The 115,569-nt window shown below is 40.7% G+C and overlaps 2 protein-coding genes across 2 annotated transcripts; both read left to right on the top strand.

The window, feature by feature from the left end:
- The first annotated feature begins 47,664 nt into the window (after positions 1-47,664).
- On the top strand, positions 47,665-48,911 carry LOC108717213 (palmitoyltransferase ZDHHC2-like). Its single transcript, XM_041563810.1, has one exon. The coding sequence runs from the start codon at positions 47,871-47,873 to the stop codon at positions 48,909-48,911; it is 1,041 nt and encodes a 346-aa protein (XP_041419744.1). The 5' UTR covers positions 47,665-47,870.
- Positions 48,912-52,131: 3,220 nt separating this feature from the next.
- Positions 52,132-112,728, top strand: tnfrsf21.L (tumor necrosis factor receptor superfamily member 21 L homeolog). The gene is made up of 6 exons (XM_018264058.2): positions 52,132-52,486; positions 70,875-71,484; positions 73,788-74,210; positions 88,191-88,456; positions 106,874-107,090; positions 108,847-112,728. Exons 1-6 carry the CDS (start codon positions 52,376-52,378, stop codon positions 109,074-109,076), a joined length of 1,857 nt encoding a protein of 618 aa, XP_018119547.1. The 5' UTR covers positions 52,132-52,375; the 3' UTR covers positions 109,077-112,728.
- Positions 112,729-115,569: the final 2,841 nt, after the last annotated feature.

The following is a 115,569-nucleotide window of genomic DNA, read 5'->3' as shown; positions in this document are numbered from 1 at the left end:
ATAACAGATAATGATAAGATTTACAGACACCCTCCCTTTCACCCCCTGTATCATTCTTTCCCATAATCTCAATTACAGATTATTTTGTGCAGGGCAGATTCTATTTTCTTTCATTATTGAGGTCGATAATAGTGGGTTGTTATATGAACTAATAAACATCTATGCCTATGTGTAAGAGTAGATTATAATTATTGCAGACTCCTAGGATACATTGTTGATATACAGAGAAATTCTCCTCGTCTGGGTACCTCGTTAGCTTTTGGCACCCTCACCTTGTATATTTAACAATGCTCATTATGTGATTGCTATAATAACGATTGTATGTTCATTCCAATGGCTATGAAACAGCCCATACAAACATATACACCGGCCATGCATTGTTAAGAAGACGGAAGAACTGGCAAGTTTAATTAATCAGGAAAAATTCCTTACCCCCATTGTGCCAGTGTTTTCTTGGGTCACGTTAGGAGACCTTGTGCCAAAATGTCCAGACATGCCAGTCGCTCTGAATATGATAATGAACCTGACCGATAAGCTGTGACTATTTTATATAGTATGAAATAATGCAAATCTGATTGGTTGCCAGATATTATTATAGTGCAATTCTTTTTTTTTTATAGATCCATATTAAGGAGATATGATATACAGTATCCCATGGAAGTTGATCACGGACTCATTTTGTTGTGTAATTGGCTTTCTGGTTATTGGCTCGGTATCAGGGTGGCATGAGTTATATATTAGCTGTAATAAGGACACTGAAGTCCTGAAGCGGCGAAAAGAAACAAAGTCACGAAAGGAGCCGACACTGAAGTCCTGAAGCGGCGAAAAGACCCGATGTCACGAAAACAGCTCTAATTGAAGTCCTGAAGCCACGAGTTCAATTCTACTGACACCAATGTGGGTTTTTTGTTTTTTTTTTAATCCCCTGGCCACCAATGTTTTATTTTAATACTCTATAGGCCCCTGCCAATTTTTTTTTAAAAAATTTTTTATGGGGACCAAATTTTTTTTTAACTTGTAAGGGGGGCCTTGGCACCAAAGTTTTTAAAAAAAAATATTTTCTGCTGGCCCCAATTTTTTTTTTTAACTTGTAGGGGGGCCCTGGCACCAAGATTTTTTTTTTAAATTTTCTTGGGGCCCCAATTTTTTTAACTTGTAAGGGGGCCCTGGTGCCAAGGTTTTTTTTAAAAAAAATATTCTTTGGGGCCCCAAATTTTTTAACTTGTACGGTGGGCCCTGGCACCAATGTTTTTGTAAAAAAAACTTTTATGGGGGACCTGGCGCCAATGTTTTTTTTTTTTTTAAAATTATAGGGGGGCCCTGGTCACCAATTATTTTTTTATAACTTGTAGGGGTGCCCTGACCACCAATTTTTTTTAAAAAAAAAAAAACAAAACATTTTTATGGAGGGCCCTGGGACCACTTTACTTATAAGGGGGCCCTGACCATCAATAGCTTTTTATAACTTGTATGTGTATGCGTGGGAGGGGTTACCTTTTTTAGTGCTGCTGTCTGTGTGGTCTTTTAACTGTTGTGTGGAGTGGGCTGGATCTGGGGTGGGGCCTGAGTGGGCGGGGCTCAGGGGCCCCCAAAATTTTTGTTGTACCAACAAAACTTGCCTCCATGCCAGGAATTCAAAAATAAGCACCTGTTATAAGGCTGCTGGAAGTAACGTCCAATAGGTTTGTGATCAACATGTTACTTGTGAGCCACTGGTTGGGGACCACTGGTCAACAGAAAAAAAAATCAAGATATAGAGAAAATAAGAAAAGAAAGGCATATAGTTCAGTAGGGAAAAGAGAACATAAGATCTGAAATGGGTCATGTTTCTAGGGATCCAAAGCCACACAATAACTAAATGGAAACCATGGGGCATGTTTATAAAAGGCTGAACAGAGCTCTCCACATTTCAGCAGAGGGACATGTCTCAGCTCTCCATTCACTTGTATTGGATTTGCAGGGGCATATTTATCAGCTTGTGAAAGCAGTTAACCCATTCATCAGCACATCCCTAAAAAGAAAACTGTAAAATATTCTGGCGAGCTCTGTTTCACCTTTAGATAAATATGTCCCTATGACAGTGTATAAAAGGTGGAACTTGAGCAACTGTGTCGATTTTTTGTCAATAGCTACACAACAATGTAGTTACATGACTATGTATGTAAGAACATACCTACACACGAGTATCACGTTTCTGTGTGCTCCATAAAAACACTTTATTGCCCCAAGCACTAACAAACTGAAGATTAATGGAAGAACTGCAGATGGGAAGAAGATATAATGTGCAAACTTTGCCCTGGTTATAGGAGAAGGTAATTATACCTGGGGGGGTGTGTCCCACCCTCATACAATAATCCAAGAATATAGTACAGGTATGGGATCTGTTATCCTGAATACTTGGGACCTAGGGTTTTCCAGATAAGGGATTGTCCATAATTTGGATCTCCATACCGTAAAGGGCATGTAAAGTCTAATACAGAATAAGGCTAGAAATGCTGTATTTTGTATACTAAATATAAACATGAACTTACTGCACCACAAGCCTAATCAAACAAATAATTTATGCTTTCAAAGTTGGCTACAGGGGGTCACCATCTTGTAACTTTGTTGTATATCTTTGCAAGACTAAGACTGTGCACATGCTCAGTGTGGTCTGGGCTGCTTAGGGATCGTCATAAACAAAGCTGCTTGAGTTCTGCATGGCTGGGAAGTAAGGCGGGGGCTCCCCCTGCTGTTCATAAGTATGATTGTTTCCCTGCAGAGCAGTTAGGGACCGTCTGACAATTCCTATCCACAGCAGTAAATGAAGGGAGAATTTCACTGCATACAGTCAGATTTCTTATAAAAACTGTACATATTTTTTAATTAAAGTATATTGGAGATAGATTTCTTTTTCATTAAAGAAAGTAAGAATGGGATTTTATTTTTATTTTTGCCATGTCCTTTAAGTCTACTGAAAAAGAATTTAAACATGATTTAAACCCTATAGGATTGTTTTGCCTCCAATACGGATTAATTAAATCTTCGTTGGGATCAAGTGCAAGGTATTGTTTTATTTTTACTGAGAAAAAGGAAATAGTTTTTAAATAATTGGATTCAAATATAGTGTATGGGAAGAGTTCCTTCCTGTAATTTGATGATTTCTGGATAATGGGGTTCCAGATAACCGATCCCATACCTGTATATAAACAGCTAGCATTATTTACTATGAAGTCATTTGTTGTACCTCCCATAGAGTAGGGTCTGAAGTCCTTGGTTGAACTGCAAAGTATCTGAATATAAAGTAAGGCTTTTAATTAGTGATGAGCGGATGTGTCACACTTTGCTGAAAATGTGCAAAATTCGTAAAATGTCTCGAAAACGGCGAAAAATTTGTGAAAAGCAATGAAGTCAATGGCTATCATATTTTTCCACGTGACAATTTTTTCTCTTTCATGACTGACAGTTTTTCTCTTTCCAAATGCATTAAAGTCAATGGGCGTTTTTTCTTATGACGACTTTTTTGTTTTGGCAACATTTTAGTCTCGGCAACTTTTTCGTCTCCGTGAATTTTTCTGCTGGATATTTTCCCTGTAGTTTCGCAAAGAGATTCGCAGATGGCTGAATTTCGTCACAAATCCATGGAAGGTGAAAAAATGTGCTCATCGCTACTTGCAATGTCTGGAGGCGCCGCAGAGGAGGAATGATGGGTGATGTAGATGAGTCTTGCAGCAGGATTTTGGATTGATGGTAGAGAGGATAAGTGAGTGTCAGACCAGTAAGGAGGAGGTCGCAGTAGTCTAGGCAGGAAGTCAGTCTATCCCATCATATTTATAATAGGGACAGATTCACCAGGAGATAGTTAACGTTCTAATCTAGGTGCAATAACACCTTACAACTGTCCCAGACATAAAGTCGAGGGTTCCCTTTGTGCATAATGAGGAGGACCATCATATAAAGGAGAAAGAGAGGTGAAATGACTGGGAGCACCCCCAATGACCTAATACCCCAGTAAGGGGTGACTCATTTTTGGCCCCCCCCCCCCCAGTGATTTCACCTTTCCTTCTCCTTTAAGGTAAAAATCCCCCTTAAGAATATTTAAAGGGATCCTGTCATCGGAAAACATGTTTTTTTCAAAACGCATCAGTTAATAGTGCTACTCCAGCAGAATTCTGCACTGAAATTCATTTCTCAAAAGAGCAAACAGATTTTTTTATATTCAATTTTGAAATCTGACATGGGGCTAAACATATTGTCAATTTCCCAGCTGCCCCTGGTCATGTGACTTGTGCCTGCACTTTAGGAGAGAAATGCTTTCTGGCAGGCTGCTGTTTTTCCTTCTCAATGTAACTGAATGTGTCTCAGTGGAACATGGGTTTTTACTATTGAGTGTTGTTCTTAGATCTACCAGGCAGCTGTTATCTTGTGTTAGGGAGCTGCTATCAGGTTACCTTCCCATTGTTCTTTTGTTTGGCTGCTAGGGGGGAAGGGAGGGGGGGGTGATATCACTCCAACTTGCAGTACAGCAGTAAAGAGTGATTGAAGTTTATCAGAGCACAAGTCACATGACTGGGGGCAGCTGGGAAACTGACAATATGTCTAGCCCCATGTCAGATTTCAAAAATTGAATATAAAAAATCTGTTTGCTCTTTTGAGAAATGGATTTCAGTGCAGAATTCTGCTGGAGCAGCACTATTAACTGATTCATTTTGATTTTTTTTTTTTCACATGACAGTATCCCTTTAAGCTGCAGAACCTTATACAGGGCTCCTGGCACACTACCAAGGCAGATCTGCCTCTACATCCAGGTAACTGCAGTAAAACGTCCACATTATTAGCTAGGAGACGGCTTTTAAGTTCTGGTTCCATAACCCCTATACAATTACATTGCATTCAATTGAAATTAATTATGCCTATCTGTTGCCGTAATAATGTAATTGCATAGCACACCACCTGCACAGAGTACCATATATTTCCCCTGGTTAATTTCACTAATCGCTTTAAGGGAAATTTGTTCAGCAAACAAACCTACACTAAGAATGAACTGCAAGTCTTGGCGGCATTTCCATTACTGGGCTCCGAATTTATTTCAACAGCCCACAACATTGCTTAACAGACTGCAAAACAAGTTTCCTACTATTAAATACCATGTTATTCTGGTGTTAGTATAGCTGGAATAGCCTTGGGCAGTGCTGGAATAGATTTAAAGGGGATGTAAACCCCAAAATCCAATTTTGCCTCATGAAAGATATTGTAATTCTAACTGCCATCTCATATATATGTGTATATATATATATATATATATATAATATATATATATATATATATATATATATATATGATTATTTACATGTAATTGCAGTTGACAGCAGTGTTTGTCTGTTCCTTTCGGCACTGCTGATTCACCTATTCACCTAATAGAATATATTCCCTGGTGGCACATGCAGCATGTTAGTTACAGCATTGTTGCAATTGGGAACAGTCATACTCCCTTCCCAGAGACTATTATCCCACTGTTACTATAGGCAACATCTCTCCCTACTATACCTGATATACCACAGTCACACTCCCTTCCCAGAGACTATTATCCACTGTTACTATAGACACCATCTCTCCCTACTATACCTGCTATCCCACAGTCACACTCCCTTCCCAGAGACTATTATCCACTGTTACTATAGGCACCATCTCTCCCTACTATACCTGCTATCCCACAGTCACACTCCCTTCCCAGAGACTATTATCCCACTGTTACTATAGGCACCATCTCTCCCTACTATACCTGCTATCCCACAGTCACACTCCCTTCCCAGAGACTATTATCCACTGTTACTATAGGCACCATCTCTCCCTACTATACCTGCTATCCCACAGTCACACTCCCTTCCAGAGACTATTATCCACTGTTACTATAGGCACCATCTCTCCCTACTATACCTGCTATCCCACAGTCACACTCCCTTCCCAGAGACTATTATCCCACTGTTACTATAGGCACCATCTCTCCCTACTATACCTGCTATCCCACAGTCACACTCCCTTCCCAGAGACTATTATCCACTGTTACTATAGGCACCATCTCTCCCTACTATACTGCTATCCCACAGTCACACTCCCTTCCCAGAGACTATTATCCACTGTTACTATAGACACCATTTCTCCCTACTATACCTGCTATCCCACAGTCACACTCCATCCCCAGAGACTATTATCCCACTGTTACTATAGGCACCATCTCTCCCTACTATACCTGCTATCCCACAGTCACACTCCCTTCCCAGAGACTATTATCCACTGTTACTATAGCACCATCTCTCCCTACTATACCTGCTATCCCACAGTCACACTCCCTTCCCAGAGACTATTATCCCACTGTTACTATAGGCACCATCTCTCCCTACTATACCTGCTATCCCACAGTCACACTCCCTTCCCAGAGACTATTATCCCACTGTTACTATAGACACCATCTCTCCCTACTATACCTGCTATCCCACAGTCACACTCCCTTCCCAGAGACTATTATCCACTGTTACTATAGGCACCATCTCTCCCTACTATCCCACAGTCACACTCCCTTCCCAGAGACTATTATCCACTGTTACTATAGGCACCATCTCTCCCTACTATACCTGCTATCCCACAGTCACACTCCCTTCCCAGAGACTTATTATCCCACTGTTACTATAGGCACCATCTCTCCCTACTATACCTGCTATCCCACAGTCACACTCCCTTCCCAGAGACTATTATCCCACTGTTACTATAGACACCATCTCTCCCTACTATACCTGCTATCCCACAGTCACACTCCCTTCCCAGAGACTATTATCCACTGTTACTATAGGCACCATCTCTCCCTACTATCCCACAGTCACACTCCCTTCCCAGAGACTATTATCCACTGTTACTATAGGCACCATCTCTCCCTACTATACCTGCTATCCCACAGTCACACTCCCTTCCCAGAGACTATTATCCACTGTTACTATAGGCACCATCTCTCCCTACTATACCTGCTATCCCACAGCCACACTCCCTTCCCAGAGACTATTATCCCACTGTTACTATAGGCACCATCTCTCCCTACTATACCTGCTATCCCACAGTCACACTCCCTTCCCAGAGACTATTATCCCACTGTTACTATAGGCACCATTTCTCCCTACTAAATTTGCTATCCCACAGCCGAAGTCCCTTCCCATCTTTGGCAGATAATAATTTCATAAAATAGCTTAATTGAGGTGTATGATTCACTGGAGTGCAGCCAATCTAATGATTATGCAAATCAATGGCAAGAAAATTACCTACACGGCAGATTCTGTGTTGGCTGCCAAAGGAATTTCCCAAGAGTGTTTGTTCCTCCAGCTCACGTATCAATGAGAAAGTGTCAGAACATGAGTAAAGGTGGCCATACACAGGCCAATAAATGTTGCCAACAGACCGAGTCGGCAGCTTATTGGCCTGTGTGTGGGGTCCTCCCCCTCCCCAATTGATATCTGGCCGAAAATCAGCCAGATGTAGATCGGGCAGGGCTAAAAATCCCATTGGATCACGGACTGCCTCTGTTAGTTGATGCTGGCATGTGATCTGACCATATTGCCTGCATTATGATCCGATCGTTGGGCCCTAGGGCCCATGATCGGTTCAGCCCGATATCGCCCACCTCAATGTGGGTATATAGGGGAGAGATAAGCTCGTTTGGCGATTTTACAACAAGCGGATCGCTACATGTATGGCCATCTTGGAATTGCATGTTCATGTATTTTACTACATGTGAATAAATGGAAAGAGACTGGTGGCCACTATATTTTAGGTATAAGGAGTAGAAATCACCATGTAATAACAAGATTAGAGGCTTGATGTCTTTAAACTGCCAGTGTGGAAGTCATTTAATATGTTAATTGTATTACAACTATGGGACCTGTTATCCATGGTGTTTTTCCTGGATAATGGATCTTTCTGTAATTTGGATCTTCATACCTTAAATCTACTAGACAATCATGTAAACATTAAATAAACCCAATAGGCTGGTTTTGCCTCCAATAAGGATTTATTATATCTTAGTTGGGATCAAGTATAAGCTACTGTTTTATTATTAAACAGAAAAAGAAAATTTAATTTGGATTTGGATAAAATGGAATGTCTATGGGAGGTGGCCTTTCTGTACTTTCTGGAGCTTTCTGGATAATGGATTCCATACCTTTGCAAGCAAACAACTGAACCTATGTGCGCTTCCTTTATGATAAAGTAAATTAGATCATGATCTCCTTTTTAATACCCTTACATGGGTTTGTTTTCTTCATTTATAGAAATACATTTATTTATCAGTTTATTAGTTTATTTATGAGTTACCCCTTACTTAAGAGAAATTGCCTGCCCATTGGAGCTTACAATCTAAGATCTCTATCATGTTCCCATACACAAAGGTTATATCACCAAGATCCAATAAACTAAAAATGGAGCAAATTGGAGTGACCTGAATATTTGCCCCTTGGTCAATGAGTCCCGGTGCTACAACTCACATAATGCACCCCTCTCCTGATGGGATTTTCTGCCAAACCAAATTAATATGTGAATGAGCCCAGATCATGGGCAAATAGGCTGCTGGTGACAGGTGACCAGGCTAACAGCCAGTATCTTTCCATGCTGGGTCACCTTTATCTTGACTTGAAGGCATCAGGATGTACATTAGTGATGGGCAGGTCAGACCTAAACGTGTGCACCCTAGTGGCAGGGCTCAGACAGACAATATTACCTCTACCTCTGGGGACCCTCTTATACTAGAGTCCCATACCAGTTCAGAAATAGCTCCCATTGTTTTGCTGATGGGCTGCTGGGGGGTGATATCACTCCAACTTGCAGTACAGCAGTAAAAAGTGACAAAAGTGTATCAGAGCACAGGTAACATGACTGGGGGCACCAGGGAAACTAACAACATGTCTAGCCCCATGTCAGATTTCAAAATTAAATTTAAAAAAATCCATTTGCTCTTTTGAAAAACGGATTTCAGTGCAGAATGATAAGGGGTAGAAGGGTGGACACCCACATGCCTCCCTCTATCTGCCCCCTGTGAATACAGTGCTGAGAAGTACAGGCAATCCAACTAACGTAAGGTGCAAAGTACAAAACCATGGTGAATTTAGCCCATTTAGCACTTCCACATTGTAAATGACCCCTATCAATTTATCTATCTATCTATCTATCTATCTATCTATCCATCCATCCATCTATCTATCTATTTTTTCTATTTATCTATCTATCCATCCATCCATCTATCATCTATCTATCTGTAAAAGTTTCTTCTATCCTGTGTCATCTCTGTGTATGGGCCATAGAGAGAGAGAGATGACCTTAAATTGCTTCTATTGCTAAAGGGAAGAATACTTTCCCCAACTGACCCAAGACTCCAATGTGATATAAACAGATTGGTTACTTATTGGTTACACAGTGTGTTACTTACACTGAAGAATAACAACAAAAACTTTTTAAGCAAAATAATTTGTGGTCCCTCCCATGCAAGGCCTGCAGTTTATACACAATCATTCTAAAGAACAAACATTGCATTCAGCATAACAGGCCATGCAAGTGTTCTGCCTGATCTCATATGTTTACTATAGATTCTGATCTGTATCTATGTGTATCTTGCCAGGCAAACAGGCTCTATCTATTTGAGATAATTAAACTTGTATAATATATATATATATAGCATTCTGTCCAAACAAACAAGAAATCAGCGGTGTCTTCCTTATCAGTGGTTTCTCCTGTTTTAAATTACTAAAAAATGCAATGGATGTAGTGTTGTAAAATACATAGTGTTTGTTCTAGCTCTAGTAATCAGCAGGTAGCACTTTATGAAAACAAAATAAAAAGTAGGAAAAAAATCATTGTAAGGGTCCTCACAGCTGGATCTCAGGTGGGTCAACATTATATTTTTCCACTTCTCAGGGATGAGAGGCACTGGTTAGTCAGAAGTGAGTATGTTTCCATGATGCATGAGCTCCAGACGATTGGCTGAAATTGATCCTATCTTGGTTAAAACTCTGTCATGATGGGTGCACCCATAAAGGTAACCATACATGGATGACTAAAAACTCACCACTCAAGACCTGGTTGGTTGTTTATGGTGAGCGCCTGATGAATTGTCCACCTATTCCTAACCAACAAAAATTGCATTGTGCATTGATGTGTCTTTTCTTGGTGGGATTCCCTAGGCCCATTATGATCCAACTGTTTGTCCATTCCATTTAGCCAAGTGAGCTTTGGACAATGATCTGCTCATTGGGCGCCTCAGCAATCAAGAGGAGCTTTAGTATGACCAGCTTACACTCTTCTTCAAAGTCAAGGACAATTGCTGTCACTTTGCTGAAGATCTTGTGTTAAATCCTTGCCATGTTCTCCATGATTATCTCCTGATAAAAAGCAAAGGCAACCCTATTGGCTCAACACACACACATTAGTAACTGTAAATATTACTGTTGCAGACCCATTAGGAGATATTCTCCTTACCTGGCATGTGACTTTTATACAAACCTAATTTGGGGGAATTCATCAGAAGTTTCTATTACAGGTATGGTACCTAGTATCCAGAATGCTCAGGTTGCTGGGTTTTTCTGGACAAGGGTCTTTCCGTAATTTGATCTTCATACATTATATCTGCTAGAAAAAGCATTTAAAACACTAAATAAACCCAATTGGATTATTTTGACCCCATAAGGATTAATTATATCTTAGTTTGGATCAAGTACAAGCTACTGTTTATTATGCCAGAGAAAAAGGAAATAATTTTTAAAATTTTTAATTATTTGATTAAAATGGTATGGGAGATGGGATTTCTGTAATCCCATCTGAAATCAATGGCAAGAAAATTACCTACACGGCAGATTCTGTGTTGGCTGCCAAAGGAATTTCCCAAGAGTGTTTGTTCCTCCAGCTCACGTATCAATGAGAAAGTGTCAGAACATGAGTAAAGGTGGCCATACACAGGCCAATAAATGTTGCCAACAGACCGAGTCGGCAGCTTATTGGCCTGTGTGTGGGGTCCTCCCCCTCCCCAATTGATATCTGGCCGAAAATCAGCCAGATGTAGATCGGGCAGGGCTAAAAATCCCATTGGATCACGGACTGCCTCTGTTAGTTGATGCTGGCATGTGATCTGACCATATTGCCTGCATTATGATCCGATCGTTGGGCCCTAGGGCCCATGATCGGTTCAGCCCGATATCGCCCACCTCAATGTGGGTATATAGGGGAGAGATAAGCTCGTTTGGCGATTTTACAACAAGCGGATCGCTACATGTATGGCCATCTTGGAATTGCATGTTCATGTATTTTACTACATGTGAATAAATGGAAAGAGACTGGTGGCCACTATATTTTAGGTATAAGGAGTAGAAATCACCATGTAATAACAAGATTAGAGGCTTGATGTCTTTAAACTGCCAGTGTGGAAGTCATTTAATATGTTAATTGTATTACAACTATGGGACCTGTTATCCATGGTGTTTTTCCTGGATAATGGATCTTTCTGTAATTTGGATCTTCATACCTTAAAATCTACTAGACAATCATGTAAACATTAAAAATAAACCCAATAGGCTGTTTTGCCTCCAAATAAAGGATTTATTATATCTTAGTTGGGATCAAGTATAAGCTACTGTTTTATTATTAAACAGAAAAAGAAAATTTAATTTGGATTTGGATAAAATGGAATGTCTATGGGAGGTGGCCTTTCTGTACTTTCTGGAGCTTTCTGGATAATGGATTCCATTACCTTTGCAAGCAAAACAACTGAACCTATGTGCGCTTCTTTATGATAAAGTAAATTAGATCATGATCTCCTTTTTAATACCCTTACATGGGTTTGTTTTCTTCATTTATAGAAATACATTTATTTATCAGTTTATTAGTTTATTTATGAGTTACCCCTTACTTAAGAGAAATTGCCTGCCCATTGGAGCTTACAATCTAAGATCTCTATCATGTTCCCATACACAAAGGTTATATCACCAAGATCCAATAAACTAAAAAATGGAGCAAATTGGAGTGACCTGAATATTTGCCCCTTGGTCAATGAGTCCCGGTGCTACAACTCACATAATGCACCCCTCTCCTGATGGGAATTTTCTGCCAAACCAAAATTAATATGTGAATGAGCCCAGATCATGGGCAAATAGGCTGCTGGTGACAGGTGACCAGGCTAACAGCCAGTATCTTTCCATGCTGGGTCACCTTTATCTTGACTTGAAGGCATCAGGATGTACATTAGTGATGGGCAGGTCAGACCTAAACTTGTGCACCCTAGTGGCAGGGCTCAGACAGACAATATTACCTCTACCTCTGGGGACCCTCTTATACTAGAGTCCCATACCAGTTCAGAAATAGCTCCCATTGTTTTGCTGATGGGCTGCTGGGGGGTGATATCACTCCAACTTGCAGTACAGCAGTAAAAAGTGACAAAAGTGTATCAGAGCACAGGTAACATGACTGGGGGCACCAGGGAAACTAACAACATGTCTAGCCCCATGTCAGATTTCAAAATTAAATTTAAAAAAATCCATTTGCTCTTTTGAAAAACGGATTTCAGTGCAGAATGATAAGGGGTAGAAGGGGGACACCCATGCCTCCCTCTATCTGCCCCTGTGAATACAGTGCTGAGAAGTACAGGCAATCCAACTAACGTAAGGTGCAAAGTACAAACCATGGTGAATTAGCCCATTTAGCACTTCCACATTGTAAATGACCCTATCAATTTATCTATCTATCTATCTATCTATCTATCTATCTATCCATCCATCCATCTATCTATCTATTTTTTCTATTTATCTATCTATCCATCCATCCATCTATCATCTATCTATCTGTAAAAGTTTCTTCTATCCTGTGTCATCTCTGTGTATGGGCCATAGAGAGAGAGAGATGACCTTAAATTGCTTCTATTGCTAAAGGGAAGAATACTTTCCCCAACTGACCCAAGACTCCAATGTGATATAAACAGATTGGTTACTTATTGGTTACACAGTGTGTTACTTACACTGAAGAATAACAACAAAAACTTTTTTAAGCAAAATAATTGTGGTCCCTCCCATGCAAGGCCTGCAGTTTATACACAATCATTCTAAAGAACAAACATTGCATTCAGCATAACAGGCCATGCAAGTGTTCTGCCTGATCTCATATGTTTACTATAGATTCTGATCTGTATCTATGTGTATCTTGCCAGGCAAACAGGCTCTATCTATTTGAGATAATTAAACTTGTATAATATATATATATATAGCATTCTGTCCAAACAAACAAGAAATCAGCGGTGTCTTCCTTATCAGTGGTTTTCTCCTGTTTAAATTACTAAAAATGCAATGGATGTAGTGTTGTAAAATACATAGTGTTTGTTCTAGCTCTAGTAATCAGCAGGTAGCACTTTATGAAAACAAAATAAAAAGTAGGAAAAAAAATCATTGTAAGGTCCTCACAGCTGGATCTCAGGTGGGTCAACATTATATTTTTCCACTCCTCAGGGATGAGAGGCACTGGGTTAGTCAGAAGTGAGTATGTTTCCATGATGCATGAGCTCCAGACGATTGGCTGAAATTGATCCTATCTTGGTTAAAACTCTGTCATGATGGGTGCACCCATAAAGGTAACCGTACATGGATGACTAAAAACTCACCACTCAAGACCTGGTTGGTATGTTTATGGTGAGCGCCTGATGAATTGTCCCACCTATTCCTAACCAACAAAAATTGCATTGTGCATTGATGTGTTCTTTTCTTGGTGGGATTCCCTAGGCCCCATTATGATCCAACTGTTGTCCATTCCATTTAGCCAAGTGAGCTTTGGACAATGATCTGCTCATTGGGCAGCCTCAGCAATCAAGAGGAGTTTTGAGTATGACCAGCTTACACTCTTCTTCAAAGTCAAGGGACAATTGCTGTCACTTTGCTGAAGATCTTGTGTAAATCCTTGCCATGTTCTCCATGATTATCTCCTGATAAAAAGCAAAGGCAACCCTATTGGCTCACACACACACATTAGTAACTGTAAATATTACTGTTGCAGACCCATTAGGAGATATTCTCCTTACCTGGCATGTGACTTTTATACAAACCTAATTTTGGGGGGAATTTCATCAGAAGTTTCTATTACAGGTATGGTACCTAGTATCCAGAATGCTCAGGTTGCTGGGGTTTTCTGGACAAGGGTCTTTCCGTAATTTGGATCTTCATACATTATATCTGCTAGAAAAAAGCATTTAAACACTAAATAAACCCAATTGGATTATTTTGACCCCATAAGGATTAATTATATCTTAGTTTGGATCAAGTACAAGCTACTGTTTTATTATGCCAGAGAAAAAGGAAATAATTTTTAAAATTTTTAATTATTTGATTAAAATGGTATGGGAGATGGGATTTCTGTAATCCAGAGCTTTCTGGATAACGGATTTTCAGATCCCACACCTGCACCTATTTTGTCTAGTAGTTTATTCCTCACTGAGTCAGTAGTGCACCTGTATTACCCCTTATCTACTAACCTGACTCGCACATTCGGGTCCAATAGCTTCCTTTATTTGACATCCATATATGGGGTTATATAATAAAAGGCACTAAGTTTGCCCAGAAGCAGTAACCAATAGCAACCAAACAGCGGGTAGAATTTACTGGTAACCAGTTCAAAAGCAAACATCTTTTTGGTTGCTTTGAGTAACCGCTACTGGGCAAACTCTGTGCCTTTTATTGCATATGCTATTGCATATTGCCCTTACTTAGCATAATATATTTAATTTATTATCGTGCAGCTTGCTATACCAATACTTAATATAGTGCTGACCTTTTGACCTACTTTATACATTGCATGATACACTGTAAAACTATGTGATAGGTTAGTCTAGTAAAGGCAAAGACATTGTTCAGGTGTGGTGCACTGCACGTACCATTCTAAGCCTTGGAATGTCAATACCTACTAATGGGAAGTTAATTTCAAGGTGAACTGCCCCATCCAATAAACACTTCCCTGTACAACATCTATGCATAGCGAAGGAATGTAAACTATTTCAAACTGCCGGTGGTTTCTCTCTTTGGGCTGAAAATTTTTTTTTTCCCTTTAAAGGGATACTGTCATGGGAAAAAAAAATTTTTTCAAAAGGAATCAGTTAATAGTGTTTGGGTGCAGGGAGTTGTAGTCCGCGCTAGCTGGGAACGGGGAGGGAAGGGGGGAGGGGGAACAGCTGCACCGAGAGTGTGGGCCCACTTGCCCACTTGTGGATAAACGTGAAAATGGATTTGGTGCGCTGTATTCCCGAATGGCAATAGCCTTTTCTTAGCTTATCTTTCTACTTTTGTCCTTTCCCAAGTTACAGACTGTCTCTCTGCTGTCTCCTCCTGGATGTCACAGCGCCACCTAAAACTGAACCTCGCTTCTCCTCTTATCACTTCTGCCCATTCACATATACAAGACTTCTCTCTGCGTCTGCTTTTCTCTGGAATTCTCTGCCTCGAGCTGTCAGACTTTCTCCTTCTTTCCAAACTTTCAAGTGCTCCTTAAAGACCACCTACAGCTCTCAGAGAAGCCACTTCCTTTTAAAAGGGCATTAACTCAAGGGATGAAAACATAATTCTGCCTCTTTATAGGTCCCTGGTGAGGCCTCATCTGGAGTATGGGGGGCAGTTTTGGACTCCAGTCCTTAAGAGGGATATAAATGAGCTGGAGAGAGTGCAGAGACTAAGTGCAACTAAACTGGTTAGAGGGAGGGAAGAGTTAAATTATGAGGGGAGACTGTCAAGGTTGGGGTTGTTTTCTCTGGAAAAAAGGCGCTTGCGAGGGGACATGATTACACTTTACAAGTACATTAGAGGACATTATAGACAAATAGCAGGGGACCTTTTTACCCATAAAGTGGATCACCGTACCAGAGGCCTCCCCTTCAGACTTGAAGAAAAGAACTTTCATTTGAAGCAACGTAGGGGGTTCTTCACAGTCAGGACAGTGAGGTTGTGGAATGCACTGCCGGGTGATGTTGTGATGCTGATTCAGTTAATGACTATAAGAGGGACTTGGATGATTTCTTGGACAGACATAATATCAAAGGCTATTGTGATACTAAGCTCTATAGTTAATATAGATATGGGTATATAGAATTTAATTAAAAGTAGGGAGGGGTGTGTGTATGGATGCTGGGTTTTCATTTGGAGGGGTTGAACTTGATGGACTTTGTCTTTTTTCAACCCAATTTAACTATGTAACTAACTATGTAACTATGAAGTACCCAAAAATGACTTTGAAATTCGAAGTTTTTGAATTCGAAAATTCACTTCGAATTCACTTTGACCGTTAGTAAATGGGCCCCTAAGGGTTGAAGTGAATTCAAAGTGAATTTTTGAATTCAAAAACTTTGAATTTCGAAGTAATTTTTGGGTACTTCGACCATCGAATAGGCCAAAATTCGATTCAAATTAAAAACTGTCTATTTAGGGGGGCGTGGCCAACTACTGATGTGAACAGACGCACGTTGCCTTAGCTCCGCTGATTTACTGCTATCTCCGGATTATATCCTGACTTTACCAGCCCACTTGTGGCTCTCCAGACACTTTGCATTGCTGCCAATAAGCTTATGGGGAAAAAAAAGCAAGCTGTGGCACAATCCTTTGATATTCGGCCGCATCTACGAGACTCCGTGAGGCCTTCCAAAATGGCCGACAAACCTAAGCCTGACTCACCTAAGGAACAACGCTCGCGGCCTGTGCATCCGGCTACTTCCTCGGCACCTGAGGTCTCAACGGCACACAGTGAGACTGCTGCGACGGATACCTCCACTCCCCAGCACCAAGATCTCGACCATTCCCCTGATCTCAATGGTGAGGGGGAACTCACGCTGGCAGAGGTAGTCGCGACCCTTCGCTCCACTATCCAAACCTGCCACGTGGCGACGATGGCTACAGTGGACGAACTCCGAGCCGATTTTGCGATACTGAGACAGGACCTCCAGCGAGTCCGGGAAAGGACTACTGAAGTTGAGCGGCGGGTGAGTGACCTCGAGGACTCATGTAATCCTCTGCCCGAACGTGTAGATTTATTACACCGTAGACTTGAGTCGGCTGAGGCTAAATCCGACGATTTGGAAAATCGTCTCAGACGAAACAATGTCAGATTTGTCGGGTTTCCTGAAAGAGTGGAAGGGCCCGACCCTGCTAAATTCTTGGAAAACTGGCTAAAGGGGGAATTTGGAGATGCACCATTTTCCTCGGCTTTTGTTATTGAACGGGCGCATCGCATTCCAGCTAGGCCGCCACCACCTGGAGCACCCCCCAGACCTCTGATAGCCCGACTCTTAAACTTCAGAGACAGAGATGCGGCCCTAGCAGCGGCGCGAAAGAAAGGGGAATTACGCTTTGAAAACACGGTTGTTTCCCTATACCCGGATTTTTCAAACGACCTTCGTAAACAACGTCAACAGTTTATGGGAGTGAAACGGCGCTTCAGAGATGCTGGCATTCAATACGCTATGCTCTATCCAGCGAAGTTACGTGTTTCCTCGGATGGCAAGACCCTCTTTTTTGGCACTCCCAACGAAGCATCCCAATGGCTAGATCGACGCCCTTGATGGAATAATGGGAGCCATATCTCAGCTGGCATGGATCCCATCAGAGCTTGGAATGCTACCGTGGCCTTTAGGCCCCACAGTCTTGCTTTTTGGATCTCTTACTACTCCGGAGCCACTTTCCACTTTTTTTTTTTCTCTTTCTCACTTATGCTGGTGAATTACTCCGCAGCAGCGGTCTCAGGGAGCTGCATTTTGGCATTTTCTCAATCACTTGGTGGGCCACCGGATGGTATTGCTCATCTGATATTTGTGAATGCTCTTTTTTTGTTTATTACATTGTTATTTACTTCTATGTAACTGTTACGTGTGCTCACTGTTTAGGCGCACCCCTCTAGAATTTAACATGTTTTGGGCTCCAAACTTCTCCACTATGGGAGTAAGTAGAGTGGGAAAAGTGGGATTATTTCACTGCCTTTTTCTCTCTTTCTTTTTTCTTTTCTCTCCTTCTATTCTTTCCTTTCACTTTCTTTTCCTTGGAGGGGGGGGACAATACCATACATTGTACTATAACCAACCATGTCTGAAATAACCGCTATAACGTGGAACGTTAGAGGCTTGAATTCCCCCATGAAAAGGTCTCTGGTCTTTAATTTTTTGAGAAAGTATTCCCCTCATATAATTTGTCTCCAGGAGACCCACCTCTGCAAAGCCTCTAACCCACACCTTCTTAAAAAGCCTTGGATAGCTCATGCCTTTCATGCGGTATATTCAAATTATGCTAGGGGTACTTCCATATTAATCAGCAAAGCTCTCCCATTTCAACTCCTGAGTATCCACACTGACCCAGAGGGGAGGTTTATTGTTCTCCATGCCTCATTTGCAGGTAGTGAACTTGTATATACCACCGCCCTTCCACGATGATATGCTATATCACCTACTTCCACTAATTGCGGCTTTTAGCCCTGACCCAGTCCTCATTATGGGGGATTTTAATGCTGTTGTTGATCCTGAACTGGATCGTCTGTCTACATCCACTGCACTGAGGCCTGGTCCCTCTGCACTAAAGCTATGGGCGGAATCCTCTGGCTTTGAGGATATATGGAGGGCCCGCAACCCTCTCAAGCGTATGTTTTCTTGTTATGCAAGGGGTTCTATGTCAAGGATTGACCTCGCCTTTGCCTCGATTGACTTGTCACCCAAGATTCTCAAAACGGAATTTCTCTCAAGAGGTATATCCGATCATGCCCCCTTACTGATATCTTGGCGTTTGCATTCACACCCCGTACAACGACTTTGGCGACTGAACCCATATTGGATCACACACCCTGATATTCAAAAAGAAATCCATCAGACACTGCAATCCTATTTTCAAGTTAATATAGACACTGCCCCTCTCCCTTGTGTCTGGGATGCCATGAAGGCAGTAATTAGAGGGTCCTACATCGCCAAAATAGCATATGTCAAGAAACGGGCTAGACAATCAATGTCCGAGACAGAGGAGGAGTTGAAAGAGGCAGAGGCGAGGTACGTCCATACTCCTACTGAACAGAATAAACTTTGCCATGTAGTGGCGCAGAGGAAATTTGCCCAGGCACAGTGGAAATTGGCTCATAAAGGGCAACTTCATCACAAATTTGCACTTTATGAAAAGGGTGATAAAAATGGCAAAATGCTAGCTTTGCTTGCCAGGGATGAGTATACTAGACCTGCCATACATGCCCTACAAAACCCGGACGGTGAGATTCTCACTTGCCCATTCGCAATAAATCAATGTTTGGCTGACTTTTACCAGGGGTTATACTCCTCCAAGCTACAAAAATCCCCGGTGGACATTGCAAAATACTTAGACCAACTAGATCTCCCCATTCTCCCCTTGGAATATAGATCCTTACTAGACGCCCCAATTCAAGAACAAGAGGTCCTAGAGGCTATAACATCATTGCCCACTGGGAAGACTCCAGGTCCAGATGGGATCCCTAATGCCTGGTACACTACATATGCCTCCCTGTTAGCCCCTTATCTTACTGCCATCTTTAACCAAACCCTCACTACGACCCAACTGCCAGCCTCCTTTAAGGATGCTGTCATAGTACTCATTCTTAAACCAGGCAAGGACCCCCTTTCTAGCGCCTCCTATAGGCCTATCTCACTCATTAATTCGGATTATAAAATTCTAACCAAAGTCCTGGCTAGACGCCTTAATCTTGTCCTTACCTCCATAGTAGCTCCAGACCAGGTCGGGTTTATACCTCATAAAGCAGCAGAACTCAACGTTAGGCGACTATATACTAACTTAACTATTTCCCATGACAACCCAGGTACTAGGGTTATCGCCTCTCTCGATAATGAGAAGGCATTTGACTCTGTCGAATGGCCTTATCTTTGGGAAACCCTCAAAGTATTTGGATTCCGAGAAAATTTTTTTAACTTGGCTTCAAGCCATATACAGTAGCCCCACGGCTAGAGTCATGTCGAATCTTGATATCTCCCCTTCCATATATCTAGCTAGAGGAACCCGCCAGGGTTGTCCTCTATCTCCAGGTCTCTTTGCCTTAGCCATGGAGCCCCTAGCGTGTTTGATTCGAGCCTGCACTGAGGTCCGAGGTCTTGAATTTGGCCGACTCCGGGAAAAAATTTCCCTCTTTGCTGATGATACTCTCCTATACCTGCACGACCTGGGTCCGTCCCTCAGGGCAGCCCTTCATTTAATAAACTCCCACACCCTATACTCTGGCCTTAAGATAAATTGGTCTAAGTCCACCCTTCTCCTTCTTGACTCAGGAGCAGCCGATGTGCTTGACCCCGACCTCCCGCTACAGCGAGTCACTATCATGAAATATTTAGGTATCTATGTGCACCCACAAATTGAGAAATTTAAAGAGTTAAACATTGACCCTCTCATGATATCCCTTCAAAAGGCGGTTGATAGATGGCTTAGACTCCCACTTTCTCTTATTGGTAGGATTAATCTTTTCAAGATGAAGTTCCTCCCTAAATTTCTCTACTTATTTAGACAAGCACCCACCTGGTTACCCCCTTCTTTCTTTAAGCAACTACGTTCCCTACTTATCAAACTGTATTGGTCTCCGGGGCCGGTGAGGGTCAAATACACAGCATTGATTCCCCCCCTTACTAAAGGCGGCCTGGCAGCCCCGGATATGCTAGGATATTTTTTGGCCTCCCAATTGCTGCCCTTGAAGCGGTGGCTTGAATCTCCCCCTGAAGACCCGGTGACTCTTTTAGAGGCCCAAATAGCTGGCTCTTTGGAAGGGCTCAGGAATCTGATCTACAGAGATAAACTCCCCTTAACTCACTCCACATTTATGATGAAGAATGTTGTCAGGGCTTGGAAACAGGTACACCATAGGCATGATGCACTAACTGCAATTATTTCTCCGTATACTCCGCTATGGTTAAATCCGAATCTTGACCAATTGCTCACACTGCCTGACCCTTCTACCTGGGCACAATTTAATGTTAAGTATATTAATGATGTCTATGTGGACAATGTCTTGCTCACGTTTGACCAGCTAAAGGCCAAGTACAATCTCCCCAATAGGATGTTTTTTCGCTATCTGCAATTGCGGCATGCCCTCACACAGCAATTCCACGCTAGTCCTCTTCGGATACAAACTTCCTCAATTGAGGACCTGCTCAGAAAGAATCAGCTCAACAAACCTCTCTCAACCTTATATGGACATATTTGTCAAACCAACCTCCCTTCTACCCAAGACCTATTTAAGAAATGGATCGTTAATATTCCTGACCTTACCTCTGAACAGTGGAATACTATTTTGAAGGACACTTTATCTCCACTCATCAGGTCACGGGACAGACTCATCCAGTTTAAATACCTCCACAGAGCATACTATACGCCTTATCTCCTCCATAAAATCAACCCAGCAATACCTGATCAGTGCAATAGGTGTAAAAGCCCGCAGGCTGACTTCTTTCATATGATATGGTCTTGTTCCCGAATTCAGCTGTTTTGGACAGACATTGCTACTTACCTCACTCAGCTAATGGCATTGCCAATAGACTTTCACCCAACTGTTCTCCTACTCAACTTTCTTGCTGATACAGTAATCTCAAGATCAGAAAGGACTTTACTTATTTTCTTACTTTTTCAGGCGAAAAAGGCCATCGCTATTAAGTGGAAAGAGGAGCAGCCACCTACATTAAACTTCTGGATTGGCCTAGTAGAGCAAACCTGCCAACCCTGGAACAAATCTATGCAGCTAGGGGTTGTCCTGCTAAGTTTAACGATACTTGGTCGCTATGGATACTTCATAATAACTCCTACTCAAATAGACCCAGTGACTCGCCTACCCCTATTATTGATTGGCTCACACTGGATGATTAGTATGGTGTACCTTTGCCCTCTGTACTTTGGATGTACGAATTTTGACTTTTATGCGCTGTACCTTGGGACCCTCAGGTTATGTGTCTCTCTGACTCCTTATGCTAATATGACTCTTTTCTAGGTGACTGTCTGTACTAAGGCAATCTAAGCTGGATCTGCCTTTCCCCATCGTATTGCTTCCTGTCTCCCCTCCTCATCTCTCCTCTTTTCTTCTCTTTTCTTTTCACCTCTCTTCTTCTTCTCTCTACTCTTACCTGATCTGTCTTCTTTCTCCTCTTTCATGGTGTACTTGCACCTTCCTTTCCAGTTCTCCCGGGGGTTAAATTGAAAAACTCTTCATTACGTTGTCAACTACTTTATGCTGTACATTACTCGAATGCATCAAACTGTATGACTATGTGTTGAAGTAATAAATAAATCATTTAAAAAAAAAAAACTGTCTATTTAAAAAACTTCGACTTCGACACTTCGCCACCTTAAACCTGCCGAATTGCTATGTTAGCCTATGGGGACCTCCTAGAGCCCATAGCCAGTATTTGGCTACGTTTTTAGAAGTCAAAGTTTTTTTTTTGAAAATTGTTTGATTGATCGATTAAATCGTTCGAATCGTTTGATACGAACAATTTGAATTCGATCGAAAATGGCTAAATTCACTCAAAAAAAACTTTGACTATCGAATTTCGAAGTTTTACCACTTCGAAATGCGACCCTTAGTAAATGTGCCCCTTACTGTACATATTAGACAGTAGTCATAAAAGCTCCCATTGGAGCGTAACAGAGGGGATACTCACAAAGCTGGTGTAGATTTACTAGGGATTAATTCAATGTAACGACCAAATCATGTAGGGAGGTTCATCATAGCAAAGGAATACAAGATACTCTGGCTTTGTAAATACCTTCTATTTCTGTTGGTGTCCTGGATTGCTTTGCGTAGGTATTTATGTCACATTTCCCTTTAAAGGGTAAGTACACAATAACATTTTGAGTATGATGAACATCCTGTGGGTCCAAAATTATTCCTCGAGAAGTGTTTGCCCTGTGGGCTCTAGCAGCTCTGGTGTCACCAGTGTTATTATATGAAAGCTTCAATTAGAATGTCCTTATTTTATTTTCTTTTGGTTATAGTAACATTGTAAGTTTGGTTGAAAAAAGACACCCGTCCATCAAGTCCAACCTTTTAAATCTTTATATAACCTGCCAGTTGATCCAGAGGAAGGCAAAAAAACCCATTTGAAGTCTCTCCAATTTGCCTCAGAGGGAAAAAATTCCTTCCTCAAAAATGCAGTCGGACCAGTCCCTGGATCAACTTGTACTAAAATGAATCTCATCACATGGTAATCCAGCTTTGAATGTAAATGGGAACCTTGAAATTAACTTTTCCGTGTGCTGTAGTCGGAGGTGTTTGAAGGCAATTTTGTGCTTTGTGATCTGCGGAATCAGAAAGGAAAGGCCACGAGCTCTAGTCTCCCTCTCACAAAGTAAAGCAAAATGTGCCGGCAGATTGGGCAGTGGATTTACCTTGAAGAAAGAATGTTTTTATAGTGATATTTTTATTGCTCAACGTTATACTTGGTGCTATTGCTCAAGCCTTGTGACACAGTTCTGCTTCAGAGTTATGGACCAAGGCACAGTGGGTGCAGCGTAACAATGCTGGGGCCTCCAGACCTGAGGGACAAAGAGAAACATGGCGGCAGCAGCAGAATAAACAGATGTTCCTGAGATCCAAATGAAAAAGGGCATATAAAGTCTAAAATAGAATAAGGCTAGAAATGCTGTATTTTGTATAATAAATATAAACATGTTTTTACTGCACCACAAGCCTAATCAAACAAATAATTTATGCTTTCAAAGTTGGCTACAGGGGGTCACCATCTTGTAACTTTGTTATATATCTTTGCAAGACTAAGACTGTGCACATGCTCAGTGTGGTCTGCGCTGCTTAGGGATCAATATAAACAAAGCTGCTTGAGTTCTGCATGGCTGGGAAGTAAGGCGGGGGCTCCCCCTGCTGTACATAAGTATGATTGTTTCCCTGCAGAGCAGTTAGGGACCGTCTGACAATTCCTATCCACAGCAGTAAATGAAGGGAGAATTTCACTGCATACAGTCAGGTTTCTTATAAAAACGGTACACATTTTTTTAATTAAAGTATATTGCAAATAGGTTTCTTTTTCATTAACGAAAGTAAAAATGGGATTTTATTTTTTTGCCTTTACATGCCATTTAAGGAAGAGTAAATTTTCAAAGACATAAATATATGTTGTACAGGTATGGGACCTGTTATCCAGAATGGTCGGGACCTCAGGTTTTCCGGATAACGGATCTTTCCGTAATTGGATCTTCATACCTTAAGTCTACTATAAAATCATGTAAACATTTAATATAGGGATGCACCGAATCCACTATTTTGGATTCGGCCGAACCCCCAAATCCTTCGCGAAAGATTCGGCTGAATACCGAACTGAATCCGAACCCTACTTTGCATACGCAAATTAGAGGTGGGAAGAGGAAAACATTTTTTACTTCCTTGTTTTGTGAAAAAAAGTCACGCGATTTCCCTCCCCGCCCCTAATTTGCATATGCAAATTCGGATTCAGTTCGGCCAGGCAGTAGGATTGGGCCGAATGAGAATCCTTTTGAAAAAGGCCGAATCCTGGATTCGGTGCATCCCTAATTAAATAAACCCAATAGGCTGGTTTTGCTTCCAATAAGGATTAATTATATCTTAGTTGGGATCAAGTAACTACTGATTTATTATTACAGAAAAAAGGAAATTTAAAACATTTTTAAAAATGTGGATTATTTGGATAAAATGGAGTCTTTGACGGCCTTTCTGTAATCCGGTGCTTTCTGGATAACGGGGTTTCCGGATAACCATGCCTGTACCATATATATCAAAAATATATCTCTATATAAAAAACATCAAGCACAGGGATAAAGTGACTTAATGTGACCATATTGGTAGATTTATTTTTCTGTTAATATGAATTATGGAGTCACACCTGCATTGCAGCCCCCCCATTCTTTATTAATTTAAAGGGACAGTATCACTAATTATGTTCTATGTATTTATGTTAAACATAACCCATAATATATAAATGTTAATACTTGCTAATAGACGCCATAGACATCTCAGGGTCTCAATCAGAATTAAAAGGGAGGGGCTTTTGCTCATACAGGGCATTGTAGATTTCTTTCACTACAATAGTATGGTCAGAGGGAATGACAGCGTGAATTAATAAATAGACAAATACAAAGAATACAGTAAGTACCATGTGCTGAGAGACCCACAGAGCTCACAATCTCATCTACTGTGTAAGAATAATGTTTCAGTCCATCAAACATAATATAGAACAGAGTTATGGGACCAATCCCATATAACATTAGCCTAAACAGTATTCATTCCCATTAAAGGGAATGTCAAACCAAAAAACTATTTTTTGACTAATAAAAGAAAAAATAATTCTAAGCAACTTTGCAATATACATTCATTTTAAATTTTCTATATTTTTTTCATTTATTTGTATATGTATTGCTATTGAAAGCAGTGTCTGTCTGTCCCTTTCTATTCTCTGCACTGGTGGATCAGACTGTTAATACAATGTAAGACAAGGCAGCTGATTAACAGACCTGTCTTTGCTGCTGGGGAACTAAGACTTTTGCAACATTGTTTAAATAGTAACAACCAGGAGTTAAGCAAATGCTGCTTTAATTGCATTTGTATTTACGAACTTGAAGAGCGCTGTTTTTTTTAAAAAAATGATGTATATTGGAAAGTTGCTTATAATAATGTTTTCTTTTATTAGGTACATTTTTATTTTGGTGGGGTTGACTTGCCCTTTAATGCTTTATACAGGCTAGATGGAGTCACGTCGCCATCTAGAGGCTATAAGAGTAAGCACAGGACTGCCTCCCTGCAACATCAGGAGTAAGTAAAGGGGGAAATGTTTTTGTCTGTTTCCCTTTTAGTATATATTGTGTTTCTTAGCAAATATATACACTGGAGACTTACACATGGTGCACTTCCACACTCGACGCGACAGACAGAGAAAGGTTTTATTCTGGATATGTATTGTTCTGCAATTTTCATTGCTTCTCACCTCAGCCCTTGTGTATCTCTTTAATTCCTCTGGGACATGGGAAATTATGTGTTACCCCAGTTTTCTCTCCTGTACCCCTACGGATGTCACACACAAACAGAAAGCACTGCTTTTCACAGTTTGATGAACAAGTTCCTAGTATTGGATATCAGGGGCACTGGTGTTATATTGGGTTAATGATTATGTTAACAGTGGGGCACTAATTACAGGGTTAATAATTGTGATAACAGGGGTACTAGTGATAACATAGGGTTAATAATTGTTATAACGGGGAACTAGTAATAAGATAGGGTTAATAATAGTGATAGCAGGGGCAATAGTGATAAGATAGGGTTAATAATAGTGATAACAGGGGGAAATAGTGATAAGATAGGGTTAATAATTGTGATAGCAGGGGCAATAGGGATACGATAGGGTTAATAATTGTGATAGCAGGGGGCACTAGTGATAATAGATATGGTTAAAAATTGTGATAGCAGGGTCAATAGTGATAATATATGGTTAATAATTGTGATAGCAGGGGGCACTAGTGATAAGAAAGGGTTAACAATTGTGATAGCAGGGGGCACTAGTAATAAGATGGGGTTAATAATTGTGTTAACAGGGGCACTAGTGATAAGATATGGTTAATAATTGTGATAACAGGGGGCACTAGTCATAATATACAGTTAATAATTGTGATATCAGGGGCACTAGTGATAAGATAGGGTTAATTATATCAGGGGGCACTAGTGATAAGATAGGGTTAATTACATCAGGGGGCACTAGTGATAAGATAGGGTTAATAATTATGATAACAGGGGGCACTAGTGATAAGATAGGGTTAATAATTGTGATAGCAGGGGCAATAGGGATACGATAGGGTTAATAATAGGGATAATGATTTCAAGAAAAAGGATATAGCAAGAGTCTATTAGAGAGATCTGAGAAAAACCGTAGCAAAACTAGCAGAGAGGAGCTGCTACAAGTAAAAGAAAAGAGAAAAACAGAAAACAACACCCTAGTATTTTCAACAACATACAATCCCCTAGTGCGAGTAGAAAAACAATAAAAAAACATAGGGATGTACTAAAATGTGATGAGGAGTTAAAGACATCTATTCCCCCCTCAACCAACTGTGGTTTTCAAAAGGGCCAACAACCTAAAACAAATATTGACAAAAAGTCATATAGAGACAGATGCGATAAAGAAGAAAAAGAAAGAGGAAGAGTGGGCCACATGCAAGGCATCCAGACATGGACACAAAAAGAAACCATTTATATCTAATGTAACAGAAGTAGAACATAAAATAAAACAGTGAATGAGAAATGGAGAGGAGGGGATATCGTAAAAGACGAGAAAGCCAATGGATACGGTACATCAATTAGAGACATTAACACCAAGAGGGCTTAACACAGACTTCAACCTCAGGGCATTTTTATAAAAAGAAGAATAAAAATCGGAAAGTATAGGAGTAAATAGATTTATTAGGAATAAGGGTATTTTAATAGGAGCAAATTCATTTTAATTGTTTAAAATAATTGTTTAAATTAATTTTAAAAGCTGGAATTGTAAAACCCCACTAATTGAAGGCAATGGAGCATTGTTATTTATAATTCATATGGAAAGATCAAACGAATCAACACATAAATAAATACTTTATAATTAATAAATACTTTATAATAAATAGTTAAAAAAGTTAAAAAATTTTCATCAAAAAGTGCGGTTAAAATAGGCTGTTATAATATCTATGTTCTATGAGAATTGTAGCTTTAAATTGTGGAGCAAGTTGCAAATATTGTGAATGTATTTTAAATATTTTATACCACTTAATAAAGGGTTTTATAATATTTATCTGCTCCATATTTTAAGCTACAACGGAGGAAGGGAGTTGCTGTTGGAGGTCGACAATAATTGATGGGCCTAACTATATCTTAAACGTCTGTGAGTACCCAATCGTTAACCACAGTTGGTGATTTGGGCTACAGGTTGTGAGAGTCACATGCGTTTGCTTTGCCATTTAACTCTGTGTATGTGAGAGTTTGGAAAGTGGCCTTACTCTATCTAAAACAAGGTTGAATATACTACACTATATAGTACTATCTGTGTACTGAAGCTTTTTTAGCGCTGTCTCAACTATATTTTGAAGGAAGTCAATCATTTTGATAACAGGGGCAATAGTGATAATATAGGGTTAATAATTGTGATATCAGGGGCACTGGTGACAATAGAGGGTTAATAATTATGATAACAGGGGGCACTAGTGATAAGATAGGGTAAATAATTATGATAATGGGGCAATAGAGATAATATAGGGTTCATAATTGTGATATCAGGAGGCACTAGTGACAATAGAGGGTTAGTAATTGTGATAACAAGGGTGCAATAGTGATAAGATAGGGTAAATAATTTTGATATCAGGGGCACTAGTGACAACAGAGGGTTAATAATTGTGATAACGGGCAATAGTGATAATATAGGGTGTGATAACAGGGGGCAATAATGATAAGATAGGGTTAATAATTATAACAGGGGGCACTAGTGACAATAGAGGGTTAATAATTGTGATAACAAGGGGCAATAGTGATAAGATAGGGTTAATAATTGTAATATCAGGGGCACTAGTGACAATATAGGGTTAATAATTGTGATAACAGGGGGCAATACTGATAAGATAGGGTTAATAATTATAACAGGGGCACTAATGACAATAGAGGGTTAATAATTGTGAAAACAGGAGGCAGTAGTGATAAGATAAGGTTAATAATTATAACAGGGGCACTAGTGACAATAGAGGGTTAATAATTGTGAGAACAGGGGGCAGTAGTGAGACAGGGGCACTAATACTAATAAAGATAACACAGTACAAGTGCCCCTTGGGTTAGACAGGGACAATCACTCTGAGCACTAATCTAAGTATGTGCAACTATAAATGAGTATAAATGAGTATATTGCTACAGTCACGTTATGCACCAGTCTGTTCTGATGAATAGTAACAAGTGCTCCCATTGATTCTGGGGAACCCTGGAGCTGCCGCCATCCACAATGTGGTGGTAATTTGAGGGTTCCCACAGGGGGTTGCAGACTTTTATTAAATCAAACACTAAAGATACTTTAACATTGTGCGTCAGAAGGGGGCAATCCCCTTTATAAAAATGTGAGCTGTAAATTGAACCTGATGTATCGAAATGTGCATTTGAAATTGCGTTCATTTTGGCGCATTGTCAATAGTGGCTTGTGCAACTTCCCATCTGGCTTTAATTATGCTGCGGTTTTGGGTTATAACGCTGCATTGTGGGTAAAAAATGGTACTTTGCATCTGAAAATTGGACTTTGGCCACTGCTCTGCACTTGTACATGATCATGATATTGTCTGCAAGATTATTTGTGATGTCACTGTACTGCCCTCTGCTGGTGCAAAGTAGGAATTGTTTCGGCTGTCTTAGACAAATACGCAGAGGTTATTTATTGTAATCCAAATGTTAACATTTCGAAAAATTCTGATTTTTTACACTAGAAAACTTGCATTTGTTGAGGAACTGAATTCAAATTTTTCGAGGAACAAAAATGCTAATTTTTTGAGGAAAAAACTAAAATTTTTCGAATTTATTATACAAAAAGCCCAAATCCGCCCTGTCGAGGTCCTGTATAAGTCAATGGGAGAGGCGCCTATCTGCCTATCTGTGCAGGACAGTGGAGGATTTTAAAGTGGAAGCTAAAAACTTTATAAGAGATTTAAATCTAGGGGCTATAGCCATGACTCTAAAGATAGCCTGCAAAAAAGCATTAGCTATGGACAGAACCTCCCTTCTAATTCGGAAGAAGCAACAAGTTCAGGCCAAACATAACAATAACAACCAAATAAGACTGATTGGTGATTTTAGTAAGGAACACAAGGAAACACTAGAACAGGATAGAGATCTGAAGCAAATAATAGGAGATAGATCATTTATTACATTTAGGAGAAGCATGAATTTAAGGGATCGAGTCACTTTACATCCCCATCAAGTCCACGTGGCTGCCAGAAGGAACAAAGGGTTGTTACAAATGTGGCAAATGTTTAGCCTACACTTTTATTGAAAAGACTACAAGCATTAGTGGCAGACATAAAAGAATTCAATCCGGCCTACTTTATGAATTGCAAAACCACAGGGTCGGAGTATATAATGAGATGTGGATGTGACAAAGTGTATGTAGGAAAAACCCGTAGAGAATTTAGGAGGATTTTGGAGCATGAAGGGGATGTGAGAAATAAACGTAACACCTCTGTAGCCAATCACATCAATGAACTACATGATGGCAAAATCTTTCACTGTAGAACACTTCAAACCAACCACTAGAATTGGAGACATCGACAATAAATTACTACAGTGTGAAGCTAAATGGATCTATTGGCTTAATAGTCGACTGTGTAATGGCAAGTTTTGTGCCAATGCCATACAGAAGCAAAAAGACAGTACTACTCAAAAATAATCAAAAATCAGAAAGGTTGATAATCAAAATAGCCTAAGAGGTTTTACTCACAGTTCACCTCAGTCCCAAGGTGCAAGTCCAGAGCAATATTTCAAAAGAGAGATGTGAAAACCTCCAATAGTAAGAAACGATCAGCACGTAACGCGTTTCGTGCCTGTTGGGGCACTTACTCATATGAGTAAGTGCCCCAACAGGCACAAAACGTGTTAGGTCTTATCATGTCCTAATAAAAAAAATGTAATAGTCGAGTCCCTAATGGTTTGAATGAAGGTTTCACTTTCAAGCCCTTTCTATAAGCCAGCAGTTACAAATAGATCTTTCAAGCCCAGCAATATTGATCACGTCATGACATTAACATTAGGGGGCACATTTACTAAAGGGTCGAATAAATCGAGGGTTAATAAACCCTTGAATTCGACCTTCAAAATAAAATCCTTCAATTCTGGATGAATAAGGAATTTGCGCAAATCCTGCGCAAATCCTTCGATCGATCGAAGTAAAAATCGCTCAATCGAATGATAAAATCCTTCAAATCGAACGATTCGAAGGATTTTAATCGATCAATCAAAGGATTTTTCTTTGATCAAAAAAAGCTTAGGAAAGTGATGGGGAAGGTCCCCTTAGGCTAACATTGTACCTCGGTAGGTTTAAACTCGGTATGTAGTCGAAGTTTTTTTAAAGAGACAGTACTTTGACTATTGAATCTTCGAGTCGAAATCAAAGGTCGTAGTAGCCTATTCAATGGTCAAAGTACTCAAAAAAACCTTCGAAATTCAATGTTTTTTTTCATTCGAATCCTTCACTCGAGCTTAGTAAATGTGCCCCTTTATCAGTTAACGTGGGATATAATGATTAGACTACTCTGTATCTGATTTGCGCAAAGTGATGATAACTGTTACCAAGGGGGATAATGGACATCGGTTTTCCAGTCCCTTTAATATTTTATACTTACCTGTATGGCTTACATACTTCATTATAAGTTCTATAAATAGAAGTGTTTCTTGTTGACAAATCGTGTCTATGACATGCCCTGTCATTCAATACAACACGGGGTAGTCATTCGCAATAGGATGATTTGAAGCAATTGAGGGCGAACCTGTCATTAAAGGTTTGGGACCTGTTATCCAAAATGCTCAGGACCTGGGGTTTTCTGGATAAGGGATCTTTCCATAATTTACATCTACATACTACTACAGGTATGGGACCTGTTATCCAGAATGCACAGGACCTGGGGGTTTCAGGATATAGGGTCTTTACGTAATTGGATCGCCATTACTTAAAGGGCATGTAAAGGCAAAAAAATAAAATTCTATTTTAACTTTCTTTAATGAAAAAGAAATCTATCTCCAATATACTTTAATTAAAAAATGTGTACTGTTTTTATAAGAAACCTGAGTGAAATTCTCCCTTCATTTACTGCTGTAGATAGGAATTGTCAGACGGTCCCTAAACAATCATACTTATGAACAGCAGGGGGAGCCCCACCTTACTTCCCAGCCATGCAGAACTCAAGCAGCTTTGTTTGTTTCCCTGTACAGCAGTCGGCGACTGTGTAGAGATTTGTATTGGATTTTATTTTTGCCTTTACATCCCCTTTACTGTTTCCAAGTCCAGCTGCAGGGACAAAGATCATGGAGCCAGATTTAAACAGATAAACTGGGATTCTATTTGGAGGATTATTTTGCTGCAGCCACTGGTTCTGCCGAGTTGGAGAAAGTTTGTATTAAACAATACAACAACTATAAAATCCACATTAGATTACATGACAACACAGGACCCAGTGCAGTCTGTATATTCTGATTATTAATCAGTCTTGCTGTATCGGCTTCTGGCAGATATTATTTGACTTGTGATGATCTCTAAGCAGCCCAGACAACACTGAGCATGTGCACAGTCTTGGTCTTGCAAATATATTTAACAATGTTACAAGATGGTGACCTCCTGTGGTCAATTTTGAAAGCATAAATCATTTGTTTGATTAGGCTTGTGGTGCAGTAATTTCATGTTTATGTTTAGTATACAAAATAGCGCATTTCTAGCCTTATTCTATTTTAGACTTTACTTCCCCTTTAAGTCTAATAAAACATCAATCAAACATTAAATAAACCTGATAGGATTGTTTTGCTTCCAGTAACCCAAAGCATTCCTATTGTAATTTTGGGATGGGAAACACTTTGGCTTACTCACATGACTCATGTCATTTCAGGTATGGGACCTGTTATACATAATGCTCAGGACCTGAGGTTTTCATTTAGCTCTCCATACCACTAAAGGTATGGGAACTGTTATCTAGAATGCTTGGGACATGGGGTTTTTCAGATAAGGGATCTTTCCATAATTTAGATCTCCATACTACTACAGGTATGGGACCTGTTATCCAGAATGTTCAGGACCCAAGGTTTTCCAGATAAGAGATCTTTCCGTGATTTAGATCTCCATACTCCATACTATAAGATCAACTAAACATTAAATAAACCCAATAGGCTGGTTTTGCTTCTCATAAGGATTAATTATATCTTAGTTGGGCTCAAGTACAAGCTATACTTATATATAATTTGTCTTTGCGAAATTTCTCTAGCATTACTTTCTTCCTAGAGAAACTTCGTTAACTTGCTTACGTGAATTAAAATATGGCGGGTACATAAAAGTCGTACGGACATCTTTATTAGAGATGTTGGTGCAAATACTTGAAGTGCCCACTTATTATTACAAATGTCCAAGGAAGCAAAATAAAGACAAAAGAGATCCACGAATGCCCTAGACATGAGCCCACCCTAAAACAAATGTGGCATGGCGATTTCACCTGTGATCTGTCATTTTGGTGACTTCTAGCTTAAAAAAACGCGCTTCTCTCTTTAGTAAATCTGCCCCCTTGGGTGACGGCCTTTCTTGTAATAGGCTGAAAAAGATCATAATTTTTTTTTTGGGGTAACCGGCTTCCCCCCTACATTTCCTAACATACGGCACATAAACTATACACTGGGCTCATGTGTAGGGCAATATAACAACTTTATTTTATTTTATTAAGGTTCCCTGGACTTGTGTAGTGTAATGTATTTGCTGCAACATATACGTCCATTGTACTTTAACTTCACGCCGTATGCTAATTAGGTATCGCTAGTGTAACTTCGAACTGCTTATCGTACAGTATTATAGCTAGTGCAACTTCGCAAGCGTTCGGAACCCTAGAGGCAACTTTGGATTTTTGTGAATAAGCGGTGTCCTGGCGAATCTACGCCTGGCGAAGTGTTGCGATGTCAGCGAAGCAGTCGCTGGCGCAATTTTGGAGGTAAGTTAATATGCCCCAAACAGTCTCATGCACGACACTCATTGGGGCAGATTTACTAAAGGGTGAAGTGGCTGTCGCTAGAGAGAAATCCCATTCGCCAATTTACTAACAGGCGTAGAGAACAATATGCTAGTCGAAAGTGACCATCGCTACTGCAGTTTCGTGCCTCTCAGGTGAGCGATCGGTACTCCCCAAATTGCGAATTTACAGAATGTTACCTCTTTCGCCAGAGTTACCTTCACCATCTTAGACCTGCCGAACTGATAAGATGAAGCTACTCCCTCCTCAATCTTATGTCAGTGACATCATATCCTGTAGGCTGAAAAGTTATTAAAATGATTAAAAAAACGCTGGTGTTTTTTCATATTTTCAAGCGGGATTGTCTTTAAAAGTTGTAACTATTAAAAATGTTTGTTTTAACATTTTTTTTTACCATTTGAGGGGCATGTCACATTGTTTTAAGGTGGGCTCATGTCTAGGACATTAGAGGATCTCTTTTGTCTTTATTTTGCTTCCTTGGACATTTATAATAATAAGTGGCCACTTCAAGCTACTTTAACACATTTCCCTGATTTTACATTTTCCTGGATTTTACATGATTTTTTCCTGCTCCCCTAAAAAACGTAAAATGGGGGTTCTACTGTATATGACCTATATGTACCCGTCCTATTCAAATTGACCTAAGGGTATGAGTACTAACGAAGGTTCGCTAGGCAGAAATGAACATTAGTGAGAGTTCGATATGAAATGCTCGAATTAATGGTTGCGAAACTTTGCCAGTGTTTGGCTGCCGAGACACTACTTTGTATTTTAGTGAATTAGCATATACCCTGCGAATTAACGTCTGACGAAGTGGTGTGGCGAAGCCTTTGCAGGTGAAAATTTGCCCTTTAGTGAATTTGCCCCTATGAATCAATCGGGCCCTGATTCAAGGTCATGACTCATAGAACTGACGTGAGTATCACTGCATTCCTGACTACAGATATGGAATGTCTAAATTCCTCCTGTATGCTCAATGTGACTATATTTATAAATAACATTCAGAAGATGAGGTCGGAAGTGGTGGGAATTAATAAGAAAGTGGCCACAGACATGGCAGCCATATTCCATTAGTATAAAAGCAACTTTTTGACTAATATTCCTCCAAATCTAGCCTCATTAAAGGGAGACTGATTTACAGAAAGCTGAATAATAAGCACGTTTATTTATTTTAAGGGGAAATCAATTTCACACCAATAATAATAATAATGATGTCTTAGGAAGTCTCCTGATGTAATACTCTTTATTTGCTCTATTGTATAAGCACCCTAAGGAAATCTCTGGTTCATTATGGAAAACCACCAGACATTATCTCAACATATGAAATGCAATTGTAGGGGAGGTGAAGGAATTAACCATCCCCTAGTGTAACCTATCTCTTGTTGAAAGGATCTGTTTCAGTTGGTTCAGAAAGTTGGAAGACCCCTAGACCTTAATAAGAGACAGACCCTTAGGTTCAACCACTTTGGACTCCTTTTAAAGGAGAAGGAAAGGCTAAAACTAAGTAAGCTTTATCAGAAAGGTCTATATAAATACACCAGTAAACCCTCAAAGTAATGCTGCTCTGAGTCCTCTGTCAAAAGAAACAAAGCATTTCTTTCCTTCTATTGTGTACTCATGGGCTTCTGTATCAGACTTCCTGTTTTCAGCTTAAACCTCCAGGGCAGGGCTTGAGCATGCTCAGTTCGCTCCTCTCCCCTCCCTCCTCCCTCCTCCCATCCCTGCTGTAATCTGAACTCAGAGCTGTATGTAAGCAGGGAGAGACTCAGGCAGGAAGTGATGTCACACTAAGCTTAAATGGCAGCTTCTAACCTAAACAAACAGAGACAGTTTCTAGAGCGTTTTACTCAGGTATGGTAAAGCATTCTGCAGAATAAATATAGAATTCTAGCTTGCACTATTGTGGCTAATCTGTTGGTAATAAACTGTCTTGGAGCTTTCCTTCTACTTTAAAGGGGTGGTTCACCTTTAAGTTAACTTTTAGTATGTTCTAGAATGGCTAATTTTAAACAATGTTCAATTAGTCTTCATTTTTTATAGTTTTTGAATTATTTGCCTTCTTCTCCTGACCCTTTCCACCTTTCAAATGGGGGTCACTGACCCCATATAAAAAACAAAATGCCCCAAACGGCTACAAATGTATAGTTATTGCTACTTTTTATTACTCATCTTTCTATTCAGGCCTCTCCTATTCCATTTCCAGTCTTTAATTCAAATCAGTGCGTGGTTGCCAAAGTAATATGGACCCTAACAACCAGATTGCTAAAATTACAAACCGGAGAGCTGCTGAATAAAAAGCTAATTAAAACCACAAATGAAAATCAAATGCAACGTGTCTTATAATATCACTCTCTTCACCATACTAAGAAAGTTAATTTGAAGGTGAACAATCGCTTTAACAAACTCTTAGTGTGTTATGTGTAACCTATTCCCTGGTCCAGTTTCAGTTGGTCCAGAAGTTTGGAACTAAACATAATTTCAAGCAACTTTGCAATATACATCATTTAAAAAATATGCAGACTTTTCATGATTTTTAATGGTTTGGAACAGTTCCCTAAGCCTACTCCCCTGCTGATCTGTCTGACTACTTTGCTGAGCTGTCTGACTACTGTTACTTTGTATCAACAACCATCTGTCCTCAGCCTGCATCCTCCAAACCCCACAATTCCCTGCACACGTGATTTCAATAAGGAAAAGCACATCACAGTGCAATGCATTGTGGGTTATGTAGTTCCTGCATGCTGTCTGTAAGCTGTGGAGAAGTTGTTACAATTTGTAACATCAGTGTTTAGTCCCTCCTTCCCTGCCAGGATTTTAAATGATGCAGAAAGAGAAGAACTGTAAAACAGCTGGATTTCAGCAAAGAAATTGCCATTAATTCATACTTTTTGAAGAAACTGATCACAGTGATGGGTATATTAGGGGTTTCTCTGTTATGTGGGCCTCTTTATCTAATTTTGGTTTGGAAGCTGGAGTTCCCCTTTAAAAGAGATTGTGGATGTTCTTGAAGGCAGGTAAGCGTCCGTAAGTGTCCGTAAGCAGAAGCCAGGACTGTAGGTCAGACACATTAGAGGAAGTCGTGGATAGGGATCCCATGAATAAGGGCTTCCAGACAATGGCAAATAGTTCCTGTTATAGCACACTCTAAGGGGTTGATATATCAGTGTTCGAATTCAAATTTTTACCGCAATCCATTTTTTGTGTGTGCGTTTACTCATACATTTGCATTATGGTTTCAAAAACTGAAATGTTCAGTATTTATTTAAGCTAAAAAAACTAGAAAGTAAAACTTTGTCATCTAAAAGCTAGAGAGTTCACTGCCAAATTTTAGCAAGTTTTTTTTTTTTTTTAATTCGAGATTTTCATATTTAAACCATTGAAAAGTATGAGTAGGAATATTAGGGATGCATCCACTATTTTGGATTCGCCAAACCCCAAAAGATTCACTTCAAATCCCGACAGAATCTGAACCCTAATTTGCATAAGAAAATCACATACAGAGATGGAAAAAATAAAATGTTTTTACGTCCTTGTTTGATGAGAAAAGTCAAATGATTTTAAGGATTTGGTTCAGCCAGGCAGGAGGATTCAGTCGAATCCTGCTGAAAAAGGCCAAATCCTGGCCGAATACCGAACCAAATTCTGGATTCGGTGCATCCCTAAGGAATACAAATTCGATGTACGGTATTTGTGTTTTTTCCTGGTTTTATTCAATAGAGTTTTTTGGGTTTTTTTTCCTTTAATAAATTTTCAATAATAAGCAAATATTGGAGTTTGAGCGTATTCCAATTAAAAAAATCCCAAAACGTCCCATATTTTAATTCTGATAAATATGAATTGTGAATTTGAATGAATCCCTGAATTGTGAGATAGTACAAGCTTGTACAGGAATAGCATTTTTGTTTTCCAAGCTCTGAATTAGGTTTCAAGCTCTTGAAAAATGTCCCAAATAAAGTGAGCACTGTCGGTCTGGTCCATTATTTGGCTCCCACAAAGAAATTGAAGGGTGGGGCGGTTTCCCAGTTGCCCCCTTGCTGACTGTAGGGACTCAAATGTAATCTAGGTGGTATATCTAATATAAGTAATTCTAAAAACAAGATATAGATATACCATGACCTGGATGAATGAAAATCTTATGGTCATAATCTAGGTGGTGTGTCACTCCTAAGGTTGAAATGAAATTTTTGGTGAATTTACCCCAAAATCGTGAAAATCAGTATGATACCTGGAATCGTGAAAATCGGTAAATTGTTGTGATTCGGTGTAAACAAATTCTGTGTGGAACACATATGCTGAGACACATCAAACACCATCTTGGATTTTCGGGAAGAGCTGCTTGTAAAGTGGAGACATCACGAAAAGTCTATTGGATCCAGCGCTAAGTGAACGTCCCTAACTGTGTCCTTGAGGAAAGACCGGAACATAGGATCTGGTGAGATCAGTCCATTATTGGAGGGCTCGTACAGGGTCGGACTGGGGGGCCCAGGGCCCACCTGGACTAATGTCCATGGCCCCTCCGCCCCTCTACTATGACGCGCCGAGTGCACGTGGATTAAGGCACACCAATTTTGCTCTACATAATTGTTGTTGCAAGTCTGGGGGAATCATTCACTAGAACCTAGGAGATTTGGAAAATTCCTATTATTGTGGTTTTAAGTGAACACCTACCAGAATCATTTTGAAAAATCTTTTTATGTATTTATATTGTTGTATGTTGGGTTCCAGGTTTTAAATGAAATTTTTTTTAAGTAAAATAAAATTCTTATACATTCAGATTAATTTTGTCTCCAAATACACCTTTTAATGAATTTATTACTGTTTCGTTATGCTCCAAAGACCTTGGGTCCATATGTTGCAAAGTTATCAATCTATTCCAGTTGTTATTGCTGCTAAAACAGAAATGACTGTGTCCTCCATTGCCCCTTTCTCTCTATCATCCCCATTGTACCAGGAAGTATTGCTTCTCTGTTGCAGCTACTTAATAACCATAATGGATTCCTTGATTGCTTACTGGACACTTGTGAGTTTTTTAAGCCTATTGTTTGTTGGATGTAGTAAGCACCCCATTGCAGACTGAAAGCCTGTATTTCCCTTTTCTGAATAGAGATGCATTGGAATGATAGCACAGTTGTGCAAATATAATGTGAGTTTTATATACAAGTCTGGGATCTGTTATCCAGAAAGCTCAGGACTTGGGGTTATCTGGATAAAGGGTGTTTCCATGATTTCGATTTTCATACTTTAAGTACTTGTTTAAACATTAAATAAACTCAATGGGATTGTTTTGCCTCCAATAAGTTATTCATTATATCTTAGTTTGGATCAAGTACAAGCTACTGTTTTATTTTAGAGAAAAATGAAATAATTTATGGAGTCTATGGAAGATGGCCTTTCCTTAATTCAGATCTTATATCTGTATAATGGGTTTCCAGATAACAGATCCTATACATATATATATATATATGAATCCGGCTTTTATGCCTGCACAACTCGTACATTAAGTCCAAGAAGCCAAAATGTTAGCAGCTTTTTTGCTTTAATAAACACAATTTCTTTCTTCATAAGTCCTTTGAGTCCATGCTCTTGTTCCGACTTTACTTTCACTGATGTAAATGGGTGCAGGGTCAAATTTATTACATACAGATCTGTTGGAAAGACCCACACTCTGTTCAAAAAAATGTCTTTATTGAGTACATCAATCCTACGTTTCGGCCCACATTAGGGCCTTTTTCAAGGCCTTGAAAAAGGCCCTAATGTGGGCTGAGACGTCGGATATGTCCACACATACCTAATTTTTAATTGAATCACATTAAAAGTTATATAGAGATATACACACAATGATGGTGGGAGGTGCACTTATTATGGGTCTGTCTTTCCTTCTCTTTACCTAATGATTTTCTAGTAGACTTAAGTTATGAAGATCCAAATTATGGAAAGATCAATTATTCGGAAAACCCCAGGTCCCAAGCATTCTGGATAACAGGTCCCATACCTGTATATATTTATATATATATATATATATATATATATATATATATATATATATATATATATAGTAATTGGATAGGGACCCGCACTCCAATGTTTTTCACGAAACATTGGAGTGCGGGTCCCTATCCAATTACTGTATGCTAAAGCTTTGACCCTGCACCCACAGTAACTTCAAGACTGGATCAGAGTGCGTGCGTTTGTATATATATATATATATATATATATATATATATATATATATATATATATATATAGTGGATGTTGCCAAAGATTTTCAACATCATGGCAAAATTAAAAGTCTTTGCCATCCTTGGATAGCATGAGGACCATAAAGATCCTTTATAGCAGTGGTTGAGAGATTCCCCCTTTGGAGGTGTAATTGTTTTATCAAGGCCCCCTTAGCTAATAACAAGGTCATAGCTATAACAAAACATTCAGTTTATCAGTCATTCAGCAACAGCTCCAAGAGGGCAACCAAAAATGTTCATCCCAACCTTTAAGCTGACCTTTCAGGTGTATCTAGGAGTGCGAAAAAGCATCCTCCCCAAATCTTACCCTAACTGGCCCCACAAGTTTGGCTTAGAGAGTCATATAGCTGCACCTGGTCCAGACCATTACAAATGTAATATAGCTTCAGCATACTGAAATAAGAAATGTTCTAAATAAAATCAACTAAAAATTTAGAGCCATTTCTGAAATAATCAGATTTATCTTCACTATCCCCCTCTCAGCATCTGTTTCTTTTCATTCTGTCTTCATGCAGGAGTTGGGTCAGATGTCCACTGACAGTTAGATCCAATATTTCTTTTAGGGGGGGCTCCCTTTCTTAAAGATGTTTTAGAGCTTACTAGAATAACTGACTCCAGCACAAACAAGATAACTGACTGTGGCACAAATCCTGCCTGTAGAGAGGCAAGATTTCTGGTTATTTTAAAACTGAGCTCTAATACATCTTCTAGGCAAAATGAGCCTCCTTCCAATGCTATTCTTGACCTAATTGTCATTCAAAATCAGACTCCCAACTCCTGAATGAAGAGACACAGATGCTGAGAGGGGGACAGGGAAGACAAACTTGATTATTTCAGAAATGAGTAAGATTTTTCAATTGATTATATTTAGAAACATGATGAAGCTTTATTATATTTTCGTTTTTGCCATAGTTCCCTTTTAATAAAGTCAAATGGTGCTATAAGTTAATAGAACTGGAGGATTATTTGTACCGGTTACAACACCTCTCGTATATAGCCAGTGTCGGACTGGCCCACCGGGATACCAGGAAAACTCCCGGTGTGCCTCTTGCTTCTAATCATTTGGCCTATTTCATGCTCATCCCCTATTTCTTTATGGGAAAAAAAGAGGCTTAATAATGGAAGAATAGAGTAAAGTAAGTAGATATAAGACTAGGAGAAAAAAGAGGTTAAGTGAGGAAAAGAGGAATAATAGTTTATAAAGTGGGCTCACAGTCTAAGGTTTTCTGGTGGGCCCCTGGCATCCCAATCCGACACTGTATATAGCACAATATGCCCACTGGCCTCCATATTAGAGATCAAATTCTTTATTCTGTTGCCCCAAATGAGTTTGATTCTCAGGTGAGAACCATCCCAGTGCATTAAATTATAACTGTATTCATATTAGCAGAGGAAAAAAGAACAGCAAGTACCATTCTCTTCACAATCCCATAAATCCAGCCTTGTACTAAAAACCTTGGACGGCAGTCAGAAAACATCATATCGCTGAAAAACCTTTTTTCGTAGGCTGCGATGACAGGATTGTAGTAATTAAATACAAATCTTGGATGCGCTGGCAGAACAAAACACAAGGTATTGCTGATGAGAGGAAACTAAAAATGCAGGCAAGCCAAAGTGTTGGGCTTTTAAATGCACTATGTGTATCTGGCAGCAAAGTACTGTCTGATGCTCCTGATGATAATGTTACACCGAGGAATTGATCTGACAACAAACAGCAGCTCTTGTCTATACCTGTATATTTAATCTAGTCCAGAAAATCACTTCAGTGCAGAGGATTGCCTGGACTACTGAAAGGCATGAAATATACTTAATAATATAACATACAGTATAACTTTGTGTTCCCTTTATAAAGGGAGTCCTGGTCACTGCTCTGCACCATCGAATATCACGGGGGGATAGTTGCTGGGACTTGATTGTCCCATTAGAGGAGTATTCTAATTCCAGGCAGTGTCATTCTGTGGCTACTAAACAAATAAAGTTCTGTCTTTTATAAAAAAAAGGGCATTAACTCAAGGGATGAAAACATAATTTTACCTCTTTATAGGACCCTGGTAAGGCCTCACCTGGAGTATGCAGTGCAGTTTTGGACTCCAGTCCTTAAAGGAGAACTAAACTCTAAAAATTAATATGGCTAAAAATGCCATATTTTATATAGTGAACTTATTGCACGAGGCTAAAGTTTCAGCTTGTCAATAGCAGCAATGATCCAGGACTTCAAACTTGTCACAGGGGGTCACCATCTTTGAAAGTGTCTGGTGGCAGGTTTTGGATGTAGCATCCTTTCTGCAGCATCAATAAACAGATATCAGTAATCTGTTTGCTTGTTATATCCCTTTAATGCCCACTGCCATGTGGTACAGGAAAACAAAAAATCCTGGACTGGAACATGGCAGTGGGCAGGGTCTCCCTCCCTATCTTAGGGGGTATTGTCTCTAGTCATTGAGATGGAAGTGAGGGGGGACCCAGGAGTGTTCTTATTTGCTCATTTCTTGTGTCTTCCTATCGGCAGGGGGATTTAACTCTTTAGTGCCCACTGCCATGTTCCAGTCCAGGAAACGTAAATCACAGTAAGTATAGTAAGATTATCTGTTATCTGAGTTGGGATCAAGTACAAGGTACTGTTTTATTGTTATAGAAAAAAAGGGAATCCTTTTTACAAATTTGGATTATTTGGATAAAATGGAATCTATTTGAGATGGCCTTGCCGCAATTCTGAGCTTTTCGGGTAACGAGTTCCCGGATACCATACCTGTACTAGAAGACTGATAATATCTGCTATTACAGCTGATTACTGGTTGGAAACTATAACTATTCCGTGAGAGGGAATATAAAGACAACCTCCTGCAAAAACAACTAGAGGAGATGAAAAACAGGATAGACCAGAAATGTTAAAGGGTAAATTAAAAAATAGAGAAAGAAAGGTCACATTTGTGACGCAATACAATACATTGAGTAAACAGATTGCAAACATCCTACGCAGGCATTGGCCCTTACTAAAGGACAACCTACCCCAGATCACAGTGTTTGATAGACCACCCATTATAGCCTATAAGAAAGGTAGATCACTGGGCTCAATGCTGGTGCATTCAGACATAAGGAAAAATAAAGATTCGAGTAAAGAAAGGAAGGGAAAGGTGGGGACCTCCCCCTGTTATAATTGCAATTGCTGCTCCAATGCACAACAAGGGAATAGTGTTTTTCACCCCAGAAAGGGTAATCCCATAAAAATTAAGGGTTGTTATACCTGTAGTTCAACATACGCAGTGTATATTATCAAATGCCCATGTAGGCTGGAGTATGTTGGCCAATCCAAGAGAACGTTCCGTGAGCGCATCAGGGAGCATAAATCGGCAATTAATACAGGAAAAAAGGAACAAGCTGTGGCTGGTCATTTTATTGAGTGTGCCCATAGGGTGAATCAGTTAAAATTTCAGATAGTGTAGACCATTGAAATGAAACAACGTGGAGGCAATAAACAAAAGAAATTATTATATAGAGAGTCATTTTGGATCCGGAAATTGGAGACCTTAGAGCCACAGGGCTTAAATAAAGAATATGACTTGAGTCCCATTTTCAGATAATTTTACCTTCCCTTTTACATAAATAAACAGAGTTTTTAATGATTCTTTATTTCCTTGTGTTTTACAGATATATTTTGTATAGACATCTTGTCAAGTATTCACCTAAGCTATCGAGCACATATTTGCAATTCTGAAATGGACACTCTAAGCCGAAATGTTTCACTTTTTTTTGATTGTCTTGTGAGTAAAATTGTGTACACTAATTATCACCAGAGGGTGCTATAGAGTATAAATAACATTGTTAAAGGGATACTGTCACGGGAAAAAATGAATCAGTTAATAGTGCTGCTCCAGCAGAATTCTGCACTGAAATTCATTTCTCAAAAGAGCAAACAGATTTTTTTATATTCAATTTTGAAATCTGACATGGGGCTAGACATATTGTCAATTTCCCAGCTGCCCCAAGCTTGATAAAAAATAAAACGTTGCTGTGATGCCCTAAAGGACTAATAAAGGCTTTTTAATAAGAAGAATATTGTGTGGTGCTGTTCCAGACGTTCCCATTAGTGATATCAGTGGAAAGTGGCCACTGAAGAACGTGCACTACCCTTACAAGGAAGCGACAATCATCGTGCTGACTGCTTGTTTGCTGGAAACTATAACCAAAACAGACACTTCCCACAATAACTATCAGAATCCCTGAGTGTATTCATTTTAAAACCTGGAAATAGCCCATAGAGTGGAGCTCACACAGAACAATATCATTATTAATATAGATAAGACAAAATTCAAGAGGTCCTCTGCACTCAACCCATTATTATTATATTAAGGCTATTGAGATATTTTGAGAACTAAGCTACTAAAAATGCCTCCGCCATTAAACAAAACAGGGATTGTTTGTCCATATATTGCAATATAGTCATGATGCCCAACTACGTCAAAGTCATCTATGGTCTGGCCAGTTCTACACTCAACTTTCATCTGATTCACCAAGAATTCTATTGCTTCATTATAAATTTTACACAGGGATTAAGTTTTACCCAAATATGATTGCCCTTTTATTGGCCACCACTGGGATCAGCTGGGAAGGGTGGGAGCTACAACATGGAGCTGGCCACTGCTCCTGTATAACTATAACAAACAAGGGAAAGTTGTGCTCACCACAAATTTTTAAACCATTACATGTGACCACAAAATTCATACAGACAAGTATAAGAGGTCCTCTGCACTCAACCCATTATCAATATATTGAGACAAGCTGCCCTCCCCTTCTAACGAAACAGGGATTGTTTGTCCATATATTGCAATATATTTAAGCTGGCCAACTACGTCAAAGCCATCCCTGGTCTGGCCAGTCCTACACTCAACTTTCATCTTTAAAGGAGAAGGAAACCCCCTGGGCGCAAAAACCCTCCCCCCTCCCCTGTGTTGCTTCCCCTCCCTCCTCCCCCCTGGCCTACCTGTCCCGCTGGGCAAATGCCCCTAACTTGTTACTTACCCCTCTGCGCAGGTCCAGTCCACGGAGTTCACAGACGCCATCTTCTCCCAAGCGATCTTCTTCCTGCTTTGACCGGCGTTTTTGGCGCATGCGCAGTAGGATCATTTCGCCGGCATGCGCCAAAAGTCACAAATTGAAATCGGAAAACTTTGTGACTTTTGGCGCATGCGCAGTAGATCCGTACCGGCGAAATGCTCCTACTGCGCATGCGCCAAAAACGCCGGTCAAAGCAGGAAGAATAAGATCGCTTGGGAGAAGATGGCGTCTGTGAACTCCGTGGACTGGACTTGCACAGAGGAGTAAGTAACAAGTTAGGGGCAGCGGGACAGGTAGGCCAGGGGGGAGGGGGAGCAACAAAGGGGAGGGTTTTTGCGCCCAGGGGGTTTCCTTCTACTTTAAGGGGAACTATCGCGAAAATGAAAATTTAATATAAGCTTCCTCATACTGAAGTACACCGAAGCATCTGTTTTTCTTCATTCTGTCTTCATGCAGCAGTTGGGTGTCAGATGAATGATCCAATATATATTTTAGGGGTGGGCTCCCTTTCCTAGCAGATGTATTAGAGCTCACTCAAATAACTGATTCCAGTACAAACAAAATCTACAAAATAACTGCCTTTTGCACAAATTCTGCATGTCGACAAACAGGATTTCTGATGATTTTAATAGGGTGCGCTCTAATAAATCTTCTAGCCCCTATAATATTTATTGGATCATTCATCTGACACCCGACTCCTGAATGAATACAGAATGAGGAGAAACAGATGCTGAGAAAGGAATAGTGATCATAAACTTGATTATATCAGAAACGGTACAGAATTGATTATATTTAGAAAGTTTTATTTCGGTATGCTAAAGCTAATATTACATTTTCATGATTTTTCTCTATTGCTTCATGATACATTTAGTTGTATACATTTAGAATTTAAATGTAAATTTAAAATTCTGGCAACAAGGCTCAGTAAAGTGGATGAATCATGTATATACCCAGACCAAACTGGCTTTATTCCTATATTAATATCCACAGATTATAAACAAATATCCTAGCTAGCCATGACAGCAAAGAGTCTAGAATTGTAGTTGCAGCAGACCTTGCAAAAGCATTTGATTCAGTGGAAAGGGTGAACTTTGAGAGGTACTGGCCAGATTTGGGCATTGACCCTATATTCATCAGCTGGGTCAAGTTTTTATATAGTAACCCAACTTTTAGGATCAAAATTAAAGACACTAGGGGGCAAATTCATCAAGGGTCGAATTTCGAGGGGTTAAATCCCTCGAAATTCGACTGGGGAATAGAATCGAATAGGCAATTTGGGCGAATTTACGCCCTGGCGAATAGTCAAATTGGCGAATATTCGCCAGGCGAATAGGCGCTCGATCGAATATTCGCTCGAAGGATTTTCATTTCATTCAATCGAATGCCTTTTTATTCGATAAAAAACTTGGAAAACAAGCCTATGGGACTTTCCCATAGGCTTTTAAAGCAATTCGGTAGGTTTTAGGTGGCGAAGTAGGCAGTCGAAGTATTTTTAAAAGAGACAGTACTTCGACTATCGAATGGGCGAATAGTCGCAGCGTTTTTGTGCTCGATCCAGTACTTCGACTATCGAATGGCGAATAGTCGCAGCGTTTTTGCCCTCGATCTATTCGAATCATTCGAATCCTTCACTCGAAGTTAGTGAATCGGCCCCTTGATCTCAACCCTTCTCTCAGGAGCAATGTCTGCTGTCACCAATGTATCACCCTCTTGTATCCAACTGCAACTACCTCCTAAATTAAAATACCTTGTAATGGTTTCTAACACAATCTCAGACTGTATACAAGGTAATCTGAATTAGCCAAATTCAAATCCACAATTAGGCACTGGAGAGATCTCCACTTGTTAGTATTAGGCACAGTTAACCTGATTAAAATGAAAGCACTAGCCATGCAAACTATGGTAACACAATATAAAATTGTGTCCAAACCCAATGATACATGTCTCCCAACACCCTTGTTAGTCAAACCTTACTAATTACATGGAAGCCCCCTGCAACCTCTGCCCTAGCCCTGCGGAAGAAACTGATCAGTGATGCTCTTCCTCTGTATAAACTGACCAAAATAGCTAGAGAATGTCCTCATGAATTCTATAAGCTATGAGACCCTTAACTAAACTTGGGCAATGAAACTGTACGTGGTCTACAATATTGTTTACTGCATTCTGTATATGCTACGGAAGCCTGTTTTATACTGTGTGTATATATATATTGAACCTTGATAAACGTCAGTTCAATAAACTTATATTTCTTTGTTCATCACAAAAGACCTGTGAGTGCAGTGTAATATGATGTTTTATAATCTACAGAATCCTGCCCCCAGGCATGTAACCTTGTTTAATGGAGTGCACATTTTTGTTGGCACACTCTATGTTGGAAATTGGGCAGAGTTGTTTGAACTTTAATATTTCCTTAAATGTAGTCACTGTTATTCTGCCATAAAACTACTAATGACTCTGTAACACTGTTGGCAGGTTAAAATATAGAAAGGTGAGCTGCACTGCTGGCATGGTGGGAGTGGCATGACTGTTGATTGCTATGGTTACATTGTTTACCCTAAGGTGTTTGAAAGGTTGTTGATCTGCAGATCATTTGCATCTGGCTTCCTATTGGCTGAGAATACAGAGAGCATTGTGATGTCAGACAGAGGAGAATAAAGAGAGCATTGTGATGTCATAAAGAGGAGAGTTGTTTACTGATGTTACTCACTCACTTTGTCATAAGACCTACGAGCGCTGGTGGTGACACATCAGAGACTCAGTCTTATCGTTTTTTACATTTTTTCTTACTTTTTATCGTTATTTTAAAACTATAACTATGTCAAAAGAAGAAAAAGATACTAAGATAACAATTAATGAAACAGAAGAAGAAGATGACTATTCTGGCAAGAGGAAGGCTGGCCGGGTCCTGCCTATATTCATCATTGGACTCCTTGCTACCTGCTATTATATATTTGTGGTGGAGCTGTGCATATTCACTGTACAGTTATTAGAGGCAAAGGTGACTTTCCTGGTGATTTTCCACCTTTTGTTCCTCCTGTGCGTGTGGTGCTATCTCCGGACTGTTATGACGCCTCCCGCTGTCCCTCCTGAAAAATTCCGCCCATCGGAGTCTGACAAGCAGCTGTACCTGAGTGATGAGAGGCCACAAGTGCTGCAGGAGATCCTCATTCGTGCGGCTAAAGACTTGCCTATTTATACTAAGGATCCAAAAGGAGATGTTCGGTACTGTACCACATGCCATGTGATAAAGCCAGACAGGTGCCACCATTGCCCAGTGTGTAACGTCTGTATACTGAAACTGGATCATCACTGCGTATTTCTAAACAACTGTGTGGGATTCTCCAACTACAAGTTCTTCCTCCTCGCTGTGATGTATGGAGTGCTATTGTGCATATTTACTAGCGCAGTGTCGCTTTATTGCTCCATACTATTCTGGACTCATCAGCTGCCCAACAGCCCATCCAAAGTCCCTATCATTGTGTTGTTCAGCCTGACCACAATCTTCGCTATAATCCTATTCCTATTTTTGTTTACTCATTTCGTACTGGCTTTATTGAATGTAACTTCTAGAGAGAATAAGGATAACACAGTTGATGACACAGCTGATGACACAGCTGATGACACAACTGAGGAGAATAATCCCTATTATTTGGGCTTCAGCAAGAATCTGAGAGAAGTGTTTGGCAATGAAAAGAAATACTGGTTCCTCCCAATCTTCAGCAGTTTAGGAGATGGCGTCTCATTCCCAATGGGTGAGGTCACAATGGACATAGAGAAAAATGCTGCTATTGCTGCCAAACCCCCAAGTGAGTCCCACAGTCAACTACTGGAAGTGAAAACCACACAGAAACCTTAGAAGGGACTCATGTAGCAGAGCATGTCTGTTGTTTCTGCAATCAGTTATGAGGAAGTTGATGGGTTTCCGACAGTGGATGCTGCCACTTCTCCAAGGAAATCTAAGGGGACTTTGTGAGGATAAAAAAATTGTTTAAGATTTTGGTTTCCCTACAATACCTAGAAGACCTAGATTAGAAGATTCTTCTGTGTCCTACCAATACCCATAGTCTTGGGTTTGGGGGCTGGAATCTCCTACTAAAATTGCTTCTGCTGGTGGGTCAAAGATGGACCTATTTAAATCTTCAAATTTCTACCTTTCATCTTAAGAAGATAGAAAAGGACAACTAAATGACATTAGTTTCAGCGCCTCATGTTAATTCGGAAATGGGGCACAATCAATGGATTTATTATATAATAATATAATATAAATATTAGTATTGTTAGAATTAATAATAATTAATATTGATACTATTTATGTTACATATATATATTATGCTTATGTATATATTGATGTACAACTGTATAAATCTAATAATAAAAGTAAATCACATTTGTGATTGATTATTGTGTATTTTTCTGAGTTGTGTTTTTCCTTTTAATGAATCCAGACGCTAGAAGACTATAGCGTGCCCCTTTCGCTAGCCTATGCCTATGATTAAGTGTCCAGCGTGGACACGAAACGCGTCAGGCTTTTATTTTTTATACAAGATGCAATAAAACTTTTTGTACTACTTTATTAATACTTCATGACTCCTGGATTCTATTTGATTTGATCATATTTTTGGGTACCGGAGTAGTGCCAGCTCTATTTTTCGTGTTTTGTATGCCCCTTTCTCTAACACTAATCCACATAGTCCATATCAGAGAACCTGCCAGTGTTTGAAGAAGATAAATGGTGGCACTGCCAATAGGTTGCCCAGGAGTCCTCCAGCATGAAAGTTATATAGAAACCATTGGCAGCAATATTACTCTGTCTTGTGATATCAAACATATAATTTTTAGCATGTTACTCACTTATATGCAACCAGTTGACTTTTACACGGCACAAGATCCAGCGCCGGATTTCGATGACGGGCGCCCCTAGGCCGTGCGGTCCGACCAGGCGGCCGCGTGGTCCTAGCGCCCACCTCACCTCCCCTTTGCAGCGCGCCGGCGGAAAAACGCCGGCGCAGCTGCTGTAATTGAATGGGGACGCACACGTCCCCATAGTGCGGCTGGGCGGCATGCCGCCCCTATTTTTTTGCCGCCCTAGGCCTGGGCCTATGCGGCCTTGCCGCAAATCCGGGCCTGACAAGATCCGTGAAGCTTGGAGTAGACTGGCTGCCACTAGTACCTGAAACAGTAAAGAGATTTATTAGAATACTAAATGGCACATGTTAAGATATTCACACCATTCACATCTATGAGATGTATTGCTTGCATCCAATAAACATGCATGGTTTATTCCGCTAGTAATAGTCTTGCTGTGCCCATTTCCATTATATTTGTTACAAATTGGAGGGTGCTGATCCCTCAGGAGATACTGAGCTGCAGACGAAGCAATAGGTTTAAGGCTCAGGGTGTGTTGGTGAGTACTTTGTTTATACTGAATAATATGCAACCAGCTGACTTTTACACGGCACAAGATCTGTTAATACGTGAAACAGTACAACAGATTGATTAGATGACAGGACATATCAAAGGAAAATTCTATATAAGCTTCAGCATGCTGAAATAAGAAACTTTCTAAATATAATCAATTAAATATTCTGCACTGTTTCTGAAATAACCAAGTTTATCTTCAGTGTCCCTATATCAGCATCTATTTCTTATCATTCTGTCTTCATGCAGCAGTTGGGTGTCAGATATTCATTGACAGTTAGATCCAATATACCTTATAGGGAGGCTCCTTTCCCAGCAGATGTATTAGAGCTCACTCAAATAACGGATTCCAGTACAAACAAAATCTAACAAAATAACTGCCTAATTGCACAAATCCTGCATGTAGAGAGACATGATGTCTGGTTTTCATAGAGTGAGCTCTAATACATCTTCTAGGCAAAAGGAGCCCCCTATAAATAGGGTTGCCGCCTGGCCGGTAAAAACAGTGTCGGACTGGGACACCAACACCAGGGGCCCACCAAAAAACCTTTGACTAGGGGCCCACCAATTAATCTTAGACCAGGGGCCCACTCTTAGTAATATTATTCTTTCTCTCCTCACTCAATCTCTATTCTCCTAGTCTCTTTTTTTACATACTATAATCTATTATTCCATCTATTTCTCATAGAACTAAGAAATGGCCATGAAATAGGCCAAATGTTTAGCAGCATAAGGGCCCACTGACACCTTGGCCCACCGGGACTTTTCCTGGTATCCCGGTGGGCCAGTCCGACACTGGGTAAAAATGATGGTTGATCCCAATGTTATTAATAGGGAAAAAACATTAATATATAGGAAGGTCGGTATTTTTTTCCAGAAAAGGTGGCAACCCTACCTATAAATACTCTGTAAGGCTACAAATGTATTGTTATTGCTACTTTTTATTACTCCTCTTTCTATTCAGGCCTCGCCTATTCATATTCCAGTCTCTTATTCAAATCAGTGCATGGTTGCTAGGGGAATTTAGACTTTAGCAACCTGATTGCAGAAATTACAAACTGGAGAGCTGCTGAATATAAAGCAAAATAACTATAAAAAAACCCCCACAAATAATAAAAAATGAAAACCAATTGCAAATTGTCTCAGAATATTCCTCTCTACATCATACTGAACGCTAAATAAAGTCGAAGAAGCTGTTTAAACTTATAGTAACCAGGTGTTACTGGGCCCCACAGCAAATACGTTTTAGGGCCCTGACATTAATGGTGACATGGAGTCTGTGCCCATTCTGCCAAGAAAACACTGAAATCCAAACTCTCCTGGGCCCCGCCCACCGCAATCCCAACTCTCCTGGGCCCCGCCCACCGCGTCTGGTTCCAGTGTAGCTCCGCCCCTGCTTAGCAATGAATGTAAGTAGTCATACTTAGCAAGGATTGCGTCATTTAAGCGAGCCATGACGCGCCTTAAAGTTGAGCCAGCAGCGTAGCGGTTCAGAGTGAGCAGGGAGAGAGCATATGAGAGGAGCAGCAGGGGGAGCCCGTGTCAGTACAGTAAGAACAATAACATGGCACCTGTTCTGCTCCACAGACTGAGGAAACGCGCGTGAGCCAATCAGGGCGCTCCCGGCACTTTCCCCGCCCACCATGATGTCAGCGCGGGGCGGGGCCTGCTCGCCGCTCTCCTGTGTGCCCTGTCACTGGGCGCACATTCCGGAGAAGGAGCCGGGCAGCAGTGGGTGTTTGGGCTCAGCAATGGCCCCCTGCTTATGTGCCACCCGCTCTCACCTGTGCCTCACGCCTGCTGTATTGCCGGAGACCCGGCCCTTGTCCTGTCAGCCGTTCAGCTACTGATACTTTCCTCATCCCGGTACTGGTATGAACTAGTGGCCAGCGCTGTGCCCTGATGCCCGGGTATGAGCCAGACATGGAGGCTGCTGCTGCCTGTGAAGAGAGAACAAGCCGCAGTGTCGCGCAGGCCGCCAGGATCCGTGTGTCCATTGTGTCCATAGTGACTGTGAGTAGCAGATCAGTACCAGCAGGGAAGGGCTGTCACTCACGTGGGCACGAGCTGCTGCTGCTGCTGCTGGTGTCCTCTTGTTGGGCTCTAGCCGCTGTATCTTGTCTGGGGTGTGGTTGTAATATCCTGACAGTGTCTTGTTTGTGTGCCACAGGGATGGGCAGCCCCTGCCTTTGTCTCTAGACTGCGGCTTATTTCCCAGTTCATTGGGTGCTTGTCAGTCAGTGAAAGGGTTAAATTCAGCACTTGATAAATGCTCTCACCTGTATTGTTTATCCTATGGAATATTCCCAGGAATCAGAGTCTCCCTGCTGTTCTGTTACACATGGTTATGCCTGGCAGGGAATAATAATCTGGCAGTTGCTCTTAGTCTTCTGCTGATTTTTCCAGCCAGTGAAAGAGTTCATTTTGAATTGAGGGTAAGTATAAAGGCCTGATGGGAGGCTGGCACAGGAATGAGTTGCCCTTATCTGTGTAACCCAGTGACACTCCTGATCCTGCCGGCTTTTCCCTGTACAACGCTGGTGGGAAAGAGTTGGGACACTCATGGCACAGGTTTGGGCACGCTGTTGCTTCTTGTGCTATTCTGTGTCAGACAATGAAATAGTTACACCAGTATTCAGGGTGGCAGTGCCCAGATGTAGCACAGCTTTGGCTCGTCCCTGTCTGTATTAGTCCTGCCACCTTACGTAATTCAATGGTTGATTCAGATTTAAGATTTAAGAGAGGGTATATCAGACTGGCAGTGACAAGAGAGCTGGTTGAGGCAGATGATTTATTTGTACTGGTGAGATGCCCACCTGGCCCTGTCTGTGGGTTGTAGTTGGCACAAGCAGCAGGTGAATGGGCAGCACTATCTATATTGTTTAAGCACTGCGGTCATATTAAACGTTCTTTTTATCAAATATTTATATATTGTGTATGATAGATTGATAGCGGGCAGACAGATAGATAGAAGGATGGATGGATAGATAATAAATGGATTGAGAGAAAGATAGACAGACAGACAGACAGATAGATAGATCATAGATAGATAAATACATAGATAGATAGATAGATAGATAGATCATAGATAGATAGATAGATAATAGATAGATAAATAGATAGATAGATAGATAGATAGACAATACAGATAGATAGATGATAGATAGATAGATAGATAGATAGATAGATAGATAGATGATAGATAGATAGATAGATAGATAGATAGATAGATAGATAGATAAATGATAGTTAGAGAGATTGATGGATGGATTGAGAGATAGATAGATAGATAGATAGATGGGTTTTGAGATAGATAACAGATAGATAGATAGACAGACAGACAGACAGACAGACAGATAGATAGATAGATAGATAGATAGAGATTGATGGATGGATTGAGAGATAGATAGATAGATAGATAGATAGATAGAGATTGATGGATGGATTGAGAGATAGATAACAGATGGAGGCTTATGTTCTGTGTATCAGCCAGATCTGCAGTAAAAGCTCTGCGTTTGCACTTTTCCTCGCAGGCTCAAGTTGCACAGGGCACCCATAATGGCACCAAAAAAATCCCATTTATATTTACTGTACCAGGGACCCCCTGGCAGCCTGCTGGCACTTGCAGCCTGCTGCCTATTAAGGGATACTGAGAGTTGCAGTTCAGCTGGGAGGCTGAAGTTTGGATTTGCAATATTCCATGTTCATCACTATAACCCCAGGGGAATAGTCACACCTTCACATCCTTATGAATTTCTTGCCTGCCTTATTTATCGGCTTCATCAGCTCCTGCATGTGGGGTTCCTTGGTTGCTTCATGTCTGCCTCACATACCTTGGGCAACTCTCATGGGGCACCTTATTGTCTTATGCTTCAACTTGGGCTGCAGAAGGAGCACACAGACAAAGCATGCTGGGGAAACACATGGGAAGTGATGATAATACTTTGTGCCAGAATGAGAGGCAGGTTATGTTAGTGTTTTATAAATAATAATAATTTGTCATGTGTGCCTAATGGTTGTGACACAGTGAAGTAATATGTTCCTAATAATGCTAGCAAGGGCATCGGTCTTATATAATAATGTAGTAGCTGAGACGGAAAAAATTAATTGATCTGAACCATTTAAGGTGGTACAGTGTGGGTTTTGGTGTGCCCCCATGTTGGCACAGTGCCGGTGGTATAAGCTGAGTGAAGGTACGGTTTACCCTGCAGAATACCAGGAGTAGTTAGTAGAATCATGAGCCCGAGAGTTGGTGTTGCCACAACAAATGATTGTGTTGAAGGCTTCCTACTCTATTGTAATGTTAATGTGAAGAGGCACTTGCTTGGGGTAGTTAAAGGGGTTGTTTACCTTTAAATTAACTTTTAGTATGATGTAGAGAGACAATTTGCAATTGGTTTTCATTTTTTTATTATTTGTGGTTTTTGAGTTATTTAGCTTTTTATTCAGCAGCTCTCCAGTTTGCAATTGCAGCCATCTGGTTGCTAGGGTCCAAATGACCCTAGCAACCATGCATTGATTCGAATAAGAGACTGGAATATAAATAGGAGAGGCCTGAATAGAAAGATGAGTAATAAAATAAAATAATAAAAATAACAATAAATATGTAGCCTTACAGAGCATGTTATTTAGATGGGGTCAGTGACCCCCATCTGAAAGTTGGAAAGAGTCAGATGGAAAAAAAAGCAAATAGTTTAGAACCTATGAAAAATAAACAATGAAGATGAATTAAAAAGTTACTTAGAATAAGCCCTTCTATAACATACTTAAAGTTAAGTTAAAGGTGAACCACCCTGCTGGAATATAAATAGGAGAGACCTGTATAGAAAGATGAGTAATAACGAAGTATCATTAACAATACATTTGTAGCCTTACAGAGCATTTGCTTTTTAGGTGGGGTCAGTGACCCCCTTTTGAAAGCTGGAAAGAGTCAGAAATAAAGTCCCAATTGAAAAATTGCTTAGAATTGGCCATTCTTTAACATACTAAAAGCTAATTTACAAGTGAACCACCCCTTTAACTACTAATAGGGGATTAAGTTCCCTAGCAACCATCAGAAATGACGATCGATAGGCGCAGGGTAGAAAAGAAAGATAAGCAGTTAGAAAAGAAGAGTAACAATAAGAGCAAACGCTCATGGTTGATCTGTATTTTCGTTGCCCTGACGACCAATTTTCGGTTGCAGGCTGGAAATAGGCAGAAAAGGAATACTGATGATTTAAGACCAACTGAAAAGGTGTTTAGAATAGGGATGCACCGAATCCAGGATGTTGTGACATTTGAGATTTGGCGTTTTCCAGCAGGATATACGCCGATTCCTTGTGTCTGGCAGAACCAAATCCGATTCCTAATTTGCATATGCAAATTATTGGCGTGAAGGGAAATCACATAACTTTTTGCCACAAAACAAGGAAGTAAAAACATTTTTTTCCACTTTTTACCTTCCTGTCACTAATTTGCATATGCAAATTAGGATTAGGTTCCGTATTCGGCCAAATATTTCATGATGGATTCGGGGATTCGGCCGAATCACAAATAGTGAATTCGGTGCATCCTGAGTTTAGAATCTAGAATATAGAAACAGTTAATATAAAGGGGTACTTTCACTTTTTAAACTATTTTTTGTTCTGGTTGCTAAATTGTGGGCATTTGGGTGCAGTTTGCATAGGTGTGTCATCGCACAAGTCTGTCAATTGCACAGAATATATTTTGCACAGACGTTTGTGTGGGGGTGCTGTGTACAAAGAGAGTCCTATAACCTACGGTTGTTAAAGGGCAGCTGCGCTGGTGCAAGTAATCGTGGGTGCAGGGAGTTTACATATGGCAGTTGTAATTCTGGAGTTTTATAGCTCATCCCTCCAGCTCAGGGTGCAGGAATAGCGTGCAAAGTCAACGCCACACTCCATAAGAATGACAACGGTATCGCTGTGCAGGGGTCTAACGGAAAGGGAGGAATTCTTAGTAAAAAAAAAAAACAGCTGTGTGTAGCTTTAAGGGACACTGATAAAATCCCTTTCTTTGGTATAAACGTGCCAGTATCACTTGAAACATGCATAAAAAAGGTAAAAGAATGTTAAAATAAAAGGATACTACGGACTGGCAGTGTCCCTTTAACATGACATTATCGTCTCTCTTGAAAGTTTCTGTTTCCATTGTGCAGGAAAGGGATAGGGAACCCACCTGCTAATTTATACTCCCCCTAGCAACTAAAATATAATAGCATCACCAGATGGGCCGTTTCAGAGTTCCAGATTCCCCGCCTCCCCTTGGCAATAATATAATGATACCAATACCCTGTCCTTAGACTCCTCCTAAGGAGCTACTACTCTGTGCTTCTATGATACCCCATTAATGTCAGTGCTGACCAACTTGGATCATAAAAACTGGCCCTTTCCCAGCACAATATACAGCAATATGAGTCAGCTGTTTGGAATTAATTCATTAAATCCATAAATATCAGCAGCACAAAGTCACTCGCCTGCGCTCAGAGCACTTTAGAAAATTACTTTGATATTCTGCGGTCGCTGCGACTCATCTTTATAGAGACTGGCAAGTTCTGCAACGGGAAAAGAACCAAAAGTAAGGGAAAGACACTTGCATGATATTTGTATTGACCCTCCTGCTGTCAGTCTCATTAACCGCACCCTCTGCACTGAATGGCAGCTTTTATTGCATACACAAGTCCATATGTCAGCCCACCCCCCATACGCCAACATGTACACTGTTCCTACTGTCCCTACCCAGAGACTATTATCCACTGTTACTATAGGCACCATCTCTCCCTACTATACCTGCTATCCCACAGTCATACTCCCTTCCCAGAGACTATTATCCCACTGTTACTATAGGCACCATCTCTCCCTACTATACCTGCTATCCCACAGTCATACTCCCTTCCCAGAGACTATTATCCCACTGTTACTATAGGCACCATCTCTCCCTACTATACCTGCTATCCCACAGTCACACTCCCTTCCCAGAGACTATTATCCACTGTTACTATAGGCACCATCTCTCACTACTATACCTGCTATCCCACAGTCACACTCCCTTCCCAGAGACTATTATCCACTGTTACTATAGGCACCATCTCTCCCTACTATACCTGCTATCCCACAGTCACACTCCCTTCCCAGAGACTATTATCCACTGTTACTATAGGCACCATCTCTCCCTACTATACCTGCTATCCCACAGTCACACTCCCTTCCCAGAGACTATTATCCCACTGTTACTATAGACACCATCTCTCCCTACTATACCTGCTATCCCACAGTCATACTCCCTTCCCAGAGACTATTATCCCACTGTTACTATAGGCACCATCTCTCCCTACTATACCTGCTATCCCACAGTCACACTCCCTTCCCAGAGACTATTATCCACTGTTACTATAGACACCATCTCTCCCTACAGTCACACTCCCTTCCCAGAGGTTTATGATAGGGAGTATAGGTGTTGGCTGCACAGAGAAGTGAATATATGGTATGTTATTGAGCTTCTTATTATTGTCCAAATCAGTGGCCTACTTAGCAATCCCTAAAGACAGTGCTGCTGCCATTAATATCCTATGTTGTCTCCTGGACATAGACCCAGCCTTTCATTAGAGTGCAGCTCCTCAGGCCATAAAAACCCATTCAGACGATATTACTGTAAGAGAATTATCTGGGGAATAAATAGAAGTTCCCTGCCAGCAGGCAGCACATTTAATAAATCACTGCTGCGAAATTGGGTCGTGTAGTGTTTCGTGAATGCAAAAATGATCAGCAAATTACCGTATATAAAATTGTGTAGCCGCAGACATGGGTGTATATAATAGTCACAAGATGACTGGGCACAGTGTTTAGATGCGTGTAAAATCCAGGTGCCCCACTAACTTCTCTTTTCTGTTAAAACCACACATTGCTGCCACCCTTAGATGTATATAATATATAGTGAATAAAGTACCCCCTTTTGTAAAATATAGGGATATTATAAGTTTCCGAGGAGTTTCATGACCATATAAAAATACAAGGCCGAGTGTTTTTATACATGTCATGGAACTCCGAGGTAACTTCTAATATCCTCATATTTTACAACTGGGGGTACTTTATTTATTATAATACACAAGTTTCAGGGAGTCATGTGACATAAATGACATCAGAACTCACCGTTTATAACTGATGACATCAGAACTCACCGTTTATAAGGATATAATTTACAGGATATTCATGGCTTTTGTGTATTATATATATATATATATATATATATATATATATAATGCAGGCAAGGAAATTATCAGAGCAATTGTGCCTGATTCATGTCAAAGTGTAACTACAGTTATAGGATCCGTTATCCAGAAATTTGTTATCCAGAAAGCTCTGAATTACAGACAGGCCATCTCCCATAGACTCCATTATAATCAAATACCAACTAAGATATAATTAATCTTTATTGTAAGCAAAACCAACCTACTGAGTTTATATAATGTTTATAATTCTAAATAATAAATTTGAATATACTCGAATAGGAGGTTATTTAAGAAAAAATTTGAACGTTTAATATTCGATCGAATAGTCCCAACCTGAAAATTCAAATCGCTGCGTCTGCATCCGACGATGCATTCACTTACCTTATTTCCGTTGCGTTCGATTTGACGCCTGCGTTTTTGTGCAGTGCGTCGGATCGCTCCAAAATCATCCTGTAGTCCTACCCTTAGGTGGCGAATATTCAAATTAGCACTGTTTCCATGGTCAAGGTGTGATAAATCTCACATTCGGCTTTACATTCCAATTTGGGGGATTAACATTAAAAAAATGTTTTTTTTAAACCAAAAAAAAAAAAATTTGAATTTGTTATTCGACCCTAAATAAATCGGCCCCTTTGGGCAGAGACATGCGTTCAAATTTGAGATTAGTCGCCCGCCGACAAATCTCTTCTTCGGGGCGACTAATCTCCCATGAACTTCCCGCCGGCTAGAATGTAAATTGCTGGCGGGATGGCACTCGGATCTCTTCCTCACGAGGAAACTTCGGGCGACTTCGGAAAACGAATTGTTCCAATTGCCATTCTGTTGGCGATTTACATTCTAGCCAGTGGGAAGTTCATGGGAGATTAGTCGCCCCGAAGAAGAGATTTGTCGCCTCTGAATTTATGTCTCTGCCCTGCCATATAAGTATGGAGATACAAATTATGGAAAGATCCCTTATCCAGAAAACACCAGATCCAGAGCATCCTAGATAACAGATCCCATAGCTGTAGATGGATTTCAATGCCAATTTACCTATTATTACAGTAAAAAAAAAAAAAGCATAGCATTTTGGGTTAAAAAAACATTGCAGTTAGACATGCACTTGGCACACTGCACTTGGAGTCGTGCATTTCAAGACTATTTGTTTTTTTAGACTTTAACTTCTCCTTTAAATACAAAACGATGCATCCTAATAGCATAAAAGCTATTTATGTGGAAGCAGTTATTGAAGGTCCTACTTGGGAGGTAGGGGAGACATAAGCTGTAGATTCCCATCCTTGAGTAATAAGACAGATATATTACTTTTCTATAAACCTGCATCACCACACTAGCCCCTTCTGTGTGAAATGCGTGGGGAGAGATAAGGCTTGTGGAACAAACTACACACCAAAAAGATCTCAAGAAAGAACATAAACAATCTGTCAGTGTCGCTTGTAGATAAAGGCCAGTGTGTCCCTGTTCCCTCGCTCCTTGCCAAAATGTCAGTGGGTATTACATGCCTCACCCTGTGCGTAATTTGTGCAGAATTCCGGATTTTGGGGTAAAAAATCAACTAAAATCTGTTATTTTTCCCTTTAAAAATGTCTTGTTCTCAGGCCTCCCTGTACTTGTATATGTTCTACTGCATAGGCCTTCCTCTATGGGAGTCGCGCGTTGGAGCCACGGACACGTGGTTATCACCCAAAAAATGGCAACTCTAACAGGCATTTAGGCTACTATGTGCAAAATGCATTTTGAGATCATCTAAATCTGTCCTAAGTCAGTGGGAAAACACACAAATAGTAAGAGGTAACTATAATTGCGAAATGTTAGCACCAAGGTAACCGGAGAGAACAATGGAAGCTTATGCAAGACTGAAACTGCAAGTTAAAAGAACAGTAACACCAAAAAATGAAAGTAATGCAAATATTATGTCCTGTTCCCATGGCAAAATTGATGTATTTGCTTCAGAAACTCTACTATAGTTTATATACAGGATACACAGTAGATAACAGATAAGTACTACTATAGTTTATATAAACAAGCTGCCATGTGGGCAGCCATTTAAAGCTGAAAAAGGAGAAAAGGTTCTATTATACAATGGGATTATTCAGAACGCATTTGTTATCTACTGTGTATCCTGTGCTTGAATGGCTGCCCCCATGGCTACACAACAGCTTGTTTATATAAACTAGAGTAGTACTTATCTGTTATCTACTGTGTATCCTGTGCTTGAATGGATGCCCCCATGGCTACACAGCAGCTTGTTTATATAAACTATAGTAGTACTTATCTCTTATCTACTGTGTATCCTGTGCTTGAATGGCTGCCCACATGGCTACACAGCAGCTTGTTTATATAAACTAGAGTAGTACTTATCTGTTATCTACTGTGTATCCTGTGCTTGAATGGCTGCCCCTATGGCTACACAGCAGCTAGTTTATATAAACTATAGTACTACTTATCTGTTATCTACTGTGTATCCTGTGCTTAAATGGCTGTCCCCATGGCGACACAGCAGCTTGTTTATATAAACTATAGTAGTACTTATCTGTTATCTACTGTGTATCCTGTGCTTGAATAGCTGCTCCCATGGCTACACATCAGCTTGTTTATATAAACTATAGTAGTACTTATCTGTTATCTACAGTGTATCCTGTGCTTGAATGGCTGTCCCCATGGCTACACAGCAGCTTGTTTATATAAACTATGGTAGGACTTATCTGTTATCTACTGTGTATCCTGTATATAAACTCTAGTAGAGTTTCTGAAGCAAAAAAAAACCTTCAACTTCATTTCGGTTGGTCTTTTTGAATTCGAATTGCGAAGTTTTTTCAATTCAAAATTCAACCCTTAATAAATATTCCCCTTAGATTATTACATGACTCTTCCTGCACATATTAATATTGATGAAGCACATAAGCCATTGTGCATGTGGATGAATATACCTTAGTGACTGTTGCCAAGCACTGACTGCAGTGCATTTATGCATCTCATTGCTTGTAACCCTTACCCTGCCAGAGGAACTATATTGTGCAGCACTGCAAGCCTCCCTAGAGCTGCCAGATCTCCATATACAGCCATTATCATTACAGGTATTGGACCTGTTACTCAGAATGCTCGGGAAATGGGGTTTTCCAAATAATGGATCTTTCTATAATTTGGATCTTCATACCTTAAGTCTACTAGAAAATCATGTAAACATGAAATAAACCCAATAGGCTGGTTTTGCTTCCAATAAGGACTAATTATTATAATAAATATTTTTTTAAAAAAATGTGATTATTTGGATAAAATTGAGTCTATGGGAAACGGCCAAGTCACATGACTTGGGGCAGCTGGGAAATTGACAAAATGTCTAGCCCCATGTCAAATTTCAAATTTGGATATAAAAAAAATCTGTTTGCTCTTTTGAGAAATGGATTTCAGTGCAGAATTCTGCTGGAGCAGCACTATTAACTGATGCATTTTGAAAAATAAATTTTTTCCCATGACAGTATCCCTTTAAATATGTCTGACACCTCAGTGCAAAGTCAATTTGTGCCTTTGCTCTTGGGCTGGATACAAATGCCCCTCCCCCCGACTGATACGTTTCCCTGGCCGGTACCTGCATTAGAATTAGGGGGGCACCGAATCCACTATTTCGTAAAAGATTCGGCCGAAAACCGAAACAAATCTATATGCAAATTAGGGGGAAAACATTTTTTACTTCCTTGTTTTGTGACAAAAAGTCACACGATTTTCCTCCCTACCACTAATTTGTAGGGATGCACCGACTCCAGGGTTCGGGATTCGGACAGGATTCGGCCTTTTTCAGAAGGATTCGGCCGAATCCTTCTGCCCAGCCGAAGCGGAACCGAATCCTAATTTGCATATGCAAATTAGGGGTGGGGAAGGAAATTGCGTGACTTTAAGTCACAAAACAATGAAGTAAAGAATGTTTTCCCCTTCCCACCCATAATTTGCATATGCAGGTTCGGTATTCGGCCAAATCTTTCGCAAAGGATTCAAGGGTTCGGCCGAATCCAAAATAGTGGATTCGGTGCATCCATACTAATTTGCATATCCAAATTCTGATTCGGTTTGGCCGGGCAGAAGGATTTGGCTGAATCCAAATCCTGCTGAAAAAGGCCGAATCCCGGATTCAGTGCAGCCTGTAATTGTGACTGTAAATGATCTTCGACATGGGCTGCACTTTATTCCTGTACAACTGGTCATTGCCATCATCCTCACTGTGACCTTCATTTCTTCTTGTGCTGTACTCCATAGGCCAGGAGACCCACAATCATGGGCCCTTATTATTGTGCCGCTCCGTATAATCAGAAAGAATGGGGTGACTGTAATTATTGGGCTGGGGCGGGAGTGGAGCGTCCCTTTGTTCTTCTCCCTCACTGTACTCTGACGGCTTTGGATTCCCTTTCATTATCCTTTAGGATAAAGAGGTGGTTAACTTTTAGTTTGTTATATAATGGCCAATTCTAAGCAACTTTTCAATTGGTCTTCATTCATTTTCTTAATATATTTTTTGAATCATTTTCCTTCTGACTCTTTCCAGCTTTCAAATGGGGTCACTGACCCCATCTAAAAAACAAATGCTCTGTAAGGCTACAAATGTATTGTTATTGCTACTTTTTATTACTCATTTTTCTATTCAGGCCTCTCCTATTCATATTCCAGTCTCATATTCAAATCAATGCGTGGTTGCTAAGTTAATTTGGACCTTAGCAACCAGTTGCAAACCAATTTGCAACTGGTTTTCATTTTTTATTATTCGTGGGTTTTTGAGTTATTTAGCCTTTTCAGCAGTTTGCAGTTTCAGCCATCTGGTTGCTAGGGTCCAAATTCCCCTAGCAACCATACATTGGTTTAAATAAGAGACTGGAATATGAATAGGAGAGGCCTGAATAGAAAGATGAGTAATAAAAAGTAGCAATAACAGTTTTTCTGTCCTTTCATGCAGCCGTGCAACAGGACAACATTAGGTGAGTGCACATGATTAACCATGAGCTTGTGGCCGGATCCTGTAGTAAAACCACCAGCGCTGACAGGCGTCATAACTAAATTCCTTTCCTCTAAATCTCTGTGCTTTGCTCGTTAGGTTCTGCAAACGGGTTTCACTTCCTTTCGTCCCCCATCTACCAATTAGCCTCCCTTCCCCCACATGGGAAAGTGCCTGGTGCATAGAACACCGGCTGTCCCACAAGGTGGAGTCTGGTCCAATCCTCAAATATTTATTTCCTTAAAGGAGAAGGAAATTCTAAAATGAAGTAAGCGTTATCAGAAAGGTCTATATAAAACACGAGTAAAGTAATGCTGCTCTGAGTCCTCTGTCAAAAGAAACACAGCATTTCTTTCCTTCTATTGTGTACTCATGGGCTTCTGTATCAGACTTCCTGTTTTCAGCTTAAACCTCCAGGGCTAGGGCTTGAGCATGCTCAGTTTGCTCCTCTCTCCCTCCCTCCCTTCTCTGCTGTAATCTCAGTCCAGAGCTATAAGTGAGCAGGGAGAGACTCAGGCAGGAAGTGATGTCACACCAAGCTAATATGGCAGCTGCTATTTAACCCCTGCGGAAGAATGGAAGAAAGCGTAACGCAGGGGAGTGCAGCAAAAAACTCCCGTCTGAAAGAACCCTAAGAGTTAACTTAAAGGTAAACTACCCCTTTAAATCTTAATTGTACAGATAATAAACCTTAACACCAATCAAGTGCCCCGGCTCTTCTGTATAATGAGCTTCCCTTCTATCTGTCAGTACACAGGCACCTTATAGGGGTAATCTATGCTGATCAGGGGGCACAATTTAAATGTATCTGCTGCAATGAGCCGGCTGAGCGTGTTTATCCCATAGTCCCCACGGCTGCTTATCTAACTGGAGAGCATGAGTGTGAGTAATGGAGCTCAAAGAAAGGAATGAATTCTCTATCACTGGGAACCAGAGCCTGACGCAAGACTTCCATTGTTCCCGGAAGCAAAGTCTGAGTCTGCTCAGCTTCCAGAAACACTGTGGCGTGTCAGCCTGTGACAAACAGTTGCCCAGCTGCTGCTGCTGCAGTCACTTCCATTGTTACTAGTCACATCCATCGTTAGTCATATCCATCATTAAGTCACGGGCAGCTCCATTCCTCCCGCAGTGTGTGGCCCCTAGTGATGATGGTCAGCAGAGGAAGTGGCCTGGAGCTGGTACAAATGCTCAGCAGTCGTTACAGTCAGCTCTGGTTACAGCATTTGTAACATAATCACTTTATGTAATGCATGCCAGTCATGTGCATCACCCTTCATCATACTTACATAGTAGTTGAGGTTTATGAGTCCAAAACCACCATTCATTAAAAGGATACTGTCATGGGAAAACATGTTTTTTTTCAAAATGAATCAGTTAATAGTGCTGCTCCAGCAGAATTCTACACTGAAATCCATCTTTCAAAAAAGCAAGCAGATTTTTTTATATTCAATTTTGAAATCTGACATGGGGCTAGACATATTGTCAGTTTCCCAGCTGCCCCCAGTCATGTGACTTGTGCTCTGATGAACTTCAGTCACTCTTTACTGCTGTACTGCAAGTTGGAGTGATATCACCCCCTCCCTCCCCCCCCAGCAACCTAATAAAAGAACAGATAACAGCTCCCCAACACAAGATAACAGCTGCCTGGTAGATCTAAGAACAACACTCAATAGTAAATGCCAAGTCCCACTGAGACATATAAAAACAGCCTGCCAGAAATTAGTTCCATCCTAAAGTGCAGGCACAAGTCACATGACTGGGGCAGCTGGGAAACTGACAATATGTCTAGCCCCATGTCAGATTTCAAAATTGAATATAAAAAAATCTGTTTGCTCAGGTGGCATGCAGCATGTTGCATTTCACCCTCGTTTGGCGCATACATGCATCTGTGTGAGTATCGCCCCTTCACAGTAATTGAGTGTGTCTACTCCTGCGCTCCCCTGCAGCTGAACGGAAAAAAGTGCAACGCAGGGGAGTGCAGGAAAAACCGCCCATGTGTAAGGGACCTTAATGTTTCTGTCCTGCCCCTAATGATAAATCACATGCAAGTGCACCCGTTACATGGTAACATGTATGAAACTTTCCAGCAAGGTAGTTCACCTTTAACTTAACTTTTAGTATGTTATAGAAGAACTAATTCTAAGAAACTTTTTAATTGGTCTTCATTGTTTATTTTTTATAGGTTCTGAATTATTTGCCTTCTTTTTCTTCTGACTCTTTCCAACTTTCAGATGGGGGTCACTGACCCCATCTAAATAACAAATGCTCTGTCAGGCTACACATTTATTGTTATTGCTACTTTTTATTACCCATCTTTCTATTCAGGCCTCACCTATTCATATTCCAGTCTCTTGTTCAAATCAATGCATGGTTGCTAGGGTAATTCGAACCCTAGCAACCAGATGGCTGACATTGCAAACTGGAGAGCTGCTGAATAAAAAGCTAAATAGCTTAAAAACCACCAGTAATAAAAAATGAAAACCAATTGCAAATTGTCTCACAATATCACTCTCTACATCATACTAAAAGTAAATTTAAACATGAACGACCCCTTTAAGTAGGGATGGCAGACCCAGCGGCTCATACTAAAAGTTAATTTAAAGGTGAACAACTCCTTTAACTTTAAGTATGTTATAGAATGGCTAATTCTTTGAACATTTTCAATTAATCTTCATTATTTATTTTTTATAGGTTCTGAATTATTGGCCTTTTTCTTCTGACCCCAGCTAAAAGAAACAGATGCTCCATAAGGGAAGAGACACACGCTGCTATTCCGGGAGATTAGTCACCCAGTGATAAATCACTTATTCTTCGGGCGATTTATCTCCCCAAACTGCCTTCCTGCGGCTTTCCGAAGTTTCCTTGTGAGGTGACTTCGGAAACCGAAGCTTTCCGAGTGCCATCCCACCGGCAATTTACATTATAGCCAGCGGGAAGGCAGTTTGGGGGGATAAGTCGCCCGAAGAAGAAGCAGTTTTGTTGCTGGGCGACTAATCTCCCGAAATAGCAGCGTGTCTCTGCCCTAGGGCTACAGATGTATTGTTATTGCTACTTTTAATTACTCATCTTTCTATTCAGGCCTCTCCTATTCATATTCCAAACTCTTGTTCAAATCAATGCATGGTTGCTAAGGTAAGTTTGACCATAGCAACCAGATTTCTGAAATTACAAACTGGAGAGATGCTGAATAAAAAGCTAAATAACTCAAAAACCACAAATAATAAAAAAAATGAAGACCAATTGCAAATTGTCTCAGAATATCACTCTCTACATCCTACTAACAGTTAATTTAAACGTGAACAACCCCTTTACGGAGGGGTGGCAGACCCAGAGGCTGCTGCTGCTGATGTGTCTCTAAGAAAGCAGTTTCTCTCTCAGCTGGGCCTAAAATGATATTGCTTAGTGGTGGGCGAGTTGCTTCTCGGGACACAATGGGTCGGCGGTACTGAGGAGACAAAGCGTATGTTAGTTAATGAGAGGAAAGCGTGGGCGAGGCAGAATAGACATATTTATAATAATTACAGGCGGCAGAGAGAGCACTAATGGAAGTGCAATTGTCCAACCACAATCATCACCGTCAGGTTTTTCCACATTAATATAATTTTCGTGCTCCTGTTGTTAGACACAAAGGCTTGCGGGAGAATTTTCTGATCCAGGGACTGAGCCCGTGGCTCCGTTGTATTTTTGGCACAAGAACAAAAAGCAGCGTCCCTGGCTCACTGAGAATGAGGTTATTCCTTGCCAGTCTGTATGGCTGCACCCGCACGGGACGCTCTTATGCTCCATTTGGCGTATATGGCGTCCACAGCAGGAACTCATTACAGCAGCCGAAGCATTAGGAAATGGTCAGAGATGAAATGCCATATAAAAAATGCCTTAAAGGTGAACTAAACCATAAAAATTAATATGTCTAAAAATGGCATATTTTATATAGTGAACTTATTGCACGAGGCTAAAGTTTGAGCTTGTCAATAGCAGCAATGATCCAGGACTTCAAACTTGTCACAGGGGGTCACCATCTTGGAAAGTGTCTGTGACACTCACATGCTCAGTGGGCTCTGATTGGCTGTTGAGAAGCTAAGCTTAGGGCTCGTCACTAATTATCCAGCAGAAAATGAGCTTCCCTGGCTGTAATATAAGCTGATGCTACAGGTTTGCTGATTATTAAATTCTGATGCTAATTGCACTGGTTTCTGTGCTGCCATGTAGTAATTATCTGTATTAATTACTAATCAGCCTTATATTGTGACATTTCTATTCTATGAGTACTGTATATTGTGAGTGGGTCCCTAAGCTCAGTAAGTGACAGCAGCACAGAGCATGTGCAGTGAATCAGCAGAAAAGAGGATGGGGAGCTACTGGGGCATCTTTGGAGACACAGATCTTTACTGCTAAAGGGCTGTGGTTGCCTTGGGCTGGTACAGACGCACAAAACATCATGTACAACATTTCTAGCTACTTCTTTAGTTAGGCTTTAGTTATCCTTCAAAACAGGGTGTAATGGCCTTTAGTAGTGTAGCCTTAGGTAAATTCATTGTAAGCTCACAATTGAAAAGGCTTATATTGACCATAAGTACAGGCAAGTGGGGACCTTGGTGGGCCTTTCATCTCCAGACACACCCCAGCTTTACCCCACCTAAGCCACAACCCCTGCCAGTCCCAAGCCACGCACCATCTTTGCCAACGGTGGGCCCCTTATTCCCTTGGGCCCTCTCTTAAAGAAGTTAAAGCCAATATTACTTTTTTAACCATTTATTTTTTTACATGAGTAGGAAGAGCTAGGAATATAGCAAGGGGCCCATTTATTAAACCTCCATTTTTCCTAGTCAAGGTTTTTAGAGGTAAAACTCACATTTTTTTTTGTGGGTAAAAAAACTTAAATATTAGAGATTTATCATACCCCGATGAAAAATCCGATTCTGAAAATACTCCATCTCAAACCTGTCGAGCTCATGTAGAATGCAGATGTCCCTGAAGTTGTTTGTTGACATCATGAGATGCGCTGGATAATCCGATAAAGTCGGGGTTTTTGTCTAATAGCCAGAAAAAGTTGAGCTTTGGCAGCGAAAACTCGACTTTGTCTGTCCGATTTTTTTTTTTTTAAAAAATTATTATATAAACGAGTTCAATTCGTGGAAGGGAGTTTGTTTGACTTTGTTTTCATTAAAAAAATTAGATTTAAGCTGGCCATAGATGTAAAGATTTTTAAAGATCTTTTCGTTATCGTGAAACCAAGCTTATCTTGAAAGGTTTTGTAGTACATAAGTTTCAATGAGTCATGTGACACAAATGACATCAGAACTCACCGTTTATAACTGATGACATCAGAACTCACCGTTTATAACTAATGACATCAGAACTCACCATTTTTATATTTTTATATTATACATATGTATGTGTATGTATAAGTGAAGTAATAAAAGAAGTAATACAAGTTAGAGTCCTGCAGCAGGTGGGGTACCTGCGGGTTACCTGCAAAAAAAAGTGGGTACCCTGCGAAATGAGGGTAGGATTTTCAGGTGCGGGTATAGATGCAGGTTGCGGGTCTCATCTAAATTTCTTATGTTATATTGTCTATATTTTACTCCTTTTAAAATTTTACTTATGTCCCCACCCACTTTTGATGATGGCACTTCCAGTTTGCAGCAACATCAATTCCTGTTTGATGGTGGTCGGCAGGTTGCAGATAAAGCAGATGCGGGTATCGCATCAAAGTGGGTAAAAATGCGGGTTGCAGTTGGGGGCACAGGTTGCGGGGTTGGGTCCTGGTCTTAGAAATTGGTTCTGTGCAGGACTCTACAAGTTGCAAGTGTAATACCCTGTAAATATAATTTCTGGTCGCTAGCCAGAGCGGGAGCTCTACAATGAATGATTGTACTGGATGTCGGGGCCCTAGGGAGACAGTATGGTGAATGTATGTTCAGCCATTGGTTCCGGATTGGATTTTGGATTTGCACTGGATTTGTTTCTGAACACAGAGACCAGTGTATTTCTGAGCACAAATGTTTCTCTTGACTCATTCATTGCAGCTAATGATTTACTATGTAATGAGCTTGTTATTAATCTAGTGCCTATTAAGAGAATCTTAATCAACTTAAATAAGTAGAATTTAGGCTGCAGACGAGAAGGGCATTACAGTACAAACCCAGGCACAATGTGATTATTCATAGGACCTGTGCAGGTTTCCATTGCTTGTGTGGCCACTGATCAGTACTGGACAGAACCTGGTTATATTGCAGTTGGGAAGGTTGGAAAATTCCATAGGAAAATCCCGCAGGATGAGGATTGTGGCTCTAATGGGTGCGCACTGGGCTCCTGTGTGATCATTGGCCCATAATTAGGGGCAAATTAAAGGGGCTGTTCACCTTTACGTTAACTTTTAGTATGTTGTAGAGAGTAATATTCTGAGGTAATTTGCAGTTGGTCTTTCATTTTCTTAAAAGTGAACCCGCCTCCCCTTTCATTTAGCCTATTACTTGGCTGGCCAAAGATGGAGTGGATTTTCGCGCATATGCTTCAGACCGGTGCTGTTTGATAGCGCTAACATGGTACAGGTACGGGACCCATTATCCAGAATGCTCGGGACCTGGGGTTTTCCGGATAATGGAACTTTCCATAATTTGGATCTTCATACTTTAAGATTACTTGAAAATCACGTAAACATTAAATAAACCCGATGGGCTGGTTTTGCTTCCAATAAGGATTAATTATATCTTAGTTGGGATCAAGATTTTTTGATTATAATGGAGTATATGGGAGACAGCCTTTCTGTGATTTGGAGCTTTCTGGATAATGGGTTTCCGGATAATGGATCCCATACCTGTACATGGATTTTTAAAGGGATTCTGTCATGATTTTTATGGCTTACCTTTTATTTTTAAATGAAACTGTTTTATTCTTGAACCAACAAATATTTTTTTAGTTGTAATATTGAAAGCTGGAAAGAGTCAAAGAAAATACCAAATAATCATTGAACTATAAAAAGTAAATAATGAAAACCAATTGAAAAGTTGCTAAGAATTGGCCATTCTATAACATACTAAAAATAAACTAAAAGGTGAACCATCCCTTTAAATATTAAAAAATCTGTTTGCTCCTTTTCAGTGCAGAATTCTGCTGGAGCAGCACTATTAACTGGTGTATTTTTGGAAAAAAAACAGTATCCCTTTAAGAAAGTTTCCTTTGCCTTTCAGATTGTAGTTGTTCTTGCCGGTACCACGGATGGCGCATCTGTGCTGATATCTGAGAAGACGACTGTAGTCCTCCCATCGGGAAAATACCAACACTCTGATCCCGAATCCAAGATAAATCTCATCTGTGATAAATGCCCTGCAGGTACCCACGTATCCAAGCACTGTACGGAGTCAGCCCTGCGGGAGTGCAGCCCCTGTCCCAACGGAACCTTCACTAAACACGAGAATGGAAACGACAGGTGCCACCCCTGCAGAGCGCCGTGCCAAATCTCGCTTGTAGAGAAATCACCCTGCACCGCCTTGTCTGACCGCCAGTGCTCTTGTCCAACTGCCACTTTTCTTCTCAACGATACCTGCACCCCTCACACGTCGTGCCCAGTCGGATGGGGCGTCCGGAAGAAAGGGAGCGAGGCGGAGGATGTCAAGTGCAAGGCGTGTTCCCGCGGTACATTTTCTGATGTGCCTTCTACTGTTCTGAAATGCAGAGCCCATACGGACTGTGCGGAGCTTGGTCTGGCGCTCATAAATCCCGGTACTACGGAACATGACAATGTATGCGGAGCACTCTCCTCAACTCCTACAGATGTGTATTCCTCTCATACGGACTATGGTGAGTTTCTATTGGTTATTTACTAATAAGTGAATGTAAATTTGATGAGAGTGCTATTCTAAGAACTTTTGTCATTTACATTCATTATTTTTTTTCTTTTTATTCCAAGATATTAAAGGATACATGTACTGTTAATACGTGGATAGTGGATAATAGTCCCTGGGAAGGGAGTGTGACTGTGGGATAGCAGGTATAGTAGGGAGAGATGGTGTCTATAGTAACAGTGGATAATAGTCTCTGGGAAGGGAGTGTGACTGTGGGATAGCAGGTATAGTAGGGAGAGATGGTGTCTATAGTAACAGTGGGATAATAGTCTCCGGGAAGGGAGTGTGACTGTGGGATAGCAGGTATAGTAGGGAGAGATGGTGTCTATAGTAACAGTAGGGTAATAGTCTCTGGGAAGGGAGTGTGACTGTGGGATAGCAGGTATAGTAGGGAGAGATGGTGCCTATAGTAACAGTGGGATAATAGTCTCTGGGAAGGGAGTGTGACTGTGGGATAGCAGGTATAGTAGGGAGAGATGGTGTCTATAGTAACAGTGGATAATAGTCTCTGGGAAGGGAGTGTGACTGTGGGATAGCAGGTATAGTAGGGAGAGATGGTGCCTATAGTAACAGTGGATAATAGTCTCTGGGAAGGGAGTGTGACTGTGGGATAGCAGGTATAGTAGGGAGAGATGGTGTCTATAGTAACAGTGGATAATAGTCTCTGGGAAGGGAGTGTGACTGTGGGATAGCAGGTATAGTAGGGAGAGATGGTGCTTATAGTAACAGTGGGATAATAGTCTCTGGGAAGGGAGTGTGACTGTGGGATAGCAGGTATAGTAGGGAGAGATGGTGCCTATAGTAACAGTGGATAATAGTCTCTGGGAAGGGAGTGTGACTGTGGGATAGCAGGTATAGTAGGGAGAGATGGTGTCTATAGTAACAGTGGGGAAGAGAGTGAGACTGTGTAGCTGCTGCCCTTCTGCGCTTCAATCACTGTTGAAGGAAAACCTCAGATGGCAGGGGGTGGAGGGACTAATACTTAATAAGAGCAGAAAGTCCATTACTTGCACTGCTTTCAAAGTCTTCCCTGCCCTGTTTTTGAGAAAGAAAGTGTTTCTTTATACTGTATGTTTATATGTCATTTATAGACTGAGCAGATGGAGTAGATTATGGAGAGGGGCAGGTGTGTGTATAATACAGGCTGTTTGTATAATCCGTCTGGAGCTCATATCTCTGCCAGTGTAAGCAAGTGACATAAGTGTGTAGCTGGGCTCAGTGCAAGGTCAATGGCATTATTTTGTGCCCACACCGTGCAGCAACCAATGGAATAGCAGCAAGCTGATAGGCTGTGGGACACCCAGTCTGTAAGTCATGTTGTTTATTATTGGATAAAGGGAAATGCACTGTCTGACTCTGAGGCCAACATACACCGGTGGGCTTCCATGTATCAAATCACAAGATCACATGGTCAGGTTTGGGCACTTTCTGCATCTCAAAAATGACAGCAGGGAATATGACTTGTGTGCCATGGACCTTAAAGGAACAGTAAAACCAAAACATGAAGGTGTTTCAAACAATTCAGTGTACAAATAAAAACTGGGTAAATAAATAGACTGTGCAAAATAAAAAAAATGTTTCTAATATAGTTAGTTAGCCAAATTGTAATGCCATTTAAGCACAGGATACACAGTAGATAACAGATAAGTTCTGAAGAATCCCATTGTATACTACCAAGATTATCTGTTATCTACTGTGTATCCTGTGCTTGAATGGCTGCCCCCATGGCTACACAGCAGCTTGTTTATATAAACTATAGTAGTACTTATCTGTTATCTACTGTGTATCCTGTGCTTGAATGGCTGCCCCCATGGCTACACAGCAGCTTGTTTATATAAACTATAGTAGTACTTATCTGTTATCTACTGTGTATCCTGTGCTTGAATGGTTGCCCCCATGGTTACACAGCAGCTTGTTCATATAAACTATAGTAGTACTTATCTGTTATCTACTGTGTATCCTGTGCTTGAATGGCTGCCCCCATGGCTACAGAGCAGCTTGTTTATATAAACTATAGTAGTGTTTCTGAAGCAAACACACCAGTTTTACCATGGCAACATCACATTACATGTTCATTACATGTTCAAACATTTTAATTTTTTACTGTTCTTTGAAGCTGTTGCTAATCAACCACGCTTCTCCAGCATCTGCTGACAGGCAAAGGCTTCTGGGAGTTGTAGTACAGCAACAGGCTGGGGCTCCCTTATTGTTTTGCCCATCCCTTTTATATCAGTGACACAGAACATTCTTGTGTTCCAGAACCGACAGATGTTTACAATGAAACTGCAAAGAATGAAACCATTTACTTGAATACGACCAACACCAGGGACCCAGGAAACCAACAAGACCCCCCCAAAAAGCCGGTACCGGTCAATATCCAGCAGTCTGGTGGCGGCAAGGGAGATGGACTTAAGCCAACCGGACCGAGGACCATCAAGAGGACTCCCCCTCGGCAGAACGCTAACGAATTTGACATTAACGAGCACCTCCCGTGGATGATTGTTCTGTTCCTCCTACTGGTTCTGGTCATTATCGTGGTTTGCAGCGTCCGCAAAAGCTCCCACACCCTCAAAAAGGGACCAAAGCAGGACCCCAGCTCCATCGTGGAGAAAGCCGGATTCAAAAAGTCCAACACACTGGCACACAACCGGGAGAAATGGGTCTACTACTGCAACGGGCACGGTGAGTGGCATCAGTACAGGGTTCTGTTATTTAATCAGCAGCTCTCCGGTTTGCTATTTTATAAATCTGGTTGCTAGGACCCAAATTACCCTAGCAACCATGCATTGAATTGAGTGAGAGGCTCTAATATGAATAGGAGAGGAGTAAAAAAGTAGCAATAAATGTGTAGCCTTACAGAGCATTTGTTTTTAGTGAAGAGTCAGAAGAAGGAGGCAAAAACTATAAAAAAGAAAACATGAAGACCATTTGAAAAGTTGCTTAGACTAAGCCATTCTATTCTATAACATACTAAATATTAACTTAAAGGGATTCTGTCATGATTTTTCATGGTTTTTATTTCTAAATGACACTGTTAACACTAGGGCTGCACCGAATCCACTATTTTGGATTCAGCCGAACCCCCGAATCCTTTGCGAAAGATTCGGCCAAATACCGAGCCGAATCTGAATCCTAATTTGCATATGCAAATAAGGGATGGGAAGGGGAATTTTTTTTTTACTTCCTTGTTTTGTGACAAAAAAGTCAAGCCATTTTCCTCCTTATCCCTTAATTGCATATGCAAATGAGGATTCAGATTCAGTTCGGCCTGGCAGAAGATTTTGGCCAAATACTGCTGAAAAAAGACCGAATCCCAAACCGAGTCCTGGATTCAGTGCATCCCTAGTTAACACTGCAAATAATTCACTCTACAATATAAAATGTAATTCCTGAACCAGAAAACTTATTTTTTTATTGGTGTGTAGGTGCGTCTCAGGTCATTTTGCCTGGTCATGTGATTTCAGAAAGAGCCAGCACTTTAGGATGGAGCTGCTTTCTGGCAGGCTGTTGTTTCTCCTACTCAATGTAACTGAATGTGTCTCAGTGGGACCTGGATTTTACTATTAAGTGCAGTTCTTAGATCTACCAGGCAGCTGTTATCTTGTGTTAGGAAGTTGTTATCTTGTTACCTTCCCATTGTTCTGTTGTTAGGCTGCTGAGGGGGAAAGGGAGGGGTGTGATATCACTCCAACTTGCAGTACAGCAGTAAAGAGTGATTGAAGTTTATCAGAGCACAAGTCACATGACTCGGGGCAGCTGGGAAACTGACAATATGTCTAGCCTCATGTCAGATTTCAAAATGAAATATAAAAAAATCAGTTTGTTCTTTTAAGAAATGGATTTGAGTGCAGAATTCTGCTGGAGAAGCACTATTAACTCACCCCTTTCACTAGGAGTCATATGGTTACTCTCTTGGTAACTCTACCTGCTTCCATCATGTCATGTTGCTTAATGTTCCTGGAATAAATAAATGTGTAGACTCAGCCCTGGCAGGTGACTTGCACATACTACATGTCCTCTACACTGAGCTGTGACAGGGGACCAAGTCATATTTTCTTGCAATTTGCTCTGTTGTGCAGGTTATGGAGCACAAATAGCTGCACTTTCCTGTGTAATCCGAGCTGCCTGCTTTACTCCTGCCATATTCATGGGAGTTAAAGTTATTTAGCTTTTTATTCTCCAGTTTGCAGTATTAGCAATCTGGTTCCTAGGGTCCAAATTACCCTAGCAACCATGCATTGCTTTGAATAAGAGACTGGAATATGAATAGGAGAGGCCTAAATGGAAAGATAAGTAATAAAAAGTAACATTTGAAGCCTTACAGAGCATTTGGGGTTAGTGACTTGCATTTGAAAGCTGGAGAGAGTCAGAAGAAAAAGGCAAATAGTTAAAAAAAAAAAAAGGATTAAAAATAAATAACGAAGACCAATTGAAAAGTTACTTAGAATTGGCCATTCTATAACATACTAAAAGTTTAACTTAAAGGTGAGCTACCCCTGCACTAGATAGCACATTGCTCTTTGTGAGATTCCTCATTGGAGTAATCATGGCTGCCTTGTGAATAAACACACGTATGCCATCAAATCAGGATGCCAATAAGTTTATTTCCAAGCGTTTATAGATAAAGTAAATATAAATCCCTTCTCAGACACGGGGAGGCCATTTATCAAAGTCTGAATTTATCGCATTCTTTTCTGAAAACTACCCCGACCACATCCGCACAGGGTTTTTTTCCCCTTATTTATCAATACGTTTTCCCGAAAATTTCCTGTGTGGGGGAAAAAAGAATCGATCAAATTTTTCGTATTTTCCACACTGAAAACTTTTTTTTGCTGATTTTTGCCCAAAAACTATGAAATCTTCAGATTATTGCACAGAGTTTTTTCCCCTTATTTATCAATACAGTTTCCCGAAAATTTCCTGTGTGGGGGGAAAAAATCGGGGAAAAAAGAATCGATCAAATTTTTCGTATTTTCCCCACTGAAAACTGTTTTTTGCTGATTTTTGCCCAAAAACCATGAAATCTTCAGATTATTGCACAGAGTTTTTTGCCCTTATTTATCAATACAGTTTCCCGAAAATTTCCTGTGTGGGGGAAAAAAATCGGGGAAAAAAAGAATCGATCAAATTTTTCATATTTTCCACACTGAAAACTCAATTTTTTTTCAGATTTTTGCCCAAAAACCATGAAATCTTCAGATTATTGCACAGAGTTTTTTCCCCTTATTTATCAATACAGTTTCCCGAAAATTTCCTGTGTGGGGGAGGAATCGGGGGAAAAAAGAATCAATCAAATTTTTTGTATTTTCCACACTGAAAACTCAATTTCTTTTCTGATTTTTGCCCAAAAACCATGAAATCTTCAGATTATTGCACAAGACCCAGCACAGATCAAGATATTTTCTGGACTTCTCCCATTGACTTATATACAACCTCGGAAGTTCTGAGATGCTGGATTCTGACTTTTTCCATCTTCTGGGGGGGTTTTTCCACTAAAAATTCATATTTTGTAGTAAAAAAACACAAATCTTTCGGAGTTTTGCCCCCCTGGTGTATTTTACCTTCCGTCCCACCATTACTTAGCTTTATATAAGAGGGTGGGTGAGGGGCAGCCTGTTCTTTCATAGTAGGGGAGCAGGGGCCACACTGAGTAACACAAGCGTTATTGAAGATTTACTGTGTTGTTGTTGTTCCCCCAGGGACATTTAACAAGGTGTGGATTTATTTTCCTTTCCGTGTGCATTTATGTCAGTTAAAAATAATCTGCCTGCTCAGCGCAATGTTGCCTCATAGTCTGCCTGGCTGAGCGCTGCTTACTTACTGAGTTCCTTCAGTCCTGTGAGGCTAGGGGCCCCCGGGATAGAGTCCTGCACAGAACCAATTTGTTAAACCCGCATACTTACCCGCTACCCCGACCCACAAGTACCTTATCCGCAACCCGACTTGCGACCCGCTGATATCAAGAAACAGGAAGTGCTGTCGTTGTAAACCGGAAGTGACATCATTGGAAGTAGGTGTGATCAGGGTAAAAAACTCGCTATTGAGAAGACCCGCGACCCGAAAACCAGGAGAACCGCCAACCCGCATCTATACCTGCTCCCGAAACTTCTACCTGCAACCAGCAGGGTACTGCAGGTTTTCGCGGATAACCCATAGGTACCCAACCCACTTAGGGTTGCCACCTTTTCTGGAAAAAAATACGGGCCTTCCTATATATTTATCTTTTTTCCCTATTACTAACATTGGGATCAGCCATCATTTTTACCGGCCAGGCCGGTAAAATACTGGCCAGGTGGCAACCCTAGACCTGCTGTCGGACTCTACCCCGGGGCAACCCCCACAATCTCTGCCTCCTGCTGCTGCTGGGGTAACTTCAGTTCAAGGGCACCATCAGCTCAAACATCCAGCAGTCAAAGGGCTATTGAATTGTATGGTTTACCTGCCCTTTAAAATCAGACCCAAAGCTGCAGTTTCCGCTGCGATACTAAACACAAACAGAAGGCGACTGGGAGTTTCCAGAATTATTTTTGGATCAGCGCTGGAGTTTCCAGGAGTCGGGCCTCGCAGGGATCACTAAGGGAGTCAACGTGTTCTAGTGTAATGTTTGTCCCACAGGGAGGGGTCGGGGACACTTACTGTAAGTCACTTATTAACTGCTGATATAATGCACCATTACTCTCTCCCATCACCTGCAGCTATTTATTCCTAAATCTGCCTAAAATATCATTTTTAGCCCGGAAAATCCCCCATTCAGCCTTTCTGATACAGGTATGGGACCTGTTATCCAGAATGCTCGGGACCTGGAGTTTTTCTGGATAACGGATCTTTCCATAATTTGGATCTTCATACCTTAATGCTACTAGAAAATCATGTAAACATGAAATAAACCCAATAGGCTGGTTTTGCTTCTAATAAGGATTAATTATATCTTAGTTGGGATCAAGTACAAGCGACTGTTTTATTATTGCACAGAAAAAGGAAATTGTTTTTTAATGTTCGGATTATTTGGATAAAATGGAGTCTTTGGGAGATAGACTTTCCGTAATTTGGAGCTTTCTGGATAATGGGTTTCCGGATAACGGATCCCATACCTGTACTGCTTTTCTCAGAATAAGGATATTCAGAAAAAAAGTGTCCCTTGCTGGTCTACTGGGCCTTTTTCATGCACCTAAATTGTAATACGACCCTTCTCTAAGGGCAGTCTTGTGTTGTAGACCTACAACTCTCACAATTCTCAGCTCTGCTGATGAGAGTTGTAGTTCAGCTGAGGCGTTATACTATCCCTGGAGAGAGAGACACACACACCTCCTTTACATCTAAAATGCCCTGCAGGTCCCTATGCCAACCCTGTAGGAGCCCTGATTTTTACATTGGCTCCCATTTCCTTAGTGCAGGTATAGGATCCATTATCTGGAAACCAGTTAACCAGAAACTTCCAACAAATCAATCAAATAATCCAACTTTTTTAAAATGATTTCCTTTTACTCTGCAATAATAAAACAGTCGCTTGTACTTGATCCCAACTAAGATATAATTAATTCTTATTGGAAGCAAAACCAGCCTATTGGCTTTATTTAATGTTTATTTGATTTTTTAGTAGGGATGCACCGAATCAGTATTCGGTTTGGGATTCGGCATTTTTCAGAAGGATTCGGATTGGGGCGAATCCTTCTGTCCGGCCGAATCGAATACTAATTTGCATATGCAAATTAGGGGTGAGGAGGGAAATCACATGACTTTTTGTCACAAAACAAGGAAGTAAAAGGTTTTCCCTTTCCCACCCCTAATTTGCATATGCAGATTTGGTTCAGTATTAGGCCAAATCTTTTGCGAAGGATTCGGTGGTTCGGCTATCAAGTACAAGCTACTTCCGGGTAATGGATATTTCTATAATTTGGATCTTCATTCCTATTTTTTAGTAGACTTGAGGTACAGTATGGGGATCCAAATTACGGAAAGATCCCTTACCCGGAAGTAGCTTGTACTTGAGCTCAACTAAGATATAATGAATCCTTATTGGAAGCAAAACCAGCCTATTGGGTTTATTTAATATTTACATGATTTTTTAGTAGACTGGAGGGGCAGTTATGGGGATCCATATTACAGAAAGATCTGTTATCCGGAAAGTCCCAGATCCCGAGCATTCTGAACAACAGGTCCCAGCCATTTGTGTGGACACTAGGGAATTGTTGGCCATGCATGGGTGTCAATAGGACATTGGGTGGGCCCCGCTGTGGCCCCCGGGCAGCTGCTGATAATGTCTATAGGAGAGAGAGGCTGCAGAATGGCCGGAGGCTGATCAGATTGAGAACACGAGACCCTGCACAGAACGTCTCTCACCCACACTGTCACATTAGCACCAGTCCTTCAGCCGAATTTTCCCTTCCCATCAGAATCCCCCTAACGTCCCCTCCACTCGCCCTGCCAGTATAAATGCCTCCTTGTTCTTCTCTCCCCCCCCTCCCCACGCTCATTCATTTCTCACACTGTACATTAACCCTTTGGTGACACTTTCACTGTTTAAAGGAACAGTTAAGTGTAAAAATAAAAACTGGGTAAGTAAATAGGCTGTGCAAAATAAAAAAAACGTTTCTAATATAATTAGTTAGCCAAAAATGTAATGTATTAAGGCTGGAGTGACTGTGTGTGTAACATAATAGCCAGAACACTACTTCCTGCTTTTCAGCTCTCTAACTCTGAGTTAGTCAGCGACTATAAGGGGGGCCACACGGGACATAACTGTTCAGTGAGTTTGCAATTGATCCTCAGCATTCAGTTCAGATTCAAAAGCAACAGTTATGTCCCATGTGCCCCCCCCCCCCTCAAGTCTCTGATTGGTTACTGCCTGGTAACCAATCAGTGGAAACCAAGAGAGCTGAAAAGTAGCAGGAAGTAGTGTTCTGGCTATTATGTTACACATACAGTCACTCCAGCCTTTATACATTACATTTTTGGCTAACTAACTATATTAGAAACATTTTTTATCTTGCACAGCCTATTTATTTACCCAGTTTTTATTTTTATACTGAACTATTCCTTTAAAGGGAATCATGTTGTTCATAAAGACAGAGAATAGATCTTAACCCCCCCCCCCCCAGTACATTTTTGGTCAGGCCCCTTCCATGAATTCCGTGTGAGCGCAAGGAAAGCTGTGGGGTCAGGGGCATTAGCAAGTCACGTTGGCTCTTTATGGCTGCTGATTCTGGCCGCTCGGCTCAGCCCATTTACAATTGTTATACGGCTCAGGGACAGAACAAGCTGGAACCGGCCTCACCCTGTGTTAGATGTGGGTGTCTCGGGTTTCTATTTGGAGGTTACAAATGTACATACAGAGTGAGTCAGAAAGGCTCTAATTCCAGGGAAACTGTCACAGAAACTGTATCTCAATTTCATGTCTCTTCCCAGCAATGGGCCCCTGAGGTCCTGTCCTTAAACCATCCCTGTCTGTGCCCCTCACTGACCCTTTAATGGGCTGGTTCACCTTTCAGTTAACTTCAATTGGTCTTCATTATTTGTTTTGTATAGTTTTCTAATTATTTGCCTTTTCAGCTTTCAAATGGGGGTCACTGACCCCATCTAAAAATCAAATGCTCTGCAAGGCTACACATTTATTGTTAGTTACTTTTTATTACTCAACTTTCTATTCAGGCCTCTCCTATTCATATTCCAGCCTCTCATTCAAATCAGTGCATGGTTGCTAGGGGAATTTGGACCTTAGCAAACAGATTGCTGAAATTACAAACTGCTGAATAAAAAGCTAAACAACTCAAAAACCATAAGTAATAAAAAATGAAAACCCATTGTAATTGGTTAATAACAAAAATAGTGATTAGTATTGGTCTCGTACTGCTGGTCCAATTCTTAAAGGGGAACTAAAGCCCAACAGAGAATGAAGTGCTCCACTTTATGTCTTCCCTTTCTGTACCAGCCCAAGGCTACCATGTCCCTTTATATATAAAAGTCACAGTATGAGACTGACGAGCAATAGATTGACATTAAATTGCAGAATAATTGAGTAACAATCAGCCCCGTAGCATCAGTTTCTGTGACTTAATTTTCTGCTAACATTGTGATGATTTCCCACATCCCCTAAGCTTGGCTTCTCAACAGCAGCACAGAGCCTACTGAGCATGTGCAGTGCCACTGACACTCCTAACTAGATGGGGAGCTACTAGGGGCAACTTTGAAGGCCTGGTCATTACTGTTATAGGGCTGTTGGACCTCTGGACTGGTACAGTAAGTTCAGTATATAAAATACAACATTTCTAGCCTGATTGTTATATTATGTTTCAGTTGTCCTTTAACAGTGGAGATTAAAGGTAACTGGATCAGGATAATAGGGATCTGCTTAATCCACATAATCCTCAGATTTTCACTAAAGGAACAAGATAATTTGGCACAGTGACCTCATTGTGAGATTTGGAGCAGACATGCCTGACGGACAGGAAAGACCTGGGCACGTCACACCTTGTGAGCATAATAGAGTTTAGGGCAGAGACACACGTGGAGATTCGGGCGATTAATCTTCCCAAACTGCCTTTCCGCCAGCTAGAATCGAAATCACCTCACAAGGAAATTTCGGGCGACTTCGGAAAATGAAGCGAATTTTAGGGGCAGATTTATTAAAGGTCGAGCGAATTTTCAATTCAAAAAATTTGAAATTCAAGCTAATTTTTCGAAAACGGACCCATTCGATCGATAACGGACCTTAATGGGCCAAAAAAAAAAAACTGACATAATTTCAGTTGGCCTTTTTGAATTCGAATTTCGAAGTTTTTCAACTTCGACCCTTGATAAATATGCCCCTTAGCGTGTGCCCTTACACTAAATATATATATTCCAGTTTGGTAAGATCCTTTAATATGCCGTTTTATTTGATATAAACTATATGATGCTCAAGTATTCATTTGGGGGGTATAGTTTTCCTTTAAAATGTGGTTTCAGTTATACTTATAGCTGGAGCCCCTGTGATGTCATTACTGATACTGTGGGAAGTCCTGCTGTGATTGGCTGTACAGACAAGGGCATTTAATAGACCAGCAAGTGTTGTCTGGGAATTGTGGCCCCGTCTGTAGCGACCCAATGCTGCCCCACAGTGATTTAAATGATCCCTTTCCCAGGACTGTTTTTGGTCTATGCCTTATCAGACACGGTACAATAAAGACTATTACAACACTACAACTTGTACTGAGTCGGACTTGTTTGTGTAGTGAGAGCAACATCCACAGGGGAAACCCAGTGGCAGAAAGGGCGGAACTCTATCCCTTGTAATACAATATATATAATACGATATATATAATACGATATGCAGCTCATTCCCACAGATATCATCGATTTATTATGCCTCTTGTATTTCAGCCCATGGGCAGTGGGCCACATTGATTCCCTCTCAAGCATGAAAGATAAAGGGGAAGTAAAGCCATGGGTATATTTTACTATTGTTTTAAAGGGGTTGTTCGCGTTCAAACAACTAGTTGTTTACCGATAGATCACCAGAAATAACGACTTTTTTCTATTTTCTATGTGTGACCGTTTTTCTACTATTGAAGTGTAGAAAAAGCAGCTCTGGGAAGGGGGGGGTCGCCGACCCGGTAAACTGTTCTAAATTGATACATATAGTTGATACATTTCTTATCTTTGTCCCTGCTGAGCAGAATCCCTGGGTTTGCTTACAGGCAGCTGTTAGAACTGATTAGTGATGGGAGAATTTGCGCTGTTTCGCTTTGCCAAAAAAATCGCGAAACGCCGGCGAATTTTTGCTGCAAATTTTTGCCGCAAATTTTCGCGGGCGTTTCGCAAATTTATTCGCTAGCCGCGAATTGCACAAATTCGCCGCAAATTCACTAGAACTGATACAATAGTTACTAATACTCCAGAGATGCTGCTGAGAAATGGATCAACTAAATGTAGCAAAATTGTAACAGTTCAGAATCTGCACCTGAATTACTGAGCTGTAGTGATTAGGCTTGGGCGAATTTGACCCGTTTCGTTTCACCAAAAATCTTTTCTCCGACGAAATGTCAAAATTTGCCAAATTTTGATGCTCGTCATTTTTTTTTTTGACGCGCGACACCGTACAAGTCTATGGGCGTCATTTCCGCGGCGAAACAAGCATCCCTAGTAGTGATGTGTGGGCCGGCCCAATACCAGCAGGACCCACTGCACAAAATGTTCGGGTCACGGGTGAGAATTTATAGCCTTATGCCCACCCCTTTTGTGATGTCAATGCGGGGCGGGGGCAGGTCTAAAAGTAGAGGGCAGCAGCGGTTTGGGAGGCGGCAGATTAGGGTCGAGTGCAGGTCGAGAAATTCGTGACTGAGCTGCCAGACTCAAACACCACAGACAGGAACGTTCAACTTTAAACTAAGATTTTGGAAAAACAGTAAAAAAAATAAGCCTTGAAAAAGCAATTTTGCGAAACGCGCGTTGGCTTGCCATTATCTACCAATTTTAGATAAAACCTTGGGGGGTTCTATTTCCAAAAATGTTTTTTTATAGTGATCTGGGCACTTCTCTCTGCTCAGATTATAGGAGATTCCTTATCTGCATTCTTGTTTACTGTTTTCACTATAAGTGCTCTGGAATTTGTGTGTTTTTTAGACAAGACAGCTTCTCTAGCTAGTTAAAATAGAATTGAGACCAGCTAGACAATACGTGACTTCTCCACCATCCTACCAATTTCCTTTTCCTACCTTTTCTTGGAATCAGAGATGTTCATAATTGCACTTTAAGTAATTTATATGTGAATTGATCACATTTGGTGGCACTTTACCATCCTTATTGGTGTTTTAGCGGGTTGTTAGTAAATTATCAATTAATGTTAAATGAATTATTCATGAGTTAGAATTTACCTAATATACACAATAATTAAAATGAAAATTAATTGTGTTTTAGTTTTACTCTATTTAATGTTAACTTATTGAGGTTAAGCACTAGCACTTTGTGGGATCAATTAATTAAATAAAAAGAGGGAATTCATAGATATTGGATCACGTGACCTAATGGTTTAACTGAAAACAGATCACACAGTGATAATATATATTCTTTTGTAATTTTTCTGATTAAGAAGACGGGGATTCTTTTCTCCAGTAAAAAAATAAATAATGGAAAGTAATCGAAAAAAGTCTTTATTTGTGGGGAAGAATCTAAAACAACTGAAATGAAAAAAGTGTTTGGAAGGTGAACCTTTAAAGGAACAGTTCAGTATAAAAATAAAATGGGGTAAATAGATAGGCTGTGCAAAATGAAGTTAGGGCTGGAGTGAGTGTGTGTGTAACATAATAGCCAGAACACTATTTCCTGCTTTTCAGCTCTCTAACTCTGAGTTAGTCAGTGACTATAAGGGGGGCCACATGGGACATAACTGTTCAGTGAGTTTGCAATTGACCCTCAGCATTCAGCTCAGATTCAAAGCAACAGTTATGACCCATGTGGCCCCCCCTCAAGTCTCTGATTGGTTACTGCCTGGTAACCAATCAGTGGAAACCAAGAGAGCTGAAAAGCAGGAAGTAGTGTTCTGGCTATTATGTTACACATCCAGTCACTCCAGCCTTTATACATTACATTTTTGCCTAACTAACTATATTAGAACGCTGTTCAAAGCAATCACGGAGTCTGGCAAATTAGTATCAATATGTTGGCTTTATTGAGCGCATTAAAATTGCTAAGGAGGGGGATTCACATCTAACGCGTTTCGTGACATTTTTTTCTGTATTTTTATACTGAACAATTCCTTTAAATCCAGTTAAAGCAGATTGATAACCCTCATGTGTATATGTGACTATGGCTGTACCCTGGTTATTGCATTTTCCAGCAAAAACTGCTAGGTCATAGGCAGCAACAACAAACATATTCTAATTGCATGAGATGGGCTTGGTGGGTGCTGGGAGTTGTGGTCCAACGACAGCTTGAGGGGGTTACAAGTATAAATTAGGGATGCACCGATTCCACTATTTTGGATTCAGCCAAACCCCAAAAAGTTATGCGATTTCCCTCCCCACCCCTAATTTGCATATGCAAATTAGGATTCATTTCGGCCAGCCAGATGGATTCGGCCGAATCTGAATCCTGCTGAAAAAAGCCGAATCCCGAACCAAATCCTGGATTCCGTGCACCCCTAGTATAAATTGTAAAAATATCAAGGGGCCCTTCTTGATTCTGGGGTCCCAAAGCAAATGCCCCTCTATAACTAAAGGAACAATTTAAAATAATACGGTCTATTTATTTCGAAACTTTAGAAGTAGCAAAAAAGCAATTTATTTATAACTTTATGGGTAAAGACTTTGAGATCTGAAAAGGTATTGTTACCTGTCAAGATTGAATTCGAAAGTGTTCCATTCACATAAACACAATATTTTCTTACTTAAAATTTGTCCGGCATAGAGATGAAGTTAAATGCTTCGGCCACTTAGTAGTTATTACATATTACTAGTTCTTACTAGTTATGGTTCATATATTATATTGAATTATTTTATTTATTTATTTATTGAATTATTTTATTTAAATATTTACTCTGAAATTGTCACGTCAATTTATTGTATGAACTGGTTATTGCTGGATTATTGTAAAAATCAATAAAAAGAGATTGAAAAGAGAAATATAAGTAAAGGGCGCCGTTGTGCCGTCCTGCAGTAATTTAAGGCTTAATCGGGTGCCTTGGAGGCAAAGACGCTGCTTCCCTGTAGCTATAAATGAATAAAACATTCCCAATGAGCAGATAATGGAGCAATGGGTTCTGTGCTGATTGAAGCTGATACACGGCACCCAGAGCCAAAGGCAATAGATCAGTGTGGGTTTTTATTTCAGGGCCTGTATTATGTATAAATAAAGCTGATGACTTACTGGCCGGCCGCTACAAAATCAATGTTTCCTGATGGGTGTAGATGACTGGGGCTGGTTAGAGCCTGATTTTATCTGCTGCTGCTGCTGCTGAATTGTGCGGCCTGTCACATCATGTGTCCCCTCCAGGCCTAGCCATTGATCATAAAGAGATTGTGTCATCCCAAAATTTTACTTTTTTATAGAATTTGACAATAAACGTGACATAGCTCTTCACATTCTTATAATGCAGCACAGCCTGCATCAGTGCATTGTGAGGGGGTGGGTAGTGGGGTACATGTGGGAACCCCTGGAATGTCCACCAGATTGTGAATACCAGGAGACACAGGCTGCAAAAGCACAGGAGAGCAATATACCTACTGTCTGCCTGTAAGTGCATCTTACTCTACCAGTCCTATAGGCACATCATTATACCTCTTACAGTTCCAACTCATGCCCCATTGGAGTTTCAGGCCTTGCACTTGCTTATAGTTCCTTCTCTTGCACCCCTTTAGAGTGCCTACTCTTGTGCCCACTTAGCATTCCTGGTCTAGTGCACCCCTTAAGTTCCTGGTCTAGCACCCCCTAGAGTTCCTGGTCTAGCGCCCCCTAGAGTTCCTGGTCCAGCACCCCCTAAAGTTCCTGGTCTAGCATCCCCCTAAAGTTCCTGGTCTAGCGCCCCCCTAGAGTTCTGGTCTAGCACCCCCTAGAGTTCCTGGTCCAGCACCCCCCTAAAGTTCCTATTCTAGCACCCCCTAAAGTTCCTGGTCTAGCACCTCCCTAGAATTCCTGGTTTAGCGCCCCCTAGAGTTCCTGGTCTAACACCCCCCTAAAGTTCCTGGTCTCGCACCTACCTAGACATTCTGGTCTAGCGCCTCCTAGAGTCCCTGGTCTAGCACCCCTTAGGATGCCCTCTTAGAGTTCCTGTTCTTGTGCCCCTTTAGAGTCCGTTCTCTTTCACCCCCTTAGAGATCCTGCTCTTGCGCCTCTTAGGATTTCTACTCTTGTGCCCTCTTAGAGTTCCTGTTCTTGTGCCCCCACAAGAGTGGAAAAGGTAAGAACTCCGGCAGACCAAGCAAGATCATTAAATATATTAGAATACCTACAAATATGGATTTAAGAGCTTCTCAGGTGAAGTCACCTCTGAAGTGCAACCTTGGTCAGGGTCCCCCTGATCAGGTTGCTGAGATAGGAATGTATCTTACATCAACTATAATTTCAATATTATATAATAAAACAAATAAGTGTTCACCAGCACAGTGCCATATTGAGTCTCCTAGGGCCAACTAGAGAACCTGGCAACATATTGGGTCTCCTAGACCCGACTAGAGGACCTGGCAACTTGGGCCAACCCCCTCAGCAATTAGAGATACAGCAGATAGAGCCAACAGGTACAGGTCTTTATATAGGCCTCGCACTGTGAGCTGCACAGAATGTTTGCTCCCGGCAATGATTTACTGTAGATGTTTTATAGCCAGGGACTGCGTGCAGGGAAAGCAGAGCTGCTCTCTTACATCTCTCCTCAGCCAGGTACAGTAAGTAGGTCATCTGCGGGCTCACTTCCAAGGACAAGCAAGCCCTTTGGGTATTTGTGCTGAAATGTACTTACAGCCTCCAAAAACAAATAGATCTGCCCGGTGATTAGAAATGTCCGGGTGTAATTGGCAGGCAGCACACCCAGCGACAGTGATGTCACAATCTGTTGCAGAGCTCCATTTAGCCACTGGGGGAGCTGTTTCCTTAAAATCTAAGGAATATATTTAGACATACCCAGGCAGAGTGGGCAGGATGAAACAATGGAATACCTGCAACCGGTTTTTAATATTAACTCTTTCCTCCCTGCAGGTATTGACATCCTGAAGCTTGTGGCAGCACAGATAGGAAGCCAATGGCAGGACATCTACCAGTTCCTGTGCAATGCCAATGAACATGAGGTGGCCGTCTTCTCCAACGGCTACACAGCGGATCACGAGCGAGCCTACGCAGCCTTGCAGCACTGGACCATACGAGGACCGGAGGCCAGCCTCGCCCAGCTCATCAGCGCTCTGCGCCAGCACAGACGCAATGACGTGGTGGAGAAGATTCGCGGGCTGATGGAGGACAGAGTGCAGGTATTTGGGCTTATGCTATCCTACTATTTATGTGCTGCCCATTGTACAGAGCAGTAAAATAGATTCACACTGAGGGTACTGGCTGGAGAAACTGTGCAGTGACTCTGTGCCTGGGCAGCCTATAATTTGGTCTTATTCACAACCAACAGTGCAGTGCCCACAGCATGATATGGATAGTGTGACTTACTCATTAAATGAGAAGGAAAGGATAAAACTAAGTAAGCCTTATCAGAAAGGTCTATATAAAGACACCAGTAAACCCTCAGTAATGCCTAAACCTAAGTAATGCTGCTCTGAGTCCACTGTGAAAAGAAACACAGCATGTCTGCCCTTCTATTATGTACTCATGGGCTTCTGTATCAGACTTCCTGTTTTCAGCTTAAACCTCCAGGGCTAGGGCTTAAGCATGCTCAGTTTGTTCCTCTCTCGATCCTCCCCTCCCTTCTCTGCTGTAATCTGAGCCCAGAGCTATAAGTGAGCAGGTAGAGACTCAGGCAGGAAGTGATGTCACACCAAGCTAATATGGCATCTGCTATCCTAAACAAACAGAAAGCTTCTAGAGCTGTTCACTCAGGTATGGTAAAGCATTCTACAGAATAAATATATAGTTATAAATATATAGTTATAGTTTGCACTATTGTGGCTAATCTATTGGCAATAAACTGCTTCGGTAGCTTTCCGTCTCCTTTAACATAGGCCTGTGATTGGTAGGGTGCAGGCCAAGCGATGAGATTAGTAAGGTACAAACAATGGAAAGTGCGGCTCCGTTCAAATTAAGTAAAATAAATGCTGACTGTAACTAATCTCTAGCCTGGGTGTGTAAACCCCCGAGCTCGACACATAGGGCAGCAATAACTTAATTAACTTCAATTAACTTTTAGTATGATGTAGAGAGGGATATTCTGAGACATTTTGCAATTGGTTTTCATTTTTCGTTATTTGTGTTTTTTGAATTATTCAGCTCGTTATTCAGCAGCTCTCCCGTTTGCAATTTCAGCAATCTGGTTGCTAGAGTCCAAATTCCCCTAGCAACCATGCACTGATTTGAATAAGAGACTGAAATGTGAATAGGAGAGGGACTGAATAGAAAGATAAGTAATAAAAAGCAGCAATAACAATATATTTGTAGCCTTACAGAGTATTTGTTTTTAGATAGGGTCAGTGACCCCCATTGGAAAGTTGGAAAGGGTCAGAAGAAAAAGGCAGATAACTAAAAAAGTAAAACATATCAATAATGAAGACCAATTGCAACATTGCTAAGCATTGTACATTCTATAACATGCTAAAAGTTACCAGCCCATTATGATAACGGAAATGACCCGAGTGAATAAAACCCCAGGTCCCCCACTTCAAGGCTTGATCAATACATATCAATGTAATCACATAAAGACAAATCCACTCTCACCGAATTTTTTAGCTGGCTCAGGTGCAGCTCCTCAAACCCCCATCTTGGGATGATACGTAGGCAAAACAGAAGCAAAAAAAGAGCGCGCACTCCTTCAGTCACCAGTTTCAGATTAAAACTTGAATTTATTTCATGTTTTTTAAAACAAACACGTCCTAACGCGTTTCATAGCAGCAGGTTCCTAATCCTAGGCAGGTAGTGAAACGTGTTAGGACGTGTTTGTTTTAAAAAAAAAAACATGGAATAAAATCAAGTTTTAATCTGAAACTGGCGCACACTTTTTTGCTTCGGTTTGAATATTAGTAAGGGGGTAGTGGGTGGTATGTTGAGGGGGTCTAGTTGCAAATTCTAAACCAGTGGGTGATTACTATGAAAGTTGGCACCATATCTTTGGTGGAGAATGCGGATTGAGATCCTCCCTAGTGGAGATATAATTTCTTCCTATTGCAACGGTTTCTGCAGAGAGACGTAGTTCTGCGCGGCATGAGCTGGGGCCCTTGAGGCCTCCCCACACCCCAGTGCTGAGTAGGATTATGGAGTTTGCCGGGTAGTTTGGCAGCTGGGATATAAATGAAGAGTAATGTACTTGACCGGTGGGGGTTCCATTAAAATGCTGCTATTGATCCTCCTATTGACGGGTGTTGCTGCTCACAGAAACGTTACACTGCATTCGCTCAATACTAACACAATATCAATGGGCCCGGGGAGAAACTGCGCTGGAAAATGTTTGCTGACAAGGAACCTGCCAAAAAAAAATCCACGGCCTTCAGCCAATTCTCTGCCCGGCAACCGACTCCAGGAATCACGTTTATGTTCTGTTTATTGTCTCAAGCTGTGTTGCATTCACTTATTACTAAGCATTTGATTCTAAAGGGATGGTTCACCTTAAAATTAACTTTTAATATGTTATAGAAAGGCCAGTTCTAAGCAACTTTTCAGTTGGTCTTCATTATTTATTGTTTACAGTTTTTTTTAAGTTTGCCTTTTTGTTCTGACTCTTTCCAGCTTACAAATGGGGGTCACTGACCCCATTTAAAAACAAATGCTTTGTAAGGCTAAAAATAAATTGTTATTGCTTTTTATTACTCATCTTTCTATTCAGGCCTCTCCTATTCATATTCCAGTCTCATATTCAAATCAATGCATGGTTGCCAGGGGAATTTGAACCCTAGTCCTTGGAAGAACTCAAATTCGACTATTCGCCACCTAAACTGAGTTGTTTGAAGCCTTCCTGACATTTGAGTTTTTTTCATAGAAATAACTCGAATCGAGTTTTTAAAATTCAAATCGAGTTTTCGGGTCGATTAAATTAAAAAAATTAGATTTTTTAAATAAAGTTTGATTTTCGAATTTGTGGGAGTTTAGGGAAGTTTTTAAAAACTCACATAAATTTGAAATTATACCTTTAATTAATAAGTATAAGATGGCTGATCACGTTGGTAACTTGATGTAAGTCTATTACAAGTTGTGCCTCCATGACAGTTGGTTGTGCTTTCTTAGATGTGCGGCATTATATAACTGTATTGAAAAGGCACACACGCACATAACTTGGCAGTTGGAGTCCTCTTCTACTGCTAACTGCCACCCTTGAACAGAATGATTAACGCTTACCTGTCTGCACTGCAGGATTTCTGGCGCTTACAGGGTTAACTCAATTCTGCTGAAGACAAACTGTAATGATTCAGAGCGACAATAGATGTTTAGCTTTAAAGAGTTTTTTTTAGAGGGGGTCAGTGACCCCCCATTTGAATGCTGGAAAGAGTCAGAAGACAAAAGCAAATAATTAAAAAAACGGTAAAAGTTAACTTTAAGGTGACGTGCCCCTTTAAAGAAGAATTAAACCGACATAGCCAAGATAGGGCCCCTGCTGAACTGCAGCCTTGTTCCCTGTAGCATCAGCTTATATTACAGCCAGGGAAGCTCATTTTCTGCTGGATAATTAGTGATGAGCCCTAAGCTTAGCTTCTCAACAGCCAATCAGAGCCCACTGAGCATGTGAGTGTCACAGACACTTTCCAAGATGGTGACCCCCTGTGACAAGTTTGAAGTCCTGGATCATTGCTGCTATTGACAAGCTCAAACTTTAGCCTCGTGCAATAAGTTCACTATATAAAATATGGCAGTTTTAGTTCTCCTTTATTTTTAGGGTTTAGTGTGTGTGCCGCATGTGCTTTACATCAGTATTGGTGGTTGGGAAGTGTGAAACTGCAGTACAGTAATGGCACATGGGAAAGACTGGGGAATTCCAGGACTGTAAGGAATACATTGTGCAATGAGTAATGTGCTGTTACAAATCTCACCACAATGTAATTAACAGATATAATTGTGATACAGTTGGTGCCGGCAGCTTGTGGCGTAGGTGTAAGCGCTTAGTGATGATCCATGGATCAAAAACAACACCAGAGGGATGTAAAAATTAGCGATGAGCGAATTTGTGATGTTTCGCTTCTCCGCAAAACCGCGAAAAGTTTTTTTTTCATGTGTTGTTTTTATTACACACGCATCAATTTTGTTTTGACGTGCTCCTTTTTTATGTGATTTTTTTTTGACGCATCAAACTAAACGGATGGCAAATTTTTGCCGCATTTTCACAAAACTTTTCACCCGCGGGAAATTTCTGCGTTTCTGACAATGGCGAAACTTGTCACTTGTAAAAACAGATGAATTGTTTGGATCATGCCGGGAATGATTTTCTGAGCCTGGGAAAGCCCCTCCAGCAAGGGATCTGCACCCGACACTCTTTCTCATGTGCAATGGGCATGTAAGGCTACACATTCATATCGGAGTCGCTGACCCCATCTAAAAAACAAACTCTCTGTAAGGCTTCAAATGTATTGTTATTGCTACTTTTTATTACTCACCTTTCTATTCAGGCCTCTCCTATTTATATTCCAGTCTCTTATTCAAATCAATGCGTGGTTGCTAGGGGAATTTGGACAGAATTCTGCAAACCGAAGAGCTGTTTAATAAAAAGCTAAATTAATCAAAAATCACAAATAATAGAAAATGAAAACCAATGTCATTCTCTATACAGGTATAGGATCCCTTATCCGGAAACCCGATATCCAGAAAGCTCCGAATTACGTAATGGCTATCTCCCATAGACTCCATTTTATCTGAATAATCCAAATTTTTAAAAATTATTTCCTTTTTCTCTGTAATAATAAAACTGTATTTTATACTTGATCCCAACTAAGATATAATTAATCCTTATCGGAAGCAAAACCAGCCTATTGGGTTTATTTAATGTATAAATGAATTTCTAGTAGACTTAAGGCATGAAGACCCAAATTATGGAAAGATCCGTTATGCGGGAAAACCCCAGGTCCTGAGCATTCTGGATAACAGATCCCATTCCTGTATCAGAATTTAAAGGGGTTGTTCACCTTCCAAACACTTCTTTCATTTCAGTTGTTTTCAGATTGTTCCCCAGAAATAAAGACTTTAAAGTCGAATGTCCCAGTTTCAGTCTGGCAGCTCAGTAATTCAGGTGCAAAGTCTAAACTGCTAAGATTTTGCAACATTTAGGGGCCGATATATCAGAATTTCGAGCTATTTTTTGTGTACTTCCACCCTAAGAAAAGTCCAAATTCAATTCGAATTTGAAAGAAATTAGAAAATTTGAATATCAAAATTTATCATGTACTGTCTCTTTAAAAATTCAACGTCGACCATTCGCCATCTAAAACCTGCCGAATTGCTGTTTTAGCCTATGGGGGACCTCCTAGAACCTATATGGAGTCAATTGGTGGACTTTGAAACATCAAAGTTTTTTTTTTTTTGGGAATTCGATCGAATGAGTTATTTCTTCGATTGGTACGATTCGATTACGGACCTATTCAATAGAAAACTGACCTATTTGACCAAAAAAAACTTTTACTTAATTTCGGTTGGTCTTTTTGAATTTGAATTTCGACATTTTTTTCAATTCAAAATTCAACCCTTGATAAATATGTCCCTTAGTTGATCCATTTCTCAGCAGCAACTATTGTATCAAGTCTAACAGCCGCCTGTAATGAAACCCTGAGATTCTGCTCAGCAGGGACAAAGATAAGAAATGGATCAACTAAGGGTAAGGCCAGACGTGGCGTTTTTACGTTGCGTTTTTAAAAAAGAACAGCCAGGTGTAAATACGCTACTGAAACCACACACGACCGTCAACATGCGTTTTTCATGCGTTTTTCAGCAGGTACGATTATTTTCCCAACATGCACTTCTTCATTGTTCTCACTAAATTTGGACGCCATATTTAAAATACGCTGCGTATTTACGTACAGTGTGGTTTCAAACATGCAGATCCCACAGAGTCTATTGATTTGGTAGTTTCTTGACGTATTGGCGTTTCTGCTAAAAAACGCCAATACTGCCGCCCTGTGGCGAATTTCATCTTGCAAGCGCCATGTGTGAATTGCCATAGTGCGTTTTCCATTAGTTTCAGTGGTAGTTTAGTTTATGCATATTTACGCCTGGCTGTTCTTTTTTAAAAACGCAACGTAAAAACGCCACGTCTGGCCTTGCCCTAAATGTATCAATTTAGAACAGTTTACAGGGTCGGCGACCCCCCCCAGAGCTGCTTTAGAAGGTGAAAAAAGACACTTTACACTTCAATATAAGAAAAACACATTGGAAAAGGTCGTTATTTCTGGTTATCGGAAAATAACTAGTTGTTTGAAGGTGAACCATCCCTTTAAGTTCACTTTTATCATATTCTAGAATGGCCGATTCTAAGCAATTAAACGCAATTAAACGCAGTGTTGTCTGTTGAGGCCACTGGTTGGGCCGGATCAAGTCGAGACGCGATGGCTTCTCAGCGGTGTCCCCAATAAACAATAATATTATTGCAGAACAAATGTTACCGATAACGACTCTGGGAATGTGTTTCTTATCGTGGGAAAGGGAATCAGTTCCGGGGTCTAATAAAGGAGAAGGATTGGGCGTATGTGTGATGTGTTTATGAGAGAGCTGGCGGCTGGGAGGCCTTTGAGCCTGTTGGAATTCTTGTTGCTCAGAGTAGAAACACTCCGGGCCATTATGAATCCCATGTGACTAGCGCTCAAGCCTTCATCATCATCATCATCAGATGTTCCAAATGGGTTCCAATGTTTGTTATTCTAGTAAATGCCTCTAGCTGAACTCACAAATGGTGTTTTTACTGGAATATTATGTTATCCTCCTGTTCTGTAAATATTTGGTTATTGCAACTTTGTTTTCTTTTGCTGGAATATTATCTTCCTTTATAGATCAGGGCCATCTCCATAAAATATGGGAATTGAGTTGAATGTGAAACTTTTGGGGCCATGAAAATGTGCCTCGTTGGCACCAGACATTTACGCCTTCTTTGGCACTTAGAATGAGCACTGCATGACCCAGGCAAACCAGTGATATCACTGCCGACTATAGATTCAGAGCGTTCAGAGCATTGCATTAATCCCAGACCTGCTGGTGATATCATTGACGAAAAATAATTCAGAGCATTGCATTAACCCCACACATGCCAGTGATATTGCTGCAGAAAATGGATTCAGAGCATTGCATTAACCCCAGACCTGCTGGCGATATCGATGCAGAAAATGGATTCAGAGCATTGCAATAACCCAAGACATGCCAGTGATATCGCTTAAGAAAAATAATTCAGATCATTGCATTAACCCCAGACATGCCGGTGATATCGCTGCAGAAAATAGATTCTGAGCATTGTATTAACCCCAGACATGCCGTTGATATCGCTGCAGAAAATAGATTCTGAGCATTGCATTAACCCCAGACATGCCGGTGATATCGCTGCAGAAAATGGATTCAGAGCATTGCATTAACCCCAGATATGCCTGAGAGATCACTGTAGGAAATGGATTCAGAATATTGCATGAACCGCAGACATGCCACTAAGATCAGAGCAGAAAATGGATTAAGAGCAGCAGTGCAAGAAAAGGCGGCTACATTGGCTCTGCTGTCATTGAATGATTTGTCCATAGACTGTTATGCTTTGCTCCAACACTGGTCTCTCCTTTCCTCTTCTGCTCTCCTGTCCTGTCTCCTGCGTGGAATGGAGTGTCACCACCAATGAGCAGAGAAGACGGGGGAGAGACATTCACACCATCCCATCTGACCCAAATTCACATGTGCGGCCTGTGACATACAAGGTGATGCCCGGTTGTGCCAGCTTGATATAATGGAAACAAGTGGCCCAAAGAGACTGCCTCACTTGCCCTGGAGCTTTCCATCCAGTCCCACACATAAAGGAACCTACCCAGCGCTCATCAGTATCTACAGATTAGAATTGCACTAATTCCTAATTAATTGCACTTCATTTTCACAGCAATTTACAATCAGTGGGCCCAGCTAATCAAACACATTAGACGTCTTCTTGTTTTGAAGATGATTTGATTATAATAATCTGTAGTTTTACAAATGTGTAGGATTACAGTCGCTGCATGGGCTTGGCTCAGAAACGGCAAGATAAATCTTAAAGGGGAACCGAACCCTGGTTTTGTAATCTAGATGCAAAGTAGTGTCTTAGTATAAAGCTTTTAGGGGGTTATGTAATAAAAGGCACTAAGTTTGCCCAGGAGCAGTAACCCACAGCAACCAATCAGCAGGTAGCTTTAAAAGAAAGCATCTTAGTGGTTGCTATGGTTACTGCTCCTGGGCAAACTTAGTGCCTTTTATTACATATGGGGGTTAGAGTTCTACATCCTATAGATAGAATTGCTTTTTAGACTCCCAGCCCTGACATTGTAAGTTCCCACTCTCTTCCACCGTCAGATTCATTTCTTGGGGTGTCTGCCCCAGGGGCGCTTCGCCAATGAGGCGAGTTGAGGCTGTCGCCTCAGGCGACAGCGCCCCACTAGGTACCAGGGGCAGCAAAAATGCTTCACCTGGTACTTTAAGAGCAAATTTCCGTGGGAGGGGGGGCAGCAGCAAATGCTGCTGCCTCAGGCGGCGGAGGGGCCAGGATCGCCCCTGGTCTGCCCATGGGCCAAATACATCATTTTTATGCCCAATGAGTGACTTATAGGATTCATAGACATTTCTGTACAACATCCTGATAGAACACTTCCATTAAAGCTGGGGGTTCACCTTTAAGACAACTTTTAGTATGGCCAGTTATAAGAACCTATGAGTAATTGCCCATTTGGCACAAAACGCGTTAGGCTACACATGTCCTGCTGCTAAATAAAGATTATTCCTTTGTGTGGGTTGGTGATTTGGTTCACTGATTTTATGTTCCATTGCCTTTAAATGCCCATATCCTTGTGTATCGTGCTTCTCACCTCCAATCACAGCAATTAAAGGAGATGCGAGCTGAAGCAGTTGTTCTATTGATTATTAACCGACCTGAGAGTCACCCCATGGGGCAAAGCCTCCCTCATTACATGATAAGAGCTCAATTCACCCAAACTTCTCAGGTGAGCAGAATGGAGAGATCACAGAGGCGGATAATGTTGAGTAATTAGAAGTTATCAGACTCCCGGATTTAAAGCAAACTCTACAAGGAATTCAGCGGTCTGAGTGTAGCATAAAGGTGGCCATAAATAGACGTACCAATTACACTCTTTCTTGGGAAGATTGTCCGTTTCAATACACACGTGTAGAGCTGAATGGTCAGATATACTATATACAGACAGAAACAATAGAATTCTACCTGTATCTGACGATTCAGCACTAACAATGGCCGATATTTGTGTCCCGTCAAAGGCGCCCAATCAAAATTTTCCATCCAGCTCAATCAACGAGCCGACCGATATCCAAGTCTTCTGCCGATATACACATAATAAAATAGTAACATAGTAAGTAAGGTTAAAAAAAGACAGACGTCCATCAAGTTCAACCTTTTAGTATTTATTTTTTTAATCTGTCTAACTGCCAGTTGATCCAGAGGAAGGCAAAAAACCCCATCTGAATTTGCCTCAGAGGGGAAAAAATTCCTTCCTGACTCCAAAATGGAAATCAGACTAGTCCCTGGATTAGGGATGCACCGAATCCACTATCTTGGATTCGACCGAACCCCCGAATCCTTCACGAAGGATTCGGCCGAATACCGAACCGAATCCTAATTTGCATATGCAAATTAGGGATGAGAAGGGGGAAAACATTTTTTACTTCCTTGTTTTGTGACAAAAAGTAACGCGACTTCCGTCTCCGCCCCTAATTTGCATATGCAAATTAGGATTCGGATTTGGTTCGGCCGGATAGAAGGGTTTTGTCGAATCCTGGCCGAATTCTGAACCGAATTCTGGATTCGGTGCATCCCTACCCTGGATCAACTTGTACTATGAGCTATCTCCCATATCCCTGTATTCCCTCACTTGCTAAACACCATCCAACCCCTTCTTATACCTATCTAATGTATCAGCCTGTACCACTGATTCAGGGAGACAATTCCACATCTTCACAGCTCTCACTGTAACAAACCCCTTCCCAATATTTAGGCGGAACCTCTTTTCTTCTAATCGGAATGGGTGACCTTGTGTCAGCTGGAAAGACCTACTGGTAAATAAATCATTAGAGAGATTATTATATGATCCCCTTATATATTTATACATAGTTATCATATCACCCCTTAAGCGCCTCTTCTCCAGCGTGAACATCCCCAATTTTGGCCAGTCTTTCCTCATAGCTAAGATTTTCAATACCTTTTACCGGCTTAGTTGCCCTTCTCTGTACCCTCTCTAATACAATAATGTCCTGTTTGAGTGATGGAGACCAAAACTGTACGGCATATTCTAGATGTGGCCTTACAAGTGCTCTATACAGTGGAAGAATGACCCCCTCCTCCCGTGACTCTCTGCCCCTTTTAATACAGCTCAAGACCTTATTTGCCCTTGATGCTGCTGACTGCCATTGCTTGCTACAGCCAAGTTTATCATCTACAAGGAGTCCAAGGTCCTTTTCCATAAAGGATTTGCCTAGTGCAGTCCCATTAAGGGTATAAGTGGATATTTTTACATCCCAGGTGCATGACTTTACATTTATCAACATTGAATCTCATTTGCCACTTAGCTGCCCAGATTGCCAGTTTGTCAAGATCCTGTTGCAAGTGCCACATCCTGGATGGAATTAATTGGGCTGGATAGTTTTGTAGACGAATACAAGAGTCCTCTGCACTCAACCCATTATCAATATATTTAAGACAGAGACATTTTGTGCATACTGCTACTGAAAAATGCCTTACCCTTTAAACAACACAGGGATTGTTTGTCCATATATTGCAATATATTTAAGCTGGCCAACTACGTCAAAGTCATCCCATATCTGGCCAGTCCTACACTTAATTTTCATCTGATTCATTAAGAATTCTATGGTTTAATTATACATTTTATAAAAGGGACGAATACGTTTTACCTGCAACTTACTTGCTGCTTTCAAAGTAAAACTCCCAAACTTGGCTGCCCTTTTATTAGACACCAGTGGGATCACCTGACTATAGCTGGGAAGGGTGGGAGCTACAACATGGAGCTGGTCACTGCTCCTGTATAACTATAACTATATAACTATAGTTATACAGGAGTTGTTTAAAGGGTAAGGCATTTTTCAGTAGCAGTATGCACAAAATGTCTCTGTCTTAAATATATTGATAATGGGTTGAGTGCAGAGGACTCTTGTAGTTGGCTATATGTATTTTGTGGTCACACCCTCATTGCACCCCCGCCTAATGGTTTTAAAAAATAGTGGTGAGCACAACTTTCCCTTGTTTGTTATCGTTTATACAGGAGCAGTGACCAGCTCCAGCTCCCACCTCTATCCATTGTTGGATAAATGCAAGGAGTAGCTGTACAAGGGCTGCCAATAATAGATTTAGTGAAGCTATTTCATGATTATTATACAATAGAATATGTTTCTGCTTTTATCTATCCCCCCCAGGGGCCCCCTGTGATGCTGTGATATAAATACCCTCACCCCCCTACCCTAAACTCAGTTCTGTATACTGTCTCTAGTAGGGGTAAGTCTATAGCAACTGGATTTGTTGAGTAAACTTTACAGATAATGGATTTTCTGTAGTTTGGATTTTCATACCTTAATTCTACTAGAAAATTATTTAAACAAATAATAAGTAAATAAAGGCTTTATGGCCTTTACATAATTTGGATCTTTCTGGATTCCAGATAACAGATTCTAAACCTGTACTGAGCTTACTGTACCAGCCCAGAGGTTCAGCAGTAATGATCCAGGACTTCAAAGTTGTCCCACAGCCGCTCCCCATGTTGTTAGGCCTCTTTTGAGTGTCAGTGGCACTGCACATGCTCAGTGTGCTCTGGGCTGTTGTTGGGAAGCTTAGGGGATGTGATAAACCATCACAATGTTAGCAGAAATAGCTATCAGACTGCAGTTATATAAGCTGATGCTACAGGTTTGCTGATTATTAAATTCTGATGCTAATTGCACTGGTTTCTGTGCTGCCATGTAGTAATTATCTGTATTAATTACTAATCAGCCTTATATTGTGACATTTCTATTCTATGTGTACTGTATATTGTGAGTGGGTCCCTAAGCTCAGTAAGTGACAGCAGCACAGAGCATGTGCAGTGAATCAGCAGAAAAGAAGATGGGGAGCTACTGGGGCATCTTTGGAGACACAGATCTTTACTGCTAAAGGGATGTGGTTGCCTTGGGCTGGTACAGAAGCCAAAACTGTGCAGCATTTCTCTCCTACCGTAATTCTAATTCTTTTTTTTAGATTTAGTTTCTTTTTGCAAACTGCTCGTCTAAATCAGACACAGTTGCACAATTGAGCTTTGGGTGGAAAGGGAAAGAGGCCCTTCAGTTTGGGGTAGAAGCGAATAAACAGAGAATATTAGTAATGTCCAGTAAAGTACAACTATGTGACCTAATATTCTATGAAATTGGGGTATTTATGTCCCTATTGGAATCTGTCAGAGGGGGGCACTTTCCTGTAGCTGCTCCACATGTCTCACTGCTGCTATTGATCATGGGATTATAGATGAGCAGATTAAATATCACTTTGGCTCAGTCAGACTCATTGACTCAGAGTCATTTGTATGGGGGCCTTGTATTATAAGTACATAGTGTTCCATCACATATAATGGCACTTCTGTGACAAAACTTCTTATTTATATTTATATATATATATATATATATATATATATATATATATATATATATATATATATATATATATATATATATATATATATATATATATATATATATATATATATATATATATATATATACATACAGGTATGGGACCTGTTATCCAGAATGCTCGGGACCTGGGCTTTTCCGGATGATGGATCTTTCCGTAATTTAGGTCTTCATGCCTTAAGTCTACTAGAAATTCATTTGCCACCAATAAGGATTAATTATATATATATATATATATATATATATATATATATATATATATATATATATATACAGAGAAAAATGAAATCATTTTTTAAAAATGTGGATTATTTGGATAAAATGGAGTCTATGGGAGACAGCCATTCCGTAATTCGGATCTTTCTGGATATGGGGGTTCCGGATAAGGGATCTTATACCTATATATATATATATATTTGTTTTTTTGCAGGTGAATATTTCAGTGTATTTTTCTATTTGTCATTTTATAATTTTTAGGTGTATTTATTTTTATTATTATTAGTAGCATCTTTATAGTACAGGTTTGGGAACCATTATCAGGAAACCTGTTATCCATAAAGCTCTGAATTAAGGAAAGGCTGTCTCCCATAGACTCCGTTATAATCAAATAATTCACATTTTTTTAAAATAATTTCCTTTTTCTGTGTAATAATAAAACAGTCGCTTGTACTTGATCCCAACTAAGATATAATTAATCCTTATTGGAAACAAAACCAGCTTATTGGGTCTATTTAATGTTTAAATGTTTTTTAGCCGATTTACGATATGGAGATCCAAATTACAGAAAGATCTTTTATCCGGAAAACCCCAGGTCCCGAGCATTCTGGATAACAGGTCCCATACCTGTACTTGATCCAAACTAAAATATAATTAATCCTTATTGGAAGCAAAACCAGCCTATTGGGTTTATTTCATGTTTACATGATTTTTTAGCAGATTTAAGATATGGGGATCCAAATTATGGAAAGATCCTTTATCCGGATCCCGAGCTTTCTGAATAACACTTCCTATACCTGTATATGTTTTTGCCTCTATAGGTAAATAATAGGAACTACTGTATATCAGCATAGGTGGTATTAAGTAGGGATGCAGCAAATCCAGGATTCGGTTCAGGATTCGGCCTTTTTCAGCAGGATTTGGAAAGCTTCTGCACGCCTGAACTGAATCTGAATCCTAATTTGCATATGTAAATTAGGGGTGGGGAGGCAAATCCCGTGACTTTTTGTCCCAAAACAAGAAAGTAAAAAATGTTTTCCCATTCCCACCCCTAATTTGTATATGCAGATTTGGATTTGGTTCGGTATTCGCCCGAATCTTTCGCGAAGGATTCGGGGGTTCGGCCGAATCCAAAGTAGTGGATTCGGTGCATGCCTAGTATTAAGTACAGGTATGGGACCTGTTATCCAGAATGCTCGGGACCAGGGGTTTTCCAGATAACATATATCAAGTATTACATAAAAAAAGGAAATCATTTTTAAAAATTTGAATAATTAGATTATAATGGAGTCTGTGGGAGACGGCCTTTTTGTAATTCTGGATAACGGGTTTCTGATAAGAGATCCTATAATTTACCTGCAGTAACGTAGAAGGGTATAATAATCCTTTATAATCCCTAATAATCCAAACAGTCAGTGAGCCAATGACAGGGAATAAAGGAAATATTGGGGGGATATTGATTGGTTATTGGGGTGTGTGTATAATAAGACACAGATGCACCTTCTCTTCTTCTTGTGAAACTGAATTTCAGTCCCTTTTGGAAGTAGAACCTGAGGGTAAATCTGATGTTATTTCACTTCTGCCGGGGACGTTCCCAATTCAGCAGGATCTGCCATAACCCCAGACATGCGGCATCCCATAATAACCGCCAGTGTAATGGCAGCCGGGCTTCATTCTCATCAATTCTCAAGCAATTTGTATCTGAGGATCAATCTAATAAGCTGCCGTAGTTTTTTCTTGGAGCCAGAGAGAAGTCATCTCGTATGCAGTTCTGATCCGCTGATCCCTGTAACAATCAGTGAGGTTCTTGTTCCTGGGGAGAATAATATTAATGTATGAGACTGATCTTATCATACACAAGTAATGTTCTTCTTTATGATGGATTTATAGTTTTGTTATATTAAAGGGCAACAAAACTAATCCATCCACTGCTCCATCCACACTCTCTAAGGCAGTCCTGCTCCCCTCTACCTGATCCAAAAAGGCATCAAGGAATTGGGACCTGTTATCCAGGTTTTTCCGATAAGTGGTCTCTCTGTAATTTGGATCTCCATGCTTTAAAGAGGTTGTACACCTTTAAATCAACTATGTATGATGCAGAGAGGGATATTCTGAGACAATTTGCATTTGGTTTTCATTTTTTATTGTTTGTGGCTTTTGAGTTATTTAGCTTTTTATTCAGCAGCTCTTCAGTTTGCAATTTCAGCATTTTAGTTGCTAGGGTCCAAATTCCCCTAGCAACCATACATTGATTTGAATAAGAGACTGGAATATGAATAGGAGAGGCCTGAATAGAAAGATGGGGTTATTCTGTGCAGGGAAGTACAGGCTACTCTGGTGCAGTTACAGTCCAGCGTGGTGTTGGCTTTAGAAAAAAGCAATATATAGTGAATAAAGTACCCCCTCTTGTAAAATATAAGGATATTATAAGTTACTGAGGAGTTTCATGACCATATAAAAGTATGAGGCCGAAGGCCGAGTGTTTTTATACAGGTCATGGAACTCCGAGGTAACTTCTAATATCCTCATATTTTACAACTGGGGGTACTTTATTTATTATAATACACAAATTTCAGTGAGTCATGTGACACAAATGACATCAGAACTCACCGTTTATAAGGATATAATTTACAAGATATTCATGGCTTTTGTGTATTATATTGTGAATAAAGTACCCCCTCTTGTAAAATATAAGGATTTTATCCATGACCATATAAAAGCATGAGGCCAAAGGCCGAGTGTTCTATACAGGTCATGGAACTCCGAGGTAACTTCGAATATCCTTATATTATGCCACAGGGGGTACTTTATTTATTATAATACACAAGTTTCAATGAGCCGTTTGGGACAGCGATCTGACATGCAGCACGGAGAAGCCTGGCTGAGATCCGGTAAGTGCTCCCACTACCTCACTAATTGCTGGACAAGTTTCAATCAGTCATGTGACAGAAATTACATCACTAAGCTTCAATTATAACCGATGACATCACTAAGCTCCGATTATAACCAATGACATCACTAAGCACAGTTTATAAGGATATCATTTACAGGCTATTCATGGCTCTTGTGTATTATTTAGTAAATAAAGTACCCCCTCTTGTAAAATATAAGGATATTATAAGTTACCGAGGAGTTTCATGGCCATATAAAAACACGAGGCCGAAGGCCGAGTGTTTTTATACAGGTCATGGAACTCCGAGGTAACTTCTAATATCCTTATATTTTACAAGAGGGGGTACTTTATTTATTATAATACACACGTTTCAGCGAGTCGTGTGTCAGAAATGACATCAGAACTCACTGTTTATAACTGATGACATCAGATCTCACCGTTTATAAGGATGTAATTTACAAGATATTCATGGCTCTTGTGTATTATATAGTGGATAATGTACCCCCTACTGTAATTTATAAAGATATAAGTCACTGACTCCGAGGTCACATAACTCCGAGGTGACTTCTGATATCTTTATAAATTTCTAGTAGGGGGTACATTATGCATTATAATCTACATTTTGTGGGGGGGGTCGGCGTTGAAATTTTGGTCGCCGGCGTCAAATTCCAATGCGCAGCATCACATTCCGCGGCCGGGGCCCCTGTTATAAACGGCTCGTTCTGACGTCAGAACGCGCCGTTTATAAGGATATAATTTACAGTCTGGTCCCATAGGGAAATGACCAGACTGTAGATTATATAAGAATAAATGTAAATGAGATGTAGGGCAGTTTATTCGCTTGGGCTACAAATGACAATAAGGTGTCCCTGTGAGACTGCAGGAATATTTAGGGTGGGGGTGGATTGGAGGAAGGTGACAGGGGACTTCTCCTGAGCAGGAAATGGAAACTATGGAAGAGATTATTGGCCGTTGGTCAAGGGATGAATGTGAAAGGAAGGGTGGGCTTGGGAGCTGACACTCTCTGATATCTTGGGTGGCACAGGTATTGAGGCACAAAACAAGCAGGAGGATAGTCGGAGCGATATTGTATATTAATAGTTAATCCCCCCTCCCCGTCAGCTGCACCTCTATATTAACATTCAGACCTCATCTCCAGATGCACTCGAGTTATCCATCTCACGACTGATGTGCCGTCTCTGCAACTGTCACACCACAGAGAAACTATAAATACATGCGCCGTCTCTACATGCGCTCCTCTTCCTCGTCTTCTTCCAGGCATTGCTCCCCTCGCTCTCTAATCACTGGCACGGCGCAGCAGATGCATCACAATCAGGACATGGAGACAGGGACCCAGCGCTCTCTGCAATAAAATATAAATGCATCATGTTTAGCTCCTGGGAGGGCACAATATTAACCCATTGCTGCTCAGAGGGGCGAGTGCCGTTAGGAACATTAGTAGAAAAACCGCATTTACTTATAAATAATTTCCCATTCTATATTCTACGGGTGTCACAAGGTGATGATTTATGGACACTCTCCCTCCCAGTGCAACTTAATCCACGGGGGTATGAGAAGAGAAACCACAGTCCATCGCTCTTAATGAGGAATTCAATGGGAGTGTAGACTTTTCCATGGGCAAATAACAAGGTTATTTCATGTTTTCAATACAGGTATCAGTGCATGTGAATTATTGCTCTGAACCACCAGTAAGGGGAGAGGGTTAATTGCTGTTGGTCATTAAGGGAAGTGATTAATATTCATGAGCTATTGGATGGCCTGTGACCCGTGCCTGGGCATATTTATATATAATGCTGCAGTGAGTATCCTACTGACAGTTAAATCTGTCCTCTCTCCCTCCCCTCTATGTTACTAACCACCAGGCTCACAAACCAACCTGCGCTACTGCTACTGCAGTGCCACCTGGGCTTCCTTGCATCTCATGATGCAAATAACGTACAGGCTTCATTTTGCCCACAGTCCGTACTCACTATTCTGGAATCATGACATCCTTGTTAGCATCAAGTTAATGAGAAGCAGTGTAGAACGGCTAATAATTGAATATAGATAGTAGAACACGAATGCCTACACCATACTGAAAGTCTAAGTTTAAGTTCACCTTTAAAGGAGAAGGAAAGCTACCAAATTAGTTCATTGTCAATAGATTAGCCACACTAGTGCAAGCTATAACATTATATTTATTCTGCAGAATGCTTTACCATAACTGAGTAAACAGCTCTAGAAGCTCTGTTTGTTTAGGATAGCAGCTGCCATATTAGCTTGGTGTGACATCACTTCCTGCCTGAGTCTCTCCCTGCTCACTTATAGCTCTGGGCTCAAATTACAGCAGGGAGGGGAGGAGGGAGAGAGGAGCAAACTGAGCATGCTCAAGCCCTAGCCCTGGAGGTTTAAGCTGAAAACAGGAAGTCTGATACAGAAGCCCATGAGTACACAATAGAAGGAAAGAAATGTGGTGTTTCTTTTGACAGAGGACTCAGAGCAGCATTACTTTGAGGGTTTACTGGTGTATTTATATAGACCTTTCTGATAAAGCTTACTTAGTTTTAACCTTTCCTTCTCCTTTAATAGTGGTATTATATAGTATTCTATTCATGTCCATCAACACTACACACTTACAGACGTAATAGATTGAAGCATTTGTCACACACACAGCCACACCCCGTTTCCCTTTGAAATTAAAGGTGCCCTATGTGCACCAGATTCATTTTCTCTACACCGAGACTTTCCATTATATAGACCTTAGTAACGCTTTTCTCTCTCTATTCCCATGAACTGACAGATGGACACAGACAAACTGACCCTGCCAGTGGATGTCAACCAACCAGTGCCAAACGGTAGCGCAAAGCCCCCCGACTCCAACCCCATAACCGTGGAACCGTCGCCCCTCGACAAGAGCAAAGGATTTTTTGCAGATGAGTCTGAGCCTCTTCTCCGATGTGACTCCACTTCCAGCGGCTCCTCTGCACTCAGTAGAACTGGCTCATTTATAACCAAAGGTAACTGATACTCACTGTTCTGATGTGCTTGCAATCTAATTCTTTAAACCAGGGGGTTTCATATTGTTTTTATTGCAAGCCCCCTCTGAGTTCCAACACTTCATTAGGGCCCCAACATCCATTCAACTATTATTTCATCAATACAAGGGGCAGTACTGTTAGTGCAGCATCAAAAACACTGTTATTCCCAGCATAATATTCTCAATGAGCAGAGCTCGAGGTTAGCGTCTTGATTTCCTGTCATGTGATTAGCAAACAGCCAATCTTATTGATTCTCTTGTTTAACTTATCATCTATTACTGCCACTCTGGTTAATAGGGTCAGTGACCCCAGCAGCCACAGAGAACCTAAATCCTCATAGCTCAACCGCTAAACAATAATAATTGTATAAATAATAATAATTTGAGTTAACCTTTAGAATGCTGTAGAGAGTAACAATCTAACACAAATTGCAATCGGTCTTCATTTTTTATGATATGATTTTATGTTGTGTTTTTTTTAATTATACTCTGCAACTTTCCACTTCGGAATTTCTGGTTGCTATGGTTCAAATTACCTTAGCAACCACTCAGCAACCAGTGGTTTGAATGGGAGCCTGGTACTGTATTTGGGCATGAATAGTATTAATAAATAATACTAATTTGAGTTAACCTTTAGAATGATGTAGAGAGTAACATTCTAAGACAAATTGCAATTGGTCTTCATGTTTTATGATTTGTGTTTTTTTTTAATTATTTCACTTTTTACTCAGCAACTCTCCAATTTGGAATTTATGGTTGCTAGGGTTTAAATTTCCTTAGCAACCAGTGGTTTGCTGAGAGACTGGTACTGTATATGAATAGGTGAGGCATGAATAGTAAAACAAGTAATACAAACAATAATAATAATAAAATTGTTGCCTCAGAGCTGCTGGTGACCCCCATTTAAAAGTTGGAAAGAGTCAGAAAAAGAAGGTAAATAATTTAAAAATCCTAAAAAATAAGTAAAGAAGACCAAGTTGCGTAGAATTGGCAGTCCTATAACGTACTTAAAGTTATCTTAAAGGGGAAACACCCCTATAAAGCCCCACTTGACTGAAAACTTCTCCAGCAGATATTATTGACTTGAATGGTATTTGTCAGAAACTCCAGGTATAGCATCTGTTATCCAGAAACCTGTTATCCAGAAAGCTCCATAGACTCCATTTTATCCAAATAATCCAAATTTCTAAAAATGATTTCCTTTTTCTGTGTAATAATAAAACAGTAGCTGGTACTTGATCCCAACTAAGATATAATTAATCCCTATTGGAAGCAAAACCAGCCTATTGGGTTTATTTCATGTTTACACGATTTTCTAGTAGACTTAAGGCATGAAAATCCAAATTAAGGAAAGACCCGTTATCCATAATACATTCTGGAAAACAGGTCCCATACCTGTACCTTCAGTCTTTTCCTGATGAAGTCAATGGGAGCCATTTAAGGTAAATTTTAGTAAACTCTTTCACATAAGCTTTTTTTTTTTTTTTTGGTTTTTGGTGGAATTAGTTTTTTTAGCGTAGTCAATATTTTTGGTAAGTCCTCCTGACATATAGAGCAGCTATATCCTAAATGTAGGTAATGGAGCACTCACGGGTCTCAGCAAAGTGAAATAAAGGTTCTGTGTCAGCATTTTGGGCTTTTAGCATTTCTTCTCCCAATGTCCTAGTCCTGTAGAAGTCACACAGTAGCCCCCGGGCTCCCTGGCCAAATAACCACGATCATTTCTCTCCACGCAGAAAAGAAAGACACAGTTCTGCGCCAGGTTCGACTGGACCCGTGTGACTTGCAGCCAATCTTCGACGACATGCTTCACATCCTAAGCCCTGAAGAATTTCACCTTCTAGAGAAGATTCCGCAGGCAGAGGACAGGCTGGACCGTCTGTTTGAGATCGCCGGAGTCAAGAGCCAAGAAGCTAGCCAAAAACTATTAGACTCTGTGTATAGCCACCTCCCTGATCTGCTGTAACGTTGGAGTAGACTGAACAGAACTTATTGCCTTCCAATGGCAGTGCAATCAGGTCTCACGACCGTTCTAGGCCAGTCTTTATTTCTCTTGGTTTTTTTTTTTCTTTTTTCCCTTTTTGGGAAACAGTTTCGGAAAGAGAAATCAATTTTCACTTTCAAGCCAGCTTCAAGATGGAGTTATTTATTAGTATGCTGGGGTTGATGCAAGTCTAGGTTACAAGGATTGGCTAGACTGTCTGACACATGGGCAATGGAGAAGCAGCTCGTTGTCCCGCACTTACACCAACAATAACTCAAAGGCAAGCGCTGTGCGTCCCATAATAACTACAGGGCTGACATTACAAGAGTTTGGGATGGGGATATAGGACGACCATATGTAAAGTGAAATGTTCAGGCAATTTGGTCAGTTTCAGCCTTACTGGCCAACCATCTCACCATCTATGTGTGAATCCCCCCAGGAGGCAGTAGACCATGCATCTATAGGCTGATCCGTTGGATATTCCAGAATATGGTGGTGTGAGGCCATCTTTACATCTCTACATGTGTGAACCCCCCAGGAGGCAGTAGACCATGAATCTGTAGGCTGATCATTTGGATATTCATGAATATGGTGGTGTGAGGCCATCTTTACATCTCTACATGTGTGAACCCTCCCAGGAGGCAGTAGACCATGAATCTGTAGGCTGATCATTTGGATATTCCAGAATATGGTGGTGTGAGGCCATCTTTACATCTCTACATGTGTGAACCCACCAGGAGGCAGTAGACCATGAATCTGTAGGCTGGTCGGTTGGATATTCCAGAATATGGTGGTGTGAGGCCATCTTTACATCTCTACATGTGTGAACCCACCAGGAGGCAGTAGACCATGAATCTGTAGGCTTATCAGTTGGATATTCCAGAATATGGTGGTGTGAGGCCATCTTTAGTTATCTTATTTAGCCATGAGTGGTGTAGCTTGTAGGCATGTGTGAACCCCCCATGAGGTTCTAGTGCTACTATAAACCTTTGTGTTGGAGGCTCTTGTTGTTCAGGAGCAGATCTGCAGTTGGTCATCCATGAAGGCGCAAGGCTTATCCCAGAAGAGCAAGTGTCCCATGCATCACTCACATTGACATATTTGCAGTTATTGTCCCTGGAGTTCACAATTTCCCCCATAGTTAACTGGTATCTCTGGGGAGCCCGCCCTACACTGTCCCAGCTTCAAGAAAATCGCCTGTGTACACTCAGCCTAATGGTTTTTAAAAAAACATCCCTACTACAGTATTGTGGGCAGAGCTCAGCTCTTGCAGACAGGAACAAACAATGTTTCCTACAGATGGAGCCATCTTTATTTTAAGATGACACGGTGCAACATGGCATTCATTTCAAAGCAAAACATGTGATGTTGAGCTGTTGAGATGGAGTGACATTCTGAGACATGGTGAGACAAATGTCTAGATAAAGTTTGCTCCATCTGTATTTCAGCTGAGAACCAACCACGTGCAGTGAAAGTATTGGGCTGAACTACTCACAAAGGGAAATCTTTTCATGTAAAGAAGCCAAAATAATACAAATGACCCATGGTGGATATGGCAAAGGCACATGATGGTCCTAAAAGGCTATAACTTCACAGGCAAGCATTTGTGGTTAGGATGTTTATGGTGGAACCATATGTTGGACATTAACCTACAGTTGGCACAAAATTGTTTGTTTTGTTGTCCCTGGGATATCCTCATCTGCACCTAGTGATATGGCCACACTGAGATTGTAGGGGGTTTAGGTTGCTGTATGTGCTTTTTCATAAGGATCTTGCAAATCTTCCATTGCCAGCTTGTCATCATTTCTAGGTTTCATACTGCCACAACCAATCAGCAAGTAGCATGTTCCACTCACCCATGTGAAACCAAAAAATCTGATTGGTTGTTGTGGGTTGCTAGACCTGGTGCAAGCTTTACAACTGTTATCACATGTTCCACATAGTTACAAAAAGAGTAGACACTGGTCAGTAAATGACCCCTGAAGCCATCAGTGATACCAGGCACCAACAAGCATTGCTGCAGTTTGCCACATGGTTTCCATGGATGAGGTTGTGACTGTATCTTGTCATCTGCGTGAAGACAGGGCTATCGTGAAAGAAGAAGGCCCCGCCTTGAGAAAATACTGCATCAATCATGGACGAATGACCTGTAACGTTTGTTATTTGTTGGCCATTGAAGAGTGCTGTTGAAGTTGCAAGATCAAGTAGACGTCCTTGGTGTAACTACTGGTACAAATAACATTTGTACTTTGAGCAAAGACCATTTTTGTCATGAAATGTTAAGCGCCAGTGGAGTGACCAAATACCCAATAATTGCCATGTTATTCAACTCTTTCATTATGGTGTTACCAATATCCCTGGGTCTGTGCTAATCAACTGAGATTGGTCCTCGTTTTCAGGGGATAGCTACTAGTCATGCCCAGGCAAGCCTGAAACCCCCAGGATCCACTGGTTTAGATATATGTTAAGTGCATCTGGACCAACTTTTTACTGTTTGGCCAGGTAGGGGGCCCAGGACCTTCTCCAAAAAACTTGCTGGACTTACCCTCTACGGTCATGTCAGTGGTGGGCAGGCTGGGCATGGGGATATTAGTAGTTGTGGCACGTCAGGCTTGGGTTTGGGTTGGGAGAGTACAGGTTAGGGTTGACCCATGCACCACTAGTAGCTACAATCATAGTACAACTGCATAAGGGCCCTCTGCACCCCATACTGGTTCAATGGAGGAGAGACTTACAAAATATCATCCCAAGGGCCATGTGGTTACTGTTTCCGGCCCTCGTTCCTGCTGCAGAAATTGTTGGATAACCTTCTCTAGTTCCTGCCCAACATGTTTAGTATTCAGTAACCTTTTTGGCTTGACCAGGATCCATTCACTGAAGAGATTTTGTCTTGAATGGAATATTTACTATACGTTGACTAAGGATAGGTTTAGGGCAGGGGAAGGCCATGGGTCCCCAGCCTCACATTGGACACTTTGATGAGACTATTCCCCTGATGAAGGTGCAAGTTTAGATTTTCTTCAGTATTTACACCTGCCATTAAACTCCAACATTTGTTTATGAACAACAACAACCCTCCATCCACTGTCAGATTCTGGGATTTGTAGTGATTGCTGGGGTTGTAGGTTTTTTTTGGGAGGTCCTGACCCAGTACCAAAAGCAAAAAAAGTATTCACCATGTTTCTAAAAAGTGGTATTTCTTTGTAATGGAAATAAGTTAATTTCAGAGCTGCTACTTTTCTACAGTAAATAGGCTGATCCCAGCACTCCCGATAACCCGCCTGTTACAGATATTATTTCTGATAAAGATGCAACTGTTACACTTATTAAAACAATCTGTTTTTTGTTTTTTTTTTGAGAAATTATATATTTTGGTGCTTTGTTTCATGTTCTGTATGAGAAGTTTGGCCAGAAAGATGTTGCCTTTAAATATACTAATTTATGACTAAATAGTAGGTGTTTGTTACTGAACTTGCTTCTGTATGTTCTCATCACAAGGATAAACACGTTAATGTTATGTATCTAATCTTAAGAGCAAACAATCAGACATTGTTCCACACCGCAAGTCAATCGTTTTTTTTTCCTGTTTTGTAAGAAAAGAATAAAAATACACTATTTATATATCAATGCTGAACACAGGAGGCTCATGTGTATGTTTTACGGGGAACTGAAAGGGGCGATTGTGTCCCACTGTATGGATGAATGGAAGAGGCCTGTGCATGAGTCCCGTAGGCCTGGGAGAGTCTAATATCTGGCCGGGTGTGGGTGACTTACAAGTGTTCTTCCCACCTACATACCATGTGCCTATTAGCAACTTAGATTTATTGTATTATATTGTTGTTGGCCTAGCACAAAGGCTCGATAATGAAACAACAATATTTGAAATGTTTTAGACTGGAGTGCGAAGTTCCTTTCCATGAGACAAGCTATCATGTACTACAATAATATTCGTTCCTCCGCATTTTGCAGAAGAATCTGTAGGCCTCCATCAATATTAAAGTTGCCCATAAATTGTAGATCTGCTTTTTCGGTAAAGTTGGCAGATGAGTAGATCTTTGCCTGCTTAGGACACCCACTGCTGGGCCAAATCAGGGTGATCAAATTGTTGGCCTATGCAGGTCCATCAGGAGAGGACAGTTACGAATGTTGTCACAAACCCCAAGATCTCAGCCTCGGCTCACCCTTCTGCCTATAACCGCTGCCTTTCGCTTTGGGAGGAGCCCTCTGCTATTCAGAAGCCGCCAGGTCTTATAGTGAGAGGACCAAGAGGGAAGTTCTGGGCAGACAAGGGAACCAAACATGGACTAGAGAACAGGGAACAAGGAACGTGGTCAAGGACAGGCCAAATCAATACCAATCAGGCAGAGCCGTTTCAAATCAGGAGACAAGAGTGTAGTCGAGGTCACAGGCCGGGTCAATAACACCAATATCACAGAACAGTAACAGGATCCAAGAGAGTGGTCAATAAATGGGCAACGGTCAGGACAGGCAGCAAACTAGGAATGGCCAGGGACAGGCAAGATCAGGAACAAACAAGACAACTACAAATCGCACCCAGGAACTATGGAAATAGACTTGTATGGGGCAAAGAATATTTGGACGAGATTCCATTAAATATTAGAAATTCACGCCAAACGCAATGACGTGAAATGCAACGCTCGCTCCAAAACCTAGTAGCGTCGATTGGGTGTCATTCGCACATCGGGGGCAAGGAGGAGGAAACGGCGGTTGTCCCTGCACCACTAGACAACCAGGTATTCTTACAAGGACCTCATCAACCCACTGGGTTCACCCTACAGGATTTTTCAACCTTTCAGATATCAGTGGTGCAGACCATCTTGAAGGCCCCATATACAGGCCAATAAGTTGCCAACTCGGTCTGGAGAGGGTGAGATGACCACTGACGTAGGTCCGTGTGCGGCCAGCTTAAGATGTCCAGTTAGAACAGCAAAATAACTGTGTATATTGTATGGATTGGGCTTCTTAGGGCAGCACTGCTGGAGTAGTAACAATATAATTGCCTCTGGGCTCATTTATCAACACTGGGAAAAATTGCCTGTGGGCAGTAACCCATAGCAACCAATCAGTGGCTGGCTTTTTTTCAGCCAGCTGCAGGTAAAACAATGAATGCAACAGTTTGATTGGTTGCCATGGGTTACTTCCCAAGCCAAATTTCCCCAGAGTTGATAAATGATCCCCATTGTGTTTAAATAGAAAAGAAGGGGCCCAATGACACTACTGCAGCCAGGGCCTTAAAGGACAAGTAAACCCACTTATACAACAATTGTTCTAAATAGATGACCCACTTTTGCAATTTCTAAGTTTTTTCCCACTAGAGATCTTACTTTCTAGCCAATCTTATTAAATATCTCGCCTGCAGCTTTTTAATGTGTCCTGCCATATCGTCCCCAACAAGGTCAGCAAGATGACCCGCTAATGTTCTTCTGCGCTAACACTACTCCGCCCACTAATCTTGATATGATGGGATCATCATGGGGGAAATATTCTCTCCACTCTTGTTTAAGAATGCGCACTTTTTGGATTTTCTGTGCCCAGTCTTCAGAGACTGAAGAATTATAAGAAATTGATATCATACACCTTGGTGACATTTCTAAGTCTATTATAATGCAACGGGGAAATTGAGAAAACTGGCGAGAGCTTCTTGTTAAAAATCTTCATGGAGTTTCCGTGTCCTTTAATCTATTTCTCTTCTCCTCGTTCCTCATCATTCTTTCCAGTTTTTGCATCTACTATTTTTTCTTTCCTCTATTTTTTATTTTCTCCCCCCTACAAACTTGTATTATTTCTGGTTCCCTTATCACAGGCAAGTATTAGTGCAACAAGGCTTGGGATGTGCAACACAATAACAATATTCAACATACAACTTGTTTCTATAGCAGAAATCCCCTGTATAATCTCATATCTACTTATTTTACAATAGGAGTATTCTTCTAGAGTCCGGATACAGTAAAAAGAACAGAGGTCCTTCACTTTTATTCCAATATTGCAAATGTAAAAGAGAACTTTAAAGAAGAAGTAAAGCTGGTTTTAGACATGAGGGGCCCCTGTGTGTGCCGGCTGATGATGTGATGGCTGATTCTGTTAATGCATTTAAGAGGGGCTTGGATGAAATCTTGGACAAACATAATATCCAAGGCTATACTAAAACCTACAATTAATATAGATATTGCTATAGGTAGTTTAGGGATACACTGAATCCAGCATTCGGGATTCAGACAGGATTTGGCCTTTTTCAGCAGGATTCGGATTCGGCCAAATCCTTGTGCCTGGCTGAAAAAAATCTGAATCCTAATTTGCATATGTAAATTAGGGTCTGGAAGCGAAATCGTCACAAAACAAGGACGTAACCATTTTTACTACTTTTTCCTTTCCCGATCCTAATTTACATATAATTAGGGGTCGGTAATCCACCAAATCTTTCACAAAGGATTTGGGGATTTGGCTGAATCCCAAA

The sequence above is a fragment of the Xenopus laevis genome, chromosome 5L, assembly GCF_017654675.1.
Source record: "Xenopus laevis strain J_2021 chromosome 5L, Xenopus_laevis_v10.1, whole genome shotgun sequence".
NCBI classification, from domain to species: domain Eukaryota; kingdom Metazoa; phylum Chordata; class Amphibia; order Anura; family Pipidae; genus Xenopus; species Xenopus laevis.
This window is presented reverse-complemented; position numbering and strand designations above follow the sequence as displayed.

Bases quoted from the DNA above. Each gene is read 5' to 3' on its own strand.
- LOC108717213 (XM_041563810.1), top strand. From the start codon at position 47,871: ATGTCAAAAGAAGAAAAAGATACTAAGATAACAATTAATGAAACAGAA.
- tnfrsf21.L (XM_018264058.2), top strand. From the start codon at position 52,376: ATGCCCGGGTATGAGCCAGACATGGAGGCTGCTGCTGCCTGTGAAGAG. The intron at 74,211-88,190 runs GTGAGTGGCATC...TCCTCCCTGCAG, and splicing joins CTACTACTGCAACGGGCACG to GTATTGACATCCTGAAGCTT. The intron at 88,457-106,873 runs GTATTTGGGCTT...ATGAACTGACAG, and splicing joins TGATGGAGGACAGAGTGCAG to ATGGACACAGACAAACTGAC.